General features: G+C 39.3%; 4 protein-coding genes and 1 non-coding gene across 7 annotated transcripts in view; 2 read left to right on the forward strand and 3 right to left on the reverse strand.

Annotated features, from left to right (window-relative positions):
- Nucleotides 1–8,278, reverse strand: part of ca8 (carbonic anhydrase VIII) — a 17,484-nt gene extending 9,206 nt beyond the window's left edge. Inside the window, exons 1-9 of one of the 2 annotated variants that reach the window (XM_048162433.1) lie at nt 7,811–8,278; nt 7,402–7,623; nt 6,260–6,451; nt 3,661–3,785; nt 2,915–3,010; nt 2,680–2,742; nt 2,543–2,591; nt 838–950; nt 611–655 (exon numbers count right to left, since the gene is read on the reverse strand). In XM_048162433.1, the coding sequence (XP_048018390.1) occupies nt 611–655; nt 838–950; nt 2,543–2,591; nt 2,680–2,742; nt 2,915–3,010; nt 3,661–3,785; nt 6,260–6,451; nt 7,402–7,474 (756 nt within the window). In that variant the 5' untranslated portion in view covers nt 7,475–7,623; nt 7,811–8,278. The other variant, XM_048162435.1, reaches the window with a different exon arrangement.
- A 7,722-nt stretch (nt 8,279–16,000) lies between these two features.
- On the forward strand, nt 16,001–31,195 carry rab2a (RAB2A, member RAS oncogene family). The gene is made up of 8 exons (XM_048162436.1): nt 16,001–16,218; nt 20,044–20,115; nt 21,547–21,614; nt 26,140–26,222; nt 26,391–26,483; nt 27,207–27,318; nt 28,208–28,276; nt 29,687–31,195. The coding sequence occupies exons 1-8, from the start codon at nt 16,173–16,175 to the stop codon at nt 29,780–29,782; spliced, it is 639 nt and encodes a 212-aa protein (XP_048018393.1). The 5' UTR covers nt 16,001–16,172; the 3' UTR covers nt 29,783–31,195.
- A 770-nt stretch (nt 31,196–31,965) lies between these two features.
- On the forward strand, nt 31,966–90,518 carry chd7 (chromodomain helicase DNA binding protein 7). 2 transcript variants are annotated; one of them, XM_048162432.1, is made up of 38 exons: nt 31,966–32,265; nt 53,098–55,088; nt 60,709–61,130; nt 66,796–66,931; nt 67,273–67,392; nt 67,495–67,560; nt 68,365–68,420; nt 68,662–68,776; nt 69,321–69,404; nt 69,592–69,729; nt 69,857–69,978; nt 70,147–70,390; nt 70,539–70,715; nt 72,540–72,683; nt 72,783–73,068; nt 73,204–73,414; nt 73,581–73,776; nt 73,981–74,148; nt 74,413–74,592; nt 74,779–74,889; nt 75,521–75,726; nt 76,916–77,115; nt 77,198–77,357; nt 79,067–79,156; nt 79,603–79,706; nt 80,983–81,112; nt 81,275–81,332; nt 81,430–81,490; nt 81,582–81,918; nt 82,025–82,233; nt 82,880–83,668; nt 84,203–84,360; nt 84,749–84,976; nt 85,127–85,531; nt 85,664–85,861; nt 85,972–86,112; nt 86,226–86,330; nt 88,301–90,518. In XM_048162432.1, exons 2-38 carry the CDS (start codon nt 53,274–53,276, stop codon nt 89,360–89,362), a joined length of 9,432 nt encoding a protein of 3,143 aa, XP_048018389.1. In that variant the 5' UTR covers nt 31,966–32,265; nt 53,098–53,273; the 3' UTR covers nt 89,363–90,518. The 2 variants fall into 2 exon arrangements, with proteins under 2 accessions (XP_048018389.1, XP_048018388.1); XM_048162431.1 differs by having other exon boundaries at nt 31,967–32,265; nt 67,270–67,392.
- An 18,781-nt stretch (nt 90,519–109,299) lies between these two features.
- Nucleotides 109,300–109,372, reverse strand: trnak-cuu. The gene has a single exon. It is a non-coding gene; the product is annotated as a tRNA-Lys (tRNA).
- Nucleotides 109,373–110,408: 1,036 nt separating this feature from the next.
- The window catches only part of fbxl7 (F-box and leucine-rich repeat protein 7), a 43,009-nt gene continuing 9,238 nt past the window's right edge, over nt 110,409–144,179 (reverse strand). The window contains exons 3-4 of the mRNA XM_048164057.1: nt 120,407–121,012; nt 110,409–115,120 (exon numbers count right to left, since the gene is read on the reverse strand). Of these exons, the coding sequence (XP_048020014.1) occupies nt 114,384–115,120; nt 120,407–121,012 (1,343 nt within the window). The 3' untranslated portion in view covers nt 110,409–114,383. The remainder of the gene's footprint in view (nt 115,121–120,406; nt 121,013–144,179) is intronic.

The following is a 144,179-nucleotide window of genomic DNA, read 5'->3' on the forward strand; positions in this document are numbered from 1 at the left end:
AAAAAATATTTTTATTCAGCAAAGATACATTTAATTGATCAAAAGTGGCAGTAAAGAAGGCATTTATAATGTTACAAAAGATTTTTATTTCAACCAAATGCTGTTCTATACGGTTATATTAAAAAAAAATTAAGCAGCACAACTGTTTTCATTACTGATAATGTTTCTTGAAATGCTTCTTGAACACCAAATGAGCATGTTAGAATGATTTCTAAAGGATCATGTGACATTGAAGACTGGAGTAAGGATGCTGAAAATTCAGCTTTGCCAACACAGGAATAAATTTAAATTTTAAAATATATTCAAACTGAAACAGTTTTAAATTGTAACAATATTTGACAATCTTACTGTTTTTATATAAGCCTAAAAAAAGACTTCTTTTAAAAACATTAAAAAATCTTACTAACCCTAAACTTTTGATTTTATATATAAATGAGATTGCTTGCTCAACATTTAAATAGTCTGATTCATTGATTTCTGTAAGGTATTCCTGCAGTGTGAGCTCTTCTGAACCCTCCTCCTCCCCCAGCTCCACCTGCCTAGATCTGCTACAGGATTTATGTATGTCTATTTATGCAGCATCTATTAGCAGTAGCAAGTTCATACTTACTCTGCAGCAGCAATAATCAACAGCAGCAGCAGCAGCATAGCAGATCTAGTCCACCAAGCCCAAATACATTAACATTGCCATATTGAATAACATGCTAAAACTATTCCAAGAGTTGTCATGATTGAAAAAAATATATATAGCCACCAAATGAATGGGATTGACAGTTTATTTGAGATTTAGCATATCTGAGTAAAAATAATATTTAATAAAAGGTGTAAAGGTGCTACCTGCATCTGAGAGATGGTAAGGGGGTAACGGTAAAGAATCCAGATGACATTCTCACTACAGGGCGGTGTAGTTAAAGAGCCCTCATACACCCAGTAATCTCTTAAGAGAGGATCTGAGGAGGTACACAAACCAACAGAGGCAGTCAAATATAAACTAATAACCTTTAAAGGGTTAGTTCACCCAAAAATTCTGTCATTAATTACTCACCCTCATGTCGTTCCACATCAGTAAGACCTTTGTAACACAAATTAAGATATTTTTGATAAAATCCGATGGCTCAGTGAGGCCTCCATTGCCAGCAAGACAGTTAACACTTTCAATGCCAAGAAAGCTACTAAAGACGTATTTAAATCAGTGACTACAGTGGTTCAACCTAAATGTTATGAAGCGACGAGAATACTTTTTGTGCAGCAAAAAACAAATAATGACTTTTCAAAAATATCTAGTGGGCGTTTTCAAAAAACTACTTCATGAAGCTTTGAAGCTTAAAGTGTTACAATAGTACACTATCGAAGACGAAGAAGGCAGGATAAGTAACAATAACGTAGTTTAATCTCATAGAGGAGTCAGGATACAAAGTAATACATGTAACATCAAACAATACCGGACGCTGGACTAAACACAGGGAGGAACTTAAATACACAAACTAATGACAAACAGCTCAGGGTGTAATCAGTGTCCATGGTGAATGATGAGTGGCGGGAACAAAACAAAGGATCACGCGACAGTCAAAGACAACCTAGACGAGACAGTAGATGTAACAAAGTGATTGTTCACCCAAAAATAAAAATTCAATCATCATTTACTCACCCTCAGGTTGTTCCAAATCTGTATAAATTTCTTTGTTCTGTTGAACACAAAGGAAGATATTTTTAAGAATGTGTTAAACTGAACAGTTTTGGGGCACCATTGACTTCCATAGTATTTTTTTTCCTACTGTGGAAGTCAATGGTGCCCCAAAGCGGCCTGGTTACAAACTTTCTTCAAAATATCTTCCTTTGTGTTCAACAGAACAAAGAAATTTATACGGGTTTGGAACAACCTGAGGGTGAGTAAATGATGACAGAATTTTCATTTTTGGGTGTATTATCCCTTTAACGAATCATTTGTTACGAATCAGTGGTTCGGAGCGTGCATCACACTGCCAAAGTCACGTGATTTCAGTAAACGAGGCTTCGTTACATCATAAGTGTTTCAAAATTTCAATGGTTCACCACGGGGGGGGGGCGTGACTTTGGCAGTTTGATACAGGCTCTGAACCACTGATTCGAAACAAATGATTTGTTAAGCTTCAAAGCTTCATTAAGCAGTGTGTTGAAATCTCCCATCACTAGATATTGTTGAATATAGTCCGTTTTGTTTTGTTTTTTTGGCACACAAAAAGTATTCTCGTTGCTTCATAACATTAGGGTTGAACCACTTTAGTAGCTTTCTGGGCATTGAACATGTTAATTGTCTTGGCCTCTCTGAGCCATCAGATTTTATCAAAAATATCTTAATTTGTGTTCCGAAGATGAACGAAGGTCTTACGGGTGTGGAATGACATGAGGGTGAGTAATTAATAACAGAAATTTAATTTTTGGGTGAACTAACCCTTTAACTAGGATATCATGATGTAGTCAGAAAAAAGATCAAATATCAAAACATACAAAAAGGCTACAAATATCAGTGTGATAGATAATGAATAAGAAATAACTCATTTACCAGGCAGTAATGTGTTGGGGTTAAAACATGGAATTATTTTTGTCTTTCCCTGTACACACAAAAAAGGCATTTTAGGTCACAAGCGTACGTGTCATATTTTTTGCTATAGTCTCTAGTGAGGCAGCTCTTCTGCTCACCTTATACTGCAGGTCCTGCAGGACGTCTGTGATGGCCTTCAGCCCAAGATGTTCCTTCCCAACCTGCATAGAACAAATTAGAGCACCAGTGCCAACTGAGCATAATATACTGCAAGAAGACCAGAGACATCTAAATCTGACTTAAAACAGGCTTTCTATATTTACACTAGTGATACCATGTTTATTTACCCTACATGATTGTGTATTTTTGTATCTGTCATGATCTCCAAGATACCTGCACAAATAAGGCGATGATGAGAATGCCTTTGTTCTTGCCCATGGCCTCCTCCACGCTGTTGAATAATGTAGCGTTCCAATGGATTAGATGAAGCTGTGAGAGATATTTATTACTACTTGAGGGATCTGCAATAAACTGAACTCTAAAATCAACATATACGAAGTATGCAAATTTATGAAGGTGATGATACTTTTATGCCAGTTCTGTGTCCTGTTAAAAGACTGGTTTGACTTGCAATTATGCCAACTACTTGGGGAACCGCAACATGGTAACAGGTTGACAAACATGGTGACACGTTGAGAACAGGCTCTTATCTTTCTCCTTGTGTACAGAAGACCACGAGTTGGAGAGCAGGTGTCAGAGACAGGTTGTATAGATCACTTGATGATAAATCCTACATTGGAGCAAGTAGTATTGTTGTTTTTGACATGAACTGAGATCGCAGTTTATAATTTGATTTGTAGCTAAAAAAGGCTTCCTTCCTTGTACTGTTCCTTCTAAGTTTCTTAACATGCATATCAGGCAGTGAGGTTATTTTCAATGTGTTGTTTGCTGTTTCTGATGCATTGCTTATGCACTGTGAATACTGTGATCTGTTAATATGGGTCCCTAAGTATAAATATGTGCTGTCTATGTGTGAGGTGTGAAAAAGACTTGTTTTAGACATGAGAAAGGATGAGTGACTCAGAGGACCAACAAGAGCAAATGCTTGATATGGACAGAACTGGCGGAATGACACTGACCTCCATAGGAAAAGCCTTGAAGTTGACAGTGTGTTCAGAACCCCTCTGGTTCTCTTTTCCCCAGTGGAAGCGCACCTCGCTCAATTCATACTCATGGTCACTGGGGAGAGGACCCCCAGTCACAACTGAGACAGCATTCACAGGTCACAGGAAAGGGAAAAGAAGAGATGATTTGACAAACAATACAGATTTCTTACTGACATCAGATGTATGTCTTTTAACCTCTCAATGACCAAGAAAAGCAAAACATCTTATGATTATTTGTGGACTTTTTCAAAGGGTTATCCCAAAATGAAAGTTCTATCATTATTAACTCACTCTCATTTTCCAAATATAATATATTATCCTCTACTGATAAATCAATAAATCCAGGCAGATATATCGGCCGATATTTGGCATTTTTTAATTGGAAGAACTTCTGTATTTGTGAAAAATACTATAATACGATTACAGAATTAAGAAGTTGATAGCATATATGTAAGCAATAAGGTTGAGAGAAACGGTTACCACACAATACAAATATTAAAGCCAAAAATATTTAAGTTTCAAACTTTCATGAAGTAAACTCTTACTAAAAGCCTTCCTTCTGCCAGAAAAATTAGTCCCTGACCATGAACATCAACAGAAGTTACATTATTACGCCATTAGATGGCAGCAAAGACTGTCTTTATGAGTGTGTCAGTCAGTAGCGAAGACTTTTATATTGAAAAGACTGAATTGTTGTGTATGGAGCCCTGCACATGACATGTAAGAAAAAAAATTTTATCGTGCGTATGATTTACTAATTCATTCCCTCGATTTACTAAAACGTGTGCAGGATTTACTATTTCATTCCCTCGATTTATAAAGCATTTATAAATCATGCATAATTTATAAATCGAGGGAACGAAATAGTAAATCGTGCGCATGTTTTAGTAAATCGAGGGAACGAATCGTGCGCACAATTTAGCCTACTATTTTTTTTCCTGCATGTCATGTCTGGGGCTCAATAGTTGTGAACACGGGTGAGACACAACTGACAAATGCTTTGACTAGCGCTGTCAGTCACGGAAAAACCCCTTAACCGTTAAAAGGACAAGATAATACATCGGACATTTAAACAGATTTTTTATTATGAACATAAGACTGACCTGAAGGAAAATGCTAAATCTGAATGCAGGTAATAAACTCGCACCCTTAATCTCTTTCTCATAATACTCTTCTACAAATACAGTAAGCTTCAATGAACAATATCAATTGAGAACATACAGTTTACGTGGCTAAGAGTGGTTGCTAAAGTCGAGTTCAGACTGCACGATTTTCAAAGTAGTCGGGTCATTTTTCTTTTCACACTGCATGACTATCTTGGCCAGCATTCAGTCGCATGACTTTACAATAGGAAGAATCGCTGACAACTGTCTGGCATGCAAACAACCAAACACACGCAAGATGTGACAAGGAAACAACGCGATATCACGCGTGCAAGACCGGAGTTCTCACGTGTGACTGGGATTATTATTAAAAATGGTAGCCCGTAAGAAGCTTGCAATACGAATTGCCTGTGCTCTGATTTGCAGCGAAAACAAGAAAAAGAAAAGAAGAATATGGAGGTGGAATGGTTGTGGAGACGCGAGGAACAAGGATTCTGTGTTCTGCAACGAGAGTGGTCTATAACAGTGTTTCTCAACCAGGGGTCCATGGACCCCTAGTGGTCCTTGACAGAATGCCAGGGGGTCCTTATAAAATATCTGAATAAGAATTTTTGTATATTTTGACATTTGACATGTTCCCATAAAAGAAGAAGATAATATATGTATAATATAACTGACTATATGACTAAATATAGGACAAGTCAACTAACGTAGTAGTAAATTATACATGATTGCATTTGGTCATCACAAAGACATTAATGATACCATTGAGCCAATTTTATTCTGGGGTCCTTGAGGATGGTTCCAAATATGATGGGGGTCCATTACTCAAAAAAGGTTGAGATTCACTGGTCTATAACTCCTCCCCGAACTCCCCGCTGCTCTGTATCTTGCTCTCTCATTGGCTGTCAGTCATTGCCGATGTAGTTTTCAGTCAGAAAACTTTTCACACAGCAGGATTTTGAATCGCCTACAGGTCCAGATATTTAGCATGCCAAATATCTCACGGGCGTCAGCGACTCGTCTGCAATTCTCTCAGATCGCGTCTTTGCTCATTCACACTGCGCGATTGTCACTCGCGTGAACGAGCACCGATTTGCCTGTGATTTCGGGCATTTGTCGGCGATTTCTCAAAACCTGTCGGCGAGTCATAATCGGGACTAAAATCGTGCAGTCTGCACTCGGTGTTGTGAAGTGATACACAGAACCATTGGGTGAAGTGGTCATAGCCATGTTTTATCGTGAATAAAACACAGCTATTGACCAATCAGAATCAAGGACAGGAACTAACCGTGTCCTTTTTAGAACTTGAAAGTTGTTGTCAGCTGTCAACTTTTTTGGTGTTCCAATGAAAAAATTATGACAGAGTTGTGAATGACAAGAAAGTGAGAAAATAATGGCAAAATATTTATTTTGAGTGAACTATTCATTTAAATTCAAAAACAGAGATAACTTTCAGCATGTTATACCTGATTTGGACTTGAGCATGATTCTCACAGTGTGACCATCGTTAATGACTTCACAGTCTCTGCAAACTACATAGTTGGGGTTAAGCCCCACCTCCAGCAGCCGCGGGTCATAGCGGGCCTCCCTAGAGTTAAGGTTTATGGGGGACTGGTACTCTCCATTTGCCTCAGGAAACAGAAGACCCCATTCAACACCTGGATTCATTCACAAAAGACAAAAAAGTTGATTCAATCAACCCTTAAATAGTGATAACATTTTGTTTTAATGCATTTATCAAAGAATACTTATCTTGTTTTGAGTGTATGATAACACTGTCCTTGTTCATGACCCAGACCCACAGCCTGCTGCTCAACCTCGAATCAAACTTTGTATGTAGCTATGAAATATTTGGTGTTGCCACAGATAATACAAACAGTGGTCCATTTTTATGTCCGAATGTTGAAACTAAATAAGGACAGCTAAAGCTCCAGTGCCTCAAAGTCATTACTGAGGGGTCCAACAGGAATAGCAGACACAGGGGGATACAGGATGTGCTCATTTTTTTTCCTCTGCTGCTTTTCATCTCACCCTGTGTATATGTATTACTCACTCTGCTCTTCTTTTACTCTTCACTATACATTTTCTTTATTATCTAAAATTGCATTAGAGAAGTAAAGAATGTTTTTCACTGTAGACTAACACTATTAGAAATAGTACAACTGGAAGCTCAGAAAAATGACTCTTCACACAAAAAGAAAAATCTTGGCGTAAATACAGTTTAAATTTATTTTTTCCTCTGCTATTTTCAAATAATGAACATTAATCATGCAATTATGTTTTAAATATTTTTATTCAGGCACTTATTTAATAAAAAATACCTTAAGTAAAAAAAAAATTTGCTGATTCACTGGGGGAAAAAAATCTGAATTGGTTATAGATTAAGCGACTACATTCAGCATTGTTAAAAAGGGTCAGATCACAAGTATCTAATTGTGTCTGTGTATTTAAAGACTAAATTCATATATATATATATATATATATATATATATATATATATTGTTCATTCAGGCGAATTTTGAAGAGCTTGTTTATCATGGGTGTGTCAAAAAAGTTTCATGTTTCACAAAGAGGAGAATTAGCAGTGATTCTTGCATTGAGTCCTTACCTTCTTCATAGCCCCATTCCAGCTCATCCTTGCCAGGGTAATTATCGGCCTCCTCAATAACATTATCTGCCATGGCAACTGAATTTCCTCTATGGCTTTCAGAACAACTTGTGTTCTGTCCTGAGCAGATGCCAAAAACTAGTTCTTTCTGGTCCGGTTTTCAGGGTGAAGTCTTCCTCGTCGATTGCTCACTTCCCACTCATAAAACATGAAGAAAGTGGTCTGTAACAATACAAGTGGGAGTAATTGAACTCAGTGGCTTTAAAGACACAATGTTGCCAACAGTGAGACCAACAGAAACTTGTCATTCCATTGAAAATGATGAATTTTCTTCTCCTGTTCTCTTCCAGGAAAGTTGTCCTCCCTGTATCAACTTCAGAGCACACCAAAAGTAAGTTCACAAACTCACTCTGTTAGCTACTACAGCCCACACGGTTCCCCCCACAAGTCATCTGATTGGCTGCGTGCAGTGACTCTTAAGCCTCTGATGTAGCACCATAGAAACAGCTCAGCAGTCTAGCCTGGTTTACAGTCAGGCCACGGGAAGCACAGTGCACACAGGCAGGAATGCAGGAGTGATGTTGCTCTTGGAGAGTTCCTCCCACAATGGAGGAAATGGGTGTGGTTAAAAAAACACCCGCCAGGAGGAGGGTGAAGAAAGCGAGACAGAAGAGAGGGAAGGTCTGTTATTGTTTGCTTGACACATTACTGATAGTGTTTTCAAGGTAAGGATGAGAGGGGCCCATATGGTGCTTTCCCCTGGCTCATGGTTATGTTATTCTAGCATGTTCTTGGTCACCGGCGAAACAAAATGATGTATAATATTTCTACCAACTTTAATCAGAAGTTTACATGTGACCTTGTTGTTTGTCAGCACAGTCAAATTGTATCACTCTTTTTAGTTCAACAATGCTTCGATATTTTATCAGCTGGACAACTGTTATCAAGAACAATTTGAACTGGATGGATGTATGTATGAAAGTCTCCTGAATGCACTTATTGACCCAGATAAAAAATGTAACAACTGGAGGAGGTGAACACTTTGGTGCTTTGAATTCTATCCTAAGAAAATACTTTGACCCTAATTTTCTAAAATTAAAGGCAGCACTTTACACAAAAGTGCAATCACTACCTAATTAATTATAAGTAGGTCATTTTACTCCCCAAAGCTTAGGGACTAAAACAGGGTTGTCATGTGACCCTCAGCATCCTCTATATTAAATCTATATTTGATCTGATATATCAGGAAATTTGCATTCGCACGCATCAAAATATAAGCATTTCATTAGTGTATCAGATGTGGCTGGTTTGATGTTGGGGAATCATTTGAATACTATGAATTAATATTCACGAACAATAGACCTCCTGTTTGGGTCCAGGTTCAGCAGATTACAGCACTGTCCTCTAGTGGGCATAACAAGACATGACAATATACTCAGAGTCTATGAATGCAAGTGGTTTGGTACAGAAAGCTATGATGAAAACAGTTTATTTTTGACTCACCTTTGACCTTCCGTATGGAGCGATTGGGGGCGAATAAATCTACTCTAAAAAAAAAAATGTTATAGTAATAAATAATGTCTAAGATATCCATGACCATCAGGCCTGGATCCTAGTCACAGAGGGTCAGACTCTCAAAGTGGAGCATTATGATTGTAAATAGTGCATATGATTAAAGACAATTTTGACAGAAATTTGCAGGGGAGGTCCATTGAAGGTCATTTACCTTAATATTTCTTCAGTATCTAAGGTCAAGCTCTTTCTCTCATCTCTGATATCTTAACCAATTTTTTTAGGGTAAAGCTCACATGGCCTATTCCTCTCATTAGCTCATTATGTAATATGCATTACAAATCTGTCATTGTCCTGATAAATATTCATTTAAATGGAGGTTTGCAGACATAAGTTTGCTGCCCCTTCACCCGTGAAATGGTTTTGTGTCACTCCAGGACCATCCAGCTCTACACCACCAGTGTGGCCAAAATCAAAGCATTTAACTCCAAATAGCACTATTGGCACTATGATTCTTTTGTCCATCTGAACAAGGACAACCATGTCTTTTCAGTTTGATGGATAGCCTTTGTTGTCATTAAAAAATGTTTAGTGCAAACTGTGCACAAGAAAGAAAACATTACTTCATCGCTGGATAAGTAATTTTTAATTATTTGCTTCTGTATACTAAAGGTATTTAGTATAAGGTATACGAAAATAATATGGATAAACATATGCATTAAGGAAATATAGGGTTATGGTGAATGTGAAATATTAAGAAATAGTGTGATAGTGATTCTAGAGATCACTTTTGGTTTGTTTGTGTTTGTTTCACCAAACATAGCGCTGAAAGAAAGAAAGAAATTATGAAATGAAAAGAAGGTGAATGTCCTTGAGTGGCCAAGTCAGAGCCCTGACTTAAATTCGATAGAAAATCTGTGGATGGACATGAAGAGAGCAGTCCATTGCTGCTCACAAAATCTGACTAAACTTGAGCAATTCTGCAAGGAAGAATGGGTAAATAATCCCCAATGTAGGTGTGCAAAGCTAGTACAGACATATCCAAAAAGATTAATGGGTGTAATTAAAGCACAGGTTGCTCTACGAAGTATTAAAGGTCCCGTTCTTCGTGATCCCATGTTTCAAACTTTAGTTAGTGTGTAATGTTGTTGTTAGAGTATAAATAAAATCTGTAAAATTTTAAAGCTCAAAGTTCAATGCCAAGCGAGATATTTTATTTAACAGAAGTTGCCTACATCGAACGGCCAGTTTGGACTACATCCCTCTACTTCCTTCTTTAATGACGTCACTAAAACAGTTTTTTGACTAACCTCCGCCCACAGGAATACACAAGAGTTGCGTTTGTAGAGTGTGTTTGTCGCCATGTCGTCGAAACGCTGTTATTTTCATCCCGCAGTCCAATCACCGGGTCTGATTCCGGCTCAAATTGATAGGGTAAAATTAAAGACATGTTTACAATAACACTGAGTGCGTGCATCTCCACGTTATGGTAAGAGGCGTGACCTTTCCGGGCAAGGAGTGCTAAGCTGCTGTCGAATCACAACACAGGAACCGCTGGCACAATCAGAACTCGTTACGTATTTCTGAAGGAGGGACTCATCAGCGGTATACAGATAAGTAAATTATGTGAAAAATACTGTGTTTTTTTACACGCGAAACATGAACACATGTTATATTGCACACTATAAACACAATCAAAGCTTCAAAAACCCACGAAAAACGGGACCTTTAAATCAGGGGACCAATGACTTTTCCAACCCTGTTATTATAGTTTTTCAGTTTTTTGTAAATTAAGCTGGAAAAGGTTTTTTTTGTTGGATTGGTTTTGATTTCAGGCTGTACGACAAATAAAGTAACTATTTCAAAGGGGTATGATGATTTTCTATAGGCACTGTATACAATGTGTGCAGAATTATTAGGCACTTTGATTTTCTGATCTTTTTTTTTTTTTTTCAGGCATATCTTACCAATTCTAAACCACATTAATCTTAACTACTATTAATTTTGTATTTAATCATTTATAATTTATATAATTGTTCATGAAGGCTGGAAATGAAAAATGCCTTATATTCAGGTGTGCATAATTATTAGGTACATTTCCTTTTACAGATAAAATGAGCCAAAAAAGAGATTTAACTCAGACTGAAAAATCAAAAAAATTTAAATGCCCATGAGAAGGATGCAATACTAATGCAATACTAGAAACTGCAGTTAAAGCATGACCACTGGACAGTGAAATGCTCATTGGGTCAGCAGGGTCAGACAAAAACAGGTGGAGAAGAAAAGATACATGTTAACTGTAAAATAATTAAGAATTAAGTGTGAAACCATCAGGATCCCTTTAGTTTTCAGTGCCACCATTTTCCAGAACTGCAACCTACCTGGAGTCTCCAAAAGTGCAAGGTGTCAGGATCTCAGAGACTTAGGTTAGGTAAAGAATCTTAAAAAATGACCCACACTTAATAGGAATCACAAGCTGAAGTGTTGTAAAATACATGAAGACTGTTTTTTATAGGCTTGTACCACTGTTTCAAGAATGTATCTTCCAGAATCTGGCAGTAAGGTGTGGGAATTCATTTTTAGGCCATCTCCTACCCTGAAGTCCATTTTGCAGAGATGGACTAAAAATTAACTTCCAACTTACTGCTAGATTCTGGAAGATAAATTCTTCTGCTGGTCCTTCAAGAGTCACTCTCAGTCTGTCATTTTATCTGTAAAAGAAAGAAAGAAAGAAGAAACTTTATTGTCATTATAATAATATAACAAAATTTGTTTAGTAGCTCTCAGAGGCCAGCAGCATCGGAAAAATATAGAATCCACATAGTATAAATAATTACAATATAAATTTCACAGTATATGCAAAGTAATATAGAAAGAAAGAAAACATACCTAATAATTATGCACACCTGAATATAAGGCGCTTTTCATTTCCAGCCTTCATAAACAATTATATACCACTTATAAATGATTAAATACAAAATTAATAGTAGTTATTAAAATATATAATAAAATATTTACAAAAATGTGAGGGATGTACTCACTTCTGTGAGATACTGTGTATATATATATATATATATATATATATATATATATATATATATATAGTTGTGGAAAATATGCAAAATTGTCCTATAACAAGTATACCTCTTCTGTATTTGAGACGTGATTTATGAGATAAGAGTTAATTGTTCTTTAAGAAAGACAAAACAACTGTTGAGTTGTACTTTAATATATGTGATTTATGTGATATGTGGTTTATAAGATAATTGTTCATTATGAAAAACAAGACAACTGGTTTTTGAAAGCATTTATTAAGAATATGTTTATAAAGAAAAGAGACAAAACACTTTATTGTTGTAAAAGCTTTATTAAGAATGTTTATAAAGAAAGAAAAAAGAAAGACACTACAACTGTTGTTTTAAGATGTTAATAAGAGCATGTTGGTAGAATAGAGAAAAAACATGCATTAGAAAGAGATTTGCGAAATAAAGTAGAAAAGCAAGTAATTACCTTTAGATGATGTGTTGCAAGACAAGACCCTTCTCAGATTGATGGCAGCAACAATTCCTTCTTTAAGATCATTGTTCATGTCTTTCCTCCTTGGCATTGTATTAACACACACCTGAATGTTCCAGACCAGCAAACTGCCAAAACTTCTGCTTTTATAGAGTTGTTCACCCTTGATGATGATTAATTAATCAAAGACATTTGATTAGCAGCGTTTGACTACTTACCCTCTTAATACCTGTTGAAGCAGTAATTCGATTCAATGCCTTTACATGAAAAAAGGATTTAAAAAAGAATCATAAAATAATACTCAATTCCTGACTGCCTGTGATCAATAACTTTCAGGGCACCCCTATCTGGAATGGAAGAAGTCGAGATTCTAGAGCTACTTCCTGGCTTCTAGTGTCTTTTCACTTCTATGGGGGTGGGTTCTCCTATGCGCTGCCTGCTGGCTCTCAGCGCCCCTCACCCCTAATAGATTGCGTAGCCGTAACCTATGTGCTGTCTGCCTCTGATGTCTTCCAGTGACGTCTTCTTCACTCCTAAAAGAGTGCTTAAACCCTATACACCGGTTGTTACACAGGTGTAAATTTACACCAGCCTGCGACCTTAGTCCTTGTGTCTTTTCACTCAGATGTTCATCCTCATAGTACTCTCCTTTCTCCCAACCTCTTCCATCTGGACAGCCCTAACCAAAGAAATAATAGTGCTTGTACTTTTCCTGAATATTCAGGATATTTTCCTGAATATTCTTGAAAAAATGTGCAAAAATTGTGCCTTAGCAGTATTTTGTCACTAGGGCAGTAGCTGTAACGATGAGGGAGTCAGAGTAAGATCCACATGCAAGGCTTTATTAAATGTTGAGCGTGGTCGTACAGGCATGGTCAAACGGGGTGAACAGGAACATCAGAGACAGGCAGGATCGTAGTCAAAGTACAGGCAGTGGTCAAAAGGCAGGCAGCTATCAATCACAGAACAGGAGAACCAGACAGGGATCGAGAACAGGAACCGGAACAGACAGGGAAACAGGATAAACGCTTGGAAATGTTACACTGGGGAAAACAAGACCTCGCGGTGAGGTGATGTGTGTATGATTCTTTTATAGTCCATGTAATGAGCTGCAGCTGGGTGTGGTGATTAATGAAGAGAGAGAGGCAGAGAGGATCGTGGGAGATGTAGTCCGGGGCGTGACAGGGACAGGCGATAATCGTAACATAATGCCCCCCTTCCGGAAGGCACGTCCTCACGACGTAGATGATACCAACAGGGAGGGGGGGGGTGCATTGGAGCTATACGGAGACAGAGGCTCCAATGCAGGTCCCGGAACTTAGGCCGCCACGGTGGGTCAGGTTCCATGGGTAGCCATGGCAGGTCAGGTTCCATGGGCAGCCATGGCGGGTCAGGGTCCACGGGTAGCCATGGCGGGTCAGGGTTGTCAGGAAGCCACAGCGGGTCAAGTGGTTCGGTCAACCACGGCAGGACAGAGTCCGTAAGAGACCACGGAGGGTCAGGGTTCATAAATGGCCATGACAGTTCACAGGCCCTAGAAGGCAGTGGCCGGGTACGGTCTCCACCCACAAGCTCCCCATCCTTAGGTATACTGCCCCCCCCCCCAAAAAGTTCTTGGGGATTTCAACGGGGCCGTAGTGGGTTCGTGGGCAAGGAGTTCGGGTGGTGCCGGCAGGGCAAGGCGTTTGGGTGGCGCCGGCAGGGCAAGACGCTTGAGTGGCGCTGACAGAGCAAGGAACCTGGGCGGCGCTGGCAGAGCAAGGAACCTGGGCGGCGCTGGCAGGGCTAGAAGCTTGGGCGGTGCTGGCAGAGCAAGTAGCTTAGGCGACGCTGGCAGGGCTAGGGGCTTGGGCGGAGCAGGAGAGACCTCTGGAGTGGTCTCCGGACCCACAGCGGGCTCTTGAAAGGCTTCTGAGCCTTGAAGAATGGAAGAAGCCTTCTTCCTCCTCCTCTTCCGAGGATGAGGCGATGGTTCACCGGTTGGAGCGGGTTCTGGAGCAGACTCACTGGCTGAAGCGGGTTCTGGAGCGGACTCAATGGCTGAAACGCCCCCTACATCCATAAGCACCGAAGGGGCGGCCATCTTGCCCGTGGGCACTGGCAAAGCAGCCATCTTGTCCATCGCGTCCACGGCGCTTGAGTGCGTTGCAACCGGCAAACTTGAATGTCCCCGAATTTCCCCGCGACACCCACAGTAAAACGTGATCCAACGGTAAGCAGGGCAAAGTCCAAGAATTCCATAAACGTCCCTCGGGGACCATTAGTGATTAAATACCCCTTAAGAGGTTAGTTTAGTCCATAGGCAAAAAAGTCAATGAGGGCACAGTCCGGTAAATCAGAAAAATGAGCAAAGTCATGTGATTTCAGCAGTTTAGCCATTTGATAGGAGATCTGAGTCACTGATTCGATTTGTAAAGCTCTGAAGCAGTGTTTTGAAATTGGCCCATCACTAGATATTGTTGAAAAGTTGTTATTTTGTTTTATTGGTGCACAAAAAGTATTCTCGTCGCTTTATAATATTAAGGAAGAACCACTGAACTCACATGAACTCACAACTGTTTTAAATATGTTTTTAGTACCTTTATGGATCTTGAGAGAAGAAATGTCATTGCTGTGAATGCAGGCCTCACTGAGCCATCGGATTTAATCAAAATATCTTAATTTGTGTTTCGAAGATGAATGAAGGTCCTACAGGTGTGGAACAACATGAGGGTGAGTAATTAAGGACATTATTTTCATTTTTGGGTGAACTAACCCTTTAAAGTCACAATGAAACAAGTTGCGACAGATATGTATTCCATATTGTAACGTCATAGTGTAATATTTAAAAAAAAGTATAGGGTGGGCTCTGATTGTTAATTGGAAAATGAATCAGCACTGAGCAAAAAAATCAGAGATGACTTACTAGACATCTCATTCTATCATCTAATGCTGAGAAGAACTCTAGCCTACAAGCCTCAGAAGGACTGGATTAGGAAGGTCGTAGACTCACTAGAATGAATTGAGAAGCACCCACTGATTGGAGAATACCTGCATACGTCTGTCGTTTTCTGACATTTTGATAAAACATTACAAAGTAAAAAAATTAATAAATAAAATAAAAATGAAACGTGCACAGATGAATTGTTCAAAATAAGTTTTATATGCATTTAGAAAATATATGCATGTTTTTCATTTTTTTCTTCTATGCCAACTTGTGTACTACCATTTAAGGGTAAATAAGGAACAGTGTAGTTAATTGTACTGCCCCAAGAACAAGCAATTTTTACTTTTTTTATTTTCTAAGAGTGCTCAAATGTGGTTGATTAATATCGGTTTTAGGGAGTCGTCAGTTTTGCTGTTTCAACATTCAGGAGTTCTACTCACTACCACTTTTCGAGAGATCAATACAAGGTGTGAATCTTTAGAATGATAATTAGTCTTCTGTAAAGTGTCTTGCGAAGAATAAAACTCTTAGTCTACTGATATATCTGCCCTCTCGATGAACATTGACCTGACACATAGCGGTTTAGGTGAGTGAACTTCCGGTGAAGTCCACAACCTCTTCTGTTCTGTGTGCGTGGCGAAGGCGGGACGTGTGACGTAGACCGGTTGGAGCTCGAGGTGTTTATTGTTCCTTCCCGTCGAGAGGAGAAAAGGGCTGGCTTAGCGGAGGCATATATCACACACACTTTCCCTGCGGTTTTAGCTTCAAGGAGCCATTTTAGTAAGGCCAGAACAGGTTGATAAAGGACCGGTTGGCCATGGCGTACGCGTATCTCTTCAAATACATCATAATCGGAGACACGGGTAAGCAGCGGCAGCGAGTCTGTTATTTCCGCAGTGTTGGAGTCAATGACGTGTTCAAGCAGAGGCGCGAGGGGTGGGAGGACTGACAGCCTGTGTTTTTTTCTTTGCCTTTCTCTCCATCTGCCTCATTAGCTCTTAGGCTAACTATTATCACATACATAAAGTTAATTCCTAATGGTGTGCTTCATGTCACGGCAGCGGTGTGAGGTTATAAGGCTGCCACGGTCTTTTGTTTTCTGTTGGGTGGGGGAAGCTAGCAGGCAAGCTAAACGCTGCTTCATATCAGCTGTCTGCCTCAACAACAACAGCAGCATCACTGATTTCTATTAGCATGACATGTAGAGCGAAAAAGCAACATGCTGTGTATGTGTCAGCACGTCTGTTCAGTGTTCGCTTGCTTTACTTACACCTTTTTCTAGTCCATTTAAAGGCCACAACCTGGCTAGTTAGCCAACATCGCTAGCACCTATTTACTCTTTCTGAAAATGGCGTTGGCTCAGTCGCGTTTTATCAGAGGATAAAACATTTAATGAGCAATGACTGTAAAAGAAATTCCCTTGCTTTATTACTCAAGTCCCACATTTATCGGTCAGGGTCATTCAATGTGTATCTCAAGGCTGGTAACCCCGTATATTTGTGGCCTGCTTCTCACCAGATTTCTGCCACTGTAGGCCTTTCCCCAAGAGATACGGCAACAGCAGACAATGTATTTCTGTCTTTAAATATGTTTATCTGTCATTTACGTTAGTTACGAACAGAAGTTTTCTTTTTTCCTAAAATTAACATTTAACAGATAAGATTAATACATTAATTTAATGCTGAGGAGGGTGCTGATGTTTAATTTAACCCAGCACTCTTCATATGATTTTGCATCCACGTTTTTCCAGGAATATTTTGGACCTTCTTTATATATTAAGTGTTATTAACTACTATGTATTTACATTAAACTTAATAATTCGATCCCACGCACTTACTGTGTACATATGTTTTCATGTTTTACTTGTATTTATAAATACCTGCATGTAGTTACTTTCTTGTTCTAGTTACTAGTTACGTCTATTATTACATTTATAGATGTAGATATATAAGTACACTATAAACCTATCCCTAAACTTACCTGTCTCCTCTTTCAATAGCAGCAAAAGTGTTTTGTTAATACATGAATGCAATAAGTAGATTGTACCTAACTTTTTTCTTTTTTTTTGACATAAGTACATAGTAGTTAAAGACACCTAATATAAAGTGGGACTAGGACCATTTTTGTCCTCTAAATGATACCGCGATTTATCTTTCCTACACAAATTAGCCTATAATGATACAACTTAGTATTTTTACATTGGTGAGGTCAATTAAACTGTGGAACCAATGTTGTATTGAGGATTTTGTTGCACTGACATACAGTTGTAAAAAAAAAAAAATCATAAGACATAATAAATGCATCCTGAAACTGGTGCCTTTTGTGTTGCAAATGTAACCTTCAACAAGCTTTTCATTGACAGAATAGGTAAGTTTACTTCATTGACTATGAAGTGTCTTTTCTGCCTCATGTCGAGATGCAGCGGAGATGCTGCCATTTTTTGGAAGACTGAACCAACTAAAGCTAAAGTTTATTTATTATTACTATTAAAATAGTGCATTCATATATGCAAAATATTTTTTTTGTGCCCACATTAAGTGTTTGAGAACTTAATATGATTATATCATCCCTGAGCTTGATTTACTTTTTTAATTTCTCTCTCTCTCTCTCTCTCTCTCTCTCTCTCTCTCGCTCTGTGTGTGTTCAGTGTGACAGCTAACATGCTTTGGTTTAAGTGATAGTTCACCCAAAAATGAACAATTCTGTCATTCACTCATTCTCATGTTGTTCCAAACTTGTATTACTGAATTTCTTCTGCAAACACAAAAGAATAACCAAACAGTTTTGGTGAATGTTGACTTCCATTGTATGGGCAAAAAAACCTGAGACATTTCTCAAAATATCTTTATTTCTCTTCCACAGAAGAAAGTCATTCAGGTTTGAAACGATATATGTGGGTGAGTAAATGATGAAAGGATTTTAATTTTTGGGTGAACTATACCTTTAATTGTCTTGGTCTAATTCTAGAATAGGTTGTACCATAACATCTGATGATCAGTTTGTTGTGGAGCCAAAGCATTACAGCATCTTGCCCAACTCGACACTTCCACTTGCACAGTTGTCTACAGTGGTTTTCTACCTTTTGTATCAGGCTTGGGCTGTGCTCAAGACAAAAGCAACCATCATATAAACTCTACAATGCCTAATGCATTTCATAAGACTTTAAACAATAGTAAAATTGGGTTTGTTAGTCTTAGTTTAGTTGTAAATTGATTTGTTAGTATGTGTAAACAGGCTCATGCCTCTGCTTGTTGCTCAACCCCAGTTAGTTGATGCTCATCTGAAACTCGATCTAGCTAGTCATTGCTGGGCGTCGTGAGATTGCATTTAACCTGGTTTGTGTTCATGCTTGAGATGTAGGTTTGCAGTGTTAAAACTGTCACAAGTTTTGCTTGATTTCTGGACAAACTATATTTGCATTTATGCATTTAGCAGACACTTTTATCTTAAGTTACCCACAAATGAAAATCAAACAAGCATAAGTAATTGGTTTAAAGAGGAGCACCTATACAAGTAGTGCTACTTTACACTTCCCTTGAGCACTCAAACTTCTATGCAAGTCCAGAACAGCAGAGAACATTATGATTAACTCATCCCTGTGAGTTTGATTTCAGATGCTTGCCATGACTATACTGGCATAGATAATACTAAAGGGTTAGATTGAAGCAGTAGCATTTAGCTGTTGCTACATTATTTGTTGTTGTCACCATTATTCACAAGAGACAAAACATCAGCTCACAAGTATTTTGTGAATGCTGTTTTTTTTTTTAAGATACTAAATTGTTCTGCAGGTCTGTAGGCTCAGTGTAGTGTTTGCTGTAGGTGAGTCTGCACATTACACATTGTAATTTCATCATTGTTAGGTTGTCTCCAAACATCTCTCTTGTGAGCGCTCTATGAATGCGGCTCACTTGCTTAGCAACGGCTGTTGCTCATGGTAACGCCTCTTCCTAATGTCATAAGCATTTAACCTGTTTGTGTATCATGGCAGATCCTCTAATCTCATTTTGGTGGATGAGTTTATTTAGTTATGCCAGTAATATAAAATGTCTTGAACTGATGATTGTTTACTCAAATAATGTAGTTAATTTACTCAAATTAAGTTTCTTTTTTTGTTGTTGTTGTTGTTTTTTTTAACTCAAATTAATGTAATTAATTTCTTATGGAATCATGTACACATAAATTAGCAGGTGACATTTTGTTAATGAATAAACAGGTATTTAGTTAAAAGTGCTGAGAGAACCATTTTTTATGTTCACCATACACAGTGAATATTGAAAAGAAAATAGGATATGAGAAATGTCTTTGTTTTTGCTATCAATCCATCAGGTAATTGGATTTATATGCCGTGGTCTCAAACTCATCTGCTCTAATGTAACTCATTTAAATTATTTGTCTTTTTTATTTGTCTGATATTGATCTTAGTGCATGATTTTTTTTTTCTGTAGAATAATGAGATGGTCTTACAATGGCTTTAATTAAACCATTTATGTTTATGCACATTGTTGGAAAATGAGGTGAAAAGGGGAAGCCAGTTTTAGCCTCACTACAGAAATGACCCCATCACTTTTTAAAAAATTTCAATTAAATCCTGAACAAATGATTTTGATGTAATGGGATACAGCAGATGTATAGGCCTGAGGCTAATTGTGGCCATTCACGCATGACCCTATGTGTTTGCTTTGCAGGTGTGGGGAAGTCGTGCCTATTATTACAGTTTACAGATAAGCGCTTTCAGCCAGTGCACGATCTCACTATCGGTAAGGCTCTTTTAACCCAAACACATATTCTCTCATTAATTAAAACGGCAGTAATGTGTCTCATTTTAGCACAGGGACAGACTGTTGCCAGTCTCCTTGATGTGTTTTTGTAAGGAACTTTCTAAAAGCACATAATAGTGAAATTTGTTTTTTGTTTGATGGAGCTGCATGATTTTGGATAAATTGAAAATCAGATTTTTTTTTTTTTTTAATGGAGATCATGATTCTGAATAGACAACTAAACAAAATAACAATTTACTAGAGGTTCTAAAATTTTAATTGCTGCAGACTTTTTAAAAATATATTGAAGTAATTTGAATTTTTTTTTTTTTTTTTTTCAATGACTCATAATAATGATACTGTGTGGTTGAAAATACTGTTTGTGAAGTGGATTCATATGTATACATGACAACTGCTCTCTGGTTCAGCGGCAGATTTTAATCTTTCGCTGTGATCGTACTTGTCAAAGGTTTAATAGACATGGCCGAATAATTTTCACTCAGCAATAAGATCCCTTGGGTGCGATCTTTTAAAGGTCCCGTTCTTCGTGATCCCATGTTTCAAACTTTAGTTAGTGTGTAATGTTGTTGTTAGAGTATAAATAAAATCTGTAAAATGTTAAAGCTCAAAGTTCAATGCCAAGCGAGATATTTTATTTAAAAGAAGTCGCCTACATCGAACGGCCAGTTTGGACTACATCCCTCTACTTCCTTCTTTAATGACGTCACTAAAACAGTTTTTTGACTAACCTCCGCCCACAGGAATACACAAGAGTTGCGTTTGTAGAGTGTGTTTGTCGCCATGTCATCGAAACGCTGTTATTTTCATCCCGCAGTCCAATCACCGGGTCTGATTCCGGCTCAAATTGATAGGGTAAAATTAAAGACATGTTTACAATAACACTGAGCGCGTGCATCTCCACGTTATGGTAAGAGGCGTGACCTTTCCGGGCAAGATGCGTTAAACTCTATGGTTAAACTGCTGTCAAATCACAACACAGGAACCGCTGGCACAATCAGAACTCGTTGCGTATTTCTGAAGGAGGGACTTCATAGAACAAGGAAGTCATCAGCCCGTTTTTATGACAGTGGAAACAGCGGTATACAGATAAGTAAATTATGTGAAAAATACTGTTTTTTTTTTACACGCGAAACATGAACGCATGTTATATTGCACACTATAAACACAATCAAAGCTTCAAAAAAACACGAAAAACGGGACCTTTAATGATTAATTGTGTAGTTATAGTGTTTTAGCCTCCATCCACTCCATATGAGCCCATTCCACAAAACCAAAAAAGTTTTATATCACTTATGGTTTAAAATGAAAGAGCTGATCCGTAGTGTTAATGCAAATTTGAGGTGATGTGTTCACTGCCCTATGCTGTTGCATGAGTCATGAATCAAGCTCTGCCTTCATTTGTGTTGACAGGTGTTGAATTTGGAGCACGAATGATCACTATAGATGGCAAACAGATAAAACTTCAGATCTGGGATACGGTAAGATTACATTCATCTGATTTTTCATGCATCTTATTTATGCAGAAATCACAGGTTTGTTTCTCTGTGTGATCATTTAGGTCAAATTCATGCCCTTAGTAAATATTATGAGTGTTACCATGCTTGTGAATTGAAACTGACACAGTTGAGACCGTGTTGAGGGAACATGTGTTTCCTGATTAGGCAGATTTGGCCATACAATAATGCCAATACAGCTATATGCCTGAGGCTGCTCATGTGAGCTCAGTTCTGCTGTCAGGTTGTTTTGAACCAGTTAAACATAAATGTCATGTGACTAATGATTCTAGAGACACAGGAAAATTGTCATGACGATGCTTATTGGCACCAAAAGAAAGTCCCAAGCAGTTTAATAGTGACTATAATGTGCTTTGATGTCAAAGGCAGCAAACAGAAAGAAATAGAAGTTAATGTCACCCTTTTAGAAGCCCATTTTTTCCAGAATCCATAGATATTTTTTAATTGCTGTCAATAGAGGAAGATGATGTTTGCAGCCAAGTGGTGTAGTTATGACATAAACCAACAAGTCATCCCTTGCTTCATCCTCTTTTTCTTAAGCCCTGCTCTCCAAAGACATGTCAACAAATGTAATGTCTTGTTCAAAATGATTGACAGGGAGAAATTAGCGGTTAATTTGCGGTTTCTTGCTGTATGCCACTCCCCTGGCCTTTTTTTTGTTTGTTTTTGTTTGCAGCACCTGTTGAATTGAAACGTGTTTGATTTCATAAGATGCCGATTTCATTCATATCTGTGGGAGATTAACGCTAGAATGTAAACAAAATTACACTGGCTGTAATGTTTATTTTAAGGTCTCTTATGTACACCAAGACTGCATTTATTTGATCAAAAAATACAGTAAAAGCAGTAATATTATGAAATATTATTACAATTTTAAAATAACTGTTTTCTGTTCTAATATGTAGTAAAATGTATTTTATTCCTGTGATGGCAAAGCTAATTTTTTAGCATCGTTACTCCAGTCTTCAATGTCACATGATCCTTCAGAAATCATTCTAATATTTTTCAAGATTCTTTGATGAATAGAAGGTTTTGAAGAACAGCGTTTATTTGAATTATAATATCTTTAACATCATAAATGTTAGGGCTGGGACGATACACCTATCTCCCGATTCGATACTATCATGATACTTGGGTGCCAATACAATATGTATTGTTATTTTTTAAAAATTGCGATTCTACAAATACTGCGATTCGATTTTTGTGTGCTTTTTTTCCCTAGACCAAGGGGAAAAGTTAACTGATACACTTATACATGATGGTGCAGGTCATATATCCATAGATGTCTCTCCGTCCACCATTTTTCACTTTCTCGTGTCCACTAGTAAGAGATGTGTCATCATGTAATACTCACCAATACAACTCATATTGCCCTCCCAGGGGATTTTTTTTCTCCCAGCCTAACTCATATAAATTTTAAATATTGTTAAAGGTAAGTAAACTGTCAGTAATAAAATAAGAACAAATAAGCAAATTACAAGCAATAGCACAAATACAGTAGAACAAACAAATAAAATAAACACTGCCTTTCATGTTTTTCAAGTAAGTCTAACAGTTATTTTCAGGTAGAGAAAATGAATAATCAAATGTAAAATAGCACTGAATAGTCTTAACTGTATATATTAACTTTTTAACTGTCACCCCCACTTTTTTTTTTCTTTTTTAGACAAGAAAATGCACTATCCAAACTTAAATGGTTGTAATTCAAGAAAACTTTGGAGTATAGACATAAGGCTGGTCTTGTTTTAAAGAGGAAATTTGGCAGATTATTGTAGAAGTGAAATAACTTATGTGAAACTTAAGTGAAACAGAAAAAAAGTTATAGAAGTTTAAGTTTATGAAAATGTAAAAATATAATATTTTATATAAAAAATTTTATATAAATATTTTACAAAACAAGTTTTACTCTAAAACTTCAAGGAAATCAAAGCCAAACTGAACAAGTTGTGTTCCAAATTTCAGGTTGATATCTCAAAAAATTAGCTTTCAGTAAGATTTTGTTTGGGCGCAGTACCACACTTTTTCACTAGATGACACCCAAGCTCCGTTACTGACCATATAAAAGCGCCTCCATTTCCATATATGGTTTGAGTGATCTGAACCATATATTTCAATTATTTTCATACAATTTATGAAGTAGACATCCTATATAGAAGTAGTATGGGAAGTTTGGCAGAATTTGATATGAATTCACCCTCTAATAAACATGAAAACAACATGTTTGTGGGTTATAGATCGCCGCCACAATCATAAATGTATTTTTTTTTTTTTCTTTTAAAAACATTTTCAGACCATTTTTTTCTTAAACAAATGAATGGATGTTATCTTTTGAACTCTTGGCATGAAAACTAACATGTTTCAACCAATCTTTAATGATTTTCCTGTTCATCGCCATTTCAAAATAAAGGTCTGAACATGCCTTATGAGTGTGAAAATATGCTTGTTGCAAATTGATAAATTACTGCTCCTCTGTAATTTATTTTGAAAATATTTGAAACCAAATATGAGATTCTAAGCTTTCAAATGATATATAGTTTGTCAAGATTAGTTTAGGTTTAGTATAGAACATTACTGTTTTAAATATGTAATGGCTGTAATATGTAATAGCAGACTATGTTTGCTAAAGGATACTCGCAGAGACTGGCATTTTTTTATGTAATTTTTGTCTGAATATGTCTGTTCAAGTGCAAGAAGACGTGAAAGAGAGCTCAATTCAGCATTCCTGTGTTGTCTGAGAAGTGGCTTTCTGGCTGCACGCTTGGGATGTATGCGCACACAAAACTTCTCATACTATTGAATCGAGTTATCTTTTGCATCTTCTTGCACTTGAATATTTAAATTGGTAAGGCTTAAAAACATGTGCAAATGATAAACTTTCGTGATGCAGCACTGGCCCAATCAGGCAAGTAACAATAGCGTCAACTGTCCAAAGCGACATTCAGGCTGTCTTTTTATTGTTGAGCCCTGCCCTCTGCTGAAATAAGAGAGCTTTCCTCCTCCTCGTCTGTAAGCAAGGACTAAAATAAAGCAATTTAATATGAATTAATATCAAATCTAGAATTAAAAAAACAAACAATTACCCTGCCCTAATGTCTCTTGTCACTTTTTATCAATTTTAATAATTTTTTATTTATTTATTTGTTTGTTTTTTTAAATATTACTGACCCCAAACCTTTGAACGTGTATGTATATTTTCTTTTTCTTTTTCTGGTTACCACTGCAATTCTTCATAGTGAAAGACCCAAACAAAATTCATTCTGTGTATTTCAAAATATGCCACCTTGAGTAGAACTTTATTTTTGTAAGCATTCCTTGTAATTGGTTGTATGTATGTTTTTATTTACAGAGCTTTTAAAACCTTCTCATATGACTTGAGTCAGTTCTTTGCCAGCATGTATAAATGTGTTTACAATATAGCAGTCAATATTTTGAGAAAATCATGAGCTGACTTGTTTAATCTTTCTTATATTGGAAATTCAGTCATGAAATGTTAATAAAATAAAATGTCTTGGCTGCACATAAACATTTTGGCCAGCAGAGGGAGACAACATACCAATGGCCATGATGTTGTGGTCAAAGCATCAGTATTTGTGTATATCAGATGTCTTGTTTTTTGTTTTTGTTTTGTTTTTTCATTTGTACACTTGTATACTCTCTTAGACGGTAGCTAAGAGACGCAAACCAGTTTTTTTTAATGTGTAAAGGCGTCCTTTGCAACTTAAATGAAGTCACATTAAACATTAAAAAATATATTTTCCTGTTTATAGCCTGTTTGCATGGGCGAGGCTATCTTGTGAAAAATCTAATGTCGGAATAATTAGGGGTAATCATGCGGTGGTTGTTTGGTGTGGGTTCAATCTGATGATGTCATCTAGATTGTGCTGTGTCTTTAAATGCACCATAAATAATTAATTTCAAGGTTATTTCAACAAGCTCTGTGATAAAACTAGAGAAGATGGGGGGAGTGTTGGATGAAGTAACAGGAGAAATCTGCATGTCTGGCCTTCCTGTAACCTTTCACTCCAGCAGATGGCAGGCATAACAGTGTCATTCATCATTTATTCACAATGGGCTCCATTAACTCTAATGTTAACAGCTGCCCCGGGGAATGGATTATTGAATTCAAATACGTGCTCCTGGCTTATTTGCCTGCTGTCAAAGGGGCTGGGTTGACCAGAGGCCACCTTATACCATGACACTCCGTTGAGCGGTGGCCGTTCGCCGGGGGCCGGCAGATTCGACAAGCGTCAGTGAGGCTCTAGAAAAGTGTTGTGGGATGGAGAGTCGACGGAGGGTCTGTGCATGGGACGTCACTGTGGTCTTTTAGAGCTGGAGTTCCCAGGGCAACACCATCCTGGAGGGATTGTGGTGAACATGGTTTACGCACAGAGTGTAGACACAATATACCCAGTGGACATTGTTGGCACCTTATTGTTTCTTAATAACAGGCTTTTACTGGTGGTTTGATCCCTGTGTCTGTGTGTTTCAGGCCGGACAGGAGTCCTTCCGCTCAATCACCAGGTCTTACTACAGAGGTGCAGCTGGGGCTCTGCTAGTTTATGACATCACAAGGTGAGACCAAACTCGTATGACTGACATATTTCTCTTCTGCTCCTCTGCTTTACTGTCTTGTCTTGTCCAGTTTCAGTACTTCACTACAAAGATTATTCTTATTTAATTCACTGTTCTTTTTTTTTTATTTTTTTTTTTTTTATGTGTGGGTATTTGTTACATTTGCAGAAGGGACACTTTTAATCACTTGACAACTTGGTTAGAAGATGCTCGTCAACATTCCAACTCTAACATGGTCATCATGCTCATTGGAAATAAAAGGTCAGTGTACATCTTTATTTTTGTTGTTTATTATTGGTAGTCTATTTTTATTATTTATCTAGTACATATTGACATGAATTTCAATACAGTTTAATTACAGCAAATGAGATGATGGAAATTAAAGTACATACAATTTCTAAAATGTCCATTTGGATCTAAACTCTGGTGGAAAGTGGTTTACACCACTGGTTTACACCACATTTAATCACTTAAAGTTTTCCATTTTCAGTATATTATCAATTGATAGTTAGTTCTTTTGAATGTTCTATTAATCAAATAATCCTGAAACAACAAAATATATCAGTTTCCACACAAATATTAAGCAGCACAACCATTTTCAAGATTGATAATAAGAAGAAATGTATCTTCAGCACCAAATCAGCATATTAGAATGATTTCTGTAAGTTCATTTGACACTGAAGACTGGAGATGCTGAAAATTCAGCTTTGTCATCACATGAATAATTTACATTTTAAAATATTAAATATTTAATATAAAATAATTAAAATGCACATAAATAAAAATCGGTTATTTTAAATTGTAATATTTTACAGTATTACTGTTTATACTGTATTTTTGATCAAATAGATGCAGCCACGGTGAGCATAAGAAAAAAAAAATAAAAAAATTGTACTGACCCTTATACTTTTGAACTGTAGTTTATTTCACAGTCTAGAACAATCTTATGAATTAAACACAATCTGATTTGTTTCCTCGTGCCAGTGATTTGGAGTCACGGAGAGAGGTGAAGAAAGAGGAAGGAGAGGCCTTTGCCAGAGAACATGGACTGATCTTCATGGAGACTTCTGCAAAGACTGCATCAAACGTAGAAGAGGTAAAACAGCTCTTGTGTGGCTCAGAGGTCTTCAGTGCCTGTGTCGTGATTTATGTCTGGGTTTTTGTGTGAAAATATGTGCACATACATGCATATAGATAACACCCTAGGGACACACAGTCTGGGGAAAAAAACATTCGGATTTCTGCAGTGGAAGCCAAGAAGCTAAAGCAGGGCTTAGAGCTGGCTTTAAAAGAGTGGGGATGTTAAATTGTGGAAGTCCCTCCCCCATCCTCCCACCCGAAGTCGCCTCAATGATTAATTTGTCTCATTAGTGTCGTGTGAATTCTTCTGACCCTTCCCCCACCCCTTTATGACGTTTCAATCTCCTATTTAAGGTTCATGCATATTCATAGATTCCCTGCCCCACACGCATCCATCCACTGATACAAGCGCACACATCTGTGGCAATCGCTCAGCCATCTATTTCTCTCTCGGTGGTAATTGAGCCACAGAGGACTGATTGCTCTGGAGATCTGAGAGGCAGTTGCACCAAAAAGCAAAGCAGCTCTGTTAATTAGGCTACAAAGTGCCGGTGGCAGGTCTTAACACTTTAAAGGTGAGCCGTGCACACGGCCGTGTTTATTTTCTATGGGTGACCAATGTGTGCTCAACTTGAGTAATGATAGACACCATCACTTTCAGCCAGATGGGGGCACCAGCCTTCAACTGTAAAAACTTTGATGGTTTGAACATTTCAAGTTAATCCTATCTGTTTTATCGGACTAATTTATTCATGAATTATATTGATTCCAGTATGCAGTATTGGTTTCAAATTGCATCGGTTACATTTAACTGAGTATGAGTTCTGGATGAGTTAATCATCTAAAACAGTTAAAGGATGGCATTTTGATCACATGGATAAAATATGGTCCTCTTTGTGTTTCAGGCATTTATCAACACGGCCAAGGAGATTTATGAAAAGATCCAGGAGGGAGTCTTTGATATTAACAATGAGGTAACCCATATGACAAGGAAGTGCATTCTTTGTTTGCTTTTATAATTTAAAAGTAATTGGGTCAAGAGGACTTCCTGTAGCATTACTCTGAAATCCATGGTCTGATGGGTGGAAACTTTAAACTAAATTTACAATCCTTTTCCAGGAAGGTGAAATGTGTAATTTTGCTAAAATACTTGCTGCTTTTTCCTTCTTAATATACAGAGACAATGTTAAGTAAGATATTCAAATGAAGAATCACCCCAAAAGTAGCCAATGGTGTGAGTTTGGGGCGATCCAAACTATGGTGTTTTTATTTATTCTTTCCTAATTTAATTCAGTTTAGTGAAATTTAAATTGCGTACTTCACCTTTTAATTTTAGTGGAAGCTCCTGCTAATATGACAGACACTTTGTCATTGTTTTCCATCAGTAAATAGGTTTAATAAAAGTCTCACATTGGATGGTTGATGCACTTTGTACTGTGATGATGTTTTCCCACAGTAGCCACATTGTTGTCCTCAAATCTATGCAAATTCAGATGTAAAAGCCAATGGAGCATAGCAGATATTATTGTACTGGTTTGCACGTGATACAGGCATTGTAACAGCTCATAAAATGTTTAGGAATGTAATGGTGGTGCATACTTGTACAATGACATAAACGCATATACAACTGAAGTTAGAGGAAGGAGCAAGGTGACGACGAACACAGATCTTCTCCAGGGAAAGCTCTGCACAAGCCCTCCGGCCCTTCGGTTTCTCTCTACTGGCTGGTAGCCAACGCATAAATTCCTCACATCTTGTAAGTTACAGCCGGTTGGATGGAGGTGAGCCCACTGCAGCTTTTTTTATTAGAGTAGTAGGAAGAGTTTTCTTTAAAAAAAGAAAAGAAAAAAAAGTTAAGGCACAGCGTCCAAACCGCATCAGCTGATAGAGATTCTGGCCAGGAACCTCAAGGCTCAGATGTGAGCTCACCCCAGATCACTATAAATCAGATCTGGCGCAATGAGGAGTTTCCTGAGAACGTTACAAAAGCACAGCTTCGCTACGGCATGTCTGTTTTGAACACACGCCCGCTTAAGGGAAAAGTTGGCGTGGTGGATGCCTTTGTGTGATGAATGAAAGTGCCACCAGCTTGGGTGTGTGTGTGTTTTTAAAGCTCTGGCAGGTTTCCCTGCGTCTCTGTGTTACCGCTGGAATAACACTCCAGAGGTTCTCCCGCCTCAGTGCTGACAAAAGCGGCCCACTAATTCAGGCCTGCAGGGGCTGGTATTTTCTACTTAATACAGCGTTATGTGACGGTACAAAATCACCATAATTTCACATGGATTCTTTTCACTTTTGGAAGCAGAGGTTCAAATTGTGTGGTCTCTTATCATCTGATATGGAAATGAGTGTTTGAATGTTTTTATTTGTGTGTGTGTGTGCAGGCTAACGGCATTAAAATTGGACCCCAGCATGCTGCCACCAACTCCACGATGGGCGGCAGTCAGGGAGGACAGCAAGCCGGAGGGGGCTGTTGCTGAGCACTACCCCTTTACCCTCCAGTCTCCTCCACGCCCCCCTCCGCCCCTTACGTTTCTACTGGACTGGTCGGGCTCACTAACATTTTCTTAACCTCCCACAGCCCAGACCCCGGATTCAAATCATATATTAGATGGCTGTCCAAAACAAAACAAAACAAAATATTTATAAAGTCCAGGTCCTCTTCAAACCTCCTGACAAACTCCTGAAGCCTGTTTGGGCTACAGAAGACATTATATGGTTACTAGTAAGGAAAAAGGCAGGAGCTTTGGAGTTATTATGGTAAATATATTCATGTTTGTTTCTCAGCAAATTGTTTTTTTTTTGTTTTTGTTTGTTTGTTTTGGTTTGTTTTTGCCCATTTGACTTCAAGCTGAACTGTATTAAACACTACAAAGTCATCTATAGTATTTTAATCAGTTTATGTGGGTGAATTCAATGAAAACTGTGGTGAACCCTGAAGTCAAAATAAAAGGAACGTAGAGCTGGTCTAAAAAAAAAAAAAAAAAGGAACAGCTGTTATCAAAGTGAAGAAGTTAAAAGAAGAAAAAAAGCAGGACTGTTTTAAATCTGTATTTATCATTCACATTCTGTATATATAGTTATCATTTCTTGCTTTGGTGTACGTTGACCGAGCTAGAATTCTGTACTGAATTTGCTTAAATTCTATACTGTATGAATAGAGCTTGAAACTGCAACAGTATTGCGATATTTCCAAAACCGCTTTGACACCATTTTAAGGTAATCTTTTACTTCATTTATTTTAGTTTGGTCCTGCCATCTGCCTTGACCCCTCGTATACGTGCCCCCGATCCTCCTCTCTGTATAGAAACTCTGGCTCTATATACCTATTTTAATGCCAAATTTGTGTTTACCTGTGTTCTAAAATCATGGCTCCAGATATGGATCACCTCCAGAACTAGATCTGCTGTTTGCCTTAAAAGATTTTGGGACGTCAAAACAATAACATATTCATGTTACACAGGATCATTTCAGTCATTACGTGCAATCGTATATTGCATATGATAACGCTAGACTCACTTATCCATTAGACAGACACTCACGCATACATGCCTGTACTTATATATCCATACAAGTCGTCACATATGCATGCATTTGTATGCATATAAATATATCTATTGTTTTTCCTTTCTTCAAAATTAATTTTCTCCAATGCAGTCCGCTGTGTAAAGTCAGTGCAGATCCACATTAATTTAGGTGTCTGAGTGATTGTGTAAAGACTTGCTTTCTCTTGGCACTATGTTGTTAATAGATATCCGGTGAACATCTTGTCTGTTGTGAAAGGGGTGTGATAAAGCCAAACCTGGAGTAACTTTGTGACCCTCAACTTTATTTGCTGTGTTCTCAAAATGAAATGCTATCACGAAAAAATATAATAAAACCTTCTAAACTCAGTTTGTTTGTGTGTAGTTTTTATACAACGGGACTGGCTTTGTGTTGGTTTGCATACGAATAAAGCGTCTGTTTAAGATAAAATGTATATTTAGCAGTTTTCTTACCATAAATATTTAGAAAATGAGTTAAAGTGAAATAATCCGACAATACAGGAACCATAACGTGTAACGACTGATGATTAAACGTGTGTGTGAGGAATTCATCAACCCGAATGTGTATGTAGGTGTAGGCATATAGACCTGAACATCCGGGGTACCGACGCCAACAGGGATTGGTTGTTTTACGAGTCAGGTAAATTCAGCTTATATATGTTTAGCTTGGTTGCGTATAATTATACCAATAATTGTAAAGTTGTGAATGGAAAATTTCTCAGATTCAAGAAAGCAAGCACAGTATGTTAATAATAAGCGTGCTTATTAATTCTTTAAACTGTGAAAGACAAAATGATTCACAGCATTCCAGTAAAAAAACAACATAAATGCTTCATGCAGATATTGTGTTAACATATAGAACTGCTGTACATTGAGATCTTTACATGAGCTTTTCAGTCAGCGCACAAAGATTATTTAAAACTTAAAATATGATATGATATATGCACAATGTTCACTAAAAAGAGCGCTAAAAAGTTTCAAAACACGAAATGTGATATAAAAATATTAAAGACTGATTTTTAAGAGAAAAACTGCAATATCGAAACAATACGTAATGTTTATAGAGACCTGGAAAGTAAAAGAAAAAAGCACTTGCGTCACAGCCCGGCGAGGTCACTCACGCGCACGCATGTTTATCCAGTAAGTCATGCACGCGCCCCCTGCCTGTGGAAGGTGAGCGCGAGTGTCTAGAGGAGAGGACACGAGAACGCGACTGCCTGGATCGATCGGATTAAACTCGAATTGAGTGAAATTAACACAAAGGAGAGAAGCAGAGTCGGCGAGGACGGGACGCTGAGACGCCGACTTTACCGACAGAATTTGAATTTCGACAGTTATTCACGTATTTAAACGGATTTTCGGGATAGATGAAGAGGAGTTAATTGGTGAAAACCCTAAACTGACCCGCGTTGAGTAGGGTAAGGAATATCCTTTCTTTCTAATGATACAATATGAATCAACCAACTTTATCAGTCGCACACAAACTTATTAGGTAGGTCTTAGCGTTTTTAACATTGTTGTACAAATATACCCGTACTTTCATTGTGAGAAAACTGTTTTTGAGTGTACATTTAACTTGTTTTGTACCCTGGTGGTACCCGCGGTGTAAATTGTGTTTTAAAACAGCGAAAAGTTCTTTTAATTCAACGTTTCACGGGGAACACAGAAACAGCACGTTAGTTTTTCGTTTCTCCACATTTTAACTTATCGAAGAATCTCAAACTAGCTCGAGCACATGCTAACATTAGCTCGTTTAGCTCACGCGCACTGCATTGTATAGAGCCGCACGGATCCCTATAGGGGTGGAAGAGAGAAATATGTTAGTTAAATTGTATACAAACTATTTATTATATTCGTTGTCTAGAAAATCACTTATATCCTTCACATTACTCACAAATTGATAAAACTATTTTTTTCAAAACCACATAAAGTAAGCTTTCGTTAGCAAGCTAATTGTTGAGACACGAGGTGGTTTGAACGTAGAGGTGAGTCATTGGCCGAGCTGAATGAGGGAGATCCCCGACCCCTCGTATCAACAATTACACTCAAAAATAGTTTTCACGTGCACAAAACTGCACCTAAGAATAACCTTAAAGTTTTAAGCTTGTGCTTTTCGCTTATATAACATTCGATGATGCTCGAAACAGTGTGTGGAAACAGCAAAGCCAGTGCGCTCGTCCGAAGGACAATATAGACACCGGGGAAGGTTGCTTGAGGCCAGATGGTCAGTTCCTCGTTTTCTTCATCTATTCGTTTATAGGAGTTAACTTCAATTTGTTTTACGAATCACAATTCATAGGTGTTGCTTGTGTTCTGGGTTGGAAAAAATGTTTTATTTCAATCGTTTGGTCGGCTGTGAGAGGTGCGCTGGAGAGACAGACGTGCGTTGAGGTAATTAGCTAGTTGGAAGTGGCCGATCTGCTGTAAGAGACGGACAGCGTCGACTTCATTGTCTCACAACAAGCTAACTTGCTAACTGGACACAACTCATCTCACGTTTCTTTTGTCCCCTTTTCCCCTCAACAGGTATAAGGGTTTTAAAGGGAGTAGGGATCGGACGACACTTTATTTGAGGGGAACTGAAAAAAATGCACCTGGTTTATCTTTGGGAGAGTTTCCGTGTTTTCAAAAGTTTACGATTTTGTTTATTTCGTACTATATATATAAAGCCGAACATGTTTTATTATCAGATCTCCATATTAACGCCACACAGAAAACTTGAAAAGCACCTGCTTCATTTACAGCGTTGTACAGCCACGAATAGGGGAAAAGCTCATTTATAATTTATCCTGCAGTGTTTTTGTGCCATTTTAACGCATATCTGTATTTTGTCGTTAAAATGAACTAAAATAATTGTCGTTAACATATTTAGTGTTTAAAAAGTTCTTTAAAACCCTCTTTTAAACTCGAAAATCTAACAAAGAATCGTTGAAAGATGGTATCGTCGTTGTCTCGCTGCCTCTGAAGTCTTTAACCTAAGATGGCAGCTTTTAATGTGTGTCGGTCCACTCAATGAGCAGATATGAAGCCGGTATGGCGGAGCATATGTGAGGCTGCTTTGTAGTCGCTTTAGGCTTTTCATCTCGCTTGCCTTTTCTTGTGGTTGCCGGGGCTTGTTCACTAGTTGCATCAAATCGAAAAGTCAAGTGCCGGTTCCTCTTTTGTCCTCAGAGAAAGTTTGAATCCAACTTGTTGTTGTTCCAGTACACATTAGTATCTAGTGTAAAGTCGCTTACATTGCATAACTTCGCCCACATCGAAATGCTGGGTTTGATTTGATCCGAGAGAAAACATTATTTGTAAGAGTTACATAAGCTTCAGAGTTGCAGTTCATGTTCAGAGAAATACTTATTGATTTAGCCTGCTCAACGTTTTATTGAACTAACGAAATTTTCGATAGCAACTTGTTTGTTCTCATAACCAATTTTGCCACTTTAAACGAACAGTAATGGGTTACTTACACTGTTTTATTATCTCAGCAACATTTAAGTCGTTTTGATTAGTTTGTATGCTTTAGTTAATGAGATAGAAAATAATGTACCTCACCTTGTTTTATGATTAAATGCAAGTATGGCACGTTTCATCCTTGTTAAATTTACTTTTAAGTGAATTGCATAAGATATTCATACAAGATCTGGTCAGCTATGTTTATTAATGCATTTGAATCAGTATTAGTGTTGTTTTGACCTTGGCCTTTAGATACCTACACACAGCAGCTTTAAACCTTTTGAAATGTCCATGGATCCATATTTTTTGTATGTGCCTGAATGAAACTGAGGGGGGAAAAAGTCTCCTGTGTGCCTTGAAACAATACAATGAACATGAAAATCGATGCCATAGTTATATTTTGTAAAAGTATAATGTTAATTCTTTAACAATTTTAAATTCATGCAAACCATCCTGGTACTAAACAAGCTGGGGACTAGCTGTGATAAATTTGGAGGACTGTGGTAGATGTGGGTCAGGCACCCCCTGCATTAACACATGTGCACATAAACACTGGTATTGGACAGTGCTTTCAAAGCTGGTATTTCAGATATCTGACAGCATGCTTTCAATCTACGCCAGAAACAGCATCGTAGTGTGCAGGCCCTTTCCCTCCAACCCCTCCTCTCTTGCCGTGGGTTAGCAGGAGGGCTGCAGTGGCCTGTTGTGCTGCAAAACAAGCAGGCTTTTTTCCCTTCTCGCTGACCATCCCCCTCTTCCCTGCCACACAGAAGATGGAGGAACAGTTTCAGATGAATAGCTTGGAATGGATGAGTCTTCTAATATTCAAATGAGAGCTGCTGGTCTTTAATTGATAAAGATTTAGGTAAAGTTTTCCAATTTTAGGGGCCTGCTGCATAGGATACTCTTACTGTTTTTTTTCTCTTTGAAGACCTTAGTTTTTCATAAAGTTTCTGTAAACTCCACTTTTATATGGACAGCAAACAAAGTGGTGCAAAAATAATGTCTGTACCATGATCTGTGCCCCTCTGTTAGTGCGTGTTTAATAATGCCTTTCAAAATATCTGTCAAAGCTTTCATAATCACATCCGCTGTTAATATTGTCGTGCATGCAATTCACACTGTTTTTAAGTGCCATTTCCCCAATTTTTTTTGTCAAACAAAGCAGCCTTTTTCCACTCGTACAACAACTTAAAACTTGCTTATTTCTGTCATAATTACTTAAAGCCACACATGCTTTGAATCTGTAGGCTTTTTAGTAGTGGATTTAATGTAGTAATTCTCTTCAGGTCATTTCTATGTCCCATGTGGCTACAGGCAGTCATCAAAGCCTCAGGATATAAAACCTTAAGGCTGATTTAGGGCTGGGCGATATATCGCATGCGATTGTCACGCGCATTTCGTCAGTAAAGCCAGTTCCCTGATTACCGCTAAATCGCCATCACCTGCTTTCAAAAGGAGCGGCATTTAATAGACAGAGCCGTAGATCACTGACAAGCTACGCAATATCGCGTTCATTATCGAAGGCGATCATCTGCGATAATGAACGCGATATTGCGTGATTTATACTTCTGCGTCGAGTAGCCTATGAAGTAGCTACGGCAGACCCATGTTACAAACAGCCTACGACGTAGCCTGACGTGGACCTCTTCAAAAATGTAACAACGCGTAAATTCTACACAGACGGCAAGCGCTGTGATTGGTCTGCCAGCCCAGAACCCCTCCCATGGGTCAAAACAACTGACGCGGAGCAATAGGAGAAAAGCGAGCGTTTTCAACTTCCATAGGAATGAAAAACGCTCTGTTTCAGGGGACACATGCAGTCAAACTGCAACAAAAGTCGTTACCTGTTTGCCATTTCTATTTGTAAGCTTCTCTGACAACATACATGACAAGCTGCTGCTGCTTCGGCTTTTGCCTTGATACTCAACGTTACCACGGACACTGCCTACTAGTGGTCAGCATGCACGTCGACGCGGACAACGACGCAGAAGTATAAATGGAAAACGGACGCATAGCCTACGGCACAGAGGCTCCGGTGTAGGTTCGACGCAGAAGTATAAATCAGCCTTTAAAATCATCAGCCCTTCTATCAGCGTTAAAAACAGTTGTGCTGCTTGATATTTTTGTGAAAACTGTAGGGGTGTAACAATGTATTGTTATATCGATATATCACGATAGAAAAATACGACTATCAGTGATGTGAATAATTAATTGCGATATTAGTTTTATCCAAGACTCGGCTTACCGTACAAGGTATAGTTCACCCAAAAATGAAATTTCTCTAATGTACTCACCCTCATGTCTTTTCAAACTTATAAGATTTGTTCATCTTCCAAAAGGCAGGAACACACCAAGCCGGCGGTCGGCCTTCGGGCAATTTTTGTTCATCGGCCGACTAAGTTTTCTCAGTGTGTTCCGCACTGTCGGCTGAAGTTGGTCCTCGTCGGCTTTTTTTCAGCCGATTCAACATGTTGAATCGGCATTGGAGCTTGTGGGTCCGTCGGGCCATCTGATCATTCTGATCATGAGCAGCTGTTCAGCTGCTGCCACCTGCTGGTTCGGAAAGGCATTTCATCTCACGCAGGTGCAGAAATAACATGCTACTTGGCCGTCGCTGTTTAGCGTTGGTTTGGTGTGTCAGGCCAACTTTGGACACATACGCTGCCGACGTGAGCCAACCCCTGCAGTCTGCTTTCATCGCCACTAGTTCGTCGGTGTCGGCTTGTGTTCTTGCCTAAACACAAATGAAGATATTTTTTTAGGAAACCTGAGAGATTTCTTGATTTCTGTCCCTCCTTTTAAAGTCCATTCCCTTAACTTAAAAGATCCCAAAAAAAGGTCATAAAGGCATCATAAAAATAATCGAGCGGTTTAATCCAAGTCTTCTGAAGAGAAACGTTTGCTTTATATGATGAACAGATTTACTGAACAACGCACATACTGTAGTAAACACGGACGTTCCAATGTGGAAGTGACGTGCGAGAACGACATTAGGGTGAGTACATGAAGACCGAATTTTAATTTTTGGATGAATTAAGCCTTTAAAGTTTGAAGTCATTTTGACATGCTTTGCGAATAGAACTGTGATTGATTGCATTTATCACCTGAAGCGCATACACGCTTGAGCGGCACTCCTTAAAGTGAAAGCACAAACTATTTTAAATCAACCTTTTGTGTTTTTCGTTTTAGTATTCTGATGATTCAAAGCATTTTAGATGGTTTATTCTTATCATGTAAGTGCATTAATAAAGGGAGAGACAGGACATAGTACGCCCTGTAAGAGTCAGTGTAAAAGATCCAACAAATGCGCAAGTCAGGTACTGCGTGAGGGGAAAAAATGAAAGTTTACAGAGTTTCAGTGACAGTACTACATTAAACTACTCTACATTATTTTAAATATATTTAGTAAGTGAAAGAGTACAAGCATGTCTGACATAATTCTGTATTTTTCCCTTCAGAATCATGAAAATTTTTATTGTTCTGGTGTCACTATTGCCCTGTGCATTGGGAACTAGTACGGTGATGCGATGAGTGTCATGATACACATGATACAGGGGTTACGATATATTGCAGTACGAAAGGTGTTGTAAGAAAGGTGTTGTAATCTTTTTTTTTTTTTTTTTTTTTTTTTTTTTTTAGGCAGAGGTTCTAATTTTAGAAAAAACTGTCATAATGAACATACCACCATATGCAAAAAAAAAAAAGTATTTAATCAGAACTGGGATCTGCATTTGCGTTTATCAGTCCCTGTAACAGAACATCAGCACAATTTTTTTGTATTCTGAATAAAGTGGTGCTTAATTCATAATTCATTTTATGACACTGAATTACAGAGCTTGCGCAAGCATATCCACATCGCTAAGATCAGATGCTTTCTTAACTTCTGTTTTCTCACTGAAAGCACATAGCGCATATTTACGTACTTGACTAAACACCAGTGTGTGTATATAGTTTGTATATAACTTTTTTTTCTTGGATCCTGCTTCAAATGTTAACCGTATAGAGGTTTTTAATTTCTGAAGTATTTAACAACACTTATTTTGCAAACAGCATGACTCATTTCTATGATCTTAGTGGATCTCCTTAGTGGAAGCCAAAATGAGTCTACACTGCAGCTCTGTACATCGCAGCGGGTGCTGGTGTAGGACAATTCCATGCAAAGATCATCCTTACCATAAAAAAAAACGACCTTCCCTTCCTCTTTGCCAGTTACAGAACAAAATATGAACATCAGAAGGTAGGCCTATGATACAGTAAAACTTACAGAAGAGCATTGTGTCTCATAGGACACTTCCCTCAGGATGTCGCGTTTTTACCTGTTGGTTAAAACATGAATAGCCTATTGATCACAATCCTGCAATCAAGCTGACAAAATAATAATAATATTGCAATAATTTTGACATTTAAAATAAAATGTGACGATTTTGATTAAAGACTTTGCTTTAAACTGCGCAAACTAGCCGAAAACTGTGCGATCATTCATACACAAAACATAAAACTGACATGATTGCGAGTGACAATAGTGTCAATCGGTTCACCTGACTGTGGGGAAAACCTCCGATTTTAAACTGCTTTATGATAAACATTAGGGCTGGGTATTGACACAATTTTCACGATTCGATTCCAATTTCGATTCAATTGCGATTATTTTGGATGTAGTTTCAGTTACAGTAGGCTACATGGCAAATTTTCTAGAGGAAAAAAATCTCTCAACTAATGCTTTAAACTACACATGGGAGTCAGTTGGTACTACTATAATAATATTGAAGGTTAAATTAACTTATTATATACAAATATTTAAGTTACACTCAATGATGTTTTTATTATAAATAAAGTTTAGAGTTACATAATCATATTTCTATATGATATAAACATTTAAATCACGGCTGACATAACTGATTTATTCAAACATTGAAGAACATTAAAAATGATAATGAATATGTAATGGTGCATAGCTAGATTTCAGAATGTTGCTTTCAAGAGTACACTTTTCTAGCTTACTGAGTTTATGGTCACTGAATGTTTTTCTGAGGTAAATGTGACGTTACGTGACATTGTTTACAAGCTGACGTCTTTCTGAGGTTGAAACACTGAGCGATTTCATGTGACATGATACGGATGTATTTTAACATGCCTTCAGATGTTTAGTCATGTTTATTTCACGCTGTAACTGGTATTAAAGCAGAGGAGAGAATGTTCACATGTGCTCCGTGCTGCCGCTTCTCTTTAACTGAGTCGCTAAAGCGATCTGTCACGTCACATTAAACAGCGCCAAAACGGTAATTTTTTTTTTTTTAATCTCATAAGATGGATGTCATTTGAAATTTGAGACTTTGCATCATATCAAAAGTAACAAAGCACAAAGATTATTGCTATTTATTGGATGGGAGGCGCTACATATTCTGCTCATTCATCAACTGAAAACAGACTAGACTAATCGACTTTTGGGATTTAAGAATCAATATCGGTTCGTAAAAATGAGAATCTGTTAAAATCGAGAATTTTTTTTTTTTTTTTTTTTTTTTACCCAGCCCTAATAAACATTAATATTTGTAAATATTTTAGCAAGCCGTTCTGTTGACAGGAAAATCATGGTCTCTAAATTGATTCTTGAACCATGCACACGCTTGTCAACATGGGAAATAATCCATAACCATTTGCAATAGACCTGCAGGGTATAAAGTTTAGTATAAAGTTGATTATTTCTGCAGTCTTACCATATTGGTATCCCAGATATCAACATGTGGTGGTTTAAATTACCGCTTGAGGTGTCTGAAAGTTATAAAGCTGTCTTCTGTACCGGTTTCAGAGCGGTCATTTTCATAACGTCACGTCCATAACGTTGTTTTTCCCCATAAAGGCGAACACGTTATATAATAATTTGTTCTTTGGAGAGCCAACCCTTTTTAAATTTTTTTCACATCCGTAACGCGCGTATATTTTGCTCATCTAAAATATAAAACGATTGTATTTACTGACTTTTTTTCTAATGTCTGGACTCCTTTAATAAGGGACTATAAACTGATGGTTCAATATGTTGGTATTAAATGCATTCTGAGAATTTATATTTCAAGTTTTGACTGCAAATGTCACATCCATAATGCTGGAATTGCCCTATAATACTATCATCTTGTGAGCTGGGTTTCTAATGCTAACGTTAGATGCACCCTTGCGCTTCTCTGCGTCACAGTTTACGTTCTGAGATAACACTGCCATTTAGTAAGTGAGTGTTGTAAAATGCATTCTACTGTTGCTAAACTGTAGAACGTGCCTAATATTAACCAGTGTCATTAAGTGCATTAAGCCTTGAAAGAGACAATGTCCTCAGGTGGCTTTCTGTGCACGCTCTTCGAGAAGGGGTGGAACATGTATAAGCGAAGTATACTGTGGGCTTACGCACCTAAATGGTCAAATAGTCTACGCCCAAATATGTCAGAATGTCATTTTCGCAAGTATCCTCATAAACGCAGTCGGATATGTCTTAAGTAAATGTAAACGGTTGAGAACGAACTTGTGTAACAGTGTATTGGATCAGTGCATTCAGTCTTAAAGTGACAGTAGCACAATTTTACTGCTTCAATCTGTCATTAATGTTAATAAAACAACAAAAGGCAGATAAAATCACTCACTGCTCTCGAATGAATAAATGTTGTAGCTTTAATTAGGATTAATCTATATTTAATGTGTACGGTGAAGACTATGCAGTGTTATTTTATCAGTGTTACTGTTGTAGGCTATTACTGAATACCACTGTTAGTACATCTCCCTGAAAAATGAAAGCACTGTTTATTTCATTTGTATTTTTGTATGTTGTATTTATTTGTCCATTTAGTTTGTAATTGATTTATTCTTGATGAGTTGACTGTTTACTTGTCATCTTTAATTGTTTTGAGGATCTTGTACTTGCCTACGTTAGTTAACCTACTATTAGTTTTTGCTGAAGTAGCCTATCGATAATTGTGAAATTTTACTTGGATCCAAAATTACTTTTTTCATAAAATAAGACTTTATTTAATAATGTTCAATGACCAATAATTAAATCGTGATTTCAGTGTTGTCAAATAATCCTGATTGTGATTTTTGCCATAATCGAGCAACCCTATATTGCAATATTCACATGTATCGATATTTTCTATACACTCCTACGTCCTTGTGGAATAAAAGTACTAATTTCAAATATCATCATCAGCAGGGCTCCAGACTGCAAACAAATTAGGGATGTCAAATTTACAATCATTCCCATGATCGATAGTCGTTTAAATTAACAATCAATTGATCGATTAATCATTAACCTTAATACTGCATGATATGAAAAATAACATTGAAATCACGCTTAAACACTATTCTTAGTGCGATTTATGAAATCACAAAGGCTGTGATTATTTTTATTTTTTATGTGCAGCTTGTCAAAGAAGTATGGCTCTAAATGCTAATCCATCTGAAAGCACTGCGAGTTTGAGTAGCTTATGTACATTTGAAAAAGCAACGCGTCAAACATCTTTCCAGACATGAGAAGCAATTATTAACATCTTGTCCAACAAATGATAACATTTAATGTTTTTACTCCCAAATCACTTCATAATGAGTTTAGCATCCTTCTGTAAGATGATGTGGCTTCTTACACAGAATAAGGCAGTCGTGTGTTTATTAGTCATGTTTAATCAATCAAAGCGTTTCAATCTTCAGTTTATTCAGCTACAGCGATAGTATGATGCCCATGGGGATTTCCTGGAATGACGTGTGTTATCTACTTCTACAGCAGTGTGTATTTGGAGTTTCTGCGCAAGAGCGTCCTCTGGCGCATTTACTACTGCTCACAGAGCCGTACAGCTCTGACAAGCTGCGCATAAAATAATCACAGCCTTTGCCAAAATGCGTGTGGTTTAATTGTGATAAATCATGCAGCTCTAGTCCCCAGCATGACAGAATGTGCAAATGCTCAAAACACTTGCTTCCTCATCCGAATAAAGTTTTTGTTGTTTTAGTCTACATGTAAATAAAAGGCTAGTAGTAGGATTGTAAAGTGAATCTATGTGATTTATGATCATTTGATACAATAATGCGAGAGCGCCATAGTTATGTTTTGGATCAATTTACTTTAAATGGAGGTTTTATTGTTGGCTGTTTCATATACTGTCATCATGGTACTCGTCGTAGTGCTGTATTTTAAAACACTATCACAAAGTTTGCAATTAACATTATCGTCATTTTAAAATGTAAAATGATCCTAAACTAAACTATGACGTGTAGGGCTGTACAGTTCCGTGTGAATAACTGCTACCACCACCTGTGGTATGATCAAAACGCATTTTTGCACATGTAATTCTTTATGTGAATATTTTGACACAAGTGAAGTATAAAGTTTTGTTTACAAGATAAATAATTGGTTAGTAGGCAAAAGTTACATCGTGACAATGGAACATTTGGATTCATACTGAATGGGAGGTACGTGAGCCCATAAATTTGAATTAAGCGGCTTTGTGTACTGTTCTGTTCACAACTAAATTCGTTCCCTCATTTTAGTTCAATTATGGCTACAATTGTAGTAACCTTAGTTTTAATTTAACAAATTAATGAAACCTTTTTTTTTTTTTTTTTTTTCCTCCAGCATGTCACTCTATAATATAGCTAGCACATTTTACACACGCCGTTATTCAGTTTCGCTTTTTCTGGCAGAGCAACATCCAATTTAAATGTCTTGCTCGTGCGGAAGATATAATTTGTTTTATAGTTTGCATTACATTAAATGCGTAATTTGTATATTGTGAAATATGAGCAAAAGATCCAGCCCCGTCACACGTGCTTTGTGTGCCACATGCACCACAAATATACGCACCTCGCTTGATCGGTGATCGATAAGTTTTATCAGTTAAATTATCAACAATGAATCGATCGTCAATTAACCGTTGGCATTCCTAGCCCAAATGGTTATATTTTGCTTTTTTCCTTGCAGGTGTGACTAAATTTTGTTAGAGGTCGCACTGGTGCGATCACCACATTTCCCAAATAAGAGCTGCCATTTCTGTTGACTGAGAAATCCCAAATGAAACGAAAGCACGCTACTTGTTTGAGCTGCGCGTCATGGACCGTTTTATCAGTTTAGACCAATATAGACACCACATTGTGAGCTCAGAACACGTCCTTGCAGGTCGATCTTTGATCACGCGACACCATTACTACACAGCGCTGGGAAATCCAGTGAGAAGGCATTTGAATTCGCCGCAGAATTAATGACATCGCTGCGAGATCTAGTGAGAAACATTCGAATTCAGCACAGAATTTTGTTACAAACTATATATAGCTATCAGATGACATGGAAACAAGCACTGACCAGGAGAGACATTGTGCCATGAATGAACAAGTTATAGAAGCCTTTTCAGTCCACAATTCAACAACATTCACCATGGATTTTATGTGGTAACGTTAACCGTAATAATCGTATTGTGGCAGAAATAGTTGAATGTTTTTACATTATTCATTTCAGGGTTCATGCAAACTTTTGAGAGTGAAAATAAAGCACTCATCTATGACTTTTTTTTTTTTTAAAGTGCTTCACACTTTTTCCCAGCACTTTGACGGTCTAAATATTGTCAAGCTTAAATGTTAATTTTAATGTGATGACCAAAAACAGGTTATGTTTTCATTCTTCAAAGATTGTCCCCATTTGTAAAACTAAATGTTGTAGGAAAACTAACACTTTGTGGCAAACAAACTTTTATTTAAAAGTTAAAAAAAGACATAATTTCCACTATAACCAGTAGATTGTGGCAGAGGAGCACTTGGCTTTTTAGCCATTTCCACTCACTAATATTTTTTTGCACACATTTTGCTTTTAATTTTATATTTAGACATTATAAAATCTCAATCTCAAATCAAGAAATCAATTTTTGTCAAAGTTTGGCACTTTTTTTGTACTGAAGTATGAAGTCACAAATTCTCACGAAAAACAAAAACTTTTATTCAAATTACTTGCTTAGTGTAATTCAGTCGTAATGTCATATCAAATGTAAAATAACACTGGATAGTCTTCATTGTAAAAATTAAATACAGATTCATGCTTACAATTAAAGTCATAAAACGTATTCAGTCAAGAGCAGAAAGTGTTTTTCTTTGTCTTTTGTTCTTTGATTTAACATGACAGCAGCAGGAATATTAGACTGCATCACTTTTAAGAGTTTGGACCCTATATACTGTTACACAACATGCATTCTCTTTCTCAACTATTTAACATTCCAGAACTGACTATTTAACTGAATACTCACCAAGACAGGCATTTTGAAACAATTTTGTATGTATTTGACCGTTTAAGCGCAGTAAGCCACTCATTTTGGTACTTGTGACTCACAAGCTGTTTGAGACTGCGAAGCGGCTTGTGCACTCCACTAATGTAGATCAGTGGTGCGTGCACTTTTGGTGTGAGCACAAAACCTGTGGGAATGACTAAAATTATGCGCAATACAAGTACTATTTAACCAGTGCGAATGAGACAAGTGAGAGAGAGGAGGCCAGTGTGCATCACATCGCCATCGGAGAGAAAAGTGAGAACGCGCCACACGTTATTGCCTGTGCCACTGCAAAGTTCTTTTCAAGGAAAGTCTGTTCACTCGGCGGCCATATTTGCAGTGCCTCATGGCAGCTATTTCGGGCATCCAAGAACAAGTCCTATATATTATAGATAGATATAGATATATCTGCTTGGTGAACTCATAATTAAATAACATATTTCAAATCAGCAACAAAATCTGACATGAACTGCCCATGCATTTTTTCATGCTAGATGAAGAAATGCACATGCAGTCCTAAGCGCGAGTCTCTAGTTTCTATGGGAACCGGAGCTTCTAACGGCAGCTACAGTGATGCAATGACTTGATCAATCAGCGATCTATACTTAGAAGGTGGGAAGTATTACATCATATTGTGCGTTGCAGTTTATCCCATTCATAACTAATAGGAGTGAACCGTCTTTCTACATCTATTGTATTTGGCTGCTGGTAGCAAAATGGAACGGCTCGGAATCTGAAAGACGTGAGACTGACCAGCTGGTCACCAATCTGGGCCGATCATGTAGTAAAAAGTGCTCCTTTTTATAATCACTGAAGCTGTCGGTCAGTTCAGTATGATGCTATAGAAGAACAATGGTACGTTTAATAAGAGTAGAATATTTAAAATTGTCCCTATACATTTTTTTTACACATCTGCATCTGGAAATGTTAATCTGTAGCCCTGATCTAGTCAAGCTTCCTCCGTACTATGCCAGTGTCACGGTGGTGATGAATTTGCTTTAAAGCCTTTAACTGTCTTCTGCTAGAGGAACAGTGGAGTTTCATGGCTTCTTGCCCCAGCTGACCCTGCTGCAGGTTCTCAGCTGGTACTCAAACAAGTGCTGGAGGCAGGCTGGGTGACAGCAGGTCTGGAAGTGAAGGTCAAAGTTCTCTCTTCCTCTTTTTTTTCTTTTTTTTCCCCCAAATCCGCTTCCTCTCTCTGTGACTTTTAGCGCACTCAAGCTCTTGTTTTTATCTGCGTGCCTGAAATGTTGCTGTCTAACTGTACCTTCTAATAGGAACTGCTTCATATTTGGTCTGTAATATGTTGGATTACATCATATCATGCACGGAGTGCACAGCTCTCCGCATGCAACTTTTTTTTTTTTTAATTTTTTTTTTTTTTTTTAAACCCCGAATGGGTGAGCTAGCATGAAGTGTGAAGAAAAAAAAAAACTCATCCGTTTAATTACAGCAGCATTGTGTAAAAGAACCAGTTTACACAAATGGAGCAGCTCTACGGTCCTAACCCCCGCTTGCTCTCCAGCTACCCACCCGTCACATCCTGTGTCACCCTCACACCGTCTTTGTGCTCAGTTACTTGCCACAGATACACCCCCTCCAAACCCCCGCCCATGCATATAATGTGGAGATGCACACATATAAATTATGCCCAGCTGCAGTTACAGCTTCTAGTGGGGGTTGTTGAAGGGGGGAATGAAATAAAAGGAATGCTGCTGGAGAGCATTTGTGCGAGGAGCTTGTTTTGAGTGCAGCCCCCCCTTTTGCTATGATGCAAACCTCATATGTTAAACTTAAACTCAAGAGACAAACCACAGGTGGCCATAGACCTGCCCTCTCTTAACAAGGTTTTAAAGCTCCCTGTGAAATGGGGAAAATTGGGGAGGTAGGATTGGTTAATCAGTGACTTGCTTGCCGAGTGCATTAAAGAGACTGTCGGTGTTAATGACTGCAATCACACGCACTTGGTGGGCCTTTCCTCCCCCACTTTTTTTTTTTTCTTTTCCCTTTAGTCTCTTTTCTGTGCTAGTATCACCGTGCATTGCTCTTTTGGCAAGGCCACGTTGGTTGGTTTGGTTTCAGGAAAAAAACAATGCGGGTTGGTGCTCTGACACAGATGGCTGAAAACCGGCTCAGACTGCTCTTATGTTTATCGCTAGTGTCAAAAGATGATTGTTGAACAATTATTGAAAGATAGCATGAACTTGGTCACCCTTATAAAACGTGAGTTTATTGTTGGCATAATTTCAGAGATACTGATGTTTTGTTGGCACCTGTTACTAAGGGTTTTTGCTACTTTTCTTGGTTCTTTTAGTTAACCAGATCTCCAATTTATTATTCTAGCCTATATTAAGATTCCAGTGACCTTCAATGTAACGTTCATGCAAGATCAAAAGTGTGACCTATAATGTTCATAAAATATGCATTCATAGAATAAGGCTTTATCAAACATTAATGGCGGTTTTGTTTATCCTTTGAGTACCACATGCACCTATATTTTGTATGAGGATCAGCAAAAACCTCAGTGAACTACTCGTGTAGCCATGACGTCAAATAATCAGTTATCAGTGCGACTGATTGGCTTTCTTTCATTGTGTAACTTAACTGTTATGAAACTGATTTTAAGGAAGATAGTGAGTTGCACGAATCCCTTCCATTCTCACGTAGTTGGCAAGAGATGTTGCCTATTTTGTTCCTCAGTGAGACCTTTATCATGTTATTACATTCTCTATAAGTTTGTTTGTATTAGAGCTGCTACTTATAAACTATAAGTTTGTTTTTTTCAGAATCACAATTTTTTGTTTCAAATAGAGATCACGATTCTCCCATGATTCTGAACAGACAACTAAACAAAATGGCATGTAATTTACTAGAGATTCTGAAGTGTTAATTGCTGAAGTATACTTAATGTATAATTCATTTGAATTATTTATTTATTTTTTTAAATGGTTTGAATTAATGATTCAGTGACTCGATCGAATACTTCACCTGTTTCATCATTGGTTGAATCAGCATGCAGCTCTAGTTTGTATACATTTTGTTTGATTTCAAAGTAAATGCTTGAGTCTACCTGAAATCATACCAGTTCAGTTTTTAGTGAAACATGTTTTAATTGTAGCTAAGCTTTGTATGCATATTAATTTGAATACAGTTGGCCTCTTTGTTGTATGCCTGCTCAGAGACAAAGGTAAGCACTAGGGCTGGACGATATGACCTAAAATTAATTGAACATTTGAGCTCGATTACGATTGAATTTTTTTTTTTTTTTTTTTTTGCTCTTAGTTCACTAACAATGTTTGTACTGTAAATATGCTTGACTATTAAAAGTGGGATATTTTTTCCTAATGAAAGAGTGCTCTGACGTGACAGCTCAATTTCAGCAGTTATTTTATCTATGGTTCGTAACATTTCTTACAGATTTCTGCTTGTTGTAAATCAGATACAGACAAATTAGCAGAATACCAGTACGTTTATTTGAATGCATTAATGAGAGAGTGATTGCGTGTGTGAATTAGTCATACCATCTCTCTATTAATTGTGAAGCTGTGGGTTGTAGTTACTTCAAAAGTAGAAAAATATATGCTATAACTGTTGAGTTGCTAAGCTACTCTAGTGATAAATCACAGCATTGACAGCGAGTTTCTGTGCGCCCAATCTTCACGTGATGTGCAGCTTACTATCTGTATGAGTGTTTGTGTGCCACAGTGCATCAGCGCAGTAGCTCAGTATAATACACATCCAGTGGTGTAAAATCACTTAAATGTCCAACCTGGCAAGCCTTAACTAGGGGTGGGAATCGCAGGTTTCCTCACGATACGATCACAATACATGGCTCACGATAACGATATCGCGATTCACAGATTCTGTGATAATCGATATATTGCTAGACAATCCTATAATAATACATCACGATATATGTCTAACTGTGAAAAGAAAATGCCAGTGAAAAGGTTAAGTGCAGGTTTTCTCTCTTTACCCGCAAAACGGATAAATTCGATCTTCAGTTCCCATGCTATATGCAGATTTAATGGAGTTCTCGTCACCGAAAGCAACAAATATGAGGTGCATTTTGACCATCAGCAATAGGAGAGAGCGGCAACAGCACTGGTAAGGTTTAAGCGATCGGATTTAAATCTGTCTCAAATGCGTTTCGGAGGGCATTTAAACCTGGTCTTTTCACGATCGGATAGCTGTCCAATCAGAGAAAATGCATGAAGTGACCAGGTGCAAACAGACCCTTTGACGTTCTTCACCGAGCGCTTGCACAGATATACACGGAGCGTTCAAAAGCAAGTGTCTATCAGCGGATCCCTAATATATGCTTTCAAACACTCCCGTGTATATCTAAGTGCTCGGTGAAGAACGTCAAAGATGTCTACACTTGTCCCATCAATGGTATAAAAGTGCGTCAAGACTTTGAACTTAAACGTGGCTAGGGCATCTATTTTACTCACATTGCTATATGCCATCCTGTTAAAAACTCTTTTTCTTAGGCTAATTAACTTATGTTCACGTTTCCCTCATTCATGTGTTGAGCGCCACCTTGAATTAGCGACGCTTTGAACAGAAAAACTGTTTATAGCACTTTATTTTATTAATTAAAATATCGATATTTGGGTCAGCGTATCGATTCTCATAATCGCACAGAGAAGGACAACGATATATCGCCATGTCGATATTTTGTCCCACCCCTACTTAAAACACATACAATTGACAAAGTTTAGTGAAGATGCAAGTGAAAGTGATCTCACTTTTGGGTTTACCGCTTGCACGCTGTCTGTGTTGATTCACCGTTTGAATTCGCCTCCGTGTTGCTTCCATGCCGCTGATTGAAGGGGGCGGAGTCCTGTGACTACACACGCAGTAGTATGTTTTTAAGGGGATAGTATTAACAGGATTTAAAAAAATGAAATAACCAACATGGGAAAATTGTCTGTTTAGAGATTCTGAATTTCGGTTTTGATTTACTTTGATTAATCGTCCAGCCCTAGTAAGCACAATGTGTAAATATCCATCAAATGTATTTCATTGCTTTTTGTATTGTGTATTTGGGTACAGCTAAACACTAGCTTGACTAAGCAAAAAGCTGTTGTATTTTGATTATTACTGCTTGTGTAAACTGGCTCATTGTCATAGAAATGGACTGAGAAGTATAAACTGACCAGCAGATCACATGATCAGCACAGTGTCTCTTTAGAATACTCCAGTTTTGCTAGATCAGCATTCAGTTATTCTCAGTGAGGGGTTGGGAATTGTGGCTATAACTTGCCTGTGAGTGGATTTTTATTCAGATTTATTATGCAGCACGGTAGTCTCACACTGAACCACACTTTTCACCTGCTCTAGGCTTTTTGCCTATATAACTTGAGCTATGAATCACTGGTAATGTTAAAGCTGGATGTTGTAATGTTGCCAGAGTATTTGTTACTTGCCCAGTACATTCTTTCCTCTTGACATTGAATTACAATGTACGATTTTAAAATGGATTATAACTCTTGAATGGTGTTATTCCTCATTATTCGGTCTTGGTGTGATGGGGCATGTTTTTAAAGGCCAAATTTGTTTGCTTTACCAAACTAATCAAAAAGACCTTGCTTCTTGTAAAGGGATCAAAACTATTTTATTTCAAAGATGTTCTGGTTTCGCCTGCAGTAATTTGTCAAATTGACATTTTCCTTTTCGTAGACCTCTTGTTTCTCGGTAGTCAAAAGTTCAAAAAAAAAAATTAACTTTTTTTTTATTTTATTTTTTATTTTTTTACAAATCCAGCACAGTCTAAAATCCACATTCTTGACTTTTCTTAGCCTGGTCATTTGTCTTTTATGTTGGAGGATACAAATATTGTAGACAACTTAAATGTGTTTGTTTTGGCTTGGTAAGGTCATTTTAGTGACATAGTGTATTTTTGTGGTTGTGAATGGCTGCATATTCACTTCCTGTTCTGCCCTCCGGTCAGGGGCAAGCCTGGCCACCCACTCGCTGCAGTTACGTTATGAGTCAGTGTGTACGTCATGGTGCTCTTGCTCTATGGCTTGTGCTCCTCCTGAGGGGTGTGGCACTCCAGAAGGAGCCGCTCTGGCACTCTGCCACATCTGTCACTCCAAAGAGAATTGGGTGAATGGTCAGCCTGCTGGCTTAGACGCCAAATCTGATCATAGGGATTCAAATTTGCGGCTTTTAGCATGGCTCTGTAGGATCTCCCACCCTCCCCCGCCAGTGCAGCAAGAGTAGCGTAGTACTCTGGTAAATAGGGACTGATTTATGGCTGTGGTGTTGAGACTCCTCTTCCTGCTCTTAACTAGAGCTGTGAGGAGATTAAAGTTGTGGTGCTGTCACCCACAGGCATCTCTCATCCTTCCGATCACTTCTCCTGTTAAGATTAGCTGTGTTTGTAAGCTTGTCACCATCTTCAAGGCTTCAGGGAAAAAAAAAAAAAAGTTAAGAAGGGTTTAGTTATGTCTGCCCAAAAAGGATTCCATCCTTATCAGTTGAATGAATGGTTGTTTGTGCCTGTCTGCTGGTTTTGGTGAAGGTGTGTACGAGTGTATTGTTTATTTTCTGTGTGGTTTGTAGCAGAGACTGCATATTGTGATTATTGGCTTACAGGAAGTCTTGACGACAATCTGCCAAGCTACACGACCACTAGCTCATTACAAAATTGTGAAGGTATCTAGTTTTACTCATGTACTCCTTTGTCACTCTAGTTTATGACCAGAAAGGGCTTTGTCTGTAATTTGTTGCCGTGGTGACGTATAACAATGAACTATGAAGTTTCATGTCCAGAACTTTTGCAGCACAGTTTGTTAAAAGATGTTCAAAATGGAACAAGCTGAAGCTTGTTTTAGTGTGACTCTTTGATCCTTAGATCAGGCTGGTCAGAGTAGATTTTCACCAGGATAGTTTTAACAGCCATGTGGAGAGGCCTAGAGAAAGCGGGAAATTGGGGGTTGGGTGAATAAAGGCTGAAGGAGGAACCAAATGGGAGGAGCTTGGAATGGAAAATTTTTCTTGTGGGGTAGTTGAAGCTGAGGCGATGCATTCCTTGCCACCCCCCCACATGCGCATATTCGCTTGCTAACTTATACACACATGGAGGCAGTTGTGGTTGAGTAGACCATCAGCAGGCCGCATCTTCCCCCACCCTTGCCTGGTTTATCTCACATCTACATAATTCCCCCGCTCATCTGATTACCTTGCACTTGGGACAAGCTGGTTAAGTACATGTGCTAGGGCTGGGCGATACAGATAAAAAATTATCACGATATAATGTTTCATATTTTTCGGTATCGATAATTATTGAAGAAAAAAAAAACTTTTTTTCAAAAAAAAAAACCAGTAGAAAAAGTTTTTTAATTTAACCAATGCATTTTTAATTAAGGCAAACAACAAATAATTTTAAATAAAAAATAAAATGTAAACAAATCTTATTTTATATGAAGATTAAATAAGCGTTAAAGAAACTTAGAGCTGCACAATTCTGGATAAATTGAGTAACTTTTGTCAAACTATCACGATTCTGAAAGAGAACGAAATAACGTAATTTATTAGAGGTTCTGACAAAAATATTAATTGCTGCAGTCTATTTTAAAATTATTTTATTGGAACTAATTTTTAAAAAATCTGTTTGGATGCATGATTCAATGACTCACTCATAAATACTCTTGTTTCATTACTGTATGAATCAGTGTATTTGAAAGAATCTGCTGAATGAAGATTCAGCGTCAAATTTAACTCACTTGTTGCCACCTGGTGGTGAAACGATGTAATCAATAAATGCATAGTTTTCAGCGTTGTTTGCATGTCACTCATAACGTGTCTCTTTGTGACCCAGGGACGGAGCGAGCTTGACCAAACTTCATGTCTGTTTACATTTTAACGCATTTAAGTGACACTACATCAAGAGTTATATTGATCATTTTTTCTGTCGTTATCGATTAAGATGTACGGTCGATAAATATCAATACCGCTTTATCGGCCAGGCCTAACGTGCACATGAATTTACACCTTGCTAATACTCCAGAATATTCCAGAAACGATCACAAATGCAGGCGGCAACATGGCTGGTTTTAAGTCTTGGCTTCAGCAGGTGGGCCGCCTGCTTGTGTTCCTACATCTGCCTGCCTGGTCTGGCAGCTGCTGTTGTTTAACTACCACTGCTTCTGCTGCTGCCTCACTCTAAACTCCTTTGTTCTATCGTCACCATCAACAAATTGTAAAGAATGAATGAATTTAAGCTTGGTGCCTGTGTGTGTGTGTTGGCCCTTTTGTTTGGAAGCAGAAGGAACAGAGAATGGGGGTTGGGATCAAAGGTTGGCAAAGAGTCAGTTACAACTGATTTAACTGCACAAAAAAAAACCTCAGTCTCACCACCCTTCAACTGCTCTCATATCTCTCAACAGCTGTGACTCACTGGCTGAAAATTTAATAAAGCATGGTTAAAGTGAACAAAATGGAAGAGGCTTGCTCTCACCTAGAGCTATTTGTGTTAATACTCCCTCTCTCTCCCTTCCTTTCCAGGTCCCGTAACCTGACTTTGCCTGACGCTGCGTTCTCTGAGAGAATTAAGGAAATATGGAGTGACATGCTGCAGATTAGTTAGCGGATTAGCGGCTTTGAGGACATCCACCTCTGTGTGAGCACACATTCCCTGTCCTGCTCCTGAAGCTCGGCTGCACAGCAGGAGCACTGCAGCCATGGCTGACCCAGGCATGATGAACCTCTTCGGAGACGATGGGAATCTGTTCTCTGATGAGTTGGAGGGCCTGGGGGACTGTGGCTACCCCCAAGGTCAGGCAAATCCCATGAGTCAACAGATGCCCCATGAGCACCAAGGCTACGGGCAGCTCCCCTCTTCTCTTCACCTCTCCTCACCTGCTGTTCCTGGACAGGCCAAGCTTGGCCACCATTTTGACCACTTTAATCAGTATGAGCAGCCCAAAATGCATCCAATGGACCAGCAGGGAGGCCGAATGATGGGGAACGGACCAGTAAATGGCATGTCCTCCCCTCATTCCCGCTATCATGGTGCTCCGCCAGGTGCGGGAGGGACTGCAGGGCATCACGTTTACCCAGGTGCACAAGGAGATGGGCGGAGCCAATCATTCCCAGATGGTGGAAATGTGTGGGGTGCTCAAGCAATGCAGGTGCCCGAACAAGCTCGACCATCTTTCCAGCAGCAGCCTCCACAAGCCTCTTCTCATCAGCATGGACCTTCTGGACCACAAGGACACGCCCACCAAATGGGCCCTTTTATCGGCCGCGGTGACTATGCCATGCAGGGTCACAACCAGACCCAAACACCTCCTAGAATGAACCACTTTCCACAAGCCCTCCCTCAGGATGCCAATCATTTCATGGGGCACGTTGGGATGACTCAGAATCCCAGCATGTCAGGGCCCCCCATGCGTCATCCGGCACAGCCTAGTCAGCAACCCAATCAGCAGTTTCTCCACAGACCCGGCCAGGGTCCGGTTCATCCGGAGTCCGTCGCCAGCCATAACCCCCAGTTCCCACAAAGCCCTTCACGACAGCAGCAACAGCAGCAGGTCATGGGAGGAAGACCCCATCAAAACATGGGGTTTAACATGCACAACCAGCAAGTCCCTTCCAACACTGTAAACAGCTCAGGGCAGTACCCTCCCTATCCTTCGTACGGCAACCTTAATCAGGGATTAGCCAACACTTCAGGGATGAGTCCCAACTTGAGCCTTACCACCAGCAGCAACAGCAATCCTAATGCTCCTGTGACCCAGGTGCAACGCTACCCTGCCCCAACAGGGCCCCAGCGTTACCCCACACCTGGGGCTCAACAGGGACCAATGCACCAGCAGCCCATTCATGTGAACCAAATCAACACCCAGCCTATGCATCAAGCTCAGAACCAGTCTACAGCCCAGCAGAAGCTGCAGCAACAGCATCTACCGACTCCACCTCAGGGATCATACGCCTCCCCTCCTTCCATGTCGCCCATGAGGAACCTGGCTACCCCTGCAGGCACCCCACCTCCCCAGCAGGGCCGGCCACCCAGTGCTGGTTTGGGAACTGATGTTGGCAGCTACCCTGGCGTGCCACATCAATCTCAAGGTCCTATGGCTCACGTTCAGAGAGGAGCATGCCCAATGAATGCAGCACAGCAGCATCCCCACCAACAGCTGCCATCACATCCCTCACATCCACATCCTCCACCAACCCAGATGTATGCTGCTTTGTCACCCAATCACAGGGCCACAAGCGCTCAAGGAAGACCTCCAGCAGGACTGGGTGCAAACCACACAGAGCCGCTGGGCCCGCAGGACCAGAGGCTGCTTGCTCAAGCACAGCGCCAGCAGCTGCAGACGCCCCCATTACCTTTCCAGCAGCAACAGCTGCAGCAGGTGCACACCCCTCCCTCTATTCCTCCGTCACAGACACACCTGGGTGCACACCACCAGAACTCCCCTCCATCTCAGCAGGCATGGGCACCTCCTCACCAGTCGCCTCCACCCATGCAGAAAGTGCCTCACATGCAGGTGAGTTGTGCAAATGAAGCATGCATTCCATTGCCATTAAAAGTCTTTTGGAAAATCCATGTTGTGCTTGTGGGTGGCAGAAGGCCCGTTTGAGGGTTTCTATGGTGGCTATGGTGCCGCCTGTGCCCCACAAGTGTGGAAATGGATTTTTACAGCTGTTTGTTTCCTCCTCGCTGCATATCCTGGCCCTCCCCAAGACACAGGCGCCACAGTGCTAATCTCCTAACCCCTACCCCTCCCCCCTTCCCACTCTGAAGGGGAAATGCTCCCTTCCTGCTCGCAGTAAGCATCACTCTCCTCCCCCGTCTGCACTCCTTCCGTTCCCCTCTCGCTCTTGCTTGCTCTCTGTCTGCATCATTTCTGTCTCTCTCTCGCTCTGCTCTCTCTGTTTGCTTTGCCTGTCTCGGAGGACTCATGCGTGAGTTAATGGCGTACAGCAGGATGCGTCCTGTTGGGAGGGTGGAGGAGGGAGCCAGTGGGGAAGGGAGGTTAGCAGCTCTCAATAGCTGTGTGTGTCACGTGCTTCTGATACCATTAGCTTGTTTTGCTCTGAAAGCCTCTTTCTCTAGTGACCCATTCACACACAATGGCTGCTGTTATTCCAGCATACACATCCTGCACATAGCATTTTTGTCTCTTTCTCATCCATACCACCATTGACAGCCATGGCTCGATGTCAGTGATGGTGTCTCTTTGTTTGTGTGCTGATATTAAAGTTTTGTGGTTGACATTTGAGATCAGTCAGTATTAATTCATCCACTTCACTTGTGACCTAGATGAAATACATGTCCGGATCATGAGTTGCCTAAAGACGTTTGATCTTAATATTTTTTTCTTTTTAATATGGTGTGGTTTGATTTAAAGTGGGCATGAATTTTCACCATATTTTCTAAATGCATGTTACTGATCTTTTTTTTTTTTTTTTTTTTTTTTTTTTTTTGTCATCTCAATTTTTGTTTTGGCATTTCAGCATATACAAAGCAGATCCAGAATCACAAATCAGCTTTATCTTGTCCAGTAACACTTCAGGATTATTCAGTTCTGAATAATCCTGTCCTTTGCTCCAAGATCTCATAGTTTTTAATCGAAATGTCTTTACTCGATGCTGAAATGACAGGCTTCTCTCGTGACACGTCAGACCAAACATTTAGTCCACTTAAATTCTTACATTTCTTACAAATAACTGCAAGCTCACTATCAGATATACTTCTATCCAATCAATAAACTGATACGTATAGGCCCCTATGAAATCTGTTTTGCCCCCCCCCCAAATTGAACTTTAATTTTTCCGGATTCCGTTTTATTCAGAGTTGTTTTTTTTTTGTTTTTTTTGGACTCTATTTTAATGGTTAAATTAAATTTAACTTAACATTAACTTAAAAATGGAACTTATCCAGTTTACCAACATTTTATTAAAAGTTTAACAAAAAAATTATTGACCCTATGATATACGTTTTATTTTTTTCCCATCAAATTGTTTTATTTTTACCAAATTCTGTTTTCTGTTTTTACTTTTCTGGATTCCATTTTAATGGTTGAATTACATTTTAATAACCAAAAAGCAAGTTTAATTAATTGAATTCTTAAAAACAATAATTTTATTAAAAAATGCCCCCCCCAGAAATTGTTGCGTATTTTAATTTTTCTGGCAACCAAATGAATGAATAGCAATGTGCTACACAACAGAGCTTTACTGTTAAAACATTAAAACATGGAAGAAAAACTGAGATTATTCCTTAATATAGTTTTAATAATTTATTAAATTTATCTAAATTCTACTGTGCAACAGTAATATGTTTGTCAAGTTAAATCGAACTTTTATTTTGACGGCTTGCCGAGAGCTTTGAGTTTCTCTGTTTATGACGAAAGTTTTCTCAAACGAAGCGTTTAAGAGGATGAAAACGTTGCGAGCGTTGCGCGTGCTTCAGTGTGTGCATGCGTGTGTGTATGAGAGGTAAATGAAACCACGTTTCTGCGTTATTCATTTCAGAGGCACAAAGACATGCAGGATTCACATTTAAATAGTCTTTTTGCAGTTTAATATTCACCAGACACTAGTCTATATCGCAATTTGATTTAAGTGTACTGACCTGCTTTTTATTTATCCATCAAAAATTTGACCAATTCCGTGACATTCCATGTTGTATAGTAAATTCCGTTTTTATGACTGGATTCCGTCCGCGTTTTCTGCATCGCAGAAATCATAGGGCCCTGTACATAGAACCAAGTCCCTGGCCTACGTTTTTGTCTTTTTCTATAGTCCATTTTACTCTGTACACAACACAAATGAAAAGATGTCACTACTTTCATTACATCGCCTTTTAAATAAAATTAGACCAGCTAAGTGACCATGTCAATTTTATTAATATCAGGTTACCTTATCTCATTTCTGAAACCTACAGTAGCGGTTGTAAAATTTTTGGGCAGGAATATAAATTGCGTACATTAACAATAGTTCAAGTCCTCTGTTTTGTTAGTTCTATACTTGTTTGAAGTTTGTATGAAGTGAGTCAGATGTGATGGTCACTACTTTTGCTGAAAACTTCATGTTATCAAAGATACATAGTCCCCCTTTGCACTGCTCAGACCACATTGTGCTCATTTTTCGCATTATTAATTGGCAGAGCTGTGTCACTCATGGAATATTGAGCGGTTTGATGAGAAATAAAAGAGTGTGACCTTTAAGTAAAGCAGTGCTTCATCTGAGGGAACAGACTCTTCATTGTGGCTCCAGTCATACTGGTACCAAGCGCAAGTGTTCACAGCATCACACTGGGCTTTAAGAACTAAAATAGAAGTTCAGATGGGAATGCATGCATGAGATTTTGTCATGACTAGGCCTGTTGTGATAATTACTATATCAAATTGTTGCAAGATACATGGACATGACCTTGACAAATTTTGGTGACCCTGTATATTGCCCATTGTGTGTACATCCGTGCTTGTTTACATAAAAAAAAAAAAAAAAAACAATTCCACAAACATTTTAGCCTATCCCACTGCCTCAGTCATATCATCTGCTATCTGAGGTGAAGGCGGGGCTCAGGCAGCTCCACCCCACACACAACAGAAGAGAGAGAACAGACAGCGACAAGGGAACTGAGCATGTGCGATTTTACTTGCGTCTGTCCTTCAGGTCATGCCATGTATTTGTGAAAGAAAAAAAAAATCAGTTTGCCATCAGTTGTCAGAAGATAAAAGCAATATCTTTGTCGTAGTATCCTTTCAACGTTTAAGGGGACTTCCAATGACTGGCATCAACGCTGTTCAACACACTGAATCAATGCTATTGATCTCTTTAAAGTGAAACATCAGCTTCAGCGTTACCCAGGTGATGCGCAGATTGTCAATTGTGCCTTGTGAAGTAGCACTCGGTTACATTATTTTCAACACCTTGTTTCATATGCGAATCAGTTTAAGCGTATAATGAACTATTTGATGATTCACTCATAAAGACATTCCCTTGCCGCCACCTACTGGCGTAACATTACTTCACTAACTGACAGCCTGTCTAGCACACCCAAAGATGTGCCAGTGCTGATACAGATTCGATAATCGGAAATAACAGTTATAAATATAAAAATAGCCCAACAAGCTTATTTATATAACAGCATAATATTATGGCGATAATATTGCTGTTCGCGATATTGATCCACACAACATCACTGCAAGGGAAATTCCTTCACCGTGTGACAGCCCTAGCCGTGTCTTAAATCCAGTAATGCCCTGTATGAAGAGTGAACAGCCATGTTTATTATTCCTTTATTTCCTTTTTAACAGTTTATGCAAGGTGCTAGCTTCTTGAGACTCTCTGCTGACAGCAGCTGACAGCCATCTTAGTGGTGTCGCACTCTGTCTGGGTCAGACGCAAACAGAGCAGTACTTCCTAATTATTCAGCTTATATAGCCAGGAAGGTACTGTTGTATGTTTGCACTTGCTGCCATTTAATTTGCGCAAACTAAATGTTGTAAAAGGAAGTTGTGACACAGAATGGGTAAAATGTCAAGTGTATAAATGTTTTAGTGTTTCTGTTTGGACAGCTTTTTGATATTTGTCTTAAAGTCCTAACATGGCAGGTTTTCTTTTTGTTGTCCATTTTATAGTTTATTACAGCCACAAAGATGTATAAACTTGTTTGACACCGAGATTCACCGGCATTCTCAAGCTCTTTTATTCTGGGGGGGTGGGGGGTGTATGTGGAGTAGTTAGCTGCTAGTAAGTAGCTTACAGTATCTAGGTGTTTCAGTGCCATAAATTTGTAGCTCATTATATTTGCTCTGAGCCAGAAGCAGACTGAAGTTCAGCAGCAGTAAGTAATGAATCTTGAAGATAAAGTTTAGCTAGGGTTAGGCTCCATGTCTGGGAGCCAGCTTTTCATCAGATGAATTGGGTGTTAACTCATGGGTTCACCCTGCAAAAAGCCTGCCGTGCTCAGCCGAAGAGCAGTGCTCCTTCAGGGAGTATTTAGCTCATCGAGTGAGCACTTTGCCTGCTAGATTAACTGACACGTCAGTCTTCCCCTCCGAGAGATGAAATCCTATATTGAACATATTGTATTCTGGACTGCTGCTGTCAAATTAGAAATGCAGAGAGCGCATGCGGTAGGCCTATTGTCATTCATGCAATTGATTATTGGGGAGGCTTGGCAGGAGGAGAGACATTTATCCGTTAAAGCGCCAGAAGAACACTCGCTGTTCCAGCTGCTCTAATGACCACCGTTGGACTGGGTGTTGGGCATTTTCTGTGACCTTGCCACTGTTTGGCATGCACGGCGCACCCTTATTTCTCATGCTGTTGTTTACAGGAAATATGCATTTCATCACCACAATGATGTGGTTTACAAAGTCTTTTGTTTTAAAGCGAAGTGCATGGTATGCAATAAAACTCTAGTCTAGAATCAACACACGGCTTATAAAGAAAACACAATCTTCCTGATTCGCCAGGATGGAAACGGTTTTCACCAGGGCAGTTTTTTGTGTATATGCCTTTCGAAAGCTGTAGCCTATTGCATTAAATTTGCTGACGTTTAAAATTGAGGCATTTATGAATTATAGATATAATTTATTAGTGTCATAATACCGCAGTCCCATCTGCTGCAGGGACTCTGAGAAGCTGGACTCTTAGCACAGCTGCCAACATGTTCCCTGTCAGTCTGTCTTTGCCATGAATGGAGAGGGGAATGGAGATAACTGCAAGAAAAAAGGCAACCATTGCTGCGTTGATTCTGCTGAGCTACAACTAGCACTGGCACTAATGGGAGCAAAGGGAATCAGACCATGCAACATGGCATGCCTTAAGGGCCAACAGCAGCAGGGGCAGCTGTTTGAGTACATAAAAATGTTAAGATGTTTTTATTCCCTTTCCCCCCTCTTAGTCTAGCTTGTCTGATTTTTTTTTTTTTTTTTTTTTTTTTTTTTTTTTTTTTTTTTGATATTTGTAATGTTTCTGGAGTTGATCGACGTAATGGAGTGATTCCATGAGCTTTGTTTAGCTTCTTTGTGCCCGTGAGATATGCAAAAAATACAAGAAGGAAATCCTCTAATTCCATGTTCTGCCCTGATTTATATTTCTTCATTCTTGGTGCTAACAGATCTCCTCATTTCTCTCCCCTGTCATCAGCATTCTCCATCAGACCCTTCCCTGGAGATGATAACATCCAGTAAGGCACCTGCCTCGGGCCCAAACCTCCAACCAGCCAGCTGTGACATACAGCAGACGGAGAGCGAGCTCAAGCCAAAAAAGAAGAAAAAGAAGAAAGCCAAGGTAAGTGAAGGCCAGGAGGGTAACGACATCAGCGGTGAGGCTGGTGGAGAGGCAGCTGCTCTGATGAACGAGGGAGACAGTCTTTTGACTCACGTGGAACAGTCTGTTGTTGAAAAGAAGAGCAAAAAGAAGCCAAAGGAGAAGGAGCCCAAGGAACCGAAAGAGCCCAAGACTCCGAAAACCCCGAAGACTCCCAAGACACCCAAAGAACCCAAGGAACCTAAAGAGAAAAAACTGAAGACTGCCACCCCGAAGCCTAAGAGCTCCAAAAAGCCCAGGTATGTGAAATTTGAGCTTTCTGTAGTTTTTACCTTGCCTTAAAAAACTGTTTGATAATCTAAATGTTGCAAATGTACCCCATATTTACATGACCTTCCAAATGTAATATCTACATCTTTATTGTGTTTACCCATGTACATGTGGATTGAGTCAAAAATCCTCATGTGATCATCTAGTTAATTGAACTGTAGATATGTTTTCTATGAGTTGTTTTCTAGGTGTGGTACAAGCTGATGGTGCTATAATCAGTTCAGTCAGTTCAGAAGCATCAGGTTATTATTTATTACACTTTTGAGACCCAAGGAACTTGATATTGTCTATAGATTGTAAAAGACAACAGCTTTTTTTGCTTTGAACTGCAAGCGCTAAACCACAAACTTGACGCCTTTCTGATAAACCCTCCCTAGTTACATGAACTTCATTCTGTAGCTCTGTGAAGAGGTACTGTCATCTTTTCTGGTCATTTTTCTGTCAAGAATGTTATGTTAATAATCACTGCCTAAAACAGCATGCTATCATGTAAATCCACTGTATATCTGTCTCTCTTCTGGATAAATGGTGCTCATCACATTTTAAATGATGCCCCCTTCTTTTCTTTTTTTTTTTTTTTTTCTCCTTTATTTCTCCCCATTTCTATCCCCCTTAAAAAAGAAAATAAAAATGCATTCATCCTAAATATGCAGAGCACCAAGGTTATATGGCCTTTTTTTTCCTCTAGCTGAGGTAGTAACATGATCCGGCTGAGGAATGTGTCAGCCTTCCCCCTTAACCTCCTCCCCTCTCCTATCCAAAGCCCGTCACTCCACCACCGCGTCCCTTTCATCCAAAGGAAAAGGGCCAGGCCAAAGCAAGCTCATCTGCAGCACAGTGCCAGAGCAGTAGGTCATCTAAAAGGGGGAGGAGGGATGAAAGTGTGTGTGTTTGTGAAAAAGAAAAAGAGGAGGGGGAATGTCTCCATTCAAAATGGCAAATAATGCTAGTTAGTTCACAATGCTGTCTCATTAATCATGCCGGCCTGAATTTGACCAAATCTGCTACAGTGCTGGATGTGTGGCATTGGAGAGTCCCTGTGGATAGTTTTAAAACTGTGTGGCCCCATTTCTCAAAAAGTGGGCTACATATAGCACATCTCACATTTGATGAGAGTATGTCATTCATTTCCCTTCCCCCTTCTCCATTTGTTTGTTGTCTGTCTTATCAACTCTTTTAATGTTTTCCTTGTTTAGTTAGTAGTTTCGATCATGCAAGTGGAGTACAGGAAAGTAGGTTGGACGTTAAAAGTCTTGGCCTTATATCTGTTGGCATTCTTATCTGACAAAGAAAGTACAACTATAAATAGTCATTCTCAGGCCGCACCCAGGGTAAAATGTGACTGTCTGTGTACCCAGGTTTGTTTCCCCTATACATACATACAGCCATCAAACACTTCAGAAAGATCCCTCCTCAGTGCTGCATTGCATGTGGCTCTTTTCCCCCCACGAGAAGACTGTTTTGCATTGCAAATACACACCTCTCACCTTCAATTTATTGGCAGGTTCCCAAGCAACTACAGCAAAGCCCCCATTTTGGTTGGTGGGGGTTTTTTCTAACTGCATAACCACCTAACCTGGGTGGGCAGTTCCGTCAGCCCTTTGATTTTTTTTTTTTTTTTTTTTTTTTTTTTTTCTCATGTCGAAGCAGACTCTTTTTCTCTTTCGCAGATTATCTTAGCTACATCCTGTGCGCTCACATATAAAAACCACAACAGTCGCGGTTGCATAGGAAGTGCTGCAATGTGTGTACTCAAAGCTCTTCGCTTGCGGGACCAGCATGCCTGTTTGCTTGTGAGTCTGACTACATCACCTTTACGCCAGACTGCTTGCTTATTTGTCCTCAAACAAGCGCTCCACCTTGTCTTCCCTCCAGACTCCAGTGGAAAAAAAAGTTGAATTCTGTGTGACTGAACCTCAAAGACAAAGTGCAGAGAGGTGGATGGCACAACAGAAGGAAAGGACCAAGCATCCAACTTTGTCCTTCCTGTTTATTTTATCTTTCTAAGACTGCCAGGCCTGTCCCACCAGAGCTTGGGAGTTTTCAGTTCCTGTGAATTCTTGGGTTTGCTACTTTGGTGATCAGACAGGCCACTGCCTCAAAAGAGCGAGCGAGTGAGGCAGTACGGTGAATGGATTCGAGAAGTGTGCCGAACGCTAAATGCGCAGCCACTGGGGGGATGAGCAAGAGTGAAGACTCACATTGCCGGTGCTGCCCAATTCCATCAAAGCCTCTCTTATTTAAAACAAAAAGCCAGCCCCCACGCTATGCACTTGAAAGTCCCTCCACTTTGAAATGACTTTAAGAAGGCTAAAAAAGTAGTTTGAATAGTCTTGGCAATTTAACCACCTTAAGATGTGTGTTACTTTGTTTTGTAAGATGTATGTTGCTTTGTTCAGAGGTACAATGAAACACAAGTCTGTGTAATGCAGAATGTGTTTCTTTTTGAGCACAGTTGCACTCTCAGTAATAAACCAGCCTTCTCAATGATGCTGAGGAATTGAATGGCTCCACAGCACGGGTGACCTTGCTCTGAGAGCACAAGACACAACACTGTTGCTTCCCCCCCGACTCTCTTCCTGTGTTTCTCCTCGACTGGGCCTCTAACACTTTCACACACTCTTGCATGCCTACACTGTCCTTTTCCACCTATTATCACACGCTCACAATCCTTCTGCCGAGTCTCTTTCTAGCCCTCCCTCTCTTTCCTCCCATTCCACAGCACAGTTTGTGTTCCCTCTCTTGCATATCTCAACTCACCCACTCACATCCTCTTTCCACACGTTCTTCCCTCAAAGTCCGGCACTCTCAGGCATTTCCCCTCCACTAATTCAGGCACGTTTAGCACAATTTTAATTGCACCACCTCCATTGATTCCTCTTGTTAGTACTCTGACTAACAGGGTGTGTTTGGGTTCTGTCCCTCTTTTTGAAATAAGTGTGACCTTGTTTTGTCTGGTGGTTCCTAATTAGCCTGCTTGCTTTGAAGGACACAGATGCCCGTTTTTATTTGCAGTTGTTAACTTGTCGTAGCATGTTCGTTCTCTGCGTTTTTTTTCTTATGTATGCTTGTTTACGTTTGCGCCTGTGCGACGCTGCAAAAGAGCTGTTGAGGGTAAACGGGTGTGTGTGTGAGAGCAGCTGCTGTTAGAGAGAGCACCGTGCGGGGGTCCAGCTGAAGATGAGTCATCTCACTGGCGACGGCAGGTGTCCCATTAACCCCCTGGCCCTCTCTCCTCCTCCTGAGTGTCAGCTCTGGAGCAGTGTGGCTCATACAAACCTGCAGTAGGGCCTGCATCCTCCCCTTACTAATGCCAATTAGCCTCTCTCTCTGCCCGTTCATCTCAAAGACTACACGCGCCATGGCCCACCCTGCTGGCCTGTTCAACTGGATCTTCAGTGAATGTCCTCTGTCCTATAGCAGCTCTTTGCATTTTATGATTCATAAAGGTCAGCCATCGAAAGGAAGCCTGTCATCCCTCCCCCTAAACAGAGTGTTCTTCCTGCCCTCGTGGCTTTTTTCCCCCTCCTGTCCCTTTTTCTTTCTTCCTTTTGTATGTGCCTTTTTTTCTCCTTATTTCTGGCTGTGTTTGCTGAGCAGTGACAGTATGAAACCCAAAGCCACAGAGCGGTGCGGCTGCAGGTGCTTGAGGAGTGTTGGAGAGAGAGACTCTAACTGAGGCAAGCAGATGGCTTTAGCCAGTGGCGTCCAGCCAGAGGAACAGGTGCGGGTCACGTGACCGCCGGTTACCAGGGCAATTTGATTGCTCTTGGCGTGCGAATGAAAAGAGAGAGGGGGGCCCCAGAGCGAGAGAGCGCAAAAACCTCCAGGGCATTGTGTAATCTGTGGCAGGGAGAGAGCACGACTCTGAACTGGAAGTGGAGTTAACTAGTTCTTGTCTTCCCTCTCTTATTCCCTCTTTTATCTGTCCGTAACCAAACTTAAGAGGCAAAGGACCTTAAAGTGTTATTTTTTTTATTTTTAATTTTTTCTTGGTCTGTGTGTAGACGCAAGGTAAAATTGAGAAGAACTATAGAAACAAATACAAAAACTATGGACAGCCTGAGATCATTTTCTTTTTCCTCCTTGCGTTAAAGTTGCCCATATAGGTTCACGTGACGTTGCAATAGCAGTGTCCTGTGGGTGTGATGTTGTACTCAATATTAAAACTGCTTTAAACTGCATTTGTCATTCTTGTATGATTAGACACTTTGCTTATTCTACAATTGTACATCTCATCTTAATTTAAACTACTTGCATTTAAACATTTTTGTCCATTTACTAAATTAAACTGTTGAAGCTAACAGGTGATTTTGAAAAATAGAAACAATCGGAAATTAAAACTGCAAGCAGCGATGAAAAAGCCCTCGCACCCGGGCTCACTGCCACCCGTTGACCTTAGGAAAACAGTGAACAGTGGGTGACATGCATGTAAATACAAAGGGAAATATGGCAAAGCCATTTCAAAGTACCACACTTCCTGCTGCCAACAGGTGGCACTTTGACTGTAACTGAATATTGCCATGTTGATGTCTTCAGGCCAGGACTATTATCGAACGTGAAGTTTGGAGCAGATCAAACATTGTATGAGTTACAACAGCTTCCTCTTTCATGGCGAAACATCAGACTTTGTCAGGGCGCCACAGACACGACCTTCAATGAAAACTCAAGATCTTTGCAATTTAACATTGTGAAGGCCTTAAGATTTGACTGACCATATATGATGCGGTTCTGATTAAATCTCTGAGGAGTTGATCACAGTGTAAAACATGTAATTTCCTGTTAGCCATAGGTGGCGCTTTGACGGTAACTGAATATTGCAGTGTAGATGTCTTCAGGACAGGACTCTAATAAAACATGAAGTTTTGGTGCAGATCGGACATTGTATGCCCGAGTTACAACAACTTCCTTTTTCATGGAGAAACATCAAACTTTGTCAGGCTGCCACGGACACGCCCTTCAGTGAAAACTCAAGATCTTCGCAATTTAACGTCACAAAGGCCTTTTAAATTAGACCAACCAAATATGATGTTGTTCTGATTAAAGCTCTAGGAGTTCGTTAAAGTACAATGTCTGGAAATGGCAAAAACTGCCAAAATTTTGCAAAGAAAATTATATCTCAATTCCTGTTGGGTTTACAGATTTTGCACCTAGGGGCTTTTGTGTAGGTATTGGGCTGTTACAGGTGTGTACCAAATTTCATAGCTATACGTGAAACGTAGCACGAAGGGCACTTGATTGAAAATGTGTAGGTGGCGCTATCGAGCCATTTTGCCACACCTAATTCTGAAACCCATATCAGATGTAAATTTTCACCACTTCTGACGTGTTTGCAAAGTCTCATGAGTTTGAGCATGTTTAGGCCCTCAAATGCAATTCATTTCGAAGAATAATTGGCCGAGCAATTACAATAGGGTCCTCACACCATTGGTGCTCGGGCCCTAAATATACACCTTCCCTTATGCATTCATTCATGGCATTCAAGGCATTAAAGTTCTTGGACTGGTATGAACCGTTGTGGTGTTTTGGTTTTTAACAAACTTTTCAGCTTTATGGTTTGACATTTGACCCAGACAAATCTGTGGTTTATTGGTGTGACTGTTACATTAACCAAACCTCCCTGTTCACCCACAGTGCAAAAAAATCTGACTTCGAGTCCAGTAACAGCACCAAGAAAGAGGCAAAGCGCAAGAGAGAGCCCTCGGTCACATCTGATGTGGATAAAACACCGCCACATTCACCAGAGGAGGAGGAAGATGATGGAGTTCAGGTAAATATTGCTAAAGTTCTCACTTTGGCTAATAAAAACCAATAAAGTTCTTATTGTCTCTAAGAAAAGTTTGAATGTTTTCTTTGCTAGTGGTAGATATGGGGTTTTTCTGTGGCTAAAACCGATACCTAAAGATTGACACGATAAAATGGCATCTTCATCCTACTTAATATAAGTGGTAGCACATCATCGTACACAAACATTATCATAGCTGATTTTATTTGGTTTATTGGTAATCTCTCAGATTAAAGACTTGATGTTGTCTTTTTCTCTCTTTTTTTCCCTTTTTGACCATTTGTCCAACTTTTTTTTTTTTTTCGGGGGAATGTTTGCTACAGAAGAGGCGATCTAGCCGGCAGGTAAAGAGGAAACGCTATACTGAGGACCTGGAGTTCAGAATTTCTGATGATGATGGAGATGATTCCCCAGGACCAAAGTCTCCAACAACATCTGAGCAGCAGGTCAATATCACGAGTTAGAAAACTGCTGATGTAACCTGCTGATTATGTGTGATGGATGTTCTCACACTGACTCTGTGTCCTTCATTCCTGTGTGTACTGTAGGAGTTGCCAGATGCGGAGGGCCCTGTGGTGGAGAAGATCATGGGGATGCGCATTGGAAAGAAAGAGGTGAGCTGAGCCACCAAAAGCCTCTCACATGAGCTTTAACCACTGCTGTCAGCTGGATAAGGGCAGATTACACCTAACAGCTGTCTCAAATCCTGCCCCAGACCCTGTGATTGCCAGGAAGATGCCTGAGTGGGCTCATATTGTCTTCTGCCTGACAGTAGTAGTATTAATCCAGTAAAGGCTGTGGCCGGTTCAGAGCAAAGCCGTGTGAGGTTTTGAGATGAAACCTTGTAAGAATAAACTGTCTCTCAGCATGTTTAATCTCAGACCCTTAGATGCAGGCCGTGTGCAACGTTACTCCTTTGAAACCGCTCCACAAAACAAAGCCTGGCCAAAAATAATACACCGTGCATGGCTTTTAGTAGCGCAGCTGCAAATGGGCTCCCGCCCGAGGAAATGGTAGGTTTGGCGTCTGCCGTAGCGCTGTGGTTTTGGCAGGAAGCCAGGCCCTGGGTCAGCTCCCTGTGAATGGGGCTGTGTGTGGTAGAGGAGCTGAAGTGATTCATGACTCAGCCGCACAGCGTACTACTAGCTGGAGAAAGAGAATAGGAGGAGGATTGCTCTATTTTTTTTTTTTCATTTTTTTTTTTTGGGTTTGTTTCCTCCTAGTCCCTGTTGTCATACTGCTTTTGTTCTGGGGCATTACAGTTGAGAGCAATGCTAAAACACAGTTGTTTGTCACAGGAAATGAGTTACATTATTTGATGGTGTGATGGTTGAATAATATGCACACTAGTGATTTCAAGGCCAAACATGTTATAAACACGTTTTGATCAAATATTATTCCTGCTGCTTATTTTACAGTTGTCATCTGGTGAAGAGGTGGAAGTTGAGGAGTTTTATGTCAAATTCAAAGGCTTGTAAGTATCTCACCTAACATGTCTTCTAGCTAATGTGGCCTTCTTGCATAATGAAGGTAATTGGAGAATAGTTAAACATACAGTTAAACATTGAATCAGTTTACCAAATAATGCAAACAAGCTACTAAACTATTAAATGAGTCTAAGTTTAAAACTACTCATGCCGATGGTTCATAACCTGACAATAAACCTGTTAAGTCATTGTTCACCCATGACTTTTTATTGTATTTTTTTTCTTCAGTTCCTACCTGCATTGTCGCTGGGCAGACATCGAAGAGCTGGAGAAGGATAAGAGAATCCAGCAGAAGGTTAAGAGGTTCAAAGCCAAGCAAGCCCTCAGTAACTTCCTTAGTGAGGTTAGCATCAGCCCTCCATTTTCCTTGTCCTCCACCATTTTGTCTTTTTTTTTTTTTTTTTTTTTTTTTTTTTTTTCCATTCTGTTTTTTTCCCCCCTCATTTTATGGCCCTCACTGATAATGGTGGCAGTATGTATGCTCAACAGTGGTGTATTGTGCTGGTATTATAGTGGCTTTTTGAACAATCTCATGCATGCTAAAGCAATAAAACGCCTCACTTCAAGCCCTTATCTCAGTTGCACGCAATCTTCCTTAACATGCTGCTTAGTTCGGTTCACAAGTTAAAGTAATTCAAGCAGTTGTATTGAAATGTATGCTGAGACTTTCATTTCTGGTGTGCAACTCCACACTATCATTCGAAAGGGCTTTTCACTATCAAAACCAGGTGGGGTTTTCCCAGAGAGATTTATGCCACCCACATCAGAAAATTATTCCACCTGGTAGATTCTCATTTAGAGGCTCATAGTAGTTGCGGCTCAAGCGGCAGTGAAACCGCCATTCTGCAGTGCTCCAACTAACCAATCAATCACACTCTTATTGACAGATGGATGATGAGCCCTTCAACCCAGATTATGTGGAGGTGGACAGAGTTTTGGATGTGTCTGAAAGCACCGATGAAAATGGAGAGGTATGATTGTCTCTCTCATCCATCTGCTTCAATCATTCTCAAACCATCTGTCTTTCAAAACATGGATAACCTTGATTAAAGCTCTTACGAGAGCTGTGAAGATGTCAGTCAGACCACCCCCAGAAAATTCAGAAAGATGTGAAAACCCTCTTTTGGAAAACTGTTGTGTTAATGTGTGTTCCTACAGCCTGTAACTTTGTACCTGGTAAAGTGGTGCTCCTTAGCCTACGAGGACAGCACGTGGGAGTTAAAAGCTGACATCGACCAAGGGAAGATTGAGGAGTTCGAGAGAGTGATGGCGCGTGAGCCAGAGCCGAAGCGCGTGGTAAGAGCTGGCACTCCTCTAGCCCTCTCTTTATTTTAGCTTTGGAGTGCTGAGCTAGTGAGGGGAGAGGGCCACGTTCTTGCGGTTGCACGGAAACCACTAACGGGAATTGTTTTATTTGAAACAGGAGCGACCTCCCACCAGTGACTGGCAGAAATCCGAGAGTTCCAGAGAATATCAAAACGGCAATGCACTCAGGGAATACCAGCTGGAGGGAGTTAACTGGCTGCTCTTCAACTGGTACAACACGTATGTATGCAATTACCCAGCCGTCCAGCTGCACGACTCACACATACATGGACTGAAGTGCATTTTTGATGTCATTTAAATGCAGGGATGTCATGAATTGCAGCCGCTGCATGAAAAATTGTATTCTTACTGGTGCATTTGCACTTTTTTTTTGGTTTCTGCTCTCAGACGAAACTGCATTTTAGCCGATGAAATGGGCCTTGGCAAAACAATCCAGTCCATCACATTCCTCTATGAGATATACCTGAAGGGAATCCACGGTCCTTTCTTGGTGATTGCACCCCTTTCCACCATTCCCAACTGGGAGAGGGAGTTCAGGACATGGACTGAGCTAAACGTAGTGGTCTATCACGGTAGCCAGGCTAGCCGAAAGACTATTCAGGCTTATGAGATGTACTACAGAGACACACAGGTACAGAATGCTTCTGTTGTTGTTTAAATAGCATAGGTCATTTTTTTTATCATTTGAGTTATTGATGCTTCACAAGATTTCTCCAGGACTCTATACATAAGGCTGTGCATTGAAGAGCCCCTTCATCGTAACTAAAATCTTCCTGCAGGGTCGTGTAATAAAGGGAGCCTACAAATTCCATGCAATCATCACCACATTTGAGATGATCCTGACGGACTGCCCCGAGCTACGGAGTGTGCCATGGCGCTGTGTGATCATTGATGAGGCTCATAGACTCAAGAACAGGAATTGCAAGCTGCTTGAGGGCCTAAAGATGATGGACATGGTTAGTGCTTCTACTTCAACCTAAAAAACCACCTTCTTTTTTTCTTTTCTTTTTTTTCTGAAAAGAACCTGCTGTAAATACAGCAATAGCTTTCACTTTTACTAGATGCAGGGCTCCTATGGTGCTGCAAACCTGTTAATATTCGGGCATTTTAATGTTTTCCAGCTCTGAAAATATCATAATTCATTTTAAGTAATTTTTCTGTTATGCTCCTTTTTTATTTCATTTTTTTTTTTTTTTTTTCAAAAATCTGGCACATTTGTAAATCGGTCTGAATACGTTTTCCTCTTTTCCTGCCATTGACAAGTTTCTCATCTTTTATGAGAAAATGGTTCCCCACCATTGACAAGATTTCCAGCTTTCCATGTTTTCACTGTAATACGCTAGGGGCACTATCACACATCTTCTGAAAGAGTACTAATTCTCCTGATCAAAACACATGCGAAGATGATGCAGAAACAAGCAATATCATATATAATCTTATGCATATGTAAAATAATGCAATCACCAACATTAAACAGCATATAAATTAAAACTGCCTAATGTTACTGAATGAAATGTTGACCCAGGATGAGCTACAGGACTGTGCAAGCATTAGGGGTGTTGATGGACTTGATCTACTCTGTTTTGATCATCATTCTGAATCTGATCCATAATGTAGTCTTTGACAAAAACTTGTTTTTCTCAGCTTTTTGCTCAATGTTGGGTTTTTTTTTAAAAAAAAATTTATTAAACTTAACCACATTCAGTTGATTAAAAAAAATGCATGAAGGTAGAAGAGAACTTCACTACATTAACTGGTCTGGCAGTTCTACCAGGTGTCTGAAAAGGACAATAAATGTGCAACATCTTTGCGGAGACATTGCAACAACAGCAGTGACGGCAAGAAACTAGAGCTGTGCGATTTTAGTGCATTTCTTTCCATCACAGCGGTGCGCTTTGGTTCCTCCCTAAAAGACAAAACTCAGCGTCCAAAACAGCTACATCAGTGATTATTGTAAAATGCATTCTACTGTTGCTAAACTGCAGGACATGCTTGATGATAAGAGTTATTAACTGCATTTAGCCCTGAAAGAGATGTTGTTCTCCAAGCGGCTTTCTGTGTGCTCCAAGACGGAGTAGAACACAGAGAAGCAAAGTATACTTTGGGGTTCAGGTTCATGCTTAACTGGTCAAATACACACAAATATGTCAGTCGATTTTCTCTTTGGTGAACATAAACAGGGATATAAGTCATACATGTAACAGGATATTGGATCTGTGCATTCAGTCTTAAAGTGGACAGCAGTCCAAAAAATCTGCTGCTTTCTGTTTCAAAAATTAAAATGTTAATCAAAAAAAACAAGACAGAAAAATCACTCCCTGCTCTTTAGTAGATTTAGTATGCTTAATCTATATTTAATTTATACTGTTAAGACTGTGCAGTAGTTTTACATTTGATAACTTTGTTGATAGACTTCAGGGGTTTTTTTTATTTCATAGAAATGAGATCTTTAAGTTCCAAGTTGTTCCTACTCACCTTTAAGGGAGGGGAATGGCCTATATTGCACATGTTGCTTGCCAATAAATAGAGTTATCAATTCATGATACTTTCTTATCTCTTATTTTTTTTTTATACTTACAATACTTTGTTGTTAAGAATTGCTAAATAACCGCAGTGGGTCTATGTGAAGCCTTTTATTTATGTAGTATTTATTTCGGTGTTCCGAATCCGTGATCAGTATCTGCCAATACTGCAGATTAGATCTTTTATTTGTCAACATTGGATAAGACTTTAGAGGAATTAATTCTTGTTTGTTACTTAAGACTCTCTATCTTCCATAGGAACACAAAGTCCTGCTGACTGGGACCCCACTGCAGAACACAGTGGAGGAGCTCTTCAGTCTCCTTAATTTTCTGGAGCCAGACAGGTTTCCTTCAGAGTCTACCTTCATGCAGGAGTTTGGAGATCTTAAAACAGAAGAGCAGGTATGGAATATCAGCACTTGTTAAACCACTGTACTTGGTCTGTAAAATGTTTCAGAGATGCCTGGATGTTTTCTAATGGATGTAATTTCCTTGTTTCAGGTACAAAAGCTGCAGGGCATTCTGAAGCCCATGATGTTGCGCCGACTGAAGGAGGATGTAGAGAAGAATCTTGCTCCGAAAGAGGAGACCATCATTGAAGTGGAGCTGACCAATGTGCAGAAGAAATACTATCGTGCTATCTTGGAGAAGAACTTTGCCTTTCTGTCAAAGAGTGGAGGCGGCGGAGGAGGCGGCGGCGGAGGTGGAGGAGGATCCAGTGTTCCCAACTTGCTGAACACCATGATGGAGCTGAGAAAGTGCTGTAATCACCCCTACCTCATCAATGGTGAGCAACAATCTCAGATGTGAAACTCTACATGTAAATTGAAAACTGTTTTATTTGCTAACAGTGTATGCTTAAATTGTATAACCATTTCTCCAGTCAGCCAAACTTAAATTTCACTCTTTTCTCTGTCTGCAGGAGCTGAGGAGAAGATAATGGAGGAGTTCAGGGAGAGTCACCCCTTAGACCAACCAGAGTTCCACCTCCAGGCCATGATCCAGGCTGCAGGAAAACTGGTGCTGATCGACAAGCTGCTCCCCAAACTGAAGGCTGGGGGTCACCGTGTGCTCATCTTTTCCCAGATGGTGCGCTGTCTGGACATCCTGGAGGACTACCTCATCCAGAGACGGTAGGATGTCTGAGCCCTCAGCACTGCCAATGAATTGAGAGAGAAACGCTTCTTAATTTAATGTGCAATCTCATATGTCAGGGTAGAAATAACAGAAAATACTTAAGAAATTAAATCAACCATTAGATATTTATTGTTAATGTATGCTCCATTTCCTGTAATCTAGGTATCCATATGAGCGTATAGATGGCAGAGTTCGAGGAAATCTCCGCCAGGCAGCTATTGACCGCTTCTCACGGCCAGACTCTGACCGTTTTGTGTTCCTGCTGTGCACCAGGGCTGGAGGCCTGGGTATTAATTTAACTGCAGCTGATACGTGCATTATATTTGACTCTGACTGGAACCCTCAGAATGACTTACAGGTAAGCATGGTAGTTTCACACCATATAATGTGCTGGACCTGAATTGGAAGCCATTTTATTTCATAAAGTATCTTAAAGCTGCATTCCAGCTAGCAACTCAGCTGGAAGTGCTTTATCACATTATGCAACCTTAGCAGTTTTCTAGGATGTGTGTGCGAGTCTTTAGGGGTGGTGTGTGTGACTGTTTTGTGCTGTTGCCTTCAGGCACAGGCCCGATGCCACAGGATAGGACAGAGCAAGGCTGTGAAGATTTACCGCCTGATCACCAGAAACTCTTATGAAAGAGAAATGTTTGACAAGGCCAGTCTGAAGTTAGGACTGGACAAGGCTGTGCTTCAGTCCATGAGTGGAAGGGAGAATGCTGCCAATGGGGTATGAACTGCACACAGCGCCACCATCTTGTGGTGTTTCACTGAAACAGTATTCCAGATGGTTCATTAATCAAACATACTTTGCACATTTTGGCAGTCAGTGGAAAGACCTCTGATTCCAGTGCACTGAGACTTATTTTCCTTTTTACCATCTGCCTAAATTTATCCATTCCATAAAATACCCAAGATGAAAACAGTAAATTTGAGATTGTATTTTGTGAAGTTGATTCATTAGTTTTTTTTGTTTGTTTGTTTGTTTTTTTAGGTTCAGCAGCTCTCTAAAAAGGAGATTGAGGACCTCCTTCGTAAAGGGGCTTATGGAGCTCTAATGGATGAGGAGGATGAGGGATCCAAGTTCTGTGAAGAAGACATTGATCAGATTTTGCAGAGACGCACACAGACCATTACTATTGAATCAGAAGGCAAAGGCTCAACATTTGCTAAGGTGATAACATTCAAAATCTTTCTTTTTTTTGCCATGGCTGAGGTATTTCATTTGACCCACCTATCAATGCAGTGTAATTACCAGCATATATGCTTACTACCCATTTCATCTTATTCTTAAAATAGTGCAACCTAAAGGGTAAGTGTCTCTGATCTCACTATTTACATGAATTTTTCCCCCTACCAGGCAAGTTTTGTGGCCTCTGGGAACAGAACCGACATTTCTCTGGAGGACCCAGATTTCTGGCAGAAATGGGCAAAGAAAGCAGAGCTGGACCTGGATGTGATCAATGGCAGGGTAAGATGCAAATTAACTGAGGAAAGACGCTCTCTTGTACTGTGAAATGCCTCACAGGAGATGTTGCATAAAGTGAGATACTAATCTGTAGCACCTATTTCTTGTGTAATCATGTGTGGAGCAGTTATGGCCGACTATTCATTGTTTTGTTAATGCCAGGGTCATGCATTAGCAGCTTTAGACAGGTATCATATTCATAATTCAGTTTGACAATTGATAACTGAAGATGGTGTAAATTTAAAATCTGGGTAGTTTTCCACCACACTTGGTGGTGTCACTCCTCATAAATATGCTATCTGGGCATAATTAATGAGGCCGATTTCCCCAGGCTAACAGTGCATGGAATGTAGCCGTAATTGAGCAAAGGCGAAATTGTTTAAACTTGGCCATGGGAAATTTGTAATTACCACAGTTCTTTGCACTCAGGAGAATTATAGGCACTAAGCATCTTTTTATCTACATGAGAAATAAAAGTGCTTTATCACATTTTCTGCATATGTCCTTGATTTAGAGGTCTTCTATCTTGCTATCTAGCAATCATATATATCATGATGCTGAACAAACAGAATCCTTTTCTGCTGTCTTAAATACTTGAGGGAGTGTTCTAACCCCAGGTCATATCTCTTGTCAGAATAATCTGGTGATTGACACTCCTCGGGTCCGGAAGCAGACTCGTCACTACAGTTCTATGAAGGAGGATGATTTGATGGAGTATTCAGAGCTTGAGAGTGACTCTGAAGACAAGCCCGTTCAGAAACCACGGAGGCCCCAGGACCGAACCCAGGGGTACCCCCGGAGTGAGTGCTTTAGAGTGGAGAAGAACCTGCTGGTGTATGGGTGAGTGCAGTCTGGAAATGGTCATATTAAAGCGTTGTTGTTGATTTTAACATCTTTGTGGCAGACTATGCTAGCCTTAAAATCTACTGAGATCACAATTGTGCTATATCAACATCTTGCACTTTAGCACTCCCTGGGGCTTTCCTTATAATTAGTTGCCATTTAGCAGATGCTTTTTCCTCAAAATCAACTATACATGACCCTGTAGGGCAACACAGCACCCCCACTGGGAAAAATATCTCCACACATTTCCCACATAGAAACATGCAAGTTAAAATTCTTGCAGTCAACTAACTTTTTCAGTTCATGTCCCTCATTAATAGGTTTCAGTTTCCCTCAATCGTAGCTCGTCATAGAAACCAGATTTAGCAGGAAGTCCATCTCAGTGCCATGAGACAGGATATTCAGCTTCCAGCTTTATTTTATCGCCATCCAAATTCCCCTTGTCTTGTCTTGTTTTCCATTTGGAATGAGAATATCTGGTAGCTCACAGGCCACCAGTGCAGTGGCCGAGTTTGTCACGCTTGCTTGTCCCGGGGCAGTGGCAGACACTGTGCTATCTAACGCGCACAGTTAATTAAGCGCCAGGCCTCAGTGCACTCAGCACTAATCATGGCTGGCTGCACGCACCATGTCTGACCAGTGTATATATATATATATTTTTTTTTTCTCTTCAGTCAGACGCGTCTAGACCCCTGGGCTATACGGCAAATTAGATCCATCAAGTCTGAGAGCTTTGTCTCTTCTGATTTTTTTTTTTTTTTTTTTTTTTTTTTTGGGGGGGGGGGGGGGGGGGTGTTAAGCAGTGTAGGGCTGTGAAATCAGAGCAGACCTTCCCCCCTCTCTCTTTCCCAAAAGCCCTTTAGGCTTGTGCTTAGAGAGCGCTTGAGTACTCCATCAAATAACAAGGGCATTGGGTCTCCTCATGGTCATGCTTCATGCCAGCAAAGCAGTGGAGCAACCCCTCCTTCTCCAGTTTGTGAGAAATAGTACAATCATAGAGTAATGCTCTTCTTAAATGTTCTTGACACTGTGGTAGTTTTTTCCCAGACAGTACAAAATCACTTTTTGAATTAGTTTAACTAGTCTTGTCAGTGATATTTTTGTGCTGCTTTACAAAATTGAACAGAACTCTAGTTCAAAAAGGCTTGAACTGTGCCCTGGCTAACTTCTCCTCTGTTGTGCGTAGCTGGGGCCGCTGGGGTGACATCCTGTCCCATGGACGCTTTAAGCGTCCACTGAGGGAGCGAGACGTAGAGACCATCTGCCGTGCCCTCCTGGCCTACTGCCTGCTCCACTACCGTGGAGACGAGAACATCAAGAGCTTCATTTGGGACCTCATAACCCCTACCGAAGATGGCCAGAGCCGCACACTGACCAACCACTCTGGTAGGACACTACAACCTCAAATGCACTACTTTCTTGCATTCACCTCTTAATGTGTTAAATGATGGCATTTTTGTGATTTCAGGACTGTCTGCTCCAGTGCCCCGGGGCCGTAAAGGGAAGAAGGGGAAGCCGCAGGCTGCTCAAACTCACATGCCACAGGCTGACTGGCTTGCTGACTGTAATCCTGACATCCTCCTTCAAGAGGATAGTTATAAGAGACACCTAAAACACCACTGCAACAAGTATGTCCTTTCCCACCTTTACAGAAACGTCCAGCAAAAATAATGTAAATCTGTTTCTAGGGTTATGGTCTTGTGAAACCTGAAAAAAAAAATCAGTTAAAAGTTGTGAATATATATATATATATATATATATATATATATATATATATATATATATATATATATATATAGTTAATCCATGAAATTTCCCCACTTGTTTCCCACTACTCTAAAATTCAGTTGGCTGTATGTTGCACTTTAAAGTACTTGTGGTGTAAATGTGGAGTAAATCTAGGTCAATGTGATAACATTAATACCCCATTGATGGTTTTGGAGACGCTGAATAATTTGATCTAAGTATAAGTAGTATAACTTAATTAGTGTTTAGATCTATTCAAAAGATTTGTACCTGGCACGAATAGAAATCTTCCTTTTTTTTTTTTTTTTTTTTTTTTTTGTGAAATTTGGCCATTAAGTATAAAAATACTTGCTGTGTTTTTTTTTTTTTTTTTTTTAAAGTAACCTTTGATATCCTCAGAAGCACAGGTGCATTTGGAGACTTGTGAAAAGCTTTTCAACTTTAAAAAAAAGTAATCAAAGCAAACTTGTGAATTTAGCTGAACATGTCCAAAAGTGAGTTAGCGTTGTTACCTTGCGGTGCAGATGTTTCATTAAGTTGCTTGGCTCATCCATAGTTTAGCTTTGACTAATGAATGTCAGTTAAAAAATGGCCAGCTGTAGAGAATCTGGCAAAAGAAAGAGTCCCATCTTTCTGGCAAAGGCTTCTGCCAATGAAATAATGAATGACGGGCCATGAAGAATCTTTTTCATCACTGAAACGAAAGATTTTAGGATCACTCAATAATTCATCGTTCAGCTCATCAGGCTGCACATGATGATTTTGCCTCTCGCCCCACATGTCTATTATGCCCTGTGTCGCCGGCTTTCGTCTTTTGTTTTTTGAGGCCTCTCTGGTTTCATTTGATAAATAATTTCTGTTGCCAGGCCAGCATTGTTGTGTCCTGCCTAATGCTAGGCAGTGACAGCAGAGAGAGAGAGAGGGAGAGAAAGGAAAACAAGGTTTACACTGCTGGCTCTGATGTGCATCCAGAGAAGGGGAACAGAGCAACAGCTGAGGAAACGTTACGAGACGATAAATGCGAGGTGCTTAGACCGCCAACCATCTGCTCGCCGCACTGCAAACTTCTGCCTCTGTACTTTGGAGGCGTCCCGTTAGCACCTCCCCAACTTCCCTAACAGCATTAGGAAGGAAATGAAAATGAGAGGATGAAGGTGCTGGAGTCCGTATGCGGGGAGGAGGGGGGAGAGGGTGGGTACGGGCGGCTCCCCAAGCGCAGCGGCGCGGTGCCAGGCCAGGTGCCAGGCAGACCTGTTGGAAGCGGGTGAAAGGCGGCACACACAGAGGTGATTATGTGCAGCCATCTGTCAGGCGTGGAGGCTGCCGCACAGCGTGGCTAATCAGCCCTGGCAGCATGATGGATGAGCCGTGGCACATGCCAAAGAGCTGCTGCTGCCGCTGCTACTGCTGCTGGCACAGCTCGGAGCTGGCCAAACTTACTCACTCTTTTGTTTTCTGCCTTCTCTCCTTCCTTTGTCCCTTTTTCCTTCCTTTCAATGTGTGTGGCACTCCATTAACCCCCAACTCATCTGTGTTTTTTGTTCTCTCCTGCCCTTTTTATCCTCTCTCATGCTCGCTCCATCTCTGACAGAGTGCTGCTGCGGGTCCGCATGCTGTACTATCTGCGACAAGAAGTCATCGGAGACCAGGCAGACAGAATCCTGGAGGGAACCGATTCAAGGTTGGCATCTCTCTCTATTCCCTTCCACCGAATCCTGCCTGCTGTTATCTTTCCTCTGCCTCCATCTCTTTCTCCTCCTCCTCTTCCCCCTTTCTGACAACACCCCCACCCAGATGTGCTTGCATTTATAATGTGCAAACGTGCTTGCCATGTTGATGATCTCAAGGACTCGACTGAAGTTCTAATGACTGCGAGGGGCTCGCATGTGCACGCAAGTGCACAGGGTGAGATAAGTGAGCGGCTCAGATCTCTGGCTGTAATCAGGTTGGCCCTAAATAAACAAGATGAGAAATGGGCCTAAATGAGATGTGGCTTGCTAATGCTTGTGTTTCCTACCAGATGTCTGCAGATAGACATTAATGCCGCGCTCATTAGATTATATGCCACTGCAGCCATCTCCTGGTTTTAATCACCCTTTCCTGTGTTTGTTTGTCTGTCATTTATAGCGAGTTGGATATCTGGATCCCACAACCTTTCCATGCCGACGTCCCCACTGATTGGTGGGATCTCGATGCTGACAAGTCCCTTCTCATCGGCGTCTTTAAGCATGGTAAGCTCCGCCTTCTCACGGCTACTGCTCTCCAACTGGTGCTTTTGCGGTGACAGGTGACAATTGCTAATGTTGACCTATTGTAATATTGCCTAGAGATTGATTGGTGATATTTTCTGAATGGCTTGTCCTGGACTAGATGGAGAGTTGATGGGAAAATGGATAGGGGAAAGAGCCCAGATCTAATCTATCAGAGGCAACAGGCACCTCTTAGCACATTGTATTAACATTGACCCGCAGTTAAGAAGTGTTCTGGGAGAGCCTGCTAAATTTCCCATTTGGGACGCGATTTGTTTTCTTTTGTGAAGCTACGCAGCTATCACAATTTATCTTTAGGGGGAAAAGGGGCCAAAAGCAGTGTTTAAAGAGAGATGGAAAGGGGTTTCTCAGCTGCTGACTTTTAATTGTATAAAGTGTAGTAATAGTCGCTTTATTTAATAGTGTCTGCTCCTCTCACCGCCGATATTAATCTTAGTGTGAGGGGCTTTTATGCTTCTCTCAGATTGGTCTTTTTCCTGAATGTGTGTACAGAGAGCTCTCTCTGGTCTCCCCTGGTGCGCTGAGCTGTGCTACCTCGTTAACAGCTGGCCTCCATACACGCGCGCACACAGACACACACACACACACAGGAGCGTGTATATAACACAGGCAGCCTGTTCTTAATCATAATCCCAATTCAGTAGGGAGGTCTGGGGAGGAAACAGGGAGAGGAGAGGTGGCAGGCCTGGACTGCAGAGGAAAGAGTGATGGCCTATAAACCCCCTCATGATTACAGTTTGGCTCGGGGCGCGGCGGCAGTTAGGAACAATGTGTCACCGCATAAATCCTAATTGAAATGTGATGTTCTAGCGGGGGAGGGGGTGCTCGAGCCCCGTCTGATCAGCGGCTCAGCTGAAGTGGGTCCAGCCTGCCAATCGCCTCCCCTGTTGTGCACTGTAGGGATCCGCAGGCTCAAATCTGTTCTGCTTGGACAGTTTCAACGGGCATTTTCCTCTGGCTTTCTAGTTGTTTCTTGTTTTTTCTTTGGTTTGATTTACTCGTGTGTGTGTGTGTGTGTGTGTGTGTGTGTGTGTGAGAATTTCTTTTCTTTGGAAACTTAAATTTGTTTTTAATTTTTTTTTAAACTATGTTTGACACACCCGTAATACTTTTTTTTTTGTTTTTTTTTTTTTTTTTTTGCTTTAACATCACCAGGGGAAATAATAGCTCCCTAGCCCTCAGCTTACCCTGTAATTATGCATATTTTATGTTCGCCGCTGCTCTTTTCTTCTGCTAGGCTATGAGAAGTATAACTCTATGCGTGCTGACCCCACCCTGTGTTTCCTGGAGAGGGTGGGCATGCCTGATGCCAAGGCCATCGCTGCTGAGCAGAGGGGAGCGGACATGATGGCAGATGGTGTCGAGGGGTAAGTTTGGCCCAAAATCACAGCCCCAGCAAGAGGGACTCCTCCTGCTCTTTCTTTCTCTGGCTCTCTCCCTCTTTCTTTATCCATCACCCTGCTTTCCTTTTTTGCTTCTTTTCTTTGTATTTTCTCCCAATCTAAGGGCCTATCTTTTTTTCACAATAGAGAGGATGAAGACCCAGAGTACAAGCCACTCCGGATGCCTTTCAAAGATGATCTGGATGTGAGTTTGGAACTATATTAGTCTTAACTGTCTAAAATCAGTATTGGTAATAGATTGGATTTCATAACTTTTTTTTTTTCCTTTGCCCTGTCCAAAGGATTTTACAAACTCTCCTCTGGATGATAAAGATGAAGGGATGGATGGGGAAGCTGGAGAAGGTATTTGTTTCCTTAGTGCACAGGTGTTACCCATCATACTTGATTTTTACCTATCTGTGCTCATTATCGGTGTCTGTTTGTCCACCCTCAGCTCCTAAACCTGGTGAGAATGGCAAGGCAGGCAATCTGTACTGGCCGCCAGCCTCAGCTCTGACTGCCCGATTGCGCCGCCTCATCACGGCCTATCAGCGCACTCACAAGCGCGAGCAACTAAGGCAGGAAGCCATGACCAAACCTGACCGGCGCCGGCGCCGCCCGCGTGATGACATCCTCGCCATGGTAACAGAGGGAGGAGCTTATGCTCCAGAGGGAGCGGTGGCTTTCATGGCTGAAGGAGGGCCCTTCATGGCCAAGGGATCACCTTACATCCCTGACAGCGCCGCCCTGCTGGCTGATGGAGCGGCTTATTTCAAAGAGCGTCGGCAGAGGTAAGCTACTTCTAGATCTTTCATTTTAGGGAAAAAAAGTTCTTCTAAGTTCTTCTCTTTTAGTCACGCATCACCTCATTTTCATTTATCAACATCTGTTTTCCAGATGGACAAGGCGTGAAGAGGCCGATTTCTACCGCGTGGTGTCCACATTCGGTGTGGTTTATGACGTGCACAGACAGTGCTTTGACTGGTCCCAGTTCCGTGCTTTTGCTCGTCTGGACAAGAAGACGGACGAGAGCCTGGAAAAATATTACTACTCTTTTGTGGCCATGTGCAAGCGGGTGTGCCGGATGCAGGTCAAAGCAGAGACAGGTAAACTTATGTCTCTTCAAAGTGGGAATTTGTGGGGATTAGAAGTGCAATAGATTTTTTTTTCTTTTTTTTTTTTTCTTTTTTTTAGTCCCAAACATTTTATTTTCTTCATTGTGCCCGAACCTAGTCTGCTTTCTCTACCTTTTAGTATTTCTGTTTCTCTGTTTATGCTGCATCATCCCTAGAAGAAACATGCTACCCGAAGAAACACGCACAATATATCAGAACCATATTGATGGAGATTGTTTTTAATTTATCACTGTCATTCAATATTGTAGATTTAATTGTGCAGCTCATTTCCCTTATTTTTACATTTAGATTACCTTTGCCATACAAATTTGTTAATACTGTTAAATATCTGAATCGCAATTAATGTTTTTGATACTAGACATTATATTTTAATGCCTAGATTGATTTGTAGCATTTTTAAATGATCCTTTATCTATTCAAGCAAATTATTAGAGAATTAGTGTTTTATATATATATGAATCACCATATATTGATTGTCTGCCAAGAAAATATTGTTTACTTTCTTTTAAATTGCACTGTAATTGCATTTTCTTTGTTTGTACTTTTTACATGTTGATGTTGCTTTGATTTGAATTTTCACATTTGATTATTCAACTGGACATTTTTCTGCTTGCAGAACTGCCAGACCCCACCCTCATCATTGACCCCATTACAGAGGAGCGGGCTTCACGGACGCTCTATCGTATCGAGCTGCTGCGGCGGATCAGGGAGCAGGTGTTGCCACACCCTCTGCTAGAGGAGAGGTTGAGTCTGTGCCAACCCAGCCCCGACCTCCCTGCCTGGTGGGAGCCCGGACGCCACGATCGAGACCTCCTGCGGGGTGCCGCAAAGCATGGTGTCAGCCGCACTGACTACCACATCCTCAATGACCCTGAGCTGAGCTTCTTGGAGGCCCATAAGAAGTTCACACAGGGCAAGGGTGCAGAACTGCCCATCATGTCTGATCCCCTCACCCCTCTGACCCTGCTCAAAGATGAGGATGTGAAGGAAGAGCACGGAGATGTGATGATGCCCAAAGTGGAGAACGGTAACATAGAGGACGTCAAAGAAGAAAAATCTGAAGCCCCGTCTCCTAAAAAGGAAGTGAAGGAAGAAGAGGAAGCAAATGATTTGGTTCTTAAGCACGAGCCCAAGGAGGAGAAGATGGAAGTGGAGGAAAAAGATGCAATGGAGGTTAAGACCAAGGTAGAGATGGGTTGTTCTGTGGATAGTATGGCTGTGGAGAAGCCCATGGATCATGAGTCTACAGACACACTCCCTACCCCTGAAAACAAAAATGCTCAGGATGAGAGAGCGTCTCCCTCGAAAACTGAGACTAAAGTACCCATTGACAAAATCTCTGAAGAAGACGAGGAAGAAAAGATGGATGAGGATGACAAATCAGAAAAATCTTCACAAGCTGAAGGTGACTATTAGGCATTATTTGCTGTTTTATCAAAAATACATTTATTATATCTCTATTAGAGAAACATGCCCAAAGCATTTTTGTATGCTCCAAAAACAAATTAAACCAGTTTTAAACCAGGCTTCCATTTTCTCTATTTATATTACTACTAAATCTAGGATTAGGCTAATTCCACTCAATCATCTGTAATTTTACTTTGAGGAGTACCTACTTAATTGGGAATTTTAAGTTAAAATGTGTCATTTCTGTGCCTCTACTGGCACAAAATTGTTGTTTCAGGACACTCCCTCTGTATTCCATTGGTTGTACAAAGATCATTCTGCCCCAAATTTAGTCCACTTGAGACTGTGTTGGATGCTCAAGCAGTTTTGAAAGCTTTTACACTGATCAATTTTCTCTGCATATTAGACTGGGATAGAAAGAAAATTGCTTGCTTTACATCTTCCGGAGACTGTTCTTGGCTACATAGCATAGATTTTGATTTTAAAAGTTGTTGCAGTCTTGTTTGTATTGAAAGATCATTTTGATTTGCAGTTGGAGCCGCCTCTGAGAGGAAGAATTTTGACGAGGAGAGTAACGCCTCCTTGAGCACAGCCCGCGATGAGACCAGGGACTGCTTTAGTGTTGATGACGTTGAGCCATCAGCCTCTCAGATGTTCAGTGAACGCTCGCTCTTCTCTTTCTGGCCCAAGGTTAGTCAAACCAATTTTCCCTCTTCAAATCCCTTCCAATCTTTTGCTTCCATTTTTGTCAATTACATTGTTATATGCATCCAGTTTTCCTTTTCTTCTAGCATGTAGTAGTGTTTGCCACAAAAGTGATTTAAAGATAAATTAATCCAAACTCAAATCTTTGAGGAAAACAACGATGTGATGCATAGTATAAAGGTTGTACTTATAGTTTCAGAGCTTCCTCCTTTTATAATAGAGCAAAATTTCATTATAAGATCCTTGGGACATGAAACTAGAGCTGAAATGGAGAAAATGAGATACCCTTTGTGTACCCTCCAGTTCATTATGCATGCATACACGCGCACACGCTCACTCACACTTGTGCTGCTCTTCTGTGTTTGTACTTCAGGACAGGGTAATGATCAATCGTATGGACAACATCTGTGAAGCGGTCATGAAGGGCAAGTGGCCTTTCAACAGGAGGCAGTTCTTTGACTTCCCAGGCCTGTTGCCTGGCTACAGCTCCATGACAACGGACAGCCCCCTGCCGAGGCGGAGTCTTGGTGATCTCTCAATGGTGGGTCAGACCAGCTATAGTGGCAGTGAGGACCTTACCATGTCACCACAGGTCAACAAGGCAAGTCCCACCTATAACGCCTCCACTGCACCCTGAGACTCACTATGGGTGCTACTGCACTGTTTGTCTTTTGTTTAAACATTGTTTAGTATTATAAAATAGATTTTAAGAGTTGCATTGATTAAATATGCTATCATTGTTCTTGTCCAGGATGAAACTTTGAGCCTGTCAGTACCTCGGCAGCGCAGACGCAGAAGGAGGAAGGTGGAGATTGAGGCTGAGCGTGCTGCCAAGCGCAGGAACCTGATGGAGATGGTAGCACAGCTACGAGAGTCCCATGCTGCAGAAGGCCAGGCACAGGCCATAGACCTGACCAAAGCCCTGCACGGTGTGTCGTCCTCTTCCTCCTCTTCTGCCTTCCCTGGAGCCATGGCCTCCTCCGCAGCCCTGAAAGCACAGATGGAGCTACTGCAAGCAGGCGCTTCCTCCAGACCAAGGGCCAACGGCTCTCTACTTGACACTGAACTCCCCAACCGGAGAAAAAGAGGTCGCAGGAAAAATGTGGAGGGGTTGGAACTGCTCTTTATGGGGAACAAGAGAGGACAGCTCAATGTGGTACGTATCCTGTCAGGATGTGATGTGGGTGTCATGCCGTTTTCGTGCGGCACATTTTTTTTTTTTTTTTTTTTTTTTTTTTTAAATCAACTTTTTTGTTTTCTCTCATTTTATGTTTCTTTGCTTCTACAGGAAAATTCAGATGGGACCAAAGCTTTTGTGGATGGGCGGGCACACAGACCCATGTCGTCTCCTGCACAGAAAGCCCCTGGTGAAGGCCTAGAAGAGGGAAGCAATCTTCAAGGAGAAGATGGTCCCAGCGCTAAGGACCTACGGGAATGGCTGAGACAGCACCCCACCTACACTATGGATGTGCCTGGATACGTACCAGTGAGTGCAATTCTTTGTGCCCACCCAACTGTGGTGTTCTGTTGGCTGATGTGGGAATGTCCTGTGCTGTATGCAGTTTATCTTAGAGTTCTCTTGTTCTTATCTTTTAGAAGAATGAGGACCTCCTCCTTTCCCAGTTTGCCAAGCCCAAACAGAAAAGGCACAGATGCCGCAATCCCAACAAGATAGACATTAACACGCTGACCGGAGAGGAGAGAGTCCCTGTTGTTAACATTAGGAATGGAAGAAAGGCAAGTATTATTTTTTTTAGAAATGGTTCCATTTTATTTCACCCAAAAAATTCTTTACACTTGCTGCAACATTTATAACTTTTATATTTATATTATATTATTTATAACTACAGATGGGAGGAGCCATGGCCCCTCCAATGAAGGATTTACCACGCTGGCTGATTGAAAATCCAGAATTTGCCATCGCCCCTGACTGGACAGATATTGTGAAGCAATCGGTGAGTCTTGATTTTATCTAAAGTTTGATACTTTTATTTAGCAAAGATGCTTCAAATTGAACAAAAGTGACTGTAAAGACATTTGTTACAAAAGAGATCCATTTCATAAATGCTGTTCTTTCAAACTTTATATTCATCAAATAATCCTGAAAAAAATCATTAGTTTCCACAATTATTAAGCAGCACAACTTTTTTTTATTTGTGTGTTTTTGTTTTTTAAATTTGTATAAAAAGGTTTCTTGAGCATCAAATCAGAATATTAGAATGGTTTCTGAAGGATCATGTGACACTCAAGACTGGAGTATTGGCTGCTAAAATTCAAATTTACATCACAGCAGTGTTAATTTTGACAGCAAATTTTGATTTAGTTTTAGTCATAGTCTTTTGACTAAAATGCCTTTTAGTCATATTTTAGTCATCGGAAATTGTTTTAGTCTGGTTTTAGTCGACTAAATATAAGAATTTAGTCGACTAAATCGACAGTAGATTTAGTCGACTAAAATCGAATTTAGTTAAATTGTAATACATAAAGCATTTCTCTAATAATACACAGATCCTATACACTGATATAGGTACATCTGATATTTCCCAAACTGTTTGTTCACCCAACTGTACTTTTTGTTTTTGACCGTTCAAGTGCAAAAAGACACGAAAGAGCAAAATTCAGCATATTTCAGAGATTGACACACTTATCATTGAGGTACTATAGTTTTTGTTTAAAATTTTATTAGATTTGATTTTTAGTTTTAGATTTTAAATTTTTTGTTTGTCTTTTAGTTTTCGCTTTTAAATGTCTACGTTTTTATTTCTTTTATTTTAATACCTCAGGTTAAGGTAAAGCTTAGAAACTAGATGAAATAAAATAAGTTTACATTTTTTTTATATATTTTTTTTTTTTTCATTTCAGTTAGTTTATTTCAAATAATGAAGATTTCTTTGGTTTTAGGTTTAGTTAACTATAATAACCCTTATACTTGTAAAATATATTGAATAATATGTCAAATAATGTTCTTAGTCTTTCCTTCCTGTGACAGAAGATACAGTAGTTTACTATAAATTAAATACAGTTTATTGTGTAAACAAAATAACAATAATGACCAGGAAAAAAATAATAATTATAAACCATCCCGAAATAAGTGACTCTTATTCTGAAATGTCTGCAGCCTGCGTTGTAGCCTATTGTAGTAGCAGGTTACTAATGAGGGAGATAAATATGCATTCTTACAACCTACAACACATTACCATATAAACATAGTGTAGTAAACATTGTCGTAATTCATCAATATTAGTTTATAAGCAATCTCTTGGAATAAAGGTGCGCTATTCATTAATTACTAAGCAGTCTGAAGTGCTGCTGCGCGAGCCTGTAGAGCGCGCAACAGCGCCGCGTTTCCCGCGTTACACTTCAAATGTGCGCATCTTCCACACAGGACAGCATTCCTGACTGGATATCTTCCCAAATCGTCCCTCTTTCATTTTCGTCTCGTTTTTATTCGTTGACGAATATTAGATTTTAGTCATAGTTTTAGTCATTCAAAACACATTTTTATTTAGTCATCGTCTCGTTTTCGTCCTTGAAAAAATGTTGTTGACGAAAATTATGACAAATTATTCGTCAACGAAATTAACTGCATCACAGGAATACATTTTATATATGATGTAAATTTGGTGCATGTATGTGTGATGTAAATTTGAATTTTAGCAGCCAATACTCCAGTCTTGAGTGTCACATGATTCTTCAGAAACCATTCTAATATTCTGATTTGGTGCTCAAGAAACCTTTTTATAAAAGTTATTTTAAATTGTAATATTTTACAATATTACTGTTTTTACTGTGTTTTTGATCAAATTGCAGCCTTGGTGAGCATAAGGGGACGACATTAAAAACACAATAAAACAATCTTTATGAATCCAAACATCTTAATGGCAAGTTATACTTTAAATATATAATATTTTATTTTTGTTCCCAGGGCTTTCTCCCAGAGACCATGTTTGACCGTCTCCTGACTGGGCCTGTGGTCAGAGAGGAGGGCGTGCGGCGCAGAGGCAGACGTCCCAAATCTGAAATCGCCAAGGCGACGGCAGCAGCACAGGCAGCGGCTGCAGCAGCGGCTTCCACATCCGGTGTTAATCCTTTGCTGATGAACGGACTGTTTGGCAGTATGGACCTGACAAGTCTGCAGGGCCTGCAGAACCTCCAGAGCCTCCAGCTGGCAGCTGGCCTCATGGGCTTTCCCCCTGCTCTCGGAGGGGGAGCGGACGGCAAGCATGCCGCAGCCATGCTGCCACTCATGCTTCCTGGCATGGGCGGCCTTCCTAACATGTTCAGTCTGGGGGGTCTATTTGGAGGAAACCTGGCTGCAGCTGCGACGGCGACCAACGGTGCGTCTGGTACAGACCAGGCTGAATCTGAAGAGAATCCCAACCTGAAGACGGATGAGGAGACCAAGGAGGAAGGAGATGAGAAAGAGAAGGAAGCCGAGAAACCAAGTGAAACGGAGTCTGCTGAGGCTACGGGTGACGCTGCCGCGTTGAATGCTGCTGCTGCTGCGGCTGCCGCTGCTGCCACCGCCGGCATGTCTACTAACCCGCTGGCATTTAACCCTTTCCTGCTGTCCACCATGGCCCCAGGCCTTTTCTACCCATCCATGTTTTTACCCCCCAGCCTTGGTGGCCTAGGCCTCCCAGGCTTCCCCCAAGCTTCTCTAGCTGACCTCCAGAGTGCTGTGTCCGGGGCCTTAGGGGCCGCCGGTGAGGACAAGGGGTCCAGCAAAGGGCCCAGCACAAATCAGGACCAGAATGCCTCTGCGGCTGATGTCGAAACTGCTGACAACACACTTGAAGACAGTGACTCAGAGGAGAGCCAGAACAAGACTGCTGATTCATCAGTACTAGATGATGACCTGGCAGGGCCAGTAGAGGAAATGGACTCCATGGAAGGTGGAATGGACGATGAGGACGACGATGATGATGATGACGATGATGATGAGGACGATGACGACCCTGCTGATGAGGATGACAAAAGTGACTGAAAAACTGAATCAGGCCTTCTAACATTTTTCCCAGGGCTGAGGAAGACAAACTGAACTCTGACAGGATGGTTAGTGAGTTTACATGCCAACTCAATATCCAAAACACTTTGGTCGTTTGGTTTTTGTTGACAGGTAAAGTTAAGAGGAAAGCAAATAAGCTGTCTCTGTAACCATTAGCATAGCCAGGGATGACACGAACAGACATAGATTTGTGCGGATGTCAAAAGGGTTTTTTCCCCTGTATTTTTCTTTTGTGTTTTTGTTGGGTTTTTTTGAAGTCTTTGGCACTGTGTGGGTGCCTTCTAGATGAGATGGAAATTTCCTGAAATATTATAGGAATTAATGGTTCCGATAGTGCTATGCTGCTCTCTCTTTATTTTAATATTATTTTTTGTCTTTTTTTCTCTCTTTCTCTACTGTTGATATTGTAACAATGAGTAGCATCTCGTAATATTCAGTGGTGTACAATTTTACGGCATTAAGACACTCTCCGCTGCTGAAGAAGAATCGTGGTTCTCGTTGTACTGTTCTGCTGAGAGGAGCGGGCGAAGTTCTCACATATCATAGCCTACACTCGGACTGTTCCCAGTCTCTCACACTGACAATCCAAACGGGTGAGGAGACCTCTCGACCTGTGGAGACAGCAATAACGAAGGCAGCTTTTGAATGTTCGATTTTACTCTTTTGACTAAACACCGGAAAGTGTGAAAAAGCGACATGAAATAAATTACTGCAGTCAAATTGTCTCATTGTATCCATGTTAATGCACTGGTGTAAGAATAAAATCAGGTACCTTTATCTATTTGAATGGACTTTTGTTACTTTAGCCACAAAGCTGAACAGCATTACCTCAATTCTAACTAGCCTTGAAGTTTACAGACATAAATGTTGTACATGTTTTTTTTTGTTTTTTTTTTTCTTCTTTTGAGTGTCCTTTTTTTTTTTTTTGTTTTTTGTTTTTGAAACCATCATGTATGATGAACTGTAAATTGCTGCCAACTGTAGTAATGATGCTTTTAATAAAAGTGACTCACAATATTCGCCTAGGAAACCAAAACGCTGTTTGTGTAGCTCTGTGGGGATGTCAAACGGCATCCTCTGTCGACAACTAACCTTTTATATATCATCTAACAGAATAAATGGTTAATTCCCTTTACGTTCACATGTCTTTGATCTGTTAAGTTTAAGATTTATTTGAATTGTGAAGATTTTTATCATTAGCACCAAATATTTAGCTAAAGCTATATTGAATGTAGATGCAAAGTACTTGTTAACATACTTTAAAAGCACTAAATACAATTTAAGTTTGATATTTAAAATTTCATTTTTAAAGAACAGAATTTGAAAACCGAATGATTCTGCACTAGATGCCTCGTACAGTAGCGCTGCATGACCTGGTTGCCGGGGAAAGAGGTTCCGACAGGCCTGTTTACTCTAGCCATCATAAACACCATCAGTCCTGTGGAGCGGTTGACATAATGCGCTCCGACAGGACGGGAGGACATGGCAGGGGCTCTCTGTCCGCTCCAGTAGCCAGCCATTATGAGCCTAACGCCTGGAACAAGGCTTTTTTCCCCCTCTCTCGACAGACATCTTTCATAATTGCACTTTCCGATGAAGTGGCTCGTGAAATCCATAGGTCTCGTGTGCACCCAGCATGCAGCTCTTGGCAGGAGATAGAGTTTGAGATTTGGACAGGAGGTGCTCATACACGGAGTTGTCAAAATGATGCCTTTTATTGTTGCCATGGAAGTCCTGAGGTGTTAATGTACGTTAATTGAGTTTTTGGATGTGGGAAATGTTTTCCCTTGTCTTTTATAGACGAATAACAGTGAACTGCTGTTGCATTTGTTGAATAGATTTTCTTTGCTTCTTGTTTTTAATGAAGAGCGAGTTGTTGTCAGGGTGGTTTTTGTGGCATTGAAAATCTTCTGTGGTTCCTAGTCATTATGTGCCATCTTGACACATGGCGCAGTCGCTCGCAGAGGGCTCGTCACCGCCGGCATCGTGCCTCCTTCACAAACCACTGACTGCTGGGTGTGAAGTCTGTCATTGGCGAGGAGGCAGGTTGTGGTTAGCCACTGAGCGTCAAACATGGCAACACAGCACAGTTCACTAACGCTGCGCCGCTGGGATTAGAGCTGGCAGCTTTCCCTTGGGAGAGGCCCTTTCTCAGGAAGGCCAAACTGAATGCTTCTCTTGGCTGCAGCTGTTGTAGTTGTCTGCAAAAGAGGACTTCTGGCATCGAACCACCAAAAGATATAACTATTGGTTTAAAGGGTTAGTTCACCCAAAAATGACATTTCTGTCATTAAGTAACTCGCCCTCATGTCGTTCCAAACCCGTAAGACAACGTGACTACAGTGGTTCAACGTTAATGTTATGAAGCAACGAGAATACTTTTGTCCGCCAAAACAAAAATGGCGACTTTATTCAACAATTTCCTCTCTACCCTCTCATTCTCATACGCAGTTTACTTTGAAAACACATTGCAGAGATTTCGTTTTCTATGTCAGAACGCCGGCTCTTGTCAATATCGCAGATATAGGTCGTGATGCTCACATGAACAGCATCAGCCAATACTGAGCCAGCATTCGGACGTAAACACGGAAACGCTGCACTGCATCAACTGCATAGGAGACTTGACAGGGTAGGGGTGAAATTGTTGAATAAAGTCGTTATTTTTTGTTTTTGCGAACAAAATGTATTCTCGTTTCTTCATAACATTTAACCATTCAGACTGAATGGGCAGGTGAACTTGTGAAAAGTAAAACAAACTTGGCTTGCTGTCCTCGAAAGAGGCTTGAACCCAAGGCTCTGCTCGAGCTCCAAGTTAAACCCCCCTATAACAGTACTGCGCAGAAGGAGTATAAGAGAAATAGGAGATGGGGAGGAGGAGGGATGCTGGAAGAATTGTCGCTTGGATGACGTAGTGACTGCTGCTTATATACGCTCGTAACGATGATTGACAGGACAGAATGTTTAGGCTCCTCCTAAACCTACATTTGGAACTACATTAAGGTTGAACTACTGTAGGGTGAGGGTGAGTGATTAATGACAGAAATTTCATTTTTGGATGAACTAACCCTTTAACAATTTCCAATGAAATCTTCACAAAACTAAATGATGTTTACTATGTATTTCCAAAGTCCCTTAAAGTCTGTTTTCTCAGTGGTCATTTTTGTAACAAGTTTTTTTTTTTTTTTCTAACAACGTTCAGCACTTGACTACTTGAGACCAAACTCTGCATTATCTTTTCGTCAAAATTACAGATCTAGAATAAACAAAACGGTAATAGGCTCTTTAAAGCCCCTTTCACTCCGCCAGCGCCGCACAGTAACACAGCGACATGATCCCGTTCGTTTTCAACGGAGAGCTGGCAACTTCCGGCGACAGGAGCAACAGTGACTATTGGCGACAGAATGTGGGTGTCAAGTGACACGAGTCATACGACAAAAGTTCAAAAAAGTTTAACTTTATTCAAATGAGCAACAAATTTTGCAAGCGACGTCCAATAAGAGTGAAGACTGTCAATGGAGCTCTCAATTGACCGTCTCAAGTGCAGGCACGACAGGACAGTTTCTGAGCGATTTCACTGTTTTATATGATTTGACTGTAACCCCATACAAAGATATAATATAATGATGCATGGAAATAGTCGCAGTCTTGGGGGTCATTTACACGACATCATTTTCAACTAAAAATTGAAAACTTTTTATGCGATTTGCCCTTTCTTTTACACAACAACTGCATTTTAGGGGTCTAAAAGCACAAACTTCTGGAAACTGGTGCAAGTTTTTGAAAACAATACCGTTATTGTCTCCGTGTAAACTACAAAAACGCGAATTTGTGAAAATGGTGCCGTCATGCACATGCGTATTACTTGTTCCTTCTATATGTGCGTAGTTTTTCTTTACAAAGTGACTTCAACTAATAATTCAGCATTTTTTAAGTTTTCACAGAAACCGTGCGTACGGGGATCATTTTGACAACGGTTGTCATCTCTACACATAAAACGCAAAAGAAAAAAAAAAGGTTGTTTTTAGTACATCATGTAAACATACCCTTAGTGAGTTTGATTCTTACATTGATAGTTTGTGTTGTTAATTATATGATACAGTGAGCAGTCAATATATCATTTATGATTGCATGTTCAGCCATATCTTTAAAAAAACGCAGTCTATAATATTACAGAGAAAGCACTAGAGAAGCGTCTTCACAGTACAGAGACTAGTGACATACAGCGACAACGTCACTAGCTATATAATATACTAGCTATTCTAAAAAATGTGCATAAACTTGTGCTCAATTGAATTTTTTTTTTTTTTTTTTTTAAGAAAAGGCTTTACGAAAATTATTATATGTGGCTTCTCCCAATGCAGTAACTTCCATTTTTCTTAGTGATATTTAGCACCAGTTTATCAGGAAGTGACAATTTTGTTCTCTTTGATTCACTGAATGGAAACGCTGCTTTATTCGCAAATGTTTTATGCAAAATTCCAATTTTGCACGAAAGTTAAAGCGGAACTCAGTAAGATTTGTGAAGCTCCCTCTACGGGTTCCTTCAGTGAATCACACTGTTGTAAATACTCCAAGCGCAGCTCTGGACTACAACGACTACAACGCTCACCAGCGCAGTAGTTTTGCAAATACAGTACAAGAAATCTCGATAGAGGAGGGTAATTTTCGAAATTGTCTTATAAAGTCATAATATATACATTGTTTTTGAATTACCGTAAAGCATTTTGTCACTTTCGTGTGAACGTGAACATGAGGCGAGATTGTGTGGGGTCGGCGAAGCTCAACTTGCAAGTGCTGTTTTTTGGCGTAGACGTGCCAGAGGGGGTTAGTGCTCGCCTCAAACACACCACTACAAGTCAATTAACCATCGTAAGGACTTAAACTATTTATGAAGGTAAAAAAAGTTACTTAGTTCTGCTTTAAATTCACAACTTTGTGTCCGAAATCACCCCCTACACCCTTAAATAGGGCACAATTTGAGGGGACAGCCATTTGTAGTGGACGTTATCGAGTGGACTCATTCAATCCCACAATGCACCACAATAACAAGTGTGCAATCGATGTACACTCAACGGCTAGAGAATACCCATGATGCACTGTGACGGTCACATTGAATTCCTGTGTCTTGCCAGAAGATGAAATATGTAAAAGCGGTAGCCCTCTCGGCACACTCATTGTCCGAATTCACTCACTCGTTTTCATTCACTCCTTCAAGTAGATCCAACTCCTCCCACTTTACAAATCCCTTAACCTACCTGTCTCAGCCCCCTGGATCTGGATCCAACTCCTCCCACTTTGCATATCCCTAAACCTACCTGTCTCCGCCCCTTGGATCTAAACATACCCATCTCCGCCCCCTGGATCTGGATCCAACTCCTCCCACTTTACATATCCCTAAACCTACCCATCTCCGCCCCCTGGATCTAAACATACCCATCTCCGCCCCCTGGATCTGGATCCAACTCCTCCCACTTTACGTATCCCTAAACCTACCCGTCTCCGCCCCCTGGATCTGGATCCAACTCCTCCCACTTTACATATCCCTAAACCTACCCATCTCTGCCCCCTGGATCTAAACATAACCATCTCCGCCCCCTGGATCTGTATCCAACTCCTCCCACTTTACATATCCCTAAACCTACCTGTCCCCACCCCCTGGATCTGGCTCCAACTCCTCCCACTTTACATATCCCTTAACCTACCCGTCTCCGAACCCTGGATCTCGTGTCGGGGCTTAAGGCGGGACTTCCGTTTTGCAATGGCCTTGAGTGACAGAGGATTTATCACAATTTTTGACAGTATATAGAGTGGTGCAGGTATGACTTCACTTTGTAGGCCAACCTAGAAGTTAGCAGCGCACGGGTTCCCTCAATCGAAAGCCTATGCATTTTTCCCATAGACTTTTGGAAAATCGCAAAAAATAAGCTCTGTGTTTAACAAAGGGTTATGATACGTACACGTTTTGTCCATCAAGATAAATTTCACAGATGAACATAACTTTTATGAAGTTTGAGTGAGTGAGTGGGGTAATACTGATGTATTTTTTGTCGTAGAATAAAACCTGAAACTGTCTTGAGCTTGTGTTCACCACAGACCTCATTTCAAGCCATTTAACCAAAATCCCTTTAAAAAATAAACATTGATTTAAGAGCTTTGGAACCGGAAGTGCTAAAATGCTAACTCACTTCCGCATTTTGGCCTACAAAGTGATGTCAGACCTGCACCACTCTATTACTGTTCCAGGACTGATTTATGGACGCAAGTCTGTTCCCTCAGAAGAAATGACCGGAGGCATTGAGGTGCGACTAATCAAAATTATTATTACATAATCAGCTAATTGGTGGACGCTTCCTTAATGAGAGCAGCTCATTAGCTACTGTGACAGGTCTGTTTCAGCAAGCCTGGGGCTCAGCGCACTGTTATCTAGCGGCAGAGATCCTGTATCTGTTCGTACGATTACTATGTGCTCTGTTCAGACGCTGAACTGATTTAATATTCAGCGGAGAGCCTATGGTTTTAGTAATGCACAGGAATGTGATCCCGATGACCTGCAGTTTCCTCTTACACGATTCCAGGAGATGTGTCACAAAAAGCATGGGTTATATAGCGTCTATTCATCGGTCCCTCCGTCGAGAGCACCCAGCCAATGAGCCTAAAAACTACTGTTTTCTTCAAATGTCAGGCTCTGGCCAGCTGATTCTTATTCTGAGCCAATAAACATGTCATTTCCAGCTGGAGTTGGCCGGGCCGCCTGTCTCTGCAGCTTTCCGATAAAGAGCGATTTGCGGTCGCCTTGACGACCTAGTGCCTCGCCGTCTTGGTTACGTGATTGATCACAGTATCCTGCGCCGGTGACACAGGTAGGGGGAGGGACGTTGCCGAGCTCTATCAGATGCAGCGTCGATGTCCTTCTCCCCGGCTGAAGGGATTTAAAACTGTCACACGCTCTCACACCTCCTGTTTCCCCCGGAGACGGATGTGTCGTGCGTGACATTGAGGGCGAGAGGCAGAGCATCAATCGCAGACTGGGTGATAAGTGTCATGCCGACTGCTCGCCTGGCCTGTTTCTCAAACTGCGCTCACACACTTTTTCACGCTCTCACTCAGTAGTGCAAACAGATGTCAACTTTAAACTACCGACAGCTTCTTGTGGAAAACAGCGAAGGATATAAAAATAGAAATATACTTTAAATGAATAGTTCTCCCAAGCATATGTCATTTACTCATCCTCATATCGTTCCAAAACTGTTTAAATTTCTTTCTTGTACAAGAAACAAAAAATTATTTTAACAGAATGTTTACGTTGCTCTTTTCCATGCAATGAAAGTTAAAGGGTTAGTTCACCCAAAAATGAAAATAATGTCATTTATTACTCACCCTCATGCCGTTCCATAAGACTTTAAAGATAAATTAAGATATTTCTGTTGAAATCCGATGGCTCAGTGAGGCCTGCTTAGCCAGCAATGACATTTCCTCTCTCAAGATCCACTAAATGTGAGTACAGTGGTTCAATATTAACATTATAAAGCGATGAGTGATGGCCAATTTAAAGCTTCGGAGCATTATGAATCTTTTGTGTCGAATCAACGGTTCGGAGCGCCAAAGTCACGTGATTTCAGCAGTTTGGCGGTTTGACAGGCGATCTGAATCATGATTCAACACAAAAGTTTCATAACACTCCGAAGCTTCATGAAGCAGTGTTTTGAAATTGGTCATCACTATATAAGTCGTTATTTAGTTTTTTTGGGGCACCAAAATATTCTCATCGCTTTGTAATATTAATATTGAACCCCTGTACTCACATGAACTGATTTAAATGTTTTTAGTACATTAATGGAGCTTGAGAGAGGAAATGTCATTGCTGGCTATGGAGGCCTCACTGAGCCATCGGATTTCAACTAAAATATCTTAATTTGTGTTCCGAAGATTAACGAAGGTCTTACGGGTGTGGAACGGCATGAGGGTAAGTAATAAATGACAGAATTTTCATTTTTGGGTGAACTAACCCTTTAATGGTGAACAGATATCAAGCTCCATAAATGACCAAAAGCACCATGAAATATTACAATATATTTGAAGTTTTCTGAAAGTCATGTCATAGTTTTGTGTGAGGAAAAAGTCTGAATTTTCAGTCGTTCTTCATTGAGAATATCCTCGGCAGCTCTCCAATCTTATTTACGTTCAAGTATTGATATGTGGGATGTAAAATGTTGTTTGATATCAAAGATGGCAGATTTCATTGTCTACTTTTATAATATTTTTATAACTTTTATAATGTATGAACATCCTGTCTAACATCATTTTGAATTTAATGGAAGAAAAGAGTGTGTTGCCAGGTTTGGAATGGGTGAGTAAATAATGAGAGTTCTCACTTTTGGATAAATTATGGGTGAAAATCCTTTAAGTTTATATGTAAAAAAACCCCAAAAGATCACACTCATGTCCACCAACTTACTTGAAAGCCTCTTGTTCATGCTTGCTGGTCCGTGCTTGTCAGTTTAGATGAAGACTGATTATTCAGCACAGGTATGACTCATCAGAAGCCATATTGCCTCAAGCCAGTGTCTGTGAGCTGTGAGGCCCCAGAGACGGGCTGTATTTCACTGTGAAATTAAACGCTCCTGCGCTACACAAACAACCTCATTATGCCCCGTTCGCCCAGGAAGATTTGCTGCAGAATGTTTTGCCCAACTTCTGCTGATATGGGGGTGGAAGAGAGGAATGCATAACTTAACACATGGCAGTTTCTCATTTCTGAGAAAAAATTATGTTAAATCCTCAACTCTCAGTGTTATAGTCTTAAATTGTCCTGTAATGAAAGTGTCCGTCCAGTAAACAAGACCCTAAAAGTCAGTGGTTTTGGTGGGTTGTCTGTTCTGAGTAGAAACTCAAGTTAGACAGACACCAAAAAGGAAAGGTAGTTCAACATATCTATTAACAAAACTACACAAGGTAGAACAAAATATGACACAGACTAGATTAAAGGGTTAGTTCACCAAAAATGAAAACTGTCATCATTTACTCACCCTCAAGTTGTGCCAAACCTTTATGACTTTTGTTCATCTTCAAAACACAAAAGAAGCTATTTTAATGAAACTTGAGAAATTTCTGTTGGTTCAGATCACATTGGTTCTAGTTGTTTTGACATGAGAACCAACAAAGTTTGAGTCCGGTTGAGCTTCTATTTACCATATTTTAAGTGCGCTGATCAATGTTTATATGTATGTGTATAAAGGTCTAAATGAAATCTTATTATATAAAGTGATCATATATCTTTAGAAGACTTGGAAAAAACTGCTCGATCAATATGGATTACTTGGTTACGTTTTAGGTAAAGTGTCCTTAGAGTGTAATCATACATTTAAGTTATATGAGTTTACAACATACTATAGGATAAGGGTTAGAATTAGGGTTTGGTTTATGGTTGGTTACATGAATTTATGCAGAATTTTATTAACATGGTAAGTCAATGTAATGTGTAAAGTTACCAATTTCTTTTATGGTCTCTTTATGAATGTTTTGAAGTGTCAATGTTTTGGATGAATGGGCTTTTAATGGTGGGAAATCTCTCAGGTTTCATTAAAATATCTTAATTTGTATTTCAAAGATGAACAAACATCTTACAGGATTGGAATGACATGAATACGGAAGAGGATTAGGGCCAAGCAATAATAAAAAAAAATAAAACATCTCGAGATTAAAGTTGTTAAATTTCGAGAAAAAAGTCGAGATAAAATGTTTAGAATAAAGTCATTAAATTATGAGGAAAAAAGTCGTTAAATTACGAGAACAAATTTGTTAAATTACGAATTTATTCTCATAATTTAACAACTTTTTTCTCGAAATTTAATGACTTTATTCTCATAATTTAATGAGTTTATTCTCAACAGTTTATTTTTACACAGATTGACTTGCAATGAAGATCACAAGCTTGTGATTCGAGTCCATTCCATTCCGATTCAATATTGATTAATTTGTACAGTACAAGGCATTTACATAAACTATACAGGGAGTGAGTTGATAATCTATTTATCTATTACCATTTCAGTCGTATCCGACTCTTGGTGATTCTATGGCCATCTCTTTCCATTTGCAAGAGACTGGCAATGATTTTTTTCCAGGGTTACCAGGTCTTTCTTCAACCTTCCCATAACATGGCTTAGGACTCTCCGTCTCACACACACACGGAGAATTTAGTGTCTCCAATTCACCTAGAAACAGGAGCACTGGGAGGAAACCCATGCAGACACAGAGAGAACATGCACATGTAGAAAGTCCACACAGAAAGCTCAGCCTGGACCTTTTTGTTGTGAGGCGACTGTGCTGCCCACTGAGCCACTGTTCCGCCCCAGTAGATAATACATTACTATAATACTGAAGGTTAAAATAAACTGATTCACTGTAAAAAAAAAATTGTTGGTTTAACTTAAAATGTTGAGTTTAATGCAATGAAGGCGATTGGTTTAATAACAGAAACAGAAACTCAAAATATTATGTTATCTGAACCACATTAATTATCACATTAAGTTGATTTGACCAAAGAAAACATGATAAATCATAATTTTTTTTTTTTTACAGTGGTTGTTAAAAAACATTTAATTACACACAAGGAAGTTTTTATTATAATAAAGTTATAATACTAACTTTATAATTATATAATTGTTTCTACTCCAATTTGTTTTTGAAATATAAACATTTAAATGGGAGCTGTCATAACTTGACAGATTTATTTATACATTAAATATTAAAGAAAAGTAAAAAAATATATATATAATATGGTGCATATATTTAGCAATGCTCCACTCTAGAGTTCATTTTTCTAGATGATTAATGAGTTTCCCTTACAAAAGAGAGTTTATTCAAGTGTGCTATTAGTATACTTCTATTAGTATACCTCTTTTTTATGTAATTCTCAGAAATATACTTTATACTTCTCAGAAATATATTTAAAATTACACTCAGGAAAACTTAAATTGTACTGACAGAAAAGTCTAAGTATGTTTGGCCTATACTTCAATCTTTTGATCGAGATATACTTTAATTAAAAGTATAATTGAATATTCTAAGTAGGCCTATACTTGGCTTGTAGTTGTGTTTAGTTGTGTTTTTGATTGAGTAGCCTATTAAATACTTTTTTCACATAGTTTTACATACTTCCTTATAAACTTACATTGTTTGAAAATATTGATTTATAAAGAAAACATATGTTCTTAATTCTGAGTAAGTGAATTTTTGTGTAGTCCACTGGTAGGTACATAGGAATTTACTCCAAATCTACTTAACTCTTTCCCATTGACAGAATTTTCCATCATTTACGCAATACACAATACGCTTGCTGACAACATTTGTGGAGGTGTGTCAGTTCACTTAAAAAAAAAAAATTACAAGTATACTTGCAGTATAAAACTACTAAAATAGTAGTTTACTGAGAGTATACTTTGAAGTGTACTTTCATAAACTAATAAATGTGCTACAAATATTTAACTTGAAACTTGAAACTCTGATTGAGTGAGACATGATACGGATTTCGGCAAGTTGTACTGTATCTTTCAACATACCTTCTGATGTTCATTTATGTTAATTTTGTGCTGTAACTATAGACGTAAAGTGGAAAAAAGATAACCCGCTCATGTGCCCTTCCTGCTGCTGCTTCACTTGAACTAAGGCGGCAACAGCGATCTGTCACACTACGTTAAAGAGTGGCAAGATGGTATTTATTGTTTGTATTTCATAATAAAATGGACAGAATTTGAAATTTGACGCTGAATCTGAAATCGAAAACTTCCCTACTATATAGTATATGAAAAACATTACGCGAGTAGTATGTCCGATAAATAAAGTAGTATGTCTGAATTCATAGTATTCGAAAAACAGTAGACGAAAAGTCCCCGGATAATCTAGTTTATCTGGTGAGATTCTGAAGTGCGCATTCGATGGACACTTTACTATCCCGTGTGGGGATTTATGAATAGAGGTGAAGCGACACAACTGATGCTGGTAGGTCACATGATAATGACGACATGGCGGATGTAGTACGTCCGGATTACATTCATACTACACACACTCATTTTTTATATGGAACAAACTTTTTTAACAATCGCAAAGTATGTTCAAATTCAAATGTAGTACCTACTCAGACAGTACGCGATTTCGGATGCACCATGCGTGAGACTTGCTCTTCATATCAAAAGTAACAAAGCTTATTGTGATTTATTGGATGAGAGGCTACAATGTTCAGTTTATTCATCAACTGAAAACAGCATAGACTAAAACATAGATTCTTGGGTTTTAAAAATTGATATCAGTTCATAAAAATGAGAATCAATTAAAATCAAGAAATCAATATTTTTACCCAGCCCTAATATTAATACATTTCACTGATCAGTTACAAAGACCTTTTTCGTTTATTTATTAATATAACTATTTTTGGGGCCGCCACTTGTCCAAAGTAGTCTAAAATATGGGTCCTGAAGCAAACCCAGTTGTACGGAAGAGGATTAGGGCCAAGCAATAATAAAAAAAAATAAAACCATCTCGAGATTAAAGTTGTTAAATTTTGAGAAAAAACTCGTTAAATTTCGAGAACAAAGTCGAGATAAAATGTTGAGAATAAACTCGTTAAATTACGAGAAAAAACTCGTTAAATTTCAAGAAAAAAGTCGAGATAAAATGTTGAGAATAAACTCATTAAATTACGAGAAAAAACTCGTTAAATTTCAAGAAAAGTCGAGATAAAATGCTGAGAATAAACTCGTTAAATTACGAGAAAAAACGTTAAATTTCGAGAAAAAAGTCGAGATAAAATGTTGAGAATAAAGTCATTAAATTACGAGAAAAAAGTTGTTAGATTATGAGAACAAATTCGTTAAATTATGAGAAAAAAAGTCGTTAAATTTCGAGAAAAAAAGTTGAGATAAAATGTTGAGAATAAAGTCATTAAATTACGAGAAAAAAGTTGTTAAATTATGAGAACAAATTCGTAATTTAACAAATTTGTTCTCGTAATTTAACGACTTTTTTCTCATAATTTAATGACTTTATTCTCAACATTTTATTTCGACCTTTTTCTTGAAATTTAACGAGTTTTTTCTCGTAATTTAACGAGTTTATTCTCAACATTTTATTTTGACTTTTTTCTCAAAATTGAATGAGTTTTTTCTCTAAATTTAACAACTTTAATCTCGAGATGGTTTTATTTTATTATTGCTTGGCCCTAATCCTCTTCCGTACAGTTGAGAACCTCACTACACACTTTTTATTATTATTTTAAGAGTAACATTACAAAGAAATTATAGTTTTTTGTTGTTTACAACTTTTTATTTGACCCCATTCATCTGTGTTCTGGCTTCTTCTTCCGCTGTCTTTTGACCAAGTGAGGCTGGTTCCCCTCCAGCTGCATCTCTTATCAGCGTGACACACAAACCCAGCCGTGAGTCTGGACCGCGTCTGTGCCTTGAGTTCTGGCTGCCGCCTGCACATAGACGCTCTACCGAGACGGTTAAGAATCAACATCCAATCTCTAGCCAGCACTGTCGCCGAAGCCACATCAAGTTTGTTTAAAGGGATAGTTCACCCAAAAATGAAAATTCTGTCATCAAAAGTCAATGGGGCCCATCAACAGTTTGGTTACTGACATTCTTCAAAATAACTTCTTCTGTGTTTAGCAGAAGAAAGAAATTCATACAGGTTTGGAACAACTTGAGGGGGAGTAAATGATGACAGAATTTTCATTTTTGGGTGAACTATATCCCTTTAACTCACTGCATTTTTTTAAAACAGCCATGGTAGTAAAATATCTTTTTAAATGACAAATGAAGTTCTTAGGGGTGTCTGCTGTGAGAGACGTGTGGTTTGATGGCCTTCGAGGACTGGAACAGCAGGTGTTGCTGTGGTGCCATGCTGAGCAGTAAAGGTCACTATTGATGGAGCTGGGTGCAAAAATATTACATTTTCTCTTCACAGTCACGCACACAGGGGTGGGCTATAGAAATCTAAAGATAGAAGCACAGGTCACAGGGTCCCAATACATATAATTGGCCAGACGCGATCCTAATCTTAAAACAAACCTTCCCATCTCCTCCTCCAGTGAAAGATTCATTCATTTACATGTGTTACATACTTTACCTGCCCAAAACTCTAGATTACCATGACAAAAGAGGCGCTCCAACCCCCTCAAGAGAGATTAGAAACTTAACTCTGTGAATCCTCCAGCAGTCATTTGGCTTGTGAGGAAGGACAATGCAGGAGGTGGTGGGGCTGTAATGTGTGGCACTGTGTCCTGCTGTTCTCCTTTTCGCCATGCTGACTAATGACCTTCCCCCCTCCTCCAGCCTTCGACGTCTCCTCCTCCTCCTTCCGCCCCTCCCCCCTTGCCCTCTCACGCGATCTCCCATCCCCCCTGCTCCTCTCAGGGGTGGAGTCCAGCGGCCTGTGCCGCCAGAGAGGCGTCCATCACAGGTCTTTAGATTAGCCACAACGCCGCTCAGGACAAAAGAGCTCCTCCCCCCACCCCTCCACTCCCCATGTCCTGATGGTTAATGGAGGAGGGGATGCGTCATGGACACGGAGAAGAAGTTCACGGCTCTGCGCTAATACCACAGTGCTTCTCAGCAGATCAAGTGTGGATCTGACAGGGACACATCTCTGTTTGAGATAAACATGCTCGGAATGACAAGCTGTGAAACTTGACAATATAAAAGAAGATGAGAAGTCTTATTTAAAAACCACAGAAATTGCAATGGCAAAAGCTTGATGTATATAGGTTCTTATAACAAGTTGATGTAAATGTCTAGAGTGATTCTGTAATCTCATTTCTTCTAGGGCCACTTTAATAGATTCATAGAATTATTTCAAGGCAAAGAGACAATTTCTAATCATTTGATACCCTCTAAGTTCAGGCTTTCAATTTCAGGGTTTTGGATCACAAACAACAGGAGGCAAGACTCAGCTTTACATGATAAAAATCAAATTTAACTACAAAAACTGATCTATCACACCTCTACCAACAATCAGCCTGTGCTGCTGCAAGTTAATATGTATTTATGTTTACCTCTTTTCTTAATTTTTTTTCCATGCTAGCATATCTGAATGAAGCCAGGCTGATGGTTTTCCTCCATGATCAAGAAAAATGTCTGAAAATACACAGCAAGCACATGGTCAGTCAGATTGAGAGTTGTTGTTGGAGGGACCTCTGCTGGAAATTAAATGTAGTGTGTATATATAGACCAAATGGTCAAGCTTTTATACAGGACATTTCTGTGTTTGGACCTCATTGTTTTGTACATTTAATAAAAGGGAGATAAAAGAAAAATTAAGTGTAAGCACTTAATATAGTCTAGTAAATTGAATCAATTAAATTAATGTTGTCATTATTTGGCCTATACTCACACTCATGTTGTTCAAACTGTATGACTTTCTGTCTTCTGTGGAACACAAACACATATTTTGAAGAACGTTTCAGTTCTTGCAATGCTTAAATTCATGCTTCCTTTGATTTATTTGGGATTTATATCTGCCTTTTATTTAGATCATCTCTCTGTGGTCTAGCGTCTGTTGTTATTAGCTATTTATTGTCATTTTTTACATAACCATCTTTTCTGAATTTCAAATGATCATTGTTATCTATGAAATGAATAATCAGAAGTTGTAAAACTGAAAACCTATGTGTGGGCCATTGAATTCCTATAAAAACTGTATAGAACATACATTTACTCTATAGTTCACCACACAACATACAACTTAGACTTAATCGTTAAAAGATCGCAATCTCGATTTATACATGCAATCTTATTTCCGGTGTTGGGCAGTAACTACTTAATAGTAACTAGTTACAGTGATAATATTACTTTTTGCAGTAACTAGTAGTGTAACTAATTGCTAATAAGATTTCAGTAATATTACAGTTACCATTCATAAAACAACTCGTTACTTAGTTACTTCTGATGCCTCAACCCCTACTTATTTGAAATCCAACAATTCCTAGATATATTTTCATAATTTTCACGACTCGCACAGGCACATGAAGTCACCAGTGCAGCAGGGAAGCTTGGAATATGGAAAAGCTTATTCAGTGGATGGAAATATTGCCATTACATTGATTTTATCAGGAGAAAATATGATCTGAACACCCCTCTGATCCCGATATAAATTATATTACTAATATAATATAAAATCAAATTATATAATTAAAAATCTTTTTGGAAAACAAAACATTTTTTTTACAAACTTACGTAATTTATTTTGATAAAATACATCATGAAATATAATCGTATATGTGTAACAGAGAAATTATAGCTATAATTAGCTTCAATTCGTTTATGCTTTATAAACAAAATATAGCCTTGAAAGTACTTTACTTACGCTGAATGTCCTACGCCTTCCCTATTCAAGTTACGGAAAAAAACGAAACTGGCGCCGTGTTCGTTCCGTAAGTAGAACAGGGAAGGCGTAGGACATTCAGCGTAAGCGTTATGAAGAATGCGGAAGCGGAAAGTACGTTCAAGGCGATATTTTGTTTATAAAGCATAAACGGTTGTATTTTGTTCGAAAATGACCGATCGATTCGCTAGATAAGACCCTTATTACTCATCTGGTATCGTTTAAAGCCCTTGAAGCTGCACTGAAACTGTAATTTTGACCTTCAACCTGTTGGTAGCCATTGAAATCCACTGTAAGGAGAAAAATCTTAGAATGTTTTCCTCAAAAACTTTCATTTCTTTTCGACTGAAGAAAGAAAGACATGAACATCTTGGATGACATGGGGGTGAGTAAATTTATCAGGAAAAGTGTATTTAAAAGTGGACTAATCCTTTAACACTTTTTACTTAAAAGTCACTATCAATCACCACTGAGTGTTTGTAATAACTTCTGACTGCAATCCAATGTGGATTTCAGTCAAATGATGAGGCAGAAATATGTTGTTAGTAACATTTTAGAAGAATTTTATATGGGAAGATACACAATTACGACTTATGTGGGGCGTGAAGGGTAGTAGTGTAACTAATTACTGTTGCCAGAAAGTAAAAAGTAATAATATTACTTTTGAAAGGAGTAACTAACTTTTTGAGCAACGAGCCCAACACTGCTTATTTCTAAATAACAACAACTAGCGTCTATTAAACCTTTGACAAGTGGGCCTACGATCACAGCGAACATTCAGATCTGCATTGGCACTGCTGCTGACCCATGCAGTTGTCATATATGAAATAGCTTCACAGTCATTTCAACCACACAGTATAATTATTTCTGTGTTACAAACATTCAAAGTATCACAGAAGTACTGGGATTAATGTTTATAGTTTGGATATAAACACTGATGTCTATAGTAGTGATCAAAATAGAGTAAATTTGACATTTGAATTTGAAAGTAAGGACGCTTCAAATAAAGACTATATCAATTACATCATTCCACCAGTAGGTGGCGACAAATGACCTTTAAAAATGTATTTGCCATTGAATCATTAATTCAAGAGATTCGTTTCAAAAATCGGTCTCATCCTGTAATGAAACAAGTGCGCAATACTACTATATAGCATGCGAAAAACAGAACGCCAATAGAGTAGTATGTCCGAATGCAATGTGGAAGAAGGTGTTTTCTGTGAATGTGAATATTAGCCGCTATAGGGAAATAACGAGAAGAATATCAAAGTGCAGTAAACTATAAAACTGTTTGCGCTACAAACCAGTATGTTTATAAGCAAGGCAAGGCAAGGCAATTTTACTTGTATAGCACATTTCATACACAGTGGTAATTCAAAGTGCTTTACATAAAGAAGAAGAATAAAAATAGAACATAAAGAATAGAAATAACAGTAAAAAGAGAGAATTTTGCTATCTGGATGGATGAGTTAGGAAGTCCTAGGGAGCCAGACACACTAAATTTACAAATGACAGCGCCAGAACATACTTTTTAACGGTCACAAAGTAAGTTCAAATTCAAATGAATTGATTTCAGATGAACCAGTGGAGTATTTATGAGTGAGTCATTGAATCATTCATTAAACTGTTTTTTAAAAAATAATTAATTCTAATTAATTAAATATTTTTTAAAATAGATCACAACACTTAACACTGCATGATATTTTTTTTATAGTTTTTTATTCAGGATGGTTGGAGAATCGTGATCTCTATTTTAAGAAATCATGACTCTCAATTCATCCCGAATTGTTCATCTGTAACTACTAACCTGTAGGCTAGTATGGTGGAAATATGGCAGTTTTCCTGATATTGATATTTAAAATCTTCCCCTCTCCATTGGCTCTAAAACTTTCCCCCAGCAGACTGTCTGCCAGTCATAGTCATAATATTCATTATTTCATATAGCTTGTGATGAGCACTGCCTGTTCTCCAGCACACTCTCTTCCACCCTGAGCCCACAAGAGCTCTGTGCTGCACACTTTTTACTGACACATCAGATTTCTTAACAGATGCCATTGCGCCCCTTTGAACTAACCACCTCACCCCGCTGGCCAGGCATGCATGACTCATAGTTTAACATCATCACATATGTGGCCAACTTTTCCATGTCATTGGCATGTTTATCTTTGTCTTCATTTTAGTTTTAAAATTAAGTAGGGGGGGGAAGCCGTAGTTATAAAGTAAAGCAAAACACAAACCTATCAGAATATTTATCTTATCCAAGGTCAGTAAGATGGCAACATCCTCAAAAACCAATAAGTTTTCCTGCTCTTACAGATTTCTATAATTTCTATCTTTCATGAACAAGGCTGTTGTCAGTAAAAAGATACATAACAGCCTACAACACAAAAACCTTGAAAGGAAAGATCTTTTTAAAAAGATTCAGACCTGAACCTTTTTGAAAGCATCAAAACGTTAGTTTTCATGTGTAAAATCTCTTCTTACAAAGAAAAAAACTAATGCCTGACTATTTGCATGTTTGTTAGAACTGCCCTCTGTTGGCTGAGAAAGGTTAGTACAATTACCTTAACCTTGTCATCTTGTCCTGTTTTTAAATTAAAAAGTGTATAATAGTGTGTTTTCTTTTCTTAATATCTGATGATATAAAATCGCTACTATCTTATATATTCACTGGACCAATTCATGCTGCAGGGATGCAAGTCCTACCCAGATTTTTGTTAGGTCTGATAATATTTAGTCATTTTAATATTTAGTAAATCTATATACATTATTCATTTTATTACTTAATAAAGAGAAGGATCGGTGTTAGTGGGAAGTAACTGTTGTAACCCCACATGTTTATATTTTTTTATTACCCATATGAATATGGGGTTCCTTGAAATATGCAATACATATGAGATATATAGGCCTATAATAATAACAATAATAATAATAATAATAATAATATTTTGACTCAGGCTCACAGATAATCACTCACCGAATAATAATAATAATAATGATAATAAATATATAAATAGTAGTAGTAAACACACAAAGGTAGAAACCTTATGAGTATTTAAAGATTATAAAAAAACATATAAAATAATTTAAATAAAAGTGCTTGAGTTGGGTTCGAACCACCAACCTAAGAATATTTCTTTGTGTGTTTATTACTATTATTATTATTTATTATTAGGTTGGTGGTTCGAACCCAACTGTTATATGCTTGAGTTGCGCCCCTTTTAACTATATATATATATATATATATATATATACAGTAACACGAGAAGTGTGCCGATAACACTAAATAAACACCTTAATGAATCATAAAATACGAGAAAATATAAATAGGTAGTAGTATTTCGGCGGGGTATTCCTGAGAATAAAAAGAGCCCGCCTCCACGGCGACTACAAGATAAAGATCCGACGCGTGATTGGCCGAGGAACTCTGACAAAGATGAAGCCTGAGAATGCCATTCGCGCAATAAAGATGGAGTAGCTCGAGTTGATTGGCCGCCGTGAGAATTAACTCTTTTCTCTGTCAGAAAAAAAATGTGTCTCGCCCAACGTGGGGCTCGAACCCACGACCCTGAGATTAAGAGTCTCATGCTCTACCGACTGAGCTAGCCGGGCTACTGATCACCACTTTTAAATACAGAATAAGAATGTGTCAAACAACTAAGACACTTTCACACTTCGCTATTGAATAACTCATTCTAAAGCATCCACATTATTAAATATGCACATCCTTATCCACTCTACGTATTTGTCCATGATCTATAGATTTTCTAAATTTTCCGTGAATTTTGCGGGTCAAGACAGCAGGTGGTGCCCAAACCTCACATAAGTAATGGCTAGCTTCATTTGTCTCTAATGTAGTTAGGCCTATGTCTTTCTTGTCTACTTTATTATATTATATGTGTTTCTCTTTCTAGTTGTCTTGACACCTAGTCTGCTTATCCTTAAAATGTAAATATCACCGCAGACAAATAAAACTGGTATGCATTTCTGAGGTAGCTTTAACAGCATCAATAATGTATTATATTATTAGAATATGGTCAGTTAAATTAGTCAGGCCTAGGCTAGCTTTAAAGCGATTTTTACTTAGATCCTAAAAACATCCTAACTTCTTGTAGGCGACACATTTATTTGAAACATTTGTTGAAATATTCATATATGGGGATTTCCCTAACAATCTGGGAAACTCTTCTTTGTACTGCTGTTCTGAACTGCTGTGGGCTGTGATGTTAATTGTATTAGTTGTATAGTGTAGTGTAGTGGCTATATAGTGTCTGTTAGCCTGGACTGCTCTGCTGCTCAGGGATGTAATATTACACTGGACTGTACTGCTGTTTTATCACTGGGAAATAGTCAGACTCAAATGAATTTGATTACATTTCCTTCTATTTTCTCACAACTACCTTGCCAGCTAGCTTTGTTCTGTGGCAACTGACCAAAGTGTCAGTTAGCGGCTAAATGATAGCTAAAACAGCTTAACCTGCAACATTGTCTTTGAAGTGTTTCATTATAAATCATAAATATTCAAGATCACACAGTACTTACGTTAGACGCCTGTTCTTTTCTTTAAACGTGGGTAACATATATATTATAAATATATGATTGTGTGACTGGGAGCATCACTGAATATTGTACCTTTTGTTTTGTAATAGTTGTGCATGAGTCCCGAAGATTCCAATATCATACAGCCACTGTTGGAAAGGGTGTATAAAGGATAAAGAACAAAGGGCAATTTAACTATCACAAAATAGCTGTTATGTAAAATAGCTTATTCAGGTAATGGTTTTTACACTGAGCTAATGACATTTTCTATCCCCTATCCCTAATTCTACACCTAAACACAACCTTCATAGAAAACATTCTGCATTTTTACATTTTCAAAAAACATAATTTACAGCTGTGTTTGTAAAGTGTCCTGTTTCCATTGTTGTGGTGTTGATTTACATTGCTTCTAGATTATGATCAGATGTATTTTAAATAATTGCAAAAAGCAAAACAACAACAACAAAAAACTTTATTACAACAATCCAAATTTCAATTTTTTTTGGTCCTGGCACAAAACAAAACAGCTAACATCATTTCACTAATCATATCATCAACACATGGGGAAATGTGAACAAGTACTAGTTTGATGAAATATAATTCTATAATTCTGATAAGACTTCCAGTCATTGTGTTCTTGTGTTAACCATGGTTACCTCCAAAGAAAGTTGTGCAGCCATCATCGCTTTGTATCAAAATGGCCTCACATGCAAGGAAATTGCTGCAAATAGAGGTTCAACTACAGTGATGAAAGCTTCAGGTCGTCCCAGAGTGTCCAGCGAGTGCCAGGACCATCTCCTCCTAAAGAGTTGGCTATGAAATCTTGTCATCACCAGTGCAGAGCATGCTCAATATTGGCAGTAGGTGGGTGTGAGTGCATTTGCATGCACAGTGAGGCCAAGACATTTGGAAAATGGTCTGGTGTCAAAAAGGGCAGCAAACTCCAAGAAAAACATAAAGGACAGACTGAAATTCTGCAGAAACTACAAAGATTGGACAGCAGAAGATTAGTAAAAAAAATAATTTTCTCTGAAGCACCCCACTGACTGTCTGGGACATCTGGAAAATTGATTGTCCGGAGAAGGAAAGATGAATGCTACCACGAGTCCTGTGTTGTACCAACAGAAGCATCCTGAGACCATCCATGTGTGGGGCTGCTTTTCATCCAAGGGAGTGGGCTCTCCTTCAAGACCAAACTTCTCCCAATGATCCAGGGGCAATTTGGTGATGATCTGTGCATTTTCCATCATAATGGAGCAACTCCTTGAATTTTAATCCCATAAAGAACCTGTGGTCAATCCTCAAAAGGCAGGTGGACAAGTAGAAGCCAACAAATTGTGATCAACCCTGAGCACTAATTGGGCAAGAATGGATCACCATAATTCAGGATTTGGCCCAGAAGCTGATTTACAGAATGGCAGAGTGAACTCAGAAGTTATGAAGTGTCAACACTGTAAATAATTACTCTTTGCATACTAGTGGCAATGCTACAGGTGGGCCCAGGTGGGCAGATCTCTATCCGCTATCTTGAAATGACTGACTGTTTTGCTTTGGAAGACAAAGGCCTGCACACCATTGCAGCTCACTGCAGTCAGCTTATTGCATTGCTTATTTACCTATTACTATAGGTGCATATCATACGCTTCGCTCTTCTCAAAATGATGATTTGTCAGTTGTTAGTCCTACCCACAATATTATGTTTACTTCGTAAGGACATAATACGATTCATGCATTTGTGGAGTTGAAATTGAAAATAGTGAAACAAATATCAGTCATTTTAAAAATAAAAGACAAATCATTCAGGCGCCATGCCCAGATTCCCACCGTCTTTTCTAAGCGACAAGTATATTGTGGTCAATAGTATCAAACGTTGCACTGAGATCTAATAAGACTAAAATCACAAAGCTACCAACCAAATTTCTTTTTTAAATTTTTTTTGCTTTGATTTTGATTTGATTTGCTTTGATTTTGTCATGTCATGACTGCCACGGCAGAGCCTCATCACGTCATGGCCACCACGGCAGAGCCTCATCACGTCATGGCCGCCAAGGCAGAGCTTCATCACATCATGGCCGCCACGGCAGAGCTTCATCACGTCATGGCTGCCACGGCAGAGCCTCATCACGTCATGGCCGCCACGGCAGAGCCTCATCACGTCATGGCCATCACAGCAGGTCTCATCATGTCATGGCCACCATGCCAGAGTCCCCTAACTTCATGACCGTTCAAGTCTCCCCTGGAGTTTCTTTGGAGGGGGGCTATAGTAACCAAGCTCCAGCAAATAGGTGGATGAGACTAACTGCCAGTGTTATCGATCCACAACTGGGGTTAATGAGAGTGGTAAGCAGGTCAAGTCCAGTAGTCCTAAGTCCAAGTCTGGTGGTTCTGGAAGTCATCCCATTATCTGCAGTGCTTCCATTGGTGGCGACCACTACAGCTCTTCCAGAGGCGGCTGCGGAGACTGCTACAGTTCGGCCACGAGGCCATCCATAAACCGTGTTTGCCCCAAGTCACGGCCACATGCTCTGTCACATCCAATGAGGTCATCCATGCCAGCCATGTCACATCTAAAGAGTCCGTCCATACCAGCCATGTCATTGTCATGAATGCTGTCCATGTTCCTGATCCGCCATGGCCTCCTGACCCACCATAGAGGACTACTGCTCTACTGAGGTTGTCATCTCCTTCTCTAGCTCCACCCTGGAGAACTACATCACTACATGGCCACCCGAGGCCCCATAGGTTTTACCACTGCGCCACGGTCCAGGCCCTCCACATCACAGGCCTGACCCTCCAACCCTCCCCCTGGAAGGCCTCCGCTCACCTGGACTTATGTTATTTTGGGTTTTGGGTGTAAGTTCTGTTAGGGATTCTGGAGCCACCCATAGATTGGCTTGTTGTTTGATTGCTTCTAGGTATTCCTTGTTATGTGATTAGTCCTTGTGTATATATAGCCCTCATGCTACCATTGTCTTTTGTCTAGCTCTGTTTGTGTAACAACTGTTTGATGAGTTTTCATGTTTTCAAGTTTCAAGTTTGTTCAGGTCATTGTTTTAGTCCGTTTATGTTGTATTTGTTCTCGTTTACTCTAATAAAACTGCAATTTGGTTCTACACAACTCTTCTTAAGTGGACTCAGTTACACATTTGATTCTTTAAAGTATAAATTGGATATCCCAAATGAAACTAAGTCTTAGCAATGAATCCGGACTGTCTACAAATGAAACCAGACTTTATAGACTGAAAACTTCTGAGCCAAGCATGTTTGAAGCATCATATTAGAATTAGTAGAGTGTTTGGATAGATCCTAAATAGATGCGTCTTTTTTTAAAAGAAAGCGTTGTGCTAAGATACTGTATTCCACAATAAACTGCATAAAAACATCTACGTTGCTCGATGCTTACTCTCTTTTGAACACAAACTGACAAAGACACTTGATTTTGAGATCATCTGCATTTTAACCCATGCATCTTCATTCAGGGATAAAAGCAGACATGATTTTGTTTGATATGGCTTAGACCTCTTTATTCCACCGTGGTCATCCATCTGTTAAACACCCGAAACAAGCCTTATTGACCATTACAAAGGTGAACGTCACAACAAATATGGCACTGTTTGGTAAAATTCCTTGGCAATGAAACCAAGATAGAAACCAAGCTGTTACAAGGCTAACATGATGAAACAAAGCAAAACATTCATAAAAGAGATATCAAATGTAAACACTGAAGAAATTGAATTATGGGCCACTGTAGTTCTGCAAAATAGTTTCATTTCTGGTTAAAGTCACATCATGTAATCCTCTATGCATCAACAAATTGCATTCATGAAAATTCATTGCTTGAAATGTACATGTTACATGTAATACAATCTGACATAGAAAAGATGAGTAATCAAAAAAAATATATAAGTGAATAAAAATATAAATAGATGAATTAAAAAGTTAAGATTTCTCCCAACCATGCAAATTAAATACAGAGGTGGAGCAGTGCAAATCTCCACTATGTTGTATAGCAGAGACGTCACCGGCCCGGGTCAAAAGAGATTATCTTCTCAAATCCATCCACACAATCTCATGTGTGCAGCTCTCAGAAAAAGGCTGGATTGGTATGTTCAATGACGCAGCGTTTACAGTGACGCTTGACAAAGCGCAGCGCCTCCAGTGACACGTCACAGTCCTGTACATTCAGCAGCTGAAGGTCGAAGCAGTTTGCCGCAACCACCTGCAGCCCACGGCCCGTGATGCTCTCGCATGACTTCAGACTCAGTCTCTTCAGGTTGAACGAGTTTAGTGCAAGCTGCTCCAGGCCTGCGTCCGACACCAACGGGCACTTCCCAATGTCCAGGGACTTGAGCTTGAGGCAGTTCTTGGCAAGGTGCTCAATGCCATGGTCTGTCAGTCCCTCGCAGCCACGAGCGTTCAGGTAACGCAGTCTAATGCAGTATTTAGCCACGTAGCGCACGCCCACGTCTGTGATGCGGCCGCAGTGCGCTATGCTGAGGTACCGCAGGCGGCCCTCTAGTTTAGCAATCTCCCGCAGGCCAAAGTCACTGATGAAGCGGCAATCGCTGACGCTAAGCTCCCGCACAGATGGGCAATAGATGACCAAAAATCGCAGGCCCTCGTCAGTCAGACGCACGCAGCGCCGCAGGTAGAGATGGGTGAGCTGAGTGCAGTGAGCTGCAATGGTGTGCAGGCCTTCGTCTTCCAAAGCAAAACAGTCAGTCATGTCAAGATAGCGGATAGAGATCTGCTGTCCATGAAGAGGGGAGAGTTTCACGGATACGTCCCGAGTCAGGCTGATGCAGGTTACCTTAGAGCACCCTGCAGAGAACAAAGACAGTAAAGAATATTAACGGTATAAAACAGATAGCAAACTTCATTTGCACAAACAATGTGTAAAAATTCAGAACCTGATGTTTAGCCAAAACTTTGTATTTAGAGATGAATTGTATAATTTCACCAAATTAAATTACAAAAATAATTAAAGCTGCAAGCAGCAATGAAAGGGCCCACCGCCACACGGTGGCTTTAGGAAAACAGAGCACGGTGGGCAATATGCATTTAAGTATATAAATATAGGAGGACAACATCAGAGATTTATATTTGCCACACTTCCTGCCACCAGCTGGTGACGCTATGACAATAACTAAATTTTGCCATGTAGATGTCTTCAAGCCAGGGCACTTATCAAACATGTGAAGTCTGAGGCAGATTGGACATTGTATACTTGTGTTACAACAACTTCCTGTTTCATGACAATAATTGCATGCTTTAGCACTCAGCTAGGTGTTACTAGCATGTTTAGCACTCAATTGCATATTTTAGTATGCTGCTAGTAGTGAATCTCAGTGTTAAACACATCACTTCCTGTTGCCAGTGGGTGGCGCAATTACTATAACTGAATATTGGCAGGACTCTTATCAAACAAGTGAAGTTTGGGGCTGGTTGGACATTGTATGCCTGAGTTCCAACAACTTCCTTTTTCGTGGCGTTAATCGCATACATTAGCACTTAGCCAAAGGTTGCGTGATTTAATGTGTTTCTAGCATTTTTACTACTTCATGGCATATTTAAATGTTTCAGGGAGTAAATTACAGTGTAAAGCATGCCATTCCTGTTGTGGTGGCGCTATGACTAACTAAATATTGGCATTTAGATGTCTTTAGGCCAGGACTCTTATCAAACATGTGAAGTTTGGGGCATATCGGACATTGTATGCCCGAGTAAACAACAGGAAACAGTTTCCTGTTTCATGGCGAAACATCGAATTTTGTCAGGCAGCCACAGACACACTCTTCAGAGAAAACTCAAGATCTTCGCAATTTAATGTCGCAAAAGCCTTTAAATTAGACTGACTAAATATGATGTTTATCTGATCAAATCTCTGGGGAGGAGTTTGTTAAAGTACAACGTCTGGAAATGTCAAAAACTGCAAAAATTTTGCAGAGAAAATTCAAAATATATCACTTCCTGTTGGGTTTTCAGATTTTGCTCCTAGGGACTTTTTTTGTATGTGTCTACCGAATTTCATACTTGTACGTGAAACGTAGTGCGAAGGGCGCTTAATTGAAATTTTGTAGGTGGCGCTATCGAGCCATTTTGCCACACCTAATTCTGAAACCCATATCAGATGTCATTTTTCACCACTTCTGACGTGTGTGCAAAATTCCATGAGTTTTCGAGCATATTTAGGCCCTCAAAAATGCAATTAATTTCGGAGAAGAAAAATAATAGACAGAGCAATTACAATATAGGGACCTCACACCATCAGTGATCGGCCCTAATGATAAATATTAGTTATATTTTTATACAGTTAATATATATTATTTATATTATATAAAAGTTGTCTGCATTTAAGCTGCATATTTACATTTTAGGATAGTCTAGGTCTGTCTATAATAATCTATGTGAGTGATTGCAAGGTATATTGCGAGGGGATATTCACAAATACATATCCTTTCTGGAGCACCCATATTTTTTGCTGTATTTTTTGAGTACCAAATACGCTCTCTGATTTTTTTTTAAAAAAATTTCTTACTTATAGCTGTCTCTGCATATTAAGTTGCAATAGGAGTAAGTATTTTATGAAAAATTACACATTTCATCTTTGAAGATAAATTATTTAGGGATAGTTTTGACCATTATGAAAAAGAAAAATCCAAAAACATTTCTTCAGAACCATGAGCATGTGATGATTTTTACTGTTGTCAGATGCACATGAAAAGAAATACCAAATGTTTGGTTTCAGATCTGTTTTTATAGAAATCACAAGAAAGCCTTGATGTAAAACATGCCATCTGAGAAATGTATCTACTCCGCTGTCTGTTCTTCACCTGTGTCATCTGATTTAACTTATGAAACACCAACATCAGACTTAACAATAGAGCTAAAGCTGAAGGTTATTGCAGAATATCTGAAGAACATGAAAATGGCAACAGAGGGTTTGATTTAAACCTTGGAGAGACATCTGAAATGAGTCATATCAGGAGGAGTGGGGGATGGGATCTCCCTATGTCTCCTTTAGGAGCACAGTGAGAATGCAGAGCTCGAGTCTAACAGCAGAGGGACTCCAGCCGGACCCCTGCACTCACACAGGGAAAACAACAACGTGCTTAAACAGGAAGTGCAGTGCAGGAAGTTGGAAATAAAACACCAGGGAAGGGACTTGAGGGCATGAGGAGGAGGAGTATTATTTTCTGACATATTCACTAAATCCTACATTGTCAAATTCTATATGGTCCTTTAGGAATTGTAGTACTTGTAAGAAAACTGAAAGGAAATCCGGCTAAAATGTTGCCAGGTAAAGTCATTAATAACATGAACTGAGAACACAATATTGAAAACAAACTGGAGAAATGGACAAAGATTCATATAAAGGCTCATTTAAAAGAGTTTAAGTTATATGCACATTTAATAATCTACTTTTATAGCCATTTATTTTATACAAAACATGGTTGATCATTGATTCTCTAAATTAGGGTAGCAGATTTTCCCAAAGCACCTTAAAGTCAGAGGTCCTGGTTCTGCTTGGGCTTATGTTTCTTTTGGGAAGTATAGAGAGCAGAGACAGAATGCCAGAGCTATTAATACCTTTTCCAGCTTTTCCAAGAGGAAGTCCTGGACATTTCAGAATAATCTCTGTGAGTAAAAAAAAGGACTCAACTGTCTTCTGTGCTGGACAACAAAGCAGGTGAAGCACAGGCTGTCTGGCTCTGAGTCAGGAAGTCATTTATAAAGCTGAATACAAATCCTTCTGGGTTTTTAGAGAGTTTGTAGACCAACACAGCTACTTTACTGACATGTTAGGTTGAGAATGTCAAATTAAATATAATTGTGTCAAGTCAATACTCATATATGTCATTATTTCCTTTTTTTATGCCAAATATCACAGGACTGTTCTGATAGGATTGTGGACCGCAGGAGAAATTCAAAGGTGAATGCAAATTATAAAATACAACTATAGTTTCTCACCTTTAAAACATGAACAAAACTACACAAGTTAGAACAAACTTAAAGGTGCCGTAGAACGTGTTTTCAAAAGATGTAATATAAGTCTAAGGTGTCCCCTGAATGTGTCTGTGAAGTTTCAGCTCAAAATACCCCATAGATTTTTTTTATTCATTTTTTTTAACTGCCTATTTTGGGGCATCATTAAATATGCGCCGATTCAGGCTGCAGCCCCTTTAAATTCTTGTGCTCCCTGCCCTCGAGCTCTCGCCTGCCTTAAACAGCATAAACAAAGTTCACACAGCTAATATAACCCTCAAAATTGATCTTTACAAAGTGTCTAATCGCGTAAGTATGGTATTTATTTGGATGTTTACATTTGATTCTGAATGAGTTTGAGGCTATGTTGCGTGGCTAAAGCTAACATTACACACTGTTGGAGAGATTTATAAAGAATGTAGTGGTGTTTATGAATTATACAGACTGCAAGTGTTTAAAAAATGAAAATAACGACAGTCTTGTCTCCGTGAATACAGTAAGGAACGATGGTAACTTTAACCACATTTAACAGTACATTAGCAACATGCTAACGAAATATTTAGAAAGACAATTTACAAATATCACTAAAAATATCATGGATCATGTCAGTTATTATTGCTCCATCTGCCATTTTTCGCTATTGTCCTTGCTTGCTTACAAAGTCTGATGATTCAGCTGTGCTGCTCCAGACGTTAATACTGGCTGCCCTTGTGTAATGCCTTGAACATGAGCTGGCATATGCAAATATTGGGGGCGTACATATGATATTAATGATCCCAACTGTTATGTAACAGTCGGTGTTATGTTGAGATTCGCCTGTTCTTCGAAGGTCTTTTAAACAAATGAGATTTATATAAGAAGGAGGAAACAATGGTGTTTGAGACTCACTGTATGTCATTTCCATGTACTGAACTCTTGTTATTCAATTATGCCAAGGTAAATTAAATTTTTAATTCTAGGGCACCTTTAAATTAAATCCTGTTTCACTAACAATGAAGATAAACATAGTCTGTGCCAACCACAATTTGATATGTGGCAGCTAAGACCATGAGACCATTGAAATTCAAGAGACTTTCAGAAATGAAAAGTAATCCATTTTCAAAATTCAGTCTAGGTCATGAATAATTTTGCATACATTTGGGCCTATGTATGTAGTTCATGTAATTTTGTGTAATTAATTACACAACATAACAATTACAACATAACAATTTTGGTGCTGTTTTGGGATGCCACTTGATATAGCTGGGTAACCCCATTCAATGTGAAATCTCATTGGTCTAAAATCTTGCTTTAACTGTATATTAAAGGGTTAGTTCACCCAAAAATGAAAATTATGTCATTAATTACTCACCCTCGTCGTTCCACACCCGTAAGACCTCCTTTCATCTTCGGAACACAAATTAAGATATTTTTGATGAAATCCGATGGCTCAGTGAGGCCTCTATTGAGATCAATGTCACTGAACCTCTCAAGATCCAGAAAAGTAATAAAAACATATTTAAAACAGTCCATGTGAGTACAGTGAGGTCTACCTTAATATTATAATGCGACGAGAATACTTTTTGTGCAGATCTTTTGTTTCGAATTAGTTGTTCAGAGCACCAAAGTCACATGATTTCAGCAGTTTGGCAGTTTATGCGATATGCGATCCGAATTACTGATTCGCAACAAAGGATTTGTACAGCTTCGAAGCAGTGTTTTGAAATCGGCCATCACTAGATATTGTTGAAAAGTCGTTATTTTGTTTTTTGGCACACAAAAAGTGTTCTCGCCGCTTTATAATATTAAGGTAGACCCACTGAACTCACATGAACTATTTTAAATATGTTTTGAGTACCTTTCTGGATCTTGAGAGGTTCGGTGACATTGCTGGCAATAGAGGCCTCACTGAGCCATCAGATTTCATCAAAAATATCTTAATTTGTGTTCCGAAGTTGAACAAAGGTCTTACAGGTGTAGAACGACATGAGGGTGAGTAATAAATGACATTATTTTCATTTTTGGGTGAACTAACCCTTTAAACATTTAATGTCTTCTGATTGCATTCAGTGTTGGCAGCACCTGTTTTGAATAGATAAATACTAGTAATAAACCCAAACATTATTACTCAAAATGAATTACCTGAAACATCCAGGTGTTCCAAGTTGGGGCAGCGTGACACCACCTCAAACACAGCCTCGTTGGACACGTTATAACAGCCGGCCACCTCTAAGCGCCGGAGCTCTGGGCAGCACTGTGCCACCGTGTACAGTCCTCGATCAGTCAGTCTCCGACAGCCACTGACCACCACCGTCTCCAGGGTCAGACACACATTGGGGGTGTCCTGGCACAGTCTGCGAGTGAGAACCCTAAGCGCACGGTCCACGTGTAGCACATCTCCCGTTAGACGAATAGTTCTCCACAAGCGGGGATCCCACGCCAAGTTGTACCAGCGACGGCACACGCGGGCGCACCGGCACAGCTGGTTGGTGGGCAGGTGGGTGAAGATCTGTAGGAAAGCATGGTCAGGGAGGATGTCAATGGGCGCCCCCTGCTGGTCTCTCGGTTGCCGCAGGCCTCTTTGAGGATGGGTGAGGGAAGTGGGCGGCGTGTGGACCATGGCGATGGTTTCCGTGCCGAACGTGGAAGAGGATGTAGATGAGCCATTAAGTACGGCTGAAGATGAACGAGGTGGCAAAATCAGAGCTGGACTTGGCGTACTGACTGTTCGCATGCTAAGGTCCGAATCTGGGAAGCAGGGAAATAGAAAAACAGACAGGAAAGTCAGAGAAAGAAAGACAAGAATGCACTATGATATTGCACTCAAACCACTCTGAGAACATCATTATGTAACACAGACAAGTTGTTGAAATAATGTAAACAAATCTCAGTCTTTCTTTTCCAAATCATTTCCTCAGTTAATGCATTGTCTTTCTGCACATGCAAAGCGCTTGGCTCCATCCCGCAATGATGACTGAGGAAGAAAGTGTTTCATAGCTTAAGAAAAAATGACTCCCTGGCAGTGTTGTTGAGATCTAGCATGTACACACAGCCTGCAAAAGCCATATTCACAGACTAATCTCCCATGAATTTCCTCCACTGTAGGATCTGGCCCAGTTTGTGCCTGAAACCCCAGATATAATGTATCAGGCCTTATTTAGTTTTTCCCAAACCATCAGGACAGTAATGATTGGATGAGGATCAAGGGTTACCAAGCTTTTATTATTCCATTTGATTAAACTGCGAGCTGCTTAACTGCAATATGTATTGTTCAGCAGAACTGAAGCCATAACTCTGTTATTTCCATTAATTTATGGGCATGATGACCCCATTGTTCCCTTTGACAGATGTTTTTGTCTCCTACGGTTTCACTGTGCACCGTGTTGAGTAATGGGAAACAGAAGCGCATGATCATATCCAATATATGAGGGATATGCTTCTATTGACAAGAATCTGAGAGCCAGCAAGCTCAGTCATCAAGCACTGCCTATGAAGATCACATCTCTATAACATCACAAGATATTTAAGTCCATTGATCGACAAATTAGCTTCTGTTCTGATTAAATATTTGAAAGAAAGTGTTACATGTTACATAAATCTCTAAAATATTTGGCCTATATTAAACAACAATACTAAAACAAAAACGTGGTAAAATATTTCTTTTTCAAAAAAATGAAAAAATGCATGTGCAAGATCTGTTAATGGTAGTAAACACCATTTGGTTACAGTTTTTTTTAATTTTTTTTTATTTGATGTTATTCAGAACTGGCTATTGGTTCCAAACCAAAGTCCCTTTAAGACAAGTCATTTCACTCGGCGGCCATCTTTGAAACACCTCTCAGGCATTCAAGTGCAGCTCCTATCTCTTTGAATGGGGAACGTCAAATTCTCCAAAGCTGTTTGCCAAGCTTTCGATTAAATTTCATATTTGAAATCACCAATAAAATCTGACAACAACTGTCTCATAAATTTTGTTTCCAAACGCTCGAATCATGACAAAAAAAACGGTATTTTTTAGGCTGGATCAAGCTAATGCGAAAACGCAGTCCTAAATGCGTGTCTCTTGTGTCTCAATTCGAAGGCGTGTCTGACTGTTTCTATAGGAACCGGAGCTTCTAACGGCCGCTGCAGTGACGCGATGACTTTACCGATTGGTGATTGGCTCTTATTTAGAAGGCGGGACTTATTCCGCCATATTGCGCGTTGCACTTTCTCCCATTCAAAACAATAGTGATGTGTCTTGTGTTATTCTATAGTCTTTGTTCCAAACCATATAATTAATAAAGTAAATACAAAATGCTCTAAGAAATAGAAATCAGTAAGGACAAAACCCCCACACAACTTATAGTGCCGGAAGGGAACATAGACATTTAGCTTTGATTGAATGGCTACAGCCACCACATTCACAAACTTAGTCCTCAGAGCAGCCAAAGCCCCATAATGTTATGGGGAGCCACTACAGTTGGCAGAAGAAGCAGAAGCCAATTACGTTTTAATGTCACCACTAAAGATGAAGAATTGGAAGTAGCCGTGTAGGCTGGCACTGATCGCTGACTCACACGATAGATCACCGCCCTCACTACCAGCTGAATTACACTGCTTTGCACAGCTAATACAAGGCATTAGATCCTAGTTGAACAAATATCAGGAGAAGCTTGTGGTGGTCATTTTCAAAGCACTAACCTTGCAAGAAAACCCATCTTAAACCAGTAGCTGATTTGACATGGTTTCATTTATGGACATGAGCTCGTCCAATCAGCCAAATTATCAACTGGCCAACTTGGTTTTGACCTGGACCTATCTGCTGTCTTATTAGTTGACACAGAGGGGTCCTAAAGATCACAGTTGAATGAATTCCAGAATTTCCCTTTATCTTTAATGACAGCAGCATTTGGGCTGCATGAACTCCACACATTTGTGTCAAACCTGATGTGATTTGAGAGTAATCCAATGAGCATCAAGAACATTTGACCATCTGTTCATTCACATGGTCAGTCGCTATGAATGTATGAAAGAATATTGGAGTGCCTATATGAAAGTTGTTTGCGGGTTTTAACCACCAGGGAACGGCTTGCTCAATTTATCTTGCTAAATGCTAGAAGTGTAAAGTTGTTTATTGTCAAAACTCAGCAGGTGGCTAAAAGAATATTTCCTGAGTTAACAGATTATACACTCATATGCAGATTTTTTTCTTCGACAGATTGACTAAACATTAAAGTAGAAGCCGTAATCAGGGTGCCAGTGTCTGTTTCACACATTTGTAATACATTACTCAAGCACACAATGGGATTTCAGCAGCTTAAAGCTCCTCTGAGGACTGGAGAGCAGTTGATACTGAAGTGTGTCATGGTGCTTAGAAGAGGATTAAATATCTACTAATCCTCCATCTATTAGTGTTAAATCAATGGTTCATCTGTGAAACCGCCACAAGAGTAGCTCTGTACCAATCCAATGACCTCAAGCATATGGAGAAACCTGCTTCTGGCACTTTTGCATTTTCAGACTGCTTCTTAAGGTCCTTCTTGAATATACATTTTTTAGCCTTAAAGAATCTGCATGTTTTTTAGTAATGTTTGCGATACAGGAAGAAAGTCTATTTTGTTTCTCTCCATGCCTCCAAGTTTTATTTGCTGCAGTTATTTTCTTGTAAATCCCCCAAAACTTCTGGTTTAAAGAAGTATCTTTGCCAGATTTAACCCAAAACCACATATAATGCCACAGAAGCCATAATTACCTCTAGCCACGAATTGTATCTCATTATTGCATTTATTTAAAGACTGTTCCATGCCTGTTCTGGTTGCAATCTAATGAAAATGAGGTGAAAACATGAAACTTGAAGCTAAACTAAAACGTTATTAATGTCAATGTACAACTTAAACGGTTTTTCCTACAAATCATTGGTAGTCGAACCTTGAAAAATGTGAAATACCTCCGGAGTGTTTGTTTGAATTGTTCAAGGGAGGCCGTCTTCCTCTTTTCAGCAGAGAGTTGGTGCATACTAGACTGTGGATTGGTATTCCAGGCAGGTGTAATGAGGTTCTCAGACATAAAACTACTCCAGAGACAAGCTGCCAACTAGCCATTTAATCCACTGACTAATGTTCAATCTGACAAAAGCTTTTTAAAAAAGGCAGACAAAAATAAAGCATCCGATGTTTCAAAGCTGCAATGCTTTGAAACAAAGTTTCCAATGTTTTAGGCTTGTTTGCAACCAGGTTCACAACCCAAGTAGCAGTTTACTTTCCCAGCATCTCTTTCTCATCAAAAATAACAGGGAGCTGGAATAAGTGTAAAGACGTTGTTTGTGAAACGGCACACAAAAATCGCTTAGCCTGGTGATTTTGATATTGACTTTTAATTATTAACTGAAATAAAATCACCCATCACAACAGAGATAATTCACCCCAAAATGAAACGTCTGTCACCATTTATTCACCTTCATGTTGTTTTAAACATGTAGAATGTTGCCACTGTTTTTATCCATTCAATGAAATTCAATAGAGTCCAAACAAAGTTGGACCCCATTGACTCTCATTGTATAGACAAAAAACATTGAGATATATTTAAAATATATTTAAAAAGCATCACTGCTTTATATTGAAAACAGGACTAGGTTAAATTTGAGGTAGTTTGATCTTAGAACTATTGTATTATGTTTCACCCAAGCACTTTTCAACAACTTAATGAAGAAAATGTGTAAATTCAATTTCAAACTATTAAGCCCTCTTATCTCTATTTAAAGAGGACCTATTATGCCCCTTTTTACAAGATGTCATATAAGTCTCCCCAGAATGTGTCTGTGAAGTTTCAGCTCAAAATACCCGACAGATCATTTATTATACCATGTTGTAATTGGCCATTTTTGAATGGAAGGAAAAACATGCTGTTTTCGTGCATGTATCTTTAAATGCAAATGAGCTGCTTTCCAGAAGAGGGCGGAGCCTACATCTCGTGCCTCAGATACTGTGCCAAAAACTAACAAAACTTGATTATCATCTCTATCACGGTTCCGTGAGTATTAAACTAAGTTCTCTTTCACGTGTTATTGTGCTTAAACCGTCAAATACACACAAGGTTATGTCAAAAACACACAAAGTTCACATAAACACAGTCGGTTATGTCTGTGAACGTAAACAGGAGCGAAAGAAATCGCATGTGTATATTATATCTGTGTATTAAAGTGACAGCAGCATAATATACAGTACCTACTGCTGTATATGTTGTTAAAGGTGCTAAAGAGGATGTTTTGTTTTATACATTTTTGCAATATTACTTGAAACTGTCTTTACTAACTGATAAAAGACTATTTATTAGGTGCACTGAAAGGAAAAATATTAATATACATCATCTGTGCACGAGGTAGGGCCTTAAAAACATCAGCCAATCGTTTACGTGATCATCGCATAAACGATTGGCCCTCTGGCTTGTCAATCAATGCCATTACGTTCCTTGTGAAAGACGTGCACGGATTGGCCCTCTGGCTTGTCAATCACTGCCATGATGTTCCCTGTGCGAGACGTGCGCGGCTGCGCGCTCCAGTAACTTTCCACACTCTACAGGCGCCGCATGCAATGTTTTTGTCAGGAGACAGAGTAACAACTGCAGATTATGAGTTACCTGCGGTGAGTCCGACATAATGAATCCACTAACACGACACAGCGAATGCCGGTGGTAAACAAACACTCGTGTTCCAATACTCGTGCACGAGTTTTGGGAGGCGTTCCCTTGAAATGAGCTGTGAAGGAGGGGGGTTGTTCTTACGCATGTGCTCATTTCAAAAACTCACTAACAGTCTTTGGTCGACAAAAAGATCCTCTTTAGCACCTTTAATATGAATCAAACAACAAAAGAAAAACAGAAAATCACTCACTGCTCTTGATTGCTCAACTTAGTAGCTTTAATAAGAATACATTTATGGCTTGAATGCTGCTGTTAAATGCTCTGGCGAGGAGATAAACATGGCGGACTGCATACAGCTCACTCAGGGCGGAGTCCATCAGGAGTCGTGGGCGGGGCCTAAGCATTTGTGATGTCACAAAAGCTAGAATCTGCAAATGGCTTGTTCTGGGACACTGCTTATGATTTATGGGGATTTAAAAATGAGGAGTGGGTGGGTTATTACCATTATAGGGTGGTTGTGTACACACACTGTTTAAACACCATGTAAAAGTGAATTTTGCATAATATGTCCCCTTTAATCCCCTATTTATGATGTATATACTGCAATACTGCAATGGGCCCTAAGAATCTGAACCATTAGGAATCCAAGTTGCAGCTGCAACATTCAAATAACGCAAACAGTTTCCAAACATTAACCAAACACAGCAATTTTGCAACCTATTCAGCAAAACTCTGCCACAAAGCATGCAATTCATTTAACCAAAAGATTGAGAGCAAATGTTCAATATCAGGTTAAGCTGTCTAGCCTTCCCATAGCCTGGCTCCGAGATAGGTGTTAGTTTTAAAATACATAGACCAAAAATCGACAGACGGGAATGTGAGGAATGTCATCTCACTTCAGCAAAGTCTGCTGTGAACTCTCAGACTCATCACTCCTCCAGCTGTTCAGCATCCCGTCACTCAATGACCTCTGAACGCTGTCAGCCAGGAATGTTTTCCTGCACACCTCTATAATCTGAGACGACGCGGCTCATGCGGCCTTTACAATCATTATTAATTGCACAGCTGTCAGCTCTGGGATTGATTAGTTGTTCCTCTTACAAAAGCTTCCTGCTGTTGAACTTTAAGACCTTTATTCATACATACTTCATAGTCTGCTTCTGAATAATTAAATCTGATAGATATGCTATGTTCTCACAGTCTTTTTGAAAACACCAAATGGAAAAAATGCACAGAGAAGGAGGGGTTGGGAGGGAATCATGGTTACAAATTTGACAACAAAAGTCCTGTTTCATCTCAGGAGTGTTCCAGGGGTAATTGCTCGCAAATATGCCTAATGCAGATTGGTTATCTTAAGACAGGACCCTTTAACCATAATCTCAGTTGAAATCTTCTACCTTTTGAAGGATGAAAATGAGATGTTTGGAGTTAAGGTCAGCTTCCATGTTTTGAGCAGACTCCAATGGGTCTGGAATGAGGGTGAACGGGAGGTCAGACCCACTCACTCATGTTGTTTACTCATGCACAGATGACTGCACAGCTCCACGCAGGCCACTATCAGGGGAATCACCACTAGCCAAAACTAAAAATTCAGCTCTGGCAGTTGCGTTAAACGTGCAAGGCAGATTGCAAACACCACATTAGTCCAAGTTGCAAATATGTTGTTATATAATCCATCACACTCACAATACATCGAAAAAACCTAAAGCTATTATGTACCCCACATATTCCCAAAAAAATGCTACCTGATACCAGAGTATATAAAGGGAGCAACAGCAATTTTCCCACCCTGTTCAAAGCATCCTTCACTCAAGGTTTTCAATTTCCCTCTCACTGGTGAGAAAAACACAGATCTGAGTATGTTCCACAAAATTTTTTGGCAAACCTTTAATTTGAAAAAAGTATTTGAATAACAGTTTTCAAAGTTTAAAAAACACTTTAGTTTGAGGGTTTATATATTTCATTATATTTGAGAAATTAACTTCTGTGGACCTGGGTGGAAAACTGTCTTTGAATTTTGGGCTGTGTCCAAAAGCTGAAAAATGCTGCCTCCACAGGCAGCTTAAGGAGTTAGGAAGGTATGTCAGAATCCAATGATTGTGTAAGATCCTGCCTACTGAGATATGTTCATCTGATCAGTTTTTGAAGGTGTATCCTTTACTGCCTAATATAAATTTAAAACATTATTAAAGACAAGTAACAGTAGTTTTCAGGTAGAGACATGAAATAAAGTAATCAAAATGTAAAATAACACTCGATAGTCTTCACTGTATAAATTAAACAGATTAATCCTTATTACAGTTACAAAATGTATTCAGTCAAGTGCAGTAAATGACTTTTTTCTTTGTCCTTTGTTGTTTGATTAACATTAAAAACAGATAGCAGCAGAAATATTAGGCTGCTGTCACTTTAAAACATAATGCACGGATCCAATACACTTCTAATGGCATATTTCTCTACTGTTTACGTTCACTTAAACTAACTATATTTACAAGGAAACTCGAGACGGACATTTTTATTTTTTTATTTTTTGTGAATTTGTCCATTCAAGTGCAAGAAGACATGAAAGAGAACTCAATTCAGTATTTGCACGCTGTCTGAGACGCAACTTTCTGGGCACGCTTCAGATGTGTGCGTCCCCAATACTTTTCACACCAGTGTTAATTTCGTTAACGAAAACTATGACGAAAGATGTTTGCTGATGACCTTTTTTTCCATGTCTAAGACTAGACGATGTCAATGTCATTAAACGATAAATGTAACTAAATCAACACATGCAATATCGTTGACGAAAAAGACGAGACTGAAATGTGGCTAAAAGACTAAAAACTTTACTAAAATCACTCTTTTGAAATGACGTTTTATTTTTGTCAGTCATGCTTACGGTTGCCAGATTTCCAAAATGTAAAACCCCAATCAGAGATTTTCTGTTAAAAGAACACATTTTACTTAATCTTTGCAATCTGGCAACCACGCACATGTGCTCTCTCTACACTGAGGAAGCGCGGATGATCTGAAAACACAGACAAGTAAGCTGCAGTTCAGCGATCTTCATTTGAGATTTTCTACTTAAATTAAAGTGTCATTCAGTTGGTATATTGCGCTGCTCGTTTGCTGACTCACTGTGCATTCACACCGCTGCTGGGGAGAGCATCAAAATTCGCTCTGGCTGCCCTGCCATCGATGCTGTCGAAAGATTCATGGATGCTCTGATGTAGATCGAATGCTTAAATGTTATTTAAAGGGGCCGCAAAGCAATTAAGCATACTGATCTTGTGCAGACTGACCACAAGAAGGGTATAAGTTAACCTCATGAAATCTTTTAAATGTGAAAGTAAGAAATTGATCGAAGGAATTAACTTAATTATACATGTTTGCTAATGAAATAAAGCAATTAAAAGCCATTTGTGTAGTGTGGCTTTTGTGTTAATGGTTAAGTGCTGGTCGACCAAGATGCGCCGCTCTCGCTGCTGGCTCTCATTGAAAATGAATGACTTCCTGTCACTCTGACTCTCTCGCCGGCGGCGGTGTGAACGCACAGTAAATCTGCGACCAAAGTGGAGGCTGACATCCAGCAGAGGTTCTCAAACTGACGTACGTGAACAAAATGCTTTGTCGTTCATTTAATTCTACCTCACCTTAAAATAACATTAAAATTGAGCATGTATTTCTAGCAGGTAAAATGCCGTAAATAAACGACATTCAGTCAAATTACCTCATCTTTCGCGGTCAAAACTGACTGCATCCACGCCAGCAAATCGCGCTACATTAGTGCTGTTCTCGACAATATACTTTTGTAAAAGTGTGGATTTAGCACTATTAGCATGAAGAACAAATATAAACACAGACTGCATAGAGATTTTAGATTAAAACTCTCTTCGATATAAAAACATACCCTTCTGAGTTATTGTTTTTAATGTTGATCAAATACCAGCAAGAATGCAATCGAATCGTTTCCCAAATATCCACACGATTTTAAATGTGACATTGATTTTACACAACAGTTCAACAAACAAAAGTGTAATATTAAGTGATGTTAAACAGTATATTGTCAGTATTTTTGCTCTATTTTGCAACGAAAGCCACAGCAGAACTGCAGCACACAAGCTGTTTCGTGAACGAATCTGCGGCTTTGAACGAATCGTCAATGATTCAATGACACATTCATAAATACAGCCACTTGCTTTGATACTGAAAGAATGAATGACTCGATGATTCACTCATAAAAATAGTGACTTACCGCCACCTACGGGCAGTTTTAATGTAATATTTAAAAGTATCACATAGTTTTTATCATCATTGTATTCATTGATTTTTTTATTTTTTGTTTAAAGCATTATTTATTTTATAAAGGTATTTATAAAGGTAACAAAAATGCATTGGAAAAATCGATTTAAGAGGGCAAATATTGTCCCTTAATGGAAAAGGTGTAACTGCAGTCTAAGTGGAAAAGAGAGGGTACACAGAAGGATGTTAAGTCCCTCAGGGGGTACGACACTCTAGAAAGTTTGAGAACCACTGAAAAGGGATATGTAGAAGTGCTACTGCTAAGAGTGCAATGTCAATACAGCCTGTTACCTTGATTCACATTTTTCATAAGCTTAAATGGACTGGTCTAAAGAGAAAAACTGTAATGACTTTTGTTTAAAGACTACATATAAAATAGCTACCAAAATTAATGTTGGTAACTGTAGTTTGACTAAAACTTGACAAAAATGTGATGACTTTTCGTCGACTAAAACTAGACTAAAATATGAAAGACAAAAATGTGACTAAGACTAAAGAGCATTTTCATCTGAAGATAAAGACTAAGACTAAATCAAAAATGGCTGCCAAAATTAACACTGTTCCACACAGAGAGTGAGTAACGAATTAGGTTTTTGCATCTTCTTGCGCTTGAATATTTAAATTGCCAAGCTTTAAAGGGATAGTTCACCCAAAAATGAAAATTTGATGTTTATCTGCTTACCCCCAGCGCATCCAAGATGTAGGGGTCTTTGTTTCTTCAGTAGAACATAAATGATGATTTTTAACTGCAACCGCTGCCGTCTGTCAGTGGTATAATGCAAGTCCGAACAGAAACCGAACAGTATTTATATCATTTTTTACCTCTAATACACCACTATGTCCAACTGCATTCATCACTCGATTCGTTTGGTCTGATCGTGCTCTGACAGCGGCAGTGATGTCTCGCGCATATACTTCAATGAGAGCGAGACATCACTGCCGTTGTCAGAGCGCGATCAGACCAAACGAATCGAGTGATGAATGCAGTTGGACATAGTGGTGTAGTAGAGGTAAAAAATGATATAAATACTGTTCGGTTTCTCGCACAAACCGATCGTTTCGTGTCTTAGGACATCATTGTGTCGTCACGAGCCGCAGGGTTTAATTTGGATTTGTCTGTCGTGTTTTATTTACTCTTATAGTCCAAGTTCCCGCTGACAGACGGCAGCGGTTGCAGTTAAAAATCATCATTTGTGTTCTACTGACGAAACAAAGACACCTACATCTTGGATGCTCTGGGGGTAAGCAGATAAACATCAAATTTTCATTTTTGGGTGAACTATCCCTTTAAACTCTTGTGACGATGCAGTGCTGGCCTGTCAACTGTCCAGAGCATCATTCACGTTTGTTTACGTTCATGCTCTCACAACATTGCATTGGTAGAATTCATAAAAATATTACATTACCGCCCAACTGGTGATTGACTCCAACACATCAACGCAGGTTTTTACTCACATTTGGAGCTTGGCAAGTGTTAATTTTAGGCACTGTTTCACTGTATCACTCACTATTCTGTACAAACAATTCCGGCAGTTGGGCTGAAGATAAAAAACGGTGTCTGAAAGTTGCCGCTGGTGGTCAGTTTTTGTATAATTTTAGTTTTTGCTCAACATTTGACAATTTAAAGTGAAATTAGTATTGTGGTAATTAAATATTAACATTTATGCTGCATCAGAAACCTGTTGGAAATCAGTTTAGGAGGTACCTGTGAGTGCAGATGCTGCTTGTAACGTCATTGGCTTACAGAGCAGTGAGCCAACAAGTTTTCAGAAAACTGAAATTCAGTAATTCCGCAATTCACCACTCTGTATTCTGCTTGCAAATTCAGTCTCACGGCCTCAGGTCTCAAATCTCACCATCAATTCATTGTTTTAGTTAAAAAAAAAAACTAAATGTGATGTCTTCAGACGTGTCTCTTCCACTTTGACACCGAGCGTGACCTCTGGCAGCAGACAGTAATCTGATCTCACATCGCAACCTCAGGAACTTGTAACATTGTGGTGTCGGGGGCCAGAAACTGTAGCTGCTGGACTTTGATTCAGCAAAACTTGCTTTCTTCAGTGTCAGAACTATTAAGCTCAAACGTCACACCAAGAAATGAAATAATCATAAATGTAAAAGTACTAGGGTACATGACAGCAGAGACGGATCTTTCCATCTGCAGCAGCAGCATTTAAGTCGTTCAGCTCTATCAGAGGTTGTTGACAGACCTGGCACTCCCTGCGTTTGGCTCATCTGTCAGTCTAACCACAGTTCCTGACAGACGCTGGTCCTGCATATGTCTCAGCTGTGCCCCTTCCAGCTTCTAGAGGGGCATCTTGTTTTGATTAAAATGCCTTCGGAGCTTCTCATGCGAGATTCTGGGGCTCTGCAGCGTTTGTGCGTTTAAGAGCAGCTGTGTTCAGGCACTACCAGCGAACACATGGACTAATCACTCATGTTACCCCACTTTATTCTGACACTAACTTGTATATTAATAAGCAATTCATATGTGTTCTGCATTATGCTGCATATTTAAAAAAAAAAAAAAAAAAAAATACTAGAAAAAAAATGGTGGAACAAATGTGGGAGCTAAATATTTGCAAAGCAATAGGTGCAGAAAATGTCATAAGCATACAATTTGCATTTTGTTTGTTCATTTTATTCCGTGCATTTATTCATCATAACAATATACGGAGAACTCAAACCATTGCATCTCTTTGATGTTTTCACTCTCTAATTATCATATTAAAAAGAAGTAAAGTAACTGTGTCACCATAAATATTGTTCTAGAAATATTCTTCCTTATGGGTGCAGGATTCATCCTATTTAATCAAAAACATCATAAAGGAAATATTCAAACATCTGGTGTTCAAACCAGGGCTTTGCCACAGTAAAGGAGGAGAAGGAAAGGCATTTCATGTTCCTAACCAGTCTGCCCTGTTCTCATTCTCTCCCCTCCTCAGTTTGGAAAGCCAGGCTGGTGATGCATAAAGCAGAGAGGATCTGGAGAAACAGTCTGAAGCCTGATCACCCTTGCCTGGCCTGGGCCCCTTTACACAAATTAACCACATGTACACTCTTGCCTGCACACAAATTTCTACATTAGCAGATGACGTCCGGAGAAAATTAAATACAAGCAACAGTAAAGCGAAGACAATGATTGGAGTTGTTCGATGACAATGAATGAGTTGTTCCATAAGAACACAGAGATGAAGTTTCTACACAAATACATCTTTAAATGGGTCTTGGCAGAGGATTAACAGATGAACTAAAATCTAAGAAACTAGTCATACTGAATTTTGATTGGATGGCCCACTAAGCAACCAAATCTCACATTGGCTGTTAGATGCCAGGCTGGACATGAATGATCCCTCCGCTTTATACATGGAAAGCAGCCAAAGCATTTGGCCTCAAAGCTCATTATTCACAGATTGTTGTTAGTGCTATGCTGATGTAATCTCCAAAACCTGAAATAGCTAATCTGCAGACTGGGCCGCGCATACTGTTAATCCAGGAAAAAATTGGAGTACTTCTACAGAGTACCTGTCCTCCTTCATAGTCTGGATGAAATATTTTAGGTTATCGGTCTTCCACCGTTCCATATATGTGAGTGAAAAGGGGCTTTTTCCACTTCTAAGAAAATTGCAATTTGAATAGTATTAAAAGGATTGTAAAACCCCAAACCCGAAAATCAACATTCTGTCAACATTTACTTAACTTCATGTTGTTCCAAACCTGTATGTCTTTTTTATTCTGTGTAACATAAAAAATATATAGTTTTGAGAAATATCTAAGGTCTTTTTTTGTGCATACAATGGAAGTCAATGGCCACAAAAACCATCTGTGCTCCACAAAAGAAAGAATGTCATACAGTTTTGAAACAACATAAACGATGATAGAATTTTCATTTTTGGGTGAACTGACTCTTTAATACTATTGATTCAACAGAACGACCCCATTGACTTTAATTGTATGAACAAATAAAAAACAGACACTTTTCAAAAGAAAAATCTTATTTTGTGTTCCACAAATGAAAGAAAATCATACAGGTTTTGGATGATCTGAAGGTGAGTAAATGATGACAGAATTTTCATTTTTGGGTGGACTATTCCTGGGCAAACAGTCAGGGCTGGGCAAATCTGGCCCTTGAGATCCATTTTCCTGCAGAGTTTAGCTCCAACCTCCAACCAAACTCATCTGCCTGTATAGCTTTCTAGTAATCCTGAAGACTTGGTTAGTTTGTTCAGGTGTGTTAGATTCGGGTTAGAGCTAAACTCTGCAGGAAAATGAATCTCGAGGGTCAGAGTTGTCCACCCCTGCTTTAAATGGTCAATGGCAATAATAGTCAAACATTAGAATCACATTTTTACTCATAACTACATTTATTTTATTCACATTTTTATTCCCCAACCTACCAAAAAGTCCATATAAAAGGATTCCAATATTATTTCACATTCATACAGCAGATTAAACTTCTTATAAAGCAGCTCCTGGCCTCCTAAAAGGAAGCAATGACCTCACCAGGGTAGTTGGGCACAATGGAAATAACTGCCTACTGACTTCCTGTTCTCCCTACTGTTCCCCATGATAGGAAACAACCGTGAGAGACAAAGGTCTCTGTACTCCAAGTGGAGACATTGTGCACTCCACAAAGATACACGTCAGGGGTGCATAATGACAAATGTTGATGATTCTCCTTTCTGCCATTTTTACTGGAAATGACAATTACACAAGACTTTAGATAAGCCATTTTAGAGCACAGTAGTCATTCTACCACACCTACCTCCATAATGGTAGTTTTGAAGTAAAAAGATGGCAGACTGGGTATCTACATAAACGCCACACCAAAGCACCACACCATCAACTGGGCCAGCGGGGGTCTTGTTTACTCTTTCTCCACATAAGAGAAGCATCCCTCTCCTCTCCACTCTGCCCTCACATAACTACATCTCACTAATCAGGGGTGCGCTGCGGTCGCTGTAATCATCCTGTCATTTGGCATGAAAGCTCAAGTCTTTTGAAGAGCTTACAAGTGTTTAAAGTAGCTGGCTCAGAATCTTCCAACACGTTCTTAACTGATTTGAGACTTGTCATGACTGGTCAGGTCTTCTTGCACTTTAAATAATGACAAACTTACTTCAGTATGCAAGAGATTATGGATCTTTATGAATTCAGAAATACCATGTGCACATCTGCCTTTGTATAACTAATGCACTGTATGGAGGAAAATAGCAATAGGAGAATGACTGAAGCATTGAAAACCTGTAGCAGTGCCAGTGCCATTACCAAACCTCTCACAGACTTGCAAAAACTTAAGCCCTGTGGAAAGAAAAACAGTGTGGTTGAGTATGGGAATCTTTGAATGCAGTGCTCTGCCAAGTGTCTATGGACATCAAATGAATTTCCTCTCCTAAACTTCTACTGTTGAAACTCTTCAGCAGTGAAAACAGGCAGACAAAGAAAATCTACCTACAACCTAAAACCCAAGGCCTGGGATAAATCAGACCCGCCGGCTCTCCTAATGCAGGTCCCTCTCACCTCTGCTGTGGCCATACTCTCCCAACCTGTTTCCTCCTCATTGCCAAAGAGGTTTGTCATGACACTCAGGGAAACTCTTTCACCTAAAGCATCCAGAGGTTACAACGGAACAGCAGTCCGAATCCATCCATATTGTTTTGTTAAATAGGCAAACCTTGTGTTGGGAAAGGTTGTAACACAGGCACCTGCGGGACATTTCCCTTGAAAAACAAATCGCTTCCCTTTGCTGCTGAGCAGCTTTCAACACCACTGGTACTTGGGCGAAACCAACTAGTGGGAAATATTGCCAAATGGAGAAATTAATTGTATTATATTCCTTTTACAGTATAACTATTGTCTTAGATATTGCCTCTAATTTAAAACCTGCATACTCTAACAAGCATAAATATACCCAGCACACACAAATTTAATTCTTAAACAGATGAAATATAATGCATATACTCATTTTTAGGGTCAATAATATTTTTATTTAATTATTTTGTGCAGCAAGGATGCATTAAATTGTTCAAAAGTGACAATAAAGACATTTATAATGTTACAAAAGCTTTCTATTTCAAATAAATTCTGTTCTTTTAACTTTCTATTCATCAAAGAATCCTAAAAAATGCATCACAATTTCCACAAAAAATGAAGCAGCACAACTGTTTTCAACACTGATAATAATCAGAAATGTTTCTTGAGCAGCATATTAGAATGATTTCGGAATGATCACGTGACACTGAAGACTGGAGTAATGATGCTGAAAATAGAAGTAAATCAAATTTTAAAATAATAATAAAAAAAAAAAAATCAAATCAACATTTCTTTATCCACCATCTTGGATGGATTTTTTGTTATGAACTTATCGCAGTCCATTTTGGTATAGTCTTCTCGATTAACATGCACATCTGCATTCAAATTATTTTCATAATAATTTATGGACACAATGATGAAGCTCAGATCTATCCTTTAATGCAGGTCACTGTAATGATTCACCGAAATAATGTGGCCTTTCAAAGTTTTTTCACAGATTTTATTTTTTTTAAGAGTCTAAACACTTCTCCAAAGTTTATAACGCACAATGGATTTTGCAGGATAATGAAGTCACAAAAACTTGAAGAAATATAAGCAGTTAAGCAACATCTCTCTCAGATCTTGTTTTATCCACGCCATTAATCCAGCTCTGGACTCGTAAATCTGACTGGCCTTCTCTTGGAAGAGCCGCAGATGAGTTCAAAAGACTGTTACATCTCTTTCCCACTACCGCACAAAGTCTAGATGAGGCATATTATTCAGCACGCACTTTTGAAGGCCATCTTCCGGGTGGAACCTCACAAATCCTATCATGTTGCACCGCATACCTCCTTACCAACAACTTCTCTCCAACACCCACTCTGTGTCATGCCAAAGAAAAGTTGTCCAGACCAGGCCGTCCAGAACTCAGATAATAAAACTTGGACTTGAACTGGAGTCTCACAGAAGAAGTGCAAGCTGAACTGCTCTACTCAGTTCACATCAGGTGCTCAGTACCTCTAGAGCAAAGACAGGAAATCAAAAGCAAAGCAGGATCTGAACTGACCAAGCAACAGCTGTGAAACTGTTGGCCACAGACTACCTCAGATGTCTGATATGATTTTTCATGTCTGTAATGAAAGATCCGCTTGATCTGACAGTCACACCCACCTATCGTGCTCAGGGGGCGAAAAAAAACATGCAATAATCCATTTTCAGTGTTCCCACTTCTTTTGGCCAATGAATTTCCATGTATTTTCCATAACCTTTGTAGTCATGAAGAGTGGATAAGGATTTTTAAAATCATTTAAAAATATTGTTTTCATAGAAAATCAATTTAGCGAATTTCAGAACTTAGCATTAAGTTCTTTTATGATTTCCACAAACTGTCCAGGCCATAGAAATTAATAAAAAAAAAAAAAACCTGGAAATAAAATTCCCTGATATTTCCATGTGTGCATTAATATATTAAATCCATATTTAACTAGTCACATTTGTTTCACTCACACTGTAATCTATCTAGTGTATCTATTGTGTATTATTCTACAGGCTTTTTACAAAATTCATTCTCAGCAGGGTGCAGATTTTGACATAAAGCCCAACTAAAGAGCAATAAAGCTGCCTGGCAAGGAATGCAGAAAGAAAACATGTCACTTTATATCTGTTTTATGCCTCACTCAAATACCCTTACAACTTGCCGCTTATTTGAAAATTAAAGTGTAAAGCCAAAAGAGACAAAAGGAGAACTTTTAATGCCTTCTTTTAGGTTTTAAAATGAAAGTTACCCCAAGCTTTACTCATCCTCAAGCCATCCTAGGTGTATATGGCTTTCTTCTTTCTGATGAACACAATCAGAGTTATATTAAAGGTGCCCTAGAACTTTTTTTTAAAAGATGTAATATAAGTCTAAGGTGTCCCCTGAATGTGTCTGTGAAGTTTCAGCTCAAAATACCCCATAGATTTTTTTAATTCATTTTTTTAACTGCCTATTTTGGGGCATCATTAAATATGAGCCGATTTAGGGTGTGTGGCCCTTTAAATCTGGTGCTCCACGCCCCAAGAGCTCGCGCTTGCCTTGAACAACATAAAAAAAGTTCACACAGCTAATATAACCCTCAAAATGGATCTTTACAAAATGTTCGTCATGCAGCATGTCTAATCGCGTAAGTACAGTGTTTATTTTGATGTTTACATTGATTCTGAATGAGTTTGAGGCTGTGCTCCGTGGCTAACGGCTAATGCTACACTGTTGGAGAGATTTATAAAGAAATAAGTTGTTTATGCATTATACAGACTGCAAGTGTTTAAAAATGAAAATAGTGACGGCTCTTGTCTCCGTGAATACAGTAAGAAACGATGGTAACTTTAACCACATTTAACAGTACATTAGCAACATGCTAACGAAACATTTAGAAAGACAATTTACAAATATCACTAAAAATATCATGTTATCATGTATCAGATCAGTTATTATTGCTCTATCTGCCATTTTTTGCTATTGTCCTTGCTTGCTTACCTAGTCTGTTGATTCAGCTCTGCACAGATCCAGACTTTCTGCCCTTGTCTAATGCCTTTTATAATGTTGGGAACATGGGCTGGCATATGCAAATATTGGGGGCGTACATATTAATGATCCCGACTGTTACGTAACAGTCAGTGTTATGTTGAGATTCGCCTGTTCTTCGGAGGTCTTTTAAACAAATGAGATTTATATAAGAAGGAGGAAACAATGGAGTTTGAGACTCACTGTATGTCATTTCCATGTACTGAACTCTTGTTATTTAACTATGCCGAGGTAAATTCAATTTTTGAATCTAGGGCACCTTTAATAAATATCCTGACGCATCCAGGCTTTATAATGGCAGTGAACGGAACCAATGAGTATGATGCTGAAGAAAGTGCATCCATCCATCATAAGTGTACTCCACACGGCTCCAGGGGATTAATAAAGCAAAGCAATGCATTTGTGTAAGAAAAATATCCAAATTTAACAATGTATAAAGTAAAATATCTAGCTTCCACCAGATTTTCCGTATTCAACTTATGAAGAAAGTGTAATGCCTCTCGCAGTTCAAAACACTTATGCTACGTCCTACGCCTTCCATATTCAACTTTTGAAAAAAGCGTAACTGACGCTACATGTAAGAAAAATATCTTCTGGCGGAAGCTGGATATTTTACTTTATAACTTGTTAAATATGGATATTTTTCTTACACAAATGCATCGCTTCGCTTCAGAAGGCCTTTATTAACTCCCCAGAGCCGTGTGGAGTACACATTTATGATGGATGGATGCACTTTCTTCAGCTTCATACTTGTTGGTCCCATTCACTAGCATTATAAAGCACGGATCCATCAGGATATTTATTTATATAACTCCAATTGTGTTCTTCAGAAAGGAGTAAGTCATATACATCAAGGATGGCTTGAGGGTGAGTAAAGCTTGGAGTAATTTTCATTTTAAAGTGAACTAATCCTTTAACGTCTTAAAATCTAGTTCTTTCCATAAACTCCCAGGTTTCCAGGTATGGAAACTAAACCACAAATCCACCTTTTTTAAATTTAAAGCCACACTTGATCTAGCTAAATCAGGAAAGTCTTACTGAAACATCTAATGTAAACATGGAAAAACAAACTCCTCATATTTATGTTAGCATTGTGAGCATCAACAGTCCTTCATGAAACAGAAAGATATTATCTGCTGTATCAGTCATTCTGTACCAATATAAGCAACCACATTAAAGAGATGGATGAATATAAATGTGAGTATGAGGGTGTGTGTGTGTGACCCCGAGACACCTCTACAGCATGGAAACATATCTCTCACCATGAACTTCAACTCAACCCTGACTCCTCTCTCTCCAGCACGCTTCAGACGCTGAGATCAGATTTCTGCATGAAAAGAAGACTAAGAGGAACCGCACTTTGTACAGCAACATAAACCCCTCTATATCAGATCACTGTTAGCAAGAAAGGCACTTTAGGGTGCAAGAGAGCCTTAATAGTTGTTACCACGTGTGATTAAACACCACGTGTTCGGTTATTGTGACCGTCCCTTTCATGTAACAGGGTAGTCTATACCACCTGCGATATTTGTGGCCCATGTGCCACGTCATCGTGGTGGCAACTGCAACAGCAATAATCACAAACAATTGGTATGACCATATATGCCATGCGATGGTACAATGATGTATTCGGCTGTACCATTTGCACCATCAGTGACATAATTTAAAACATCCAACAAAGAGCAGAAATCTATAGTATAATAAAACAAATGATATTAACTGAAAGAGAACATTTCATTAGTAAAGTATGTAATTAACTATCTTTAAAAAAGACATATGTAATATATAAAACAGTTTTGAGCTCAATTTATTGCAAAAAAACTATCAAATTAAATACAATGCTTTAACTGTGACATAAATTTTAGGTATACCACACACTCACCATACAAGTGAATTTGTACATGAATATGTAATATAGTTAAGCATTTTAGGGTTAAATTTCCTCCAAAAAAAAAAAAATGTAATGGGATCCAACTTTGTGCCCGTGAGCTTTCAAAATTGAGAAACTTTGCCTTACAACAATGTGTGATAGACCTGAAATGCACTCACTCAGTAGGGCATTATTCAACCTCAGCACAAAGTGTTCCTTCATTTGTTTAAATAGACTGACTGATATATGAATATGAAGCTAATAAAATGTCTACCACTGACCATTTCCCAACATTGTATAGAACAATTTTCTAATCTAATGAAGACTACTCCTCCTTAGGGGAGTCAGTCTGCACTCCCTTCAATCCCATAGTCAAGGAAAGTGAATTCCACTGGCCTGACGTACGTTTTTACTTTCACAGTCTTTCATACAGGAATTCAAAACTATTTCGAGCTTAGTAAGAGCCTATGTGTAATGTCTAGAGAGAAAAGTACTGAAAGGATAGAAATCATAGACCTGGATGACTGTTTCAAACACCAATTTCAAGGTTCAAACTGGGGAATGAAAGATATTTGATGTGATGTATAACATCTGTCATTGCTAATAAGTTAACAAACTGTAAAAAATAAGGGAACTCTACGGTGAAAAATTCAGATGTAAGAGAACTATGTTCCCATCAGCTCATTTAATTAAAAACAGCTGAGAGTGCCCTGTTTTGGAATAACCTTGACATGTAATTTAAAACAAACTTCTTATGATAAATCAGCATGGTCTTAGCCAAAATCATGGGTATCATCCAAGTATACTAAGAAGCATGCAGGCTTATGAAAAGCTCCTTGGGTCATCTTTAAGAGTTGTAGTTTACAGCTCCGGGATTAAAACAGAGAACATATGTTCCTTAAAGATGTAGCTAGCAAGAGGCTAATGATTACTTCCAGCAGGACTAGCAAAGCCTGCTAGGCTAATTACATCTGATAAAATCAATCCAGCTTTTGTCCATGCTCTTGCTTGGCCTGGCTATCAACTTTAAAATAAGAAAACACACCTTTAACAAAAGATGTTATCAGTCCACAAATAACTGTATTTTGGTGCATTTTTGGCAACTTTGCATGTACAACTTGATTTATTACATACAATTAAAGTACTGTGTCAATAACATGGTAGAGGACTAATCAGATGGTTAAAGCATGCCATTTTGATACACTACTGTTCAAAAGTTTAGAGCTGCTAAGATTTTTTGATGTTTTTTAAAATAAATCTGTTATGCACATCAAATTCTGTGAAAATATTATATATTATTGCAATTTAAAATAACAGTTTTCTATTTTTTATATGTTTTAAAGTGTAATTTATTCTTGTGATGGCAAAGCTGAATTTTCAGCATCATTACTCCAGTCTTCAGTGTCACATGATCCTTCAGAAATCAAAAGCTGATTTGCTGCTCAAGAAACATTTCTTATTATTATCAATGCTGAAAACAGTAGTGCTACTTGATATTTTTATAGTGTCTATTTACACCGAGTGCAAACAGCTACCTTGTTGTCAAAGGCTTTTAAAACTAACTCCATCCACTAATGTCTAGTTGGGCCAGACAAAATTACAAAATAAACCCATCTTATAACAGGAGTAGGGGTGAGGAGAGCAAGGTGGATGGCGGATAACTTGATGCGATGGATCTGAGTTTGAATCCAAACTCATTCTTCTCCCTTTTCCCATTGCATATCAGATCAAAAAGGCATTTATTTTAAATAAAAATGAAGAAAACAACTGAAAAGTGGAAATAAAGTGCCTCCTAGTAGGAATAAAGTGTTTATTGGGTAGGGGTAGGTGTAGGGAGGGCTTTATTGTCCTAATAAGGCAACATCCATTTAATTATTTTAATAAATATAATCATTTACACTCAATATGTTGTTATTATTGCATGCTGTTTTATAATTACAACAATACTCTGAGGTTCAGATAGTATCTTCCACTATTTGCACTAAGTATAGTGCAAACAGTCTAACATCTATTTACCTTTAGTGCAAAGAAAATACTGCTATTTTTGCTTTGTGTAATCAGCCTCTGCCTAATATTTTAGTGGAAACATTTTTTCAGGACTCTGGAACAGTATTTATTTGAAATATTTTTGTAACTATGTAAAAGCCTTTACTGACACTTTTGATCAATTTAATGCGTCCTTACCGAATAAGGGCCAGATTTACTAACAGCTTGCGCTGTTAGTAAATGACATGCAGTGCAAAATTTGCGCTGAAAAGGCATGGACTAAGTTATTTTTGCGTCTGACCTTATTGCATATGCATTTGTAGGAGTTTCCCTTTCAGATGCAAAATTTAGGGGAGGAGACTATTTAAATGACTCACGCAACGCGATTTACTAATGTTTGCGCTAGTCAATTTACTGGTATTTGCGTCATTATTTAACACCCAAAAAAAGCATGTCTTAACCCATTTTGCAACATGGCTGCAATTGTTGCTGCTAGACACCACAGAGAACAGAGAGCGCATGGTAGAAGGGAGAAAATATTTTCCACTCTTATTAATTTCCTTGGAATGCCAGAGGAAGACGTTATCCGAACATATCGTTTGCCAAGCCATGTTGGCCTAGGGTGAATTCAGGTTGATTGGGACACTTTTTCCAATTCATCTCATTGGCAAAAAATGTCCCAATCTCCCTGAATTCACCCTGTATATATGTAAGTTGAGCCTGTGTCGACCCACACCTGATGAGCATCAGCTCTGCTTATTTGCGACCCAATGCTATTTGCACTGCTCTTAGTAGATTGCGTCGGTCATAATGTAAATGTTTTGACTGCGTCTGTGTTCTTTAATTTGCAGGTCAGCAGTGGATCACGTGCAAAACTTGCCACTCCCATCGCCGCATTTGTGGAATGACACGCGCTAATTTGCCCCTTTTAGCAAATCTGGCCATAAAATTATTAATTTCATTAAAAAAACAATCAAAAAATCTCACTGAATACTGACTTTTGAAAAGTAGTGTACACCATCACAAGGTAAGTATTGAGGTACATGGAGAAACAGAGTACCAAAAAGTAAATTGGTATTACCACATACTTTATCAAGTGATAATTATTTCTATAGAAAAATGTAAGAGATAACTTATAACTTAAGATAACTTTCAACAGTCAGGTAGGTCTTATTGTGTAAAATAAGCAACTACCAATCTTTATTGCCATTGTGCGGCATATATAATAGCATTATCTTACATAACAGCATAATTAAATAATAACAATTATTATTATTAATAATAATATGATTGTTGTTGTTGTCATTACCATTATTATGCAACCTAACAATAATACATAATAGCATTATGCAACCCATGATGGAGTTCAAAAGTTCCTCCGCATCAAATTGGTACGGGTCGAGTGCTACATTCCAGTTAAAGTAACTGATCTTTGAAAGTGTAAAACTGAACTGCTCTCTGAAACACATTTAATCACAACTGGAATGTTCAGGGGATCAGACTAAGGGGCATAAACAACAGCTAAAGACCACTGTAAGGATTGCTGATGCCAAATATCCCATATAAATAGCTTCAGA

Source organism: Megalobrama amblycephala, linkage group LG17 (genome assembly GCF_018812025.1).
Source record: "Megalobrama amblycephala isolate DHTTF-2021 linkage group LG17, ASM1881202v1, whole genome shotgun sequence".
Classification (NCBI taxonomy): Eukaryota; Metazoa; Chordata; class Actinopteri; order Cypriniformes; family Xenocyprididae; genus Megalobrama; species Megalobrama amblycephala.

Bases quoted from the DNA above. Each gene is read 5' to 3' on its own strand.
- rab2a (XM_048162436.1), top strand. From the start codon at position 16,173: ATGGCGTACGCGTATCTCTTCAAATACATCATAATCGGAGACACGG. The intron at 16,219-20,043 runs GTAAGCAGCGGC...TTTGCTTTGCAG, and splicing joins CATCATAATCGGAGACACGG to GTGTGGGGAAGTCGTGCCTA. The intron at 21,615-26,139 runs GTAAGATTACAT...TGTGTGTTTCAG, and splicing joins AACTTCAGATCTGGGATACG to GCCGGACAGGAGTCCTTCCG.
- chd7 (XM_048162431.1), top strand. From the start codon at position 53,274: ATGGCTGACCCAGGCATGATGAACCTCTTCGGAGACGATGGGAATCTG. The intron at 73,069-73,203 runs GTGAGCAACAAT...CTCTGTCTGCAG, and splicing joins TCACCCCTACCTCATCAATG to GAGCTGAGGAGAAGATAATG. The intron at 82,234-82,879 runs GTAAACTTATGT...TTCTGCTTGCAG, and splicing joins GCAGGTCAAAGCAGAGACAG to AACTGCCAGACCCCACCCTC.